At 35.6% G+C, this 144,179-nt stretch overlaps 4 protein-coding genes, 2 long non-coding RNA genes and 2 pseudogenes across 11 annotated transcripts; 3 read left to right on the top strand and 5 right to left on the bottom strand.

The window, feature by feature from the left end:
* Window positions 1–20,325: 20,325 nt before the first annotated feature.
* LOC147505542 (uncharacterized) lies at window positions 20,326–23,393 on the bottom strand. The gene is made up of 3 exons (XR_015220619.1): window positions 23,281–23,393; window positions 22,129–22,263; window positions 20,326–20,649 (listed from the first exon to the last, which is right to left on the bottom strand). It is a non-coding gene; the product is annotated as an uncharacterized LOC147505542 (long non-coding RNA).
* An 11,793-nt stretch (window positions 23,394–35,186) lies between these two features.
* Window positions 35,187–44,104, bottom strand: LOC147505541 (uncharacterized). The gene is given in 11 exon segments (XM_086605580.1): window positions 35,187–35,680; window positions 35,786–36,943; window positions 37,972–38,220; window positions 38,316–38,414; window positions 38,499–38,618; window positions 38,621–38,680; window positions 38,793–38,891; window positions 39,129–39,195; window positions 43,350–43,370; window positions 43,464–43,530; window positions 43,929–44,104. Coding segments are annotated over 11 exon segments (2,610 nt in total).
* Window positions 44,105–55,201: 11,097 nt separating this feature from the next.
* Window positions 55,202–59,037, top strand: LOC147505540 (shaggy-related protein kinase epsilon-like; annotated as a pseudogene).
* A 14,461-nt stretch (window positions 59,038–73,498) lies between these two features.
* LOC147505539 (10 kDa chaperonin, mitochondrial pseudogene) lies at window positions 73,499–82,015 on the top strand (annotated as a pseudogene).
* Window positions 82,016–89,471: 7,456 nt separating this feature from the next.
* LOC147505538 (GDSL esterase/lipase At5g45960-like) lies at window positions 89,472–92,602 on the bottom strand. The gene is made up of 5 exons (XM_086605579.1): window positions 92,344–92,602; window positions 92,035–92,219; window positions 91,488–91,721; window positions 91,009–91,279; window positions 89,472–89,668 (listed from the first exon to the last, which is right to left on the bottom strand). The coding sequence occupies exons 1-5, from the start codon at window positions 92,600–92,602 to the stop codon at window positions 89,472–89,474; spliced, it is 1,146 nt and encodes a 381-aa protein (XP_086461705.1).
* Window positions 92,603–109,227: 16,625 nt separating this feature from the next.
* Window positions 109,228–109,789, bottom strand: LOC147505537 (uncharacterized). The gene is made up of 2 exons (XR_015193349.1): window positions 109,588–109,789; window positions 109,228–109,480 (listed from the first exon to the last, which is right to left on the bottom strand). It is a non-coding gene; the product is annotated as an uncharacterized LOC147505537 (long non-coding RNA).
* A 2,581-nt stretch (window positions 109,790–112,370) lies between these two features.
* Window positions 112,371–118,716, bottom strand: LOC147505536 (equilibrative nucleotide transporter 2-like). Of its 6 annotated transcripts, none has more exons than XM_086558036.1 (12): window positions 118,588–118,716; window positions 118,304–118,504; window positions 118,153–118,227; window positions 116,980–118,058; window positions 116,192–116,273; window positions 115,191–115,346; window positions 114,958–115,101; window positions 114,587–114,692; window positions 113,714–114,066; window positions 113,221–113,286; window positions 113,016–113,109; window positions 112,371–112,660 (listed from the first exon to the last, which is right to left on the bottom strand). In XM_086558036.1, the coding sequence occupies exons 4-9, from the start codon at window positions 117,006–117,008 to the stop codon at window positions 113,867–113,869; spliced, it is 717 nt and encodes a 238-aa protein (XP_086414162.1). In that variant the 5' UTR covers window positions 117,009–118,058; window positions 118,153–118,227; window positions 118,304–118,504; window positions 118,588–118,716; the 3' UTR covers window positions 112,371–112,660; window positions 113,016–113,109; window positions 113,221–113,286; window positions 113,714–113,866. The 6 variants fall into 6 exon arrangements, with proteins under 6 accessions (XP_086414162.1, XP_086414157.1, XP_086414159.1 ...); XM_086558031.1 differs by having other exon boundaries at window positions 113,891–114,066; XM_086558033.1 differs by having other exon boundaries at window positions 113,891–114,066; window positions 118,313–118,504.
* Window positions 118,717–126,911: 8,195 nt separating this feature from the next.
* LOC147505535 (14-3-3-like protein GF14 iota) lies at window positions 126,912–128,507 on the top strand. The gene is made up of 3 exons (XM_086604156.1): window positions 126,912–126,971; window positions 127,275–127,581; window positions 128,066–128,507. The coding sequence occupies exons 2-3, from the start codon at window positions 127,277–127,279 to the stop codon at window positions 128,187–128,189; spliced, it is 429 nt and encodes a 142-aa protein (XP_086460282.1). The 5' UTR covers window positions 126,912–126,971; window positions 127,275–127,276; the 3' UTR covers window positions 128,190–128,507.
* The last annotated feature ends 15,672 nt before the right edge of the window (window positions 128,508–144,179 follow it).

Below are 144,179 nucleotides of genomic sequence, written 5' to 3'. Positions count from 1 at the left end.
AATGTTAATTGTTTACAATCAACGCCTTTTGTAGATTACTGGTGCACCTGTGCAACTAATTTGCTAAATTATCGATGGATGTTTGAGGAATGATATGGTTCCTCAAGTTCGTTAAGAGAAATTGATGTTAAAGAGTTAGCTAGTACCACGTCTGGTAAATTGTAGTATGAAAAAAATCCTCCGTGACTTGAATAATCCAGAGTCCCTCTAAAATATAGACATGTTTAGCAATTACCATGAGCTAATGTCTAAGGAAGATCTATATTACCCAAAGATCTAGTCCCAGTTAATCCGTACATTAATTAACCACGGGGTCTCAATGTATACCTAGGAATCAATTACATGGGAATAATATGCAGTGAAATACTAAAGTCTCTACGATGTATCACCAAGTAGTTTATGTTGCAACGAACATTTTTATACATAGAAAGACTAGAAACTTAGATGTATGTATCATCATCAAATTAAGTGTTTGTTTCTACACAAAAAGTATGTTCCACATTTTGTGGAAGGAAGTACGGGAAACAAGAAATGAGGCTCACCTCGCTCATTTAGAACACTAATCCACCCTCAAATAGTCAATACTATACCCACTTTTTAAGCCATTTATACATAACCTCTCTCTTTTTGTAAAAATAACTAAATCTTGGTCTTTAATTTTAATATCCTCACCAAACTTGTTTCCTTCAATTTTATATAGGGGGAATACGGAAATAGAGATTTAAGATTGAAGAACTGAGGATTACAAAAAAAAAAAAAAAAAAATTGAAGAACACCGATTGAATAACACTGAAACAGTGATGTTCTTGTTTCACTATTGAAGAAACAAACTTTTACTTTCACATTATCATTGTTTGCATTGGCCATTGAAGAAACAAGATTTGGCATTGAACAATTGTAAAATGGTCATTCTTACATCTGAGAGATTGAAGAAAGAGGTACATATTTTCAGCTCGATCGTCTTCAAATTTGTCTGGGATGTTTTCTCAATTTGATTACGAACTCTATTCAATTAATGCTTCTTGTTTCTTTCGTATTTTATAGTTTTATGCAATTATACATTTTGATATTGTTTTCACTTTGCTTTAATTTGGTTTTATGTGTTTCTATTAGATTTTGAATTTGTTATGAAAAGTAAAATTTTCATAGTGATTCATCAGGTTTGGTGTTATTACTATGAAAAGTTAGATTTGTGTAGTGTTCATCAGTTTTGGCATTGTTTTTGTAAATGTAGTGAAATTGAGGGATTGTGCTTTTCTGTCATTTGTTGCAAAATCCTGACTAGTGTTCGTCTTGGCGCTAATTATATTATTATGGATTTGAAGGGGGAATGGTCGGATTTTAATCCATTGGACATTTCATTTTATTCATGATTTGAAGCATATATATATTGTGATAGAGACAGACTCAGAGCTTCAATCCTTGGCGTGCTTATGTTGGATGAAAAGTGAGTACCGTTTTGATTTCGATATATGCAAAAAAACAAAATTGGTTTGAGCTTGGTTTCTCTGTGAGATGTTGGGTCTAGTTCTTGAGATTTGGTTTGTTTCAGAGATGTTAGATCTTAGTTCAAGAGGTGTGGCTTCATTGATGGAATTTGGTGCTACTTCTTCAATGTCTATTGGTGTGTATAATGAAAAAGCGTCTGGACCCTCGCTATGGGCACCAGCACATGAAAGCTTCCACACCGAAAACTTGCTCTACACCGATAGCTTGATTTAGCTAAATTAGTGATTTAATTGTACATTATTTTGATGTTGCTCATCCTAAAACGAGATTTCAATGTACTTTATTGTTGTGCTTAATTGATTGTGAAACAAGTAATTGGGTTGAGAGCCCAATTTTATAAAAAAATTCGCCCCAGGTCCACCTTGAATTTAAATTTTGAATTTAAAGAAAAAGCACGGTCTGGCGTTAGCAATGTATGTAAATTTAAATTTATATATGTAAAATATTATGTAAATTTAAATTTAAATATGTAAAAATACTATGTAAATTTAAATTTTCTATGAAAAAATTTACATTTTCATATGAAAATTTAAATTTAAATAGGTTAAGAAAAATGTGTAATTTTATATCTTTACTATATAGAAAAATATGGGGGTCTAATGAACAGTATTTTTCACATACGTCACAGGGGTAATTTAGTCTTTTCACTTTATATTGCCGGGTTATGATGGTCTTTTCACGATCTAAAAGAAATTAAAAGAAAATTTCTCTGCTCGGTCTCTCCTTCCTCTCCCCTCTTTTCTGCTGAAGCTTCGATCTCTCCTCCTTATCTCTCTCTCCCTTTTGCCTCTGCTAAATTTTCACAAGCTATTGTACTTTCATAGTAACAAAGCTTATGCACATGGTTTACATACTCTAAATAGAAGCACAATCTGATATTCAAAACACAGGACCCTTGCTAGCTTATTGAAAATGTTAAAAGGTTAATCACAGGTAAAGTGATGCTTCTATTTTTATTCATCATTTTTGTTTTTTTATTTCTTTTGGGGGCGTTGTTTTGTTTAATTCATAATTGGAGCAGCCTTCATGTACATGAATTTTGGGGAATTTTGATGGTCGATCTAATTCGTCTATATTCTTTGGGATGATTTGCTTTATATGTGGTTTGAAGTGTGTTTAGAATCCAAGTGCAACAACTACGTATCAGTTTTGAGGCAATTGGTGGTTGGGATTGAATTTAATTGTATTACTTTTCTAATTTCAATCTTCAATTTATTTGATACAGAAACTGTAAAGTTTGAGATTGCACATCACAAATTTTAGTGAATGGCAAAAATATGCTAGCTTAGTGGCATGGTGTCTGCGGAGTATGGAGAAGGAAACTGATTCCAGACTGAAACTTAACATGTTAGTATGGTATTCATATTACTTTTATGTAGTAATTACTTGAGGTACTTACTGGTTTCTTTGGTTTATTCATTATAGTAGTAAAAGTCTTACTTTCGTAGGTTGTATGTCAAGGGGAAAAAATAAAAAATGGCGCTTACAACTTAAAATATAAGGGTTGTTAACGAGCATGTGGCGCATATATTCATCTCTATTTAGAATATGTTATCCTATTTAGTTCATGTTACGATCTATTCAATGTCCTTACTTTAATGTCATAAATCCCCATCTCTATTACAATACCTCAAAGTAGCTTATCAATCTGCAAATCTCATAAAGGGTTTAGAGTTTCAAACGAGTTGTGGGTTTAATATTCTTATATATATAGTTCATATGCTATTCTGGGTTAATTTGGTTTGGAGAGGAGGAGTTCATTTGTTGCCCAATTAGAAAAAGTTATGTGATGCGCCTTAACTTCAGCTTGATAACTCTGTGATCAACATACTTTCTTTGGCTCTCTTGATACCATTTTTCGGTATATTTCTCTTTTATCCATTTTTCCCTTTGTTTGAGTACTTTGCTCCTAGGTCAACTATGAACTACCTCACCAAATGTGCAAAATAAATTGGGCACTAAAATTCAAAAATTATGGAATGCAAATAGTTTTTTTTATGCACATTTCCTTTTGAAGTGTACATGAATGCTCTAAACTTTAGGGATTCAATTGTAATTGCTGGAGCTTAAAGGGGGGTTTAGGATTTAGGTGGTGTTATGGAACCACTGTAGGTAGCACTTTACGACCCTAGAATTGAGCTTTTAGAATTCATATTTATATTCAATTCTTCAGTTGTTATTATTCAATATATAGTTTTTGCATTATAACCCAAGTTAGTTTCCATGGTTCATGGGTTCCTCCTATTATTGTTTTAGATATTGTAAGGGTTCTTTGTTGTCTATGTTTCTAATTTAGAGCAACAAGTTGGTAGATTCAGAACTTAGGAGAGTGTATGACATTTGATCATGTTGAAATTTTTAGAATGGTAAATCACCCAAATTGAGTCATAATACTAGGATTTGAGCTGATAAGAGATCGGGTTTCGAGATGATTCACGAAAAATATTTGCCTTGGAGAAATGTTTAGAACATATAAGGAATGATGCAAGTTTAAGGTGGAATTTAGCTAACAAAAATTAAGGATTTACTTCTATGCTTTTCAGGAGTTCAAGGGTATCATTAACATTGGTCTTACGCACACTCAAGATGCAACACCCTTAACTCTTGGGCAAGAGTTTAGTGGCTACTCTATGCGAGTACATAAGCTTAATTTTTTGTTTGCAGTGTGGACATTTTGTATTTATTAGTATTCTTGGAGATTATATATGATAAGATCTTGGTGTCTACTCAAGCCAGAACTTAATTTTGGTAAGAAACTGATTAGCAATTTGTTTCTAGGTAAAGTATGGAATTGACATTATAACACCCCGGCTTTTTCTTTTGTTTTCCTAGTATAAAAAAATATATAATAATAATAAAAAAATAACAATAATAATGAAAATAGATAAAATGGATAGATGATAACTATCGGTTAAGGATAAAAGTCTCGTAAGTAATAGATAAGGGTTGTCCTTGTTTTTCGGGAAGTTTTCTCACGTAGAATTTTTGGGAAAAAACACAGCGAGAGTTTTATACAGAAAAACGGGATTTTTCTGAAAGAAGAAAATGAAGGTTTTTTCTTGTAGCTGGTTGATAATCGGAGAGCGCTACAGGTGAGTAGATATATTATGTGATAAAGTTCTCGTTGTTTAATGTAGATTGCATGAGGATAGAATCAATATGATTTTTACTGTTCATATACTGTTCTATGAGTCTGATTATATCAGATCTTCGTGTAGTGTTAACTACATATACAACTTTGAATAATCGTCTGTTCGAGGAAAACTTAAAAGCGAGGGTATTAAATCGATGATGGGCTTTGTAAAAGCGATTGGTCGGCTTATTTTTTTGGCTTTGGCGTTTTAAGCCAAAAGCCAAAAGAACCAACTTCGACTATTTTGTTTTGTGTGAATGTGATTGTTTATGTTTGCTGTAAATGTTCTCGTGGAACTAGATAAGTATCTATGCGTCTAAATGATTGTATTGACGACGGTTGATGGTAGTTGGTGTCGTGAGATGGAGCTTTTGCAGAGTAGTAATGGCGTCCAGAGTTTGGTGTTGTTTGGATTAGTGTTTTGTTTGAATTTTGGTTGTGAGGTTGTTGTTGGGTTGAGATGAATTTGTTGGTGGTTGTTTGGGTGCTGGAGAGGGTGTGGTTGAAGCTTTGAACAAGCTTTAATGGAGGTCGAAATTCCCAGATCTAGTTTTGGTTGAAGGATTTCGAATTTAAGAATTGAGGTTCTTGCTTTGGTTAATGTTATAGGGGTTTTGAAGGCCGGGGAGTATTTTCGATTAGGTGGGGAGGGCTAGCGAGTGGCTGATCCGGTGGTGGCCGATCGGTGGAGAGAGTTGATGGTCTTTGGTGAGGGAGGCGACCCTTGGTTGGGTTTGAGGTTGGGCGAACCACTCATAGTGTGGTTTGGGTCAAACCATGAGTCTTGTTAGATGGCGGTGGTGGCTGGGAGGTGGGAGGAGAGTGGTTGGAGGAAGAAGAAGATGAACAGTAAATTCGAATTTGGGCTTGGGCCAAATCGTGGGTTGGGCTTATGTTTTAAATTTTTGATTTTATTTTTAGATTTAAGTTTAGACTTTGGGCTTTTGGGTTAGAGGAGTTTGGGGCTGGTTGACTGCTGTTGACCATTGGCAGGTCGACTTTGACTTTGACCAAAGTTGACTTTTGACCAGGGTTGACTTTGACCAGTTGACCCAATTTTGACATTTTAACTCGGATTATGATTTGGGTTATTAGGATAGGTCTAGGGCTATTAGCATGCTTGGCTTTAGGGTAAGACCTTTCTATATATACGTGTGTATGTGTATTAACTGCTATGTGATATTTCAGTTTTTGTGATATGCAACGCTATGACACTTAGACATCAATCTAATTAATAACGCGTAAACCAAAAATACATGAATCAAGATACTCTTTCGTTCTCTGAAATAATATATGCAATAAAGTTCAATAATGCGTAAACAAATTATTGCACTCTTTTAGAACTCTCCGCCTCAAGTTTTGGAATTTAGTTTTATGATTTGTTGATATCATATGTTAGGTGGGCATTTATTGAATGTGCCATAAATGACCGTTAAGCGTTATATATGGGTATCCATTGAATGTGCCATGAATGACCGATTCTTTGGGCCTTACTAGAGAGGAACTAAAGGTATTAAGCCTTGGGTTAGTTGTATTATTTGATTATCGCGAGTATTTGGGTTTACTTTTGAATACCTAATATAATATCTACGTAGGTTATATAGAAGTTCTAACTTTCTTTTTGCGGGGAGGGTAGGACTTAATAACATTTTATCTGGAGGGGCCTTGGTCCTACCCCTTATCCAAAAGTGGATATCGGTAAGTTTTAATTGATTTACCTAGTTATAATAACGAGTTATGATAATGAGTTAATATAATGGAAGTCTTGCTTGGGAAGACACTATGCGGTTGAAATGACGGAACTACACCGCCTTCCAATTTGAAAAAAGATTAAGTTATGGGAAATATAAAGTGATTGTTTGGATAATTAAAAAGTATGATAATGGTTTTATGTGGTTAGTCTACTCATACCGGCAAATTCCATTTTCTTGACCCATGTTTGCTTTGTTTTGGCTTAGCGTGGGTGTGTTCTTGGGAACATAGGTGGAAGGCGATGGAACCGCGGCGTGTGATTTGGATTCTTTGCCAGGCGGTCAGGGAGGTTATTTTATTAGGTCCGATCTTTTGGAAGTATGTAATAACGTAGTTTTCTTTTTCATATGACATGAAAATACGATATTGAAGACTGTTATATTCTTAGAGTGGTTTGATGTTTTATTGGGACGGAAGATAGACTTTTTATAAAGTAATAAAGAGAATTTTTGGAGATTATTTTTGTTGTTAAGATTCTTTTATGATGTGGGTTTTCGGTTTTGGCATGTGTAGTATATATGGCCATAGCCGAGGTTTTTAGACAATTGAATATAGTGATGTTTGAGATATTTATATTTCAAATATTCATTTTTTTTAATTGTTTAGAAATTCGGGCTGTGACAGACATTGTCATGCCATCATGTGTACTCTACCTCACAGTGGCAGGGAATGCATGGCATCTTTGAGCAAAGGTATGCACAATATCAACACTTCATTGTTAATGCAATATTAAGGTATAGTTGCTCTTCTAAAGGTGATTTAATTTGCCGAGATAAAAGGAATCTCTCTCTCTATATGATATTGTTTCTGCCAGTAATCTATTTCGACAAAACGGTGAGATTGTATTTTTTTTTTTTTTTATCGTTTGTTTAATTACTTACTTAGATTTTATTGTTTGTTTGGTTGTAGTTTAGTGTTGTTTATAATTACTGTTCGGATTGGATGCAATCTCTTGCCCACCATATAATTCAAGAGTTTGTTTTTAATCATTTATTTATAATTGTTTAATCGATATATTTAGTTATTGGTTAAGCGTTTAATCATGTTTTATTCATTTTAGCTTTTGAGGACACTACTTCACAAGAAGATTTATCCCCAAAAGTCTTCTACAATCTCAGTAAAGAAGTACTTGGGGGATAGACATAGCTCAAAAAATAACAAAGAAGATCAATAGGAAGAGAAACGAGATATTGGTTGCAAATGGGTCAATACAGATTCTGAATGTAAGTTTTTCTAGCTACTTCACCTCCTTATCGCATACATGATGATTTTAGTAGAGATGTTGTTAACATGACGTGAGAAGATATACACATTCAAATTCAAATAGCATTGTTTTCGTTTTGTATCTGCAGATATTGTTCTAGAACTATAAATAAACTTGCCGCCATTGTTAAATTACTATATATAGTTTGGAAGAATGTGAGGTAATATTAACTATTCAACTAGCAGTCTAAGATTGCTATGCTCATTTGCTTTTGTTTCTTATTTATGTGAGAAAGATTTACTAACTCCATGCATATATGATCCAATAAGCTTTTGATGTTGTCAAAAATAAAGAACAAAGGTTCCTACAGATGACAAGGTACATTTGAAGGGAATTTACATTATTTCTAGGTGTTGTCTATGCAAAGAGGATGAATAAATAATGCCTCATATGCTCTGAGAATGTAATGCGACAAAGGAACTATATATGGGACTGGCTGTCAGAAATCTTCATGGTACACCCACTTTTAAATTTGCAAGGAGTGATTACTGCTACCACCAATCTCAGTCCAATAAGGAAAGAACTATGGAACTCGACTGCTGCACAGCTCATGAATCAAATTTGGAAAACAAGAAACCACATTTTCTTTGATGATAAGAGACTGCATATCCCTTTCTTCAAGAATGAGATCATTAAGGCGGTCAAAGCTGCTGGGTTAGTTGCGTCGAACACAGTTGAAGATTTATCTATTCTATATTCTTTCAATATTAGCGGAAAACAAAAACCTTTCGGCGGTTTATTGGAAATCAATTGGCCGACTATCTCCGAACTTTGGTGTCATCAAAGCAAACACTGACGGATCATCCATCGGAAATCCTGGTATGGGAGGAGTGGGTATTATCTTCATAGATTATCTATGCAAGTTCTTAGGGGTGCAAGTTCATGTACTTGGAATTACGACTAATTTTGATGCTGAATGTGAAGGCATTGTTATGGCATCAGAAATAGCGGTATCCAAAAGATGGTTGCACTTGTGGATTGAAAGCAATTTGATGGCTATTGTAAAGGCGTTTACTAATGGCAAAGTGTCGTGGACTCTCAAAGCTAGATGGATGTGGGCAAAGCAAACATTAGTTCACTGGACAATCATGTACATTCACAGAGAAAGAAACTTTGGTGCTGAAGCAGCATAAAAAAAAAAGCTGAATCAAATTGGAGTTCTACAAAGCCAGATTATATCAAAAACTTAAGATGGTCCTAACCTACTATAAGTTTTCTTAGGAATGATCTTGTGCTTGATTGTATACGTTGTGAAAACTCTGTGTCTGTTTTATATTATATTAATAATATATCCCTACTTGATTGAGTGCAAAAAAAAGATTGGCAGATATCAAATATGCTTGCATGATTTAGGTATAACCATTTTGTTTGTTAGTATCTCTCTGTTTAATACAACGTGCGCGAGCACGTGCATGAGGCTAGTTGTCATATGTAAATACAAATTTACATATGATGACATCAGCCCGATTTGTCTTTAAGCCGAAATTATTAATAAAAATTTGTCATTGAGCCGAGATTATAAGTAAAGATTGATGTCGCTTGATGTCGTCAGCCTGATTTTCTTTAAATTCGAAATAAAAATTTAGGGTGGATTTGGGGCAAAATTATTATTAGGCTTTGTCCTTGGGTCGTAATCATTGATTATGTCATGTCTTTTACTCGGTTTATAAATGACATTGGTGTTGGTGTGAGAGATCTTTCAAACAACAGCGCAAAGAGATTTCATCTTTGAAATGGAAAAAACATGACTTTTGACATTATCTTTACCTACGAAAATTTACATTTACATAGTAGCGTTTAACCTATGGAAAGAGATTTTTATATGTGAAATATTATTTTAACATGGTAGATTTCTGGAATAGGATAAGAATGAAATCTGACAAAGGAAAGCTCTTGTAACTAGCTCCTATGGTCTTGTATTAGTTTGTGAAACTGAACAACTCTGTAAATTAACCTAACCTATGTAAATTTATATTTACATAGTAGTTTAAATATGACAATTTATATTCACATATGCAAATCGATTTACATAGAAGAATTTTGAACTAGAACATGTTTGTAAATTGACATAACCTATGAAAATTTAAATTTACATAGTAGTTTAACTATAACAATTTATATTTACATAGTAGTTTAAATATGAAAATTTAGTTTTACACTTTTACATATGAAAATAAATTTATACATAGAAGAATTTTGAAATATAGAACTAGTCTGTGAATTGACGTAACCTATGAAAATTTATATTAACATAGTACGTAGTTTGTGAAACTGAACAAAGTCTGTAGACTAAGTTAATCTCTAAAAATTTATCTGTACATAGTAGTTTAACTATGAAAATATAGTTTTATATAGAAAAATAGTGAAATAGAATAAGTTAAACTATGCAAATTTATATTTACATAATAATTTAACCTAATAAAATGTATATTTATACTGTAGAAATCTGAAATTAAACAAACCAACTAATTGACAATCTATGAAAATTTAGTTTTACATAGGTACCAACAGATTACAGCATCACCGACTCACCAAGACACCAACAAATTACACCAGATAACTATAAAACAAAGATTTAAATGAAATACATCTGCACAATACACTAAAAGTAATCATTTTACGTCCTGAAATCAACTAATTCAGTCATTACATCATTCCCACATAAAAAAGCCTTGATTGCAACCAAGTGACCAACCAACACACAACAATTTTAGTGAAGATTTTACAAATGAATTAAAACACCTCTTCAACTTCTCTTTTATAGTTGGACTACAAAATTCGTTTTTTTTCCCTTTTGTTGATCATTTTCAATTTGTTTGGGATCCTTGAAATCATCGTCAAAAACTTTATCTACAACCTTTTTTAGTTTCTTCGTCTTGTAAAGACGATTAGCGTGTCGAATTTAATTTTTTCATAGCGTTTTTAAGAAGAAAGTAAGACTTCTGATCTAATCTGATGAGTTTTGATGGGTGTTTTATTTTATTTTTACAAAGTATGTAAAAGAGAGAATGTATGTAAGCTGAGTTCACGGGGTATTTTGGTTTGTTTCGGCTTTGAGTTTATGTTTTAAATAACACAGGGTTTATGTATTTGTTCGCTCCAAGAGTTTTTTGTGCAACCATCTAAAAACAAGGAGATTAAACCCATTTGCCTGGTACAGGAAATGGGAATTGAGATGTAATAAAGTGAGTGTATTACTTGGGGTTGCATGCAGCACTCGTGCAGTCACTCGAGAATCGAGTTGCTTATTAAAAGTCCACATTCAACAAAGACCAAAGTACAAAATTACCAATACACTTTATAATATGAACAAAGGAAGCACGTGTGTTGTATGTCTTGACACTCAAAAGGGTGTTGAAAAATAATATTCGTTTGGGTTAGTTTAGTTATTTTATTGCTAATAATCTATACAGATTTCCATGCATGAATTTGAAATTATCCGCGGATTTGATGTCATGATTATTGGTTAACTCATAAAACGGGCAAGTTATGTGTGAAATAACTGTCTTTTTAAACACTAGTTTATGGCATGATTTGATGAAGTCAGGTGCTATTAAATGCTACAAGTTAGTGTCCGTTTCATGAAGTTATTGCAGCAATTTGTAATAATTTGAATTAACATCTGCCAAATTTTATTTAATTAATTTTCTTCATTTGCATTGTTTGTCACAAAGATAGTAACAATATCAATTCAGCCAAATTTAATAGTTCAACTCGTATACATTGACACGGTTTTAACCAATATAAGCAATTGCACAACTCTTGTTAAACACATACTTTAATTCATGTGCTTTTACTAATATAAGAAATTTAGTAGGAAAAGAAAAGCATTTGTGACATTCATCTCACCAAAATTCATTTGGATACGTGAATGGAACATTATGCTGGTTGTTTGAAGAGAAACTCGATGCATTTCTTTGGTTTAGTCTATAATTATTTATGAAACCACCAAATGAACAATACATATTACTTTATGAGTTTATGATTTATGGGGTGTAATGCTCAAGCTGGAGGCAGAAAAGATCTCGTTGTCTTCTATATCAGCATGCTTTCATTGCTACCTCTAAGCACCCGTGAACAATATGACTCCATGCCTCACTGAAATCTGGCAGAACCACCATGTTTTATTGACATTATAATATATTAAATCCTCTGAGAGCAAGTCCAATGGGGTGCTCTATGGGCTGCTAAAGGGTCATATAACACCCCAACCACAAAAATGTCATTCCAATAGGGCTGCTAAAAGGGTCTTAAATTTGGAAATAGTAAAAAAGCCAGTCAAAGTTAAGACCTTCGCTAGCAGCTGCCATAATAAGTTTCGGTAGACGGACGACATAGTTTCTGCTGTCCGTTGGTTATTTATGTACAGATGGCAGAAACTATGTTGTATGTCTCCCGTTTTAATTAATTTAACAGATAGACGGCATGTTACCCGAACTTAACAACTGCTAAAAAGTGTGATTGTAATGATTTTTTGATTTTGGGCTTTCAAATATGGCTGGGCATGCTAAAAAGCCTATGTGGCACCTTTTAGCAGCCTAATGTAGCAGCTCTCCATTGGACTTGCTCTCATGAGTCCTCTTAGGAAAAATTCATCTAAGTGGAACAAAATTTCTTACAAATGAGGCATAAAAACAAAGTTATAATTGGAAATCCCAAACAAAATTGCACCACTTAAAAACGTTACAAAGTTACCATCTAGGTGACAATCTAAAATGTTAGGTAATTTTGTACAAATATAATCATACATAAAACAATAAAACAGAAATATAATGAAGGTACCATAAACAAAGCCTACCAAGTAACCAACTATTAAATTTGAAAGAGATCCTTGTTCCACTGCTCTCTCAATACCCCAAAAGGATATCCCAGTACGTATTTAGCCAAGTAACTTATACTCTTTGGCAACCTGCAAGTAAGTGCTCCTATAACCCATCTTTAGTTCTTCATGTATATACCACCCCTACACCAGCTCGGCCTGGGTTACCTAACAATTCCCCATCTGAATTCATTTTAACAAAGCTACCTATTACTAATGCCCAATTCCAGTACAGTATTACTGTTGAAGTGAAATCACACCAAGTTCCTAAAATGGCAAAACCGATTCGATCCAACCCGTGCACACCCCTATCTAGAACATACAATTATTTTTCTCTATTCAAAATTAACATAAACTAAAGTAATAAAAAATAGAACTTTGTAATAAGAAAAAGAGAGGGGATTGATAATGAAGAATGTGAATTTTTTGGGCGTTAGTTTTTCTTTCTCTCTTTTTTTGTTGTGGAAATATAAGTAAATTTTTTATTATTAATTTGTTACTATATTGGGTTTTAGCTATTTAATTGGGCAAGTTATCAGTTATTTATTTGTTTATATTTTTATTCTTTTTTTGGAAAGAGAATATAATTTGGATGCAACCTAAGATACGGAGTACATCCCTAGCGAGTTATTAAGGGAGTCTAAATAGATTTTCTGAATAGGAAAACTAACTTCATTACCACTCCAACAGGTTACAATTTAACTTCCATAAAAGAAAAAAAAAAAAAAAAAAAAAAAAAAAAAAATATATATATATATATATATATATATATATATATATATATATATATATATATATATATATATATATATATATATAGAAAAAGGAAAGTCGTCTTCTTTTTCATCTCTTCTAGCTAATACCTCTCATAGTCTCACTTGGTAGTCTTCGTCTACAACTATCTTCACCATTTGTTATTCCCTATACATCACATAAATTATTAAAGGGGCAACCACTTAGTGGGGTATTTATAGAGAAACCCGAGTTCCCAAACCGTGAGAAGTTGGTTTCCGAATTCGTATGGTTTCCTAAAACCCATTACGTGCTGGATAATGATAGTGATGGTTAAGCTTTCAAATTCAATTTGGAAATTGTTGTGTTATTTTGAATAAAACAAGAGGTGAACTTGGGCTTGGGCTTGGGCTCGTTGATCCCTTATCTTCTTTTTGGTAAAACTGGTTTCCTGATAGGGTTGGAAACAGAATTGGATATGAATTGGGAATCCAATCCTTATTGGGAAACTGAAGCAGTTCCCTATAAAAGTGGATCTACTAGTGCTCCACGTTTCTTGTCTATATACATACTCCTCTATCAGCAGCCTATATAATCAGCGAAAAACTATTTTCTACACTACGTTTTGGGCAATCATAAGATCAGTATTGTAGTTCTTCATTTTCTTCTTTGGTTTATCTGCAGTAAACAAAGGAGAGTATAACTGGTTGTTGTATCCTGGAGGTTGACGCGCCTTGTCTGTATAAAGAGAAACAGACGCGAAACAACCTTAAAGAAAGTGTTTGATCCGCGTCTCAGCCAGCCTTCTTTTTATTCACAGTTTGTTCTTGTTGCAGAAATTGTTACCAACAATTTTAAGGTTGTTTGACAATGAATATGTAGCGTTTATGGGTTAAGCAATTACGAGCGATAATAATATTGTGATCGACGTGCTGATTATGAATATTGGTGTCAAATACAATAGTTGTTTTTACCTTTTGGATTAATACGTCTTGACGTCTTGAATCTTGATTCAAGGTTTCAAAAGTTTTATTGTTGTTCACGATATATATAGAATCATAAGGTGGGTCGTCACCAGGAAAGAAATTTATATACTCTGTCATGAGGTCCAATTTCTTGGAATTGTTGAGCACCCAAATCTAGTAAAACTTATTGGATATTGTGGTGTAGATGGTGAAAGAGGAATACAACGAACGCATATTGGTTTATGAGTATATGCCAAATTAGAAGTCCAGGTTATATATCGTGATTTTAATTCTTCAAACATGCTGTTGGATGAAGACTTCAAACCGAAGCTATCAGATTTTGGGCCTGTTAAGAAGGGTCAACGAAGAAGGAAAAATAGTTCAATATTCGGAATTGGAGATTATCGAAAAAAAGGAAAAATAGTTCGAAATTCGGAATGGTGGGACAGTTCTGACGAAAATGGCTATAACTTTTTGCTCGATAATCGGATTCATAATCTGCTTTTTGCGTTAGAAATCTAACTCAGAGATGTTTCCAGTGGTGTATGGCTTGAAACCTAATTCATCTAGAGATGATTCCGTTTTACAGTTCTTTATGGATCATTTTCTCGTCGAATAGTGAAACGTGGTAATCCGATTTTTCAATCGGATAGGTATCGTATTCCTTACCAAATCTATGCAATTCTTTATTTTATATTGTGAGATGGATTAAAACATAGAATTACATGCTAGGGTTTTTAATTTAAGGAAATTTAAAACCTACGTCTATATGTTTTAGTTATTTATCTAGTCAATATGTTGTAGCACTAGGTGTTGATTAACATGCATTGAAAGGTTTTGCATTGACTAGATATAATTGTTTGAGATTAATTTCTCTTTTGTACATATATGATCACCAAAGTTGGTGTCTCTGTTGGTAAGGGATATGTATGTAAGGAGATATTAAAGTTTGTTGATCCCACATCTAATAGTAATGGAGCTACACTTCTATTGATATAGAACCCCACACCTTAGATGAGGTCCAATTGAAGATTGGGCCAAGTGATGGCTAAGGTTGGGAATAGTATCAGTCTTGGGTGAGACATCTGTGAGGGTACCATGGATGGTTCCTAGGCTTGGCCCTGGTCATGCCTGACTGGTGGGACAAAGCCTATGGTTCGGTTAGACTAGTTCGGTCCAAGGTAGAGATTGTTAGGTGTATGGACCGAATTGGATGTTATTGATCTTAATAGTCTTATACGTCTACTTACATTATTTCTTGTTCTATTAATATTTGGCATGGTAGATTATGTCATATTAATAGGAAATATGTTATGAACATGAGCATACTTGGTTTAATTCCTAATTTGAATGATGATGATTTTGTACACGGTGAATCTTGCACTAAGGCCAAAATCACAAAGGAGCGTCACAAGTTAGTTGAAAGAAGTACAAATATGCTAGACTTGGTATACACTGATATTTGTGAGCTTGAACGTGTTCTGACTAGAGGTGGTAAAAGATATTTTATTACGTTCATTGATGATTGCTCGAAATTTACATATGTTTATTTGCTGAAGATAAAAAGTGATGTTTTTTATGCTTTTAAAGCTTATGTACTTGAGGTTCAAAATCAGCATGATAGGAACATTAAAATAATTCAAAGTGATTGAGGTACTAAATATGGTTATGCTGATTTTAATTTTTTTCTTGCAATCACATGGTATTATTCATGAGATGACAACTCCTTATTCACATGAAATGAATGGAGTAGATGAACGTAAGAACAGAACACTTAAAGGGATTAATTGCTTCTATGTTGCTTAGTTCTAGAGCACTCTCAAATTTGTGGATGAAGCTGTTTTGATTATTAGCTATATATGTGTTGGATAGAATTGTTAATTCTAATACAAAGGTTACACTTTATGAGCTATTGAAGAACATGAATCCTAATTTGAGTTACTTCAGAACATGGGGATGTCTGGCTCTTGTAAGGAAGCATGATCCTAATATCTCAAAGCTTGAGAGTAAGGCTTTTGAGTGTGTCTTTTTAGGCAATGCTATGGAGAGCAATGCCTACGTTTTTCTAGATATAAAGAGTAAATGTTTTTGTTGATCATCTTATGCTGAGTTTCTTGAAAATTGATTTCCATATTTATCTGGAAATAGTGGGGGTGCTAGTGGGGGTAGTATCCTCCAAGGCCTCTAATATTGATGTTTCTGACACTGATATATATAGATTGCATGATAGAATCATGGACACAGAAGATGAACTTAGAAGATATAAAAGAGCTGAGGGTCACTAAGGTTTTGGGACCCGACTTTGTCACTGTACTTTGGAAGGAGATCCCTCCTCCATTGAAGAAGCTCTGATATCTTTTGATTTCAAGTTTTGGAGAGAAGTCATTTAAGAGAGATTGATTCTCTCATGAAAAATAAAACTTGGAAACTTGTTGATTTGCCTTTTGGTTGTAAAACTATAGGAATCAAATGGGTTTTAAAAAGGAAGTTTAAAACCGATGGTTCAGTGGATAAGTTTAAAGTAAGGCTTGTTATCAAGGGCTTTAGGCAGAGAGAGAACTTTGCTTCTTTGACACATATTCACCTGTTACACGGATAATATCCATTAGAGTATTATTTTCTGTTGTTGATGTTCATAATCTTGTTATTCATCAGATGGATGTTAAGACAGGCTTTCTAAACGAGGATTTAAAAAAGAGATTTACATGGATCAGCTAACAGGTTAGGTGGAACCAGGTAATGATAAAAAGGTATGCAGATTACTTAAGTCACTTTATGGGTTGAAACAGGACACCTAAACAAGTGGCATGAGAAGTTTGGTAACTTTATAATTACCAGTGGGTTCAATAAATGAAAATGACAAATGCATTTATCATAGGTATTCTGATGGGATATGTGTTATTATATGCTTATATGTTGATGATCTACTAATCTTTGGTTCCAATTTATATGTTTTGAAAGAAACCAAGAGCCTGTTGTCTTCTAACTTTGATATGAAGGACTTAGGTAATGCTGATGTAATGTTGGGAATCAAAATTACAAGATTGTCTGATGGCATATGGCTGGATCAGTCACACTACATTGAGAAAATGTTGAAGAAGTATGACTACTTCGATTGCGTGACTGTGAGTATTCCTTTTAATCCCTGTGTTAAATTATTTGCGAATAATTGTGAGCTTGTGAATCAAAAGGAATATGCAAGTATCATTGGTAGTTTGAGATATGCTACAGATTGTTTAAGACATGACATTGCCTATGTAGTAGGTGTTATTTGCAGGTATACTAGCAGGCAATAGATTCGGATTGGAACATCCTTTTAGAAGACTCCGAGATCACCAGTGGCTATGTGTTTAGCATTGGTGGAGGTGTTGTATCTTGGAAGTCCAAGAAACATACCATAATAACATAGTATGCTATGGAGTCTGAGATTATTGCTTTGGCTAGTACGAGTGAAGAAGCTAGTTGGGTACTAAGCTTTCTTACTCATATACTAGTCTAAGATAGACGGTATTAGTTACAATGATACTTTGTTGATAGCATTAGAGCTATAACTGGGAGAGTCCATATTATTTTGATTTTGTGAGATCTGAAGATAACCTTGCAGATTCACAAACCAAAGCTATGGCTAGAGATACAGGGTGGACTGCTTTACTAGCATGGGACTGAAGCAAATTGAAAGATGAACATCTATGATGGTAACCCAACCTAGGGACTGGAGATCCCAAGAACTAGGTTCAAAGGGAAGAACAAGTCATAGAATGTTGGTTGTGAGACATGCATTGTTACTTATCTGTCCCGTAGTTGGATAGTAAAATGTATGAAATCCTGCATCGATAAATAAAGGTTGAGATTTTCTAGGAAAAACTCTTAATGAAGTTCTATGGTCCTTATGGGCGGAGTGCATAGCTACAGGAGCACTCTTGATAGACTCACCTAGTGAATGTGAAAGTAGAGTCCGCTTTCTATAAGAATAAAGGTTGATTCTCTAGATCATTCACGAATCCAGGAAGAGAGCACAAGGCCGTTTTAATGTGCAGAACATGAAAGGAGAACACTGGATATGTTATGCATGATTATAACTTATTGTATACTCAAGACCTAAGTTTAAGACTTAGTCACTTATGATTCTTATTCTTTGAGTAATTTTCACTACGTAAAGGTTTAAGTCTCAGACACCTTCATCTATGCATAACATGTTGATACTGATATTGATTGCCTTTAAATATATTTTATGTTTTTGTTTTTATCAAAAATAAGTGGGGGATTATTGTGTTATTTTGAATAAAAGAAGAGGTGAACTTGGGCTTGGGCTCGTTGATCCCTTATCTTCTTTTTAGTAAAACATGTTTCCTGATAGGGTTGGAAACATAATTGGATATGGATTGCGAAACATAAAAGTAGTGGACTTGTAGAATTCAATCCTTATTGGGAAACTGAAGCAGTTCCCTATAAAAGTGGATCTACTAGTGCTCCACGTTTCTTGTCTATATACATACTCCTCTACCAGCAGCCTATGGAATCAGCGAAAAACTATTTTCTACACTACGTTTTGGGCAATCATAAGATCAATACTGTGGTTCTTCCTTTTCTTCTTTGGTTTATTTGCAGTAAACAAAGGAGAGTATAACTGGTTGTTGTATCCTGGAGGTTGACGCGCCTTGTCTGCATAAAGAGAAATGTTTCGACCCCCACCTACGTGGCAAACGTCCATTGGTAGGAGTCTCCACTTTATTCGTTTAATCAACAGGGCTAAAACCCAATTTGCAATACCATGGATCAATGTACATGCCCATTAACTCATGTGTCTAAGGCTAAACCTTAGCCACATGGCTTGCCACTGATGTACGCTAATTTATGTCCAGATTCATTTCTTATCAAAGAGATAATTATCAGTTGAGAATTATATTCAATCACAGTTACTTAAGATACAAGAATAGTTGAGCTACAAGGACACTCTACTCTACCTATATAAATACAAAACTATTTTTCATACAGAACTACGTTCTTGAGACTTGATCCCATTGATAATTTGGGTAAGCAGGCAACCGAAAGGTACAGTCTCATCATTCTCCCCATCACCATCATTTTTCTAATTACTTTTCTACGTTCTTTGTCTCTTTCATCAACACTTAGTGTTTTGATCATATTTAGTTGAAACATAATTGGCGCCGTCTGTGGTTTTTATTCAACACCCTCGATCACGTTCTACAAAAGTTATGACGAATACTAGAAGAGCTCAAGGTCCCGATGCAATTATTGACGATCATCGCGAACATGATATTGTCGACTCATATTATTTGTTAGTAAGACTCTTATATAAGTTGAATGGAGACATTCTTGCATTGAAAAAATTGCATTGGCCTTGTTTCATTCTGTTAGATGTCTTCAGCTTCTTTCCAAGGAAGGAATAGTCGAAGTTTCTACTGATCGAATATCCGCTCTGTAAGTTTTTTCGCAATATTTACGGATTGAGTCGTAGAATGGACAAGTTACCTTAGTGCTTACAACATTGTCTCTACCACTCATACAGTTAAAAAGAGACAAACTTTGGTTTCGCTAGTGGCTGATTTTCTTATTGATGGTATTCCTATGTCGAACGCATTACTTAATGAGGAACATGTCGATCCCTAATTGTCATTACCTCCCGGGGGTGATGACTTGAAATACTTATCGGATATATCAGCTGATTGCTAGATTTATACCGATAGTTCGCATAATAAGTCTGGCTCCAGTATTGGTTTTGTCATCTTGAAGCTAAATAAAGACATAATTGAGAAGGTCTTTACATTTAGGCTTCAAATAATATAGTCGAGTACGACACTGTCATTTGCGATATGTGCACAGTTCTTCAATTGGGGCGACTAAGTTACGATTAATTATTCTAAGCTGGTTGCTAGTCACTTTGAATGATAATATGCGGCTCGCGATGATAGAATGGACGTTTAATTATACTTAGTTCAACAAATTACATGAAATTTTACATCTATCAGTATTGTACAGTATCCGCGTTATGATGTAAGGCATCCTGATTCTATCGCATACTTATCCGTGGAAAATCAAGTCATCGATGTCACGACATACGTATTGCAATTATACGAAGCCATTATCGAAGCCAAAAAGGGGGGGGGGGGAGGATATTTCTCAACTCAATATTACGAAAGCTAGAACAGTAAGAGGGTGGTTTAGTAGTTATTTTTTATGAGGTGCTCAAAAGTATTGGCGACAATATAAAAAACACATAGGTACATTAGTACAATAATACTACGATCTACACCTAAACATGAGCATGTAAGGGAAACTTGGTAAGGAAAAAAAATTACCTATTTTTCTAACTTCAGCATCTCTGTAAAACAAACAGAGATACACAATCTGCTTCTGATCCCATCCTAAATCAATAGTGGACACCATCAATCACGATGCTTCATCTTGCAAGTCGACTCCCAAGATTCTCCAAACTCTTTCAGATCAAGAACATCTATGGATGGAAAGAACACATTGCATTTCAATGGGAAGTTTAAAGAACAACACACCTAGAGAACCTTTTTCCTTTTGTATCACGTTGACTGGTTAACAACAGGGGGAATACTCAAGCAAATTTTAGATAGATGTCAAATCAAATTTAATTGGGTAATAACCCTTTTTCCATTAGTTGAAAGTGCAAAAAAAAAAAAAAAAAAAGTAACATATATATGACACAGGTGCTAGATCAAGTGAGCATAACACTTCACACAACCAAAAAAAGACAATAGGGTACGGTAATGACGTTGAGAAGAAGAATATCTATCTCAAGTCACCTAACAGTGATGTTGAACATAAAATGAATGATGAAAAATCTGTTACAATATTATTCATACCAAGTCTTGAAAGCGTGAGAGAATAATCAAACCAAAGTTTTATTGAATCCATTTGTACAAAGGATTACAAAAGGAGAAAATATACTAATATTTTATAAGCCCACAAGGAGAAAAAGTTAGAGAATGATGTCGAGAGGTCGAAATAGTGATGGAACTATTCAATGTAGGGCGAACACATACTGAACCTTTAGGGATACTTTAATTCAAGATCGAAGAAAGATGATGTTCAGTCATTTTACATTTGTTTCATTGAACTCTTGCACCGATCATTAGGAATTACATGTTAATACACACTTCATGAATAAAGAACTCATTGCTGCAGACAGAAATAGAAGAGTCACACCACGAATAATATAACATTGAAATTATTGACTGTTTGCGTATGTTACAATTTGGCTTTCAATAGAGCGATTGGTACACTAAATCGTAAGAAATTACAACTTTCAATAGTCTTAAGTTAAGTGTTGAACAACAACATACATTATCAAAGTCGTACAAAAACATACGTATTGCAATTATACAAAGCCATTATCGAAGCCAAAAAACTTATGCAAACAGATTATTACAAAAGCAATAAACATATTACAAAAACTATTTGCAATCGATACCAAACTTGTAAACTTTGCTGCTTGAACCAAGGTGACTCCTTGTAATGTTTAAGATGAATTCATTTTTTTTGAAAAAATATAAATAAATAACTATTACAGAATACATTCTCAGTAGTACCTGACATCACCTGGATAGCTTGCAATGACATAGAGAAACTTCTTAAATGACTCACTTTCTTTCAATGATGGACTGATCTCAACCTTAATCACTTCTTTATGATGATCTGAAGTCACCTTAACCATATTCACAATAACAATACTCATGAGCTTGAGCTTCTAAACCACATCATACAAAAGTAATGAATCATCAGGTATGACCGTACCAGCTACATTAAACCAAATTATATAGAGCAAACTTAAATTGGGAAACTAATCGACAATCAAAAATCCACTTTGAGATAGCAAAACCATTTTTTGTAAAATATAAATAAAAAATAAAAAATAATAAACTCAAAGATCAACAAAAAAAAACTCATATGAGAAATTACATACCTCTTTCTAAACTCTCTTTCTCTAATAATCATGAATAACATAGCACGCCTCATACCATAGCACCTCGGTGTCAGAAACGACATGAATAACAAAATGATCGCGTTCTTTGTTAGTAAGCCATTGTTGTAAGTTTTCCTATAAGAAGTACAACATGCAATACTCATAACAAATGTATCTTAACATTAAAAGAGTATTTAACACGCTATATACTACCATTTTTCAATAAGCTTTATACGCCATGTCTATGATTATTCCTAAATGATAAAGAACTATATACAAAATAGTGCAACTCCTCTATAAATCCACCCAAAAAGGTGATAATTCGCAAGTAACATTTAAGAAATCGATCTTGATGCTAATAGTCACTCGCATTCCAAGTAAAAGATAAGAATATCTTCATGTAAAAATCATGTATTCATATCCACATAAAGTAAGCCCATATATCATTGTTCTTTAAAAAAAATCTAAATAAACACCATCTGAGAGGTGACCGGATGCCCAACTACGTAAATATCATGACTATTATCTTATTTAGTCATTTAGATATCAAAGACACGCCTCATAATTAGCCCACATATATATAAAAAAAAAGGGTGAAGCCTTACGACACTAAAAGATATAAATAAAAATTAGCTTTAGACACACAATAGTTTTAATGCATTCTCATTTCTCAAGATGTGTTTAGACTTTTGACATTATTAGCTTAACATGTAGATTCATAGTCAATATTTCTATGTCTTGGCCAGCGGTCCTAGCGGTCACAGAGTCGACTCTAGGGTTTTTCTTTTTGGTATACTGAATAAGTTAAGCCAAAATCAATTGTAGAATTTAAAATGCATACACAGAGTTTCTAGCCCATAGACTTCTGTGTCTATAAATTGAGATAACTATATCTACAGTGTGATAACGCTTACAAGCACAGGTAATCTCTAGTATCAAACAAAGAGGAAAAGGGAACATTTTGAAGTTCCAAAAAGAAGTTAAGAGACTAAACCTTTGAGCACCATATAACTATACATGTAAATCTTCATATCAATGCGCTCATATCAAACACAGGACCTAATACAAGATTTTCTCTTCCAAAAGAGAAATGGCCAACCCAAAGAGACATGCTTATTACATAATGCACATGAGCCAAATTATAAAGATTACCCCAGGTGTGTATGTCTTGGTTTGGGGAGGGTCCCATTCATCTGGAACTTTCATGAACCTGTCAAAGTCATCTAATAAGTTCACGGCAATATATTCCTTGCCAAGTTTGTAGCTGTCACAACCCGAATTTCGACAGAATTCGGAAAAACATTATTTGTCCCCGACTCTTCGATCTCCGAGGTGTGACGCACTCTCCACTTCCAAAAACCCATAAACAGTTTAAAATATGCGGATAATTAAAAACCAATAAAAATTTCTATTATACAAATGTCCTCTTCATTACAAAACTTCACAAATAAGATTAAGTTACAAATCTCTTTCCAATAACTCTTTATTTAAAATTACAAATGAAAATACAAATAACTTTGTCTCAACTAAAAATCTATATCACCTAAAGGGAAAACAAAACAAATCCCGAGATCAACGCTTAACGCAAAACCACAAGCAACCAACCACTCTTCTTCAACACTAAACTGTCAAAACTTATCAACTATGTTCATTGAATGAACACACCCGATAAGCAAACATGCAAATCGGGTCAGCATTATAAAAATCTTTGGTGTGAGTAGCTCTAAAACAACATATACTTATACAAATATATACATAATCCATAATGGCAGTTAGTTCCTCCACGAAGAACTTTAACTTTCAGCGACTAATATGACATACTCAAGTACAATAATTAAGGCGGGTAGTTCCTCCATCGAGGCCTTAACTTCCCACTAACCACACAACAAACTATACGCATCATAAATAAGGCATGTAGTTCCTCCATCGAGGCGCCTTAGGTTCTAACTAAACAAATAACCAACCAAGCATATTACCATAATTAGATTATTTCAGGCTTTCTTTGCGTGTCCCTAAAATTCACGTCGTATCTATGTCTTACCTAGTTTCCCTGGCTACCACAATCGCTACCCAACGCCGAACATGTACATCCACATGCCTCCCCTTACATAATGAACCACTCCGTGCGTAACCACCCTGAGCGGGATGCCGCACACCAGGTAAATCCTCACACGGAAGCAATTATGTAAGTAATGCCACTATTCGGCATAAAATATCGCGCGTCATCGTTCTATTTTGCGAACGGAATAATCAAGCCACTATTTGGCTACGCCAGGAGGGCCATTCAGCTTTACTGAAACGCCAGGAGGGCCAATCACATTACTTACGCCCGAAGGCCATTCAGATTAACTGAAACACCAGAAGGGCCAATCACATGAGTTGTGGTAGTCAGGTTCTAGGATTTTCGTTACGTAATTTATTCCGGTGTCATACATTAATGACTCATAGCAATTCCACTATATCACGTGCAGGTCAAATACCTTATTGCACTAAGCCACAATATTTAGAAATATCTCAATTATATCTCATAACCACTTTCATTCTTTCACGTGCCAATATATTATTGCACTACGCCACAATCCCGTGGGAAATATCCACAAATACTATACTACCTCATAGTAGTATCTCACATATATAATAATGGAGCGTTTATATAAATCTATGTCTCCAAAACTATTGCATTCAACATATGTATCCCACATATTACCTAGTGTCACAATATCCACGTCAAATCTTAATTAGATAAATGACAACCAAATTTATACAAGCTTTCACAGCATTTTAGCATTGGATTTGTCCATACAATTTACAACATAAAATGTAGCACAATTAAAGCGATCCAGATCCACAATCAAAGCCCAATATATATATGCTTTTATACACTACTCACGCCAAATCTTAATTAGATAATGACAAACAATGTTATATAATGTTCGACAATATATTATTACTATATTTATCCATATAATCAAATATGTGAAAAACTGGAAAAGTCAACATTCCACAGTCAAAGTCAACGGTCAAAGGTCAACGGTCAAAGTCAAAGTCAACATGTCATGGTCAAAGTCAACATGTCATGGTCAAAGTCAAACTGTCGTTTCCATGTTCGACAGGTTCAGGGTCGTAGCCATGGTTCATGGCTAAGGTCAATGTGCATGGCTCGTGGGCTCATGACTAAGGTAATGGTTCGGACCCAACTGGCCGAGCCCAAACCTTAGAACCCGAAAGTCTAAAAGTTGAAAGACCCATATAGATCTATTTTAAGTCCTATGGACTGGCCCCAAGCAATATTAGAAACGGGCCCAAAAACTTTTTAGATCAATCGCCCAAAGCACAACCGAAGTTCGCCCGAAAACAAACAAAGAAAAATCGGCCCCAAAACTTAACTTAAACCGGGTCCAAAATACAAAACAAATAGAAAAGGGCCCAAACAAAACACACTAAACTAGCTAAGGCCCAACCACTTAAACTAGAATCCGCCCAAACCAAAACAACCTAAAATCGGACCCCAAAAAACAACCAAGGTGAAGCCCAACCCGTCCAACAAGTCTTCTTCTCCTCCCTCACCGGTGACTCTTCTCCACCGCTTCCGCCACCCACCACCACTCACCGGCACTCCACCCCAAACCGAACCAACTCGGTTTTGTACCCCGAAAAACCCCATCTTTTGCTACCCTCAAACTCGAAGTTCCTCACCTCAACCAACCCGGTACCAAATAGGCGTCCACCACTAAGTTCCAATCGCCATTTCAACCCGGCCGGTTTGGTCCTTGAGGAAACCCCCACCACTTTAATACAACCAAAACTTTACTACCTAACTCCGAAAAATTCAGCTCCCAACATCGGTCCAGGCCGCCATTGTCAAGCCTTCAAGCTCCCCAGCCCTATGCTATGCTAACCACCAACCATCAACCCACCAACATCACAACCTAAAACCCCATGTCTAGTTTCAACCAAAACAAGACAAAGCATAAACCGACGATTTTTCTCTTGCCGCCATTAACACTTTTACAGAGCACCAAAGATAGCTTTTGTACATCCACACTCCTCTCCACCAATACAAACCCACGACAACAAAAAACGATTCAAACAACCAAAAACACAAACCCACAATAACAAAAAGCGAGTTCGAACAACCCAAGCGGGGCCGATTTCCATTATTTTAGTTTTAGTCGCCATTAGCGACCTCGGGAGTTCGAGCACTCCAACGGTTCCAACGAATCCTACTCCTAAAGTTTTAGTAATTCAACACCTAATGTTTAAGAGTTAATCATTTAACTGGATGAGAAATAAAACCGATAACACAAACATATATAACTTCTATTTATTTTTCGATGGAAACAAAATGTAACTACTCACAATAACGAGTAATTTCGTGAAATTCCTCCGAAGTCCGAAGTTCCAAGGCTCCACGCTCTAGCAAACCAGGCCGCCTCCATTTTTATTATTTTTTTATTCTCCAAGAACCCTATTATCTAGAACAATGTGTTTATATACTTGGGTCTGAAATCCAAGCCCAACACAGACTCGGGCCCAGAAATCAGGCCCACATATCCAAATCCAATCCGATCCAAATTTTAAATAAATAATTAAATTAATAAATAAATAAATGCGTATTTTAAATACGGACGTTACAGTAGCCATGTGACTTTTCTTTTCAAGAAAGCTCGACCTCACGAAATCCATATTTAAAAAACGAAAAATTCAGTGGGACAATTATAACAAAGTGATTACTATCAATGCAGTAAGACCATAAAATTATAATTTAAATCAATTCAACACAAGTAAACTACATCAATCTTCAAAACAGATCAATTAGGTGGGAAGACAAAGGCGAACTACTTCAATTGTGCGTTCACAAAAAAGATTTGGGCTGTGGTTAAAGAGATTTTGGGAGTGGAAGCGAGAAGAATCAGCAGAGTGGCGGTTTTACATTGCGTTCGACAAGAGCAAACTTGATATCAAGTGAGATAATAAGGGTGATGATTTGTGCAACGGTGTACGGAATTTGGAATGAGAGGAATAGCAGGAGGTTCAGGGATAGAGCACACTCTGCAGAGTCGATAAGCGACTACATTATGGAGAGGATGAAAACCTACTTGCGAATAATCAAGTTCAGCGATGACTCTTCTCAAATGACAAGGAATCGATTGCGAGACTTGGGATTGAGATCACTATAAGGCAGAGAGTGACCGAGCAAGTTCAGTGGACCAAACCACCTGCTTTGGGTTCGTCAAGGTGAATCGGATGGTTCGGTGATCAAGAAAGCTGGCTATGGTGGTACATCGAGGAACCATGAAGGGACTCCTATTCTCTTATACATGGGCCAAGTGAACTTAAGATCGGTGATAACCCAAGAGCTAAAAGGAATTGAGGCGGTCTTACGGCAGCTCTAGGTGTTAATTGTAAAAAGATTCAGGTAGAATCCGATTCACTAAGGGCAGTCCAAGTTATAAACGTAAAGGAGATAAGCCCTTGGTAATCGCTTGTCTAGATCTGATGGAAGGCATTTGGAGGCTAATGAACCGGTGTGAGAGTCGGTTAGTGTGTCTCATGTGTATAGGGAACGAAACGAAGGCAGATTTGATGGCTAAGTCTAGTACAACTTGGGATGGAACTATAAATCCTGGAGTAAAGGTTGTAAGTATCCCTCCTCTTATGTATGAGCTTAATGTTATAGTTGAGGAAGATGCTATAGGTAAGTTGTACCAAAGAGTTTGATCAATACAGGTTGGGGTCAGCCAAAACCTCATAAATGTTTCAAAAAGAAAAAAAGGCGAATGCTTGGTTGTATATCTAACATCATAACGTGATAGTTTACGACAGGAAAGTCAGCATCACCAAATACCATAATGGTACGTTTGATTATCTTTTAATTAGAAAGATGAACAGAACATAACCATCCTTATCATCAGAATATATATATATATATATTCGATGATAAGGATGGTTATGTTAATTCATAAGATATATATATATATATATATATATATATATATATATATATATATATATATATATATATATATCCTTTGTACAAAATATTACGCTAAAAACATGAATCAATCATATCACTATTAAAACTTCATATAACATCTTCACCACCTTAAATTTCCCATAGAAATATAAACACAGAGTATATTATACAAAATACCAATTCTTTTGGAAAAACAAAATTGAAATTAGTTGCTGATTCACGTTAATTCAAAGACAAACACATATGAATACCAACCTGAGTTGTATTGTACTCAATGAAGCAGTACCGCCGGGTTTTCTCCGTGTAGGAATCAACAGGCATCCATACACCATCTTCTTTAATATCCCTAGTTCAATAGCAAGTGCTCGCCGCTTTGGAATTTTGTGGACTTAAAGAGTGTCACGGCCAATTTCTAAACAATTAAAAAAAATGAAATACTTGAAATATAATTATCTCAACCATCACTTGGTTCAATTGTCTAAAAACCCAGGCTATGACGGGGGGATACAACACATGTCAAAACCTAAAACCCACATCACAACAGGATCAACTTAACAACAAAAATCTCCAAATTCCTCAACTATCACTTTATTAAAAACTTTCTTCCATCCCAATACAAACATAAACAAACTTTAAGAATAACAATTTCCAACATCATTATTCTCATGTCATATATAAAATGTAACCTACATTATTACATTCTCCCAAAAGATCGGACCTAATAAACTAAACTCCCGGTTGCTCCGGTGAGAATCCAAATCTGCGCTTGTGATTCCACGCCTTCCACCTATGTTCCCAAGAACACACCCACGTTGCCAAAACAAAGCAAACATGGGTCAAACAAATTGAATTTGCGGGTATGAGTAGACTAAACACATATAAACATTTCAAACTTTTCTTATCCAACTAACACTTTAAATCTATCATAACCTAATCATTCTCAGCTTGGAAGACAGGTTAGTTCAGTCATCTCATCCGCATAGTTTCTTCCCAAGCAAAACTTCCATTTTATTAACTTCCATTGTATTAACTCATTCTAATAACTCCTTTTAATATCTAAACCATTGAATTACACTTACCGATATCCCCGTTGTATAAGGGTAGGACTGCCCCTCCAAGACAAAATGTTATTAAGTCCTACCCTCCTCAGAAAAGAAAGTTAGAACTTCTATATATCATATGTAGATATTATATTAGGTATTCAAAGAAAACCCAAACACTCACATAATCAAATTAATACCACTAACCCGCAAGGCTTAATACCTTAGTTCCTCTCTAGGGCAATCCAAACAATCCTGGTCATTCATGGCACATTCAATGAATACCCCTATATATATTAACGGGCCATTTATGGCACATTCAATAAATGCCCACCTAACATATGACATCAATGATCATAAAACTCAATTCCAAAACTTGAGTCGTGGAGTTCTAAAAGAGTCGCGGTAAATTTATTTATGCATTATTGAACTTTATTTTATATATCATTTAAGTTAACGAATGAGTATCTTGTTTCTGTATTTTTTGATTTCTGGCGTTATTAATTTGAGGGGATGTCTTAGTGTCATAACGTTGCATATCATAAAATACTGCAAAATCACATAGTAGTTAATACACATACACACGTATATATATAGAGGTCTTAGCCTAAAGTCAAGTATGCTAATAGCCCTAGATCTATCTTAATAACCCAAATCATAATCCGAAAGTTAAAAGGTCAAATTGGTCAACTGGTCAAAGTCAACCACGGGTCAATGATCCAACTCTGGTCAAAGTCAAAGTCAACCATCATGGTCGAAGTCAAACTGTCGTTTCCATGTTCAACAGGTTCGAGGTCATAGCCATGGTTCATGGCTAAGGTCAAAGGTGCATGGCTCATGGGCTCATGGTTAAGGCCATGGTTCGGACCCAACTGGCTAAGCCCAAACCTTAGAACCTGGAAGTCTAAACATTTAAAGACCCAATTAGATCTATTTTAAGTCCTATGGACTGGCCCATGCAATATTAGAAACTGGCCCAAAACTTTAGACTGAACTGGCCCAAGCAAACAAATGAAACGGGCCCAAACTAAACACAATCCGGGCCCAACCAAACATTGAAATTTCGGCCCAGCCACTAAAATTTAGAACTGGCCACATCTAAAAATAGAACCGGCCCAACTTAAAAGTTTTGGATCGGCCCAATCTCACCTAAGGCCCAAGCATTCTAAGTTAGAAACTAAAAAAGAATTGGGTGCACTGGATCGTGACCTCGGTCACCTTCTCCACCAGCGCACCACCAAGTTCCAGCCACCACCATCTCGACCGTCCGCCCATTTTAAACCCGGGTTGGACTCCAAATCGAAAACCAAACAACATTAGTTAAAGCAAAACCCCAACTCATACAATCCAAACCTCACCAAACTAGATTCGAATTTCTTGCGCCATTAATGGTCGGGCCTCAAGCTTCCAACCCCACTCAACAACCCTCACACAAACCTCAAACACACCCCTCACAAGCAAACATCAACCCATTCATCCACAAAAAAAACATAAAACCAACCATAAGCGATTCTTGGCGATTTCTTGGTACGCCATTAATAGCCGGTCAAGCTTTTACCAAGCTTCAATAGCCCATCCCGCGACACCAAAGGTCAAATACCAACTAACAGTACAACCATAATTTATAGCAAAACAATCAGTCAAACAAAACAAATAATAGGACGTCCTGGGGTTCTGAGGATTGACGCCAATAACAACCGGCGTCAAGGCGTCGACAGTTTAACTTCAGAGTTTCAAAACCACAAACCCACAACAAAAAAAAAACGAGTTCAACCAACCAAGAACAGGATGATTCCATTATTTTGGCTCGCGACGCCATTAACGTCCTCCGAAGCTTCAAGCTTCCAAAGCTTTAATAGATTCAATAAAAATTTCGATATTTAACAAAGTTTATTAAATACGACACGTAGGACTTCGAATAAAACAGGATAATAAACAGTATCAATCAGCAGAACTCTTAGGCAGTATACACAGATACCCGAAAAATATAAATCCGGTGAAATAGCAAAAATATCTACTCACCTTAACTAACAGCTCGACGAATTTTTCTAGCCCGAATCGTCGTGCTCCACCTCTCCAGCAAACCAGCTTCTTTCTCTGCCTCCATTTTTATATTTTATTCTCTTCAAAACCCTATTCTCTATAACAATGTGTTTATATACTTGGGTCCAAAACCCAAGCCCAACACCGACTCGGGCCCAAAACCAAGCCCACGTATCCCGAGTCCAATCAATTTAATTTTTAAAATAAACAATTAAATTAATTAATTAAATAGAAAAATACATTATAAAAATACGGCGTTCTGGGGGCCTTCTCCGCTCACGTTGCCATTAACGGCCTCCGAGCCCGGCGGTTCAAAGACAAGTAATGGCAGATATCCAAGATAATGCGGTTTGGCGGATTCTATATCAAACCGAAGTTTTCTCTAGAGTTTTAACAACTCGGCGACACGAGAATAGAATAAAAACAAGACAATGAGCAGTATAAAAACATTAGACAAGATACACCGATATCGTAAACTATAAATCCGTGAAATAGCAAAATAGCTACTCACCTTTAGCGGCTCGATTATCCACCGGCTACCGGGGAAAAACCTTCCTTTCCTTCCTTCATAAAACTCTCATTTTTTTCTAAAACCCTCGTTTTTTTTTTTTTTTCCAAAAACTCTACGTTGAGAAAACATCCCCGAAAAACAAGGACAACACTTATCTATTTATCTACGGGCTTTTATCCGTATCTGATAGTTATCTATATCTATTCATTTTATCTAGTTTAATTATTATTATTATTAGGATAAAAAAAATAAAAGAATAAAACACGGGGTGTTATAGGGGGGGGGGGTGTTAAGCAGGCGAGAAGAGAGGAATAAGATCAATTCGACCGATTGAAATCCGAAGTCAGGAAAGAGGAATTTTTACATTTTCTACATAACCGGAAATGGAGAGATATATGTTGGGTTTCTTTCCCTTCATATTATCTCTGTCTTTATTAGTTTTTTCATTTTTCCAAAATTAAATTAAATTAAATGCATTTATGGTGCGTACTCTCTCTCTCTATTAGAGAAGTCAGAACGTACTCAGTCTTTTCATTTTTTTTGCTAATTAAAGCTAATTAATCATATTTATTATGCGTACAATTCAAAATAAGAGGCGTGTATTTGAAATTTTAATTAACCACCACATGAAAGGACCAATTACTCCTATTCAAAGGTGTTAAAAAATACTTCAATTTAAGGACAAAATGAGTACATTAAATTTGCAAAGGGAGAAAAAGATGAAACAACCCTTCTAAATATTATATGGGTGTTTTTTATTAAGTATTTATTCAGGGGTATTATGCGTAAGAAAAATACCCGGATGAATTTAAGAGGCCACGATCATTATAGGTTATACTACTAGTAGAGATATATTAGAGCTTTTAAAACAAAGGCAAGGATCAATTAGAGAAAGAATCGGTTAGAAAACTACACGATATATTAGGATTTAGGATTTAGGAGTTAGAAAACTTTTCATTAGACCGCAATTAAAAAAGTACTCCTATAGAGTGGCAAACATGTAAGAAAAAGTATTGCCCTTTAAGACTACATCAGAACTTATAAAGATAAAAATTATACAAGTCATCAAAATTTATCAATGAGTTCATTCGTATAGTAGATGATAATATCCCATACACAAAAGTTAGAATTGTACATTCGTCCATTAGCGCATACGCAAACAACTATTTTTTTTTTTAATAATGACTGAAGTTGAATGGTCGAAATTATATCACTATAGCAGTTTAGGTGCCCATGTGACATGTGTTATGATATGGGAGTCCATTACCCAGAAAAAAAATGAAAAAAATAATAAAATAACAAGAACAAGAACAATAACAATAATAATAATTGACTGATGTTAGGAGATCTATTGGGTCATGGGGCCCAAAATTTCAATGTCTGTCCGTCATCACAAAAGTGTGTAACACTTTCTTCTTCATTCTCTTCTCCCTCAAAATCCCCTATCTTTCTCTCAACCAAAACCATCAAAATCACACACATTTCTTTTAATTCTTCTTCTTTACTTTTCTCTCGACCAACTACCAAATTCCCGCAAACTTTCTTTTGATTATTCTTTTTTACTTCTTTTCTTCTTCTTTTTCTCTTCCTTCATAAAGTCTAGACCTAACGTCGGTCTTCACCGTCCTTCGCGATTTTCTAGTAATAATAATAATAATAGAATAAAATTCTAATAATAAGAAGAAAAAATTAGACAACTTAACAAGTGAAACACATTATAATAATAATAAGTAAAAATCAGACAACAAGTGAAACACATAATTTATGCAAAGATGCACATCCTATATATAGAGACAGGAGACAAGTAAGTATACACTTTCTGTTGACACATAAATTAGCAAAAGAACGGATGAAGAAAGCAACTTACAGAGTTCATCATCCTGGTGGGATTGGTTGGAATCTTCACACCGAAATGTTATTAAGAATAAGTCCTTAATAAACTTCATTTAGTAGTATTGCCCTCTAAGACTACATCAGAATTTATAAAGATAAAAAGTATACACATCATCAAAATTTATCAATGAGTTCACTCATATAGCAAATGATAATATCCCATACACAAAAGTTAGAATTGTACATTCATCCATTAGCGCATACGCAAAAAAATATTTTTTTTTTTTGAATAATGACTGAAGTTGAATGGTTGGAATTATCACTATAGCAGTTTAGGTGCCCATGTGACATGTGTTATGATATGGGAGTCCATTACTCGAAAAAAAAATGAAATAAAAAATAAAATAACAACAACAACAACAACAACAACTTCGAGATTGCCTAGGTGGGTTTATCTTTGGTATTGCTGCTCCTATTCCGTATGCTACTTCCATCTTTGCTGAGTTCTATGCTTTAAGGTTGGGTGTTCTTGCTCTTATTGAGTTACAAATGGATAATATTGTTATTGAAGTCGATTCAAAATATTTACATGAATTGCTCACCAAAAGATGTGATTAGGAAGTCCCCCATTCAATTCAAATTATCTATGATGACATTTGTGATGGCTTGAGTAAGATTTGCAATAAAAGAATTGAATGGAATTATCGTGAAGCAAACAAGACTGCTGATTGTTTGGCGAATTATGCTTCCAATTTGGTGACTCATTTGAATTGGAGTGTTGCACAGGATCATTTCATCACTCAACCTACCGAATTTGCCAATGTTTTACCTCCTGGGTCTCTGTATTGGTGGAAGATACCTCCACCTTTCCTGGGTCATGCATTAAATTTGGATGTACAAGGTCATGGTATTGACCGATTAGTACCATCTTATTAGTAATATATATATCTATCTTGACCAAAAAAAAAAAAACAACAACAACAACAACAACAATAACGATAATAATAATTGACTGATGTTAGGATGTCTTTTGGGTCCAAGGGCCCAAAATTTCAATGTCTGTCCGTCTTCACAAAAGTGTGTAACACTTTCTTCTTCATTATCTTCTCCCTCAAAATCCCCTATCTTTCTCTCAACCAAAACCATCAAAATCACACACATTTCTTTTAATTCTTCTTCTTTACTTTTCTCTCGACCAACTACCAAATTCCCGCAAACTTTCTTTTAATTATTCTTTTTTACTTCTTTTCTTCTTCTTTTTCTTCTTCTTTTTCTCTTCCTTCATAAAGTCTAGACCTAACGTCAGTCTTCACCGCCCTTCGCGGTTTTCTAGTAATAATAATAATAGAATAGAATTCTAATAATAAGAAGAAAAAATTAGACAACAAGTGAAGCACATTATAATAATAATAATAAGTAAAAATCATACAACAAGTGAAGCATATAATTTATGCAAAGATGCACATCCTATATATGGAGACAGGAGACAAGTATACACTTTCTGTTGACACAGAAATTAGCAAAAGAACGGATGAAGAAAGCAACTTACAAAGTTCATCATCCTGGTGGGATTGGCTGGAATCTTCACAAGGAAATGTTATTAAGAATAAGTCCTTGGAGAATGAGCCATCAATCAACATGCATACTAGCGCCTTTATTTGTCACTCAACAAGAACTTACGAAGAATCTCCCTATCTTCGTCATTTGTTACATCTGTCACAAGCACATACAATATCATAGACGTAGTTTCAGCATTCACTGAGAAACCTCTGTCAATCATTGCTTTATGAAATTGGAGTGCCTTTTGAATATCTTTTTCCTTGAGAAATTCTCGAACCATGATATTGAAAGTAAGGTCATTTGGAGCTACACTATTCTCTTCCATCTCTATGAACAAACTTTGAGCATCATTGAGCATCCCCTCCTTACAAAAGCCATTGATCAATGTCGTATATGCTATGGTGTCGGGTTGCACCTTTTTCGAAGAAAGGCTGTAAAATAGTTCCTTTGCTTCAAACAAATTTCCTTCCCTGCACATGTGGTGAATAAGAATGTTATATGTGACAATATCTGGACTCTGCCCACGAATTTGCAAGTCTATAAAAATCTTCTTCGCATCCACAACTCTCCCAACCTTACAAAGGCTACCTATAAGGGTGTTATAGATGATAACATCAGGTTTCAAACACTTTCGACTTATATCCTGAAAAAGTTTCATAACCTCAAGAGCTGTCTTAGCTATGCAGTAACCACTAATTAAAGTGTTATAACTAATAATGTCAGGTTCCAGACCTCCATTCAACATTAAATTAAAAACATTCACAGCCTCTTCCATTTGACCTTGCAAACAATACCCATTCATCAAAGAGTTGTATGTGACATTGCAAGGTGCCATATTTCTTTCGATCATCTCCTCTAATAGTTGATGTGCCTCACTAAGCTTCCCTTCTTTGCAATATGAATCGACCAAAATACTATATGTTTGCACATCGGGCCAGACTCCTCGACTAATCATATCATGTAACAATTCAGCTGCCTTGTTCCAATTACTGGAGATGCATAGGCCACGAATCAAAGAACTATATGTGATGACATTAGGCGTTATACCTCTTTGAAGCATCAATTCTAACACTTGAAGTGCTTCACTGGTCCTACCCTCTTTACCAAGGGCATCAACAAGAATGGTGAATGTTACTACATTTGGTGAGATGCTTCTTTTCAACATATCTTCAAACAAGCTGATGGCTCCTTTCAGTTGATGAATGCTGTATAGTCCATGAATTAAAGAGCTGTAACTTACAACATTTGGGACAACTCCTCGACCAATCATTTCCTGAAAGAGATTGACGGCGTCATTCACCCGGTTTTCCTTGCAAAGACAGTCAATGATCATACCGTATATGTGGATGTTCGGCTTCAACTTTTCCTTTTCCATTGAGCTCATCAATTGAAGGGCAATATCTGAATTTAATGATTTGCAGAGCCAATTGATGACAACCCCATAAGTGACTTCATTTCGGGCTATTTTGACGAACAATTCCAAAGCTGGTGCTGATTTTCCCTCCTTAAACAAACCCTTGAGAAGAGTATTGAAAGTAACCGCATCCGGTTCAAACCCACGTTTCAGAACATTCCCCAAAACTGTGAACCCAAAATCCACCCGACCCATAGAACAGTAGAAATTGATCATGATAGTAAGTGTCACGATACTCGGTTGGACTCCAGCACAAGCCATTGCATTGTACATGGACAAAACAGTAGAATAGTGTTTGGTCTTGACAAGGGCTCCGAGTAGTTGATTGAAAGGGTGAATGGAAGGCAACGGTCGATACCGAATCAACTCATTAAAGAAACCCAATGCCTCGTCAAGCTCAAGGGTTCCAGATTTACAACAATCTCTAACCAATTTGTCTAATAAATCAAAATGAAGGTGGTCTTTATCGGCAGAAGTGGTAGATGATTGACGTGGGTGATACGTAGTAGTAGGAGTAGTAGTAGTTTTGAAAGGAAAGAAGGAAAGAGAATGCAAGATAGGAGAGAGAGTCCCAGAAGAAGAAACCCTCCTTATTAACATCGCCATTTTGAGCTAAGGGCTGCAACAGTTGAGTGTCAGTTGCATTTTCACTCTCTTTTTCTCATTAAAAGTGGAAGCCCAAAACCCCAACACAACCAAAAAAGCCCAAAACCCAAACCAAATATTCCAGTACAGTTATAGACTTATAGTAATATTCTTTTTTTTTTTTCTTTTTTCGATAATCATTATAGTAATATTCCAGTACAGTTAAGTGAATCACATCCGTTTTGTTTTGACGGAACATTCAACAGATCAAACTTGAGTTATAAACTTTATTATCTACTTGCGATTGCCTGACAAAACCGGATAGTTGCATATTTTCAGTATTGATGGTGGCATGGTGCTATGAATTGGAGAGATTATTTGACAAACTTAATACAATGTTAATATTATCTAGATACTTTACACTAGGTTCACAAGAGAAAGTGTAACAATAAAAAAAATTAGAAATAGAATCGTACCTGAAAAAACATGACTAAAGCAATTAGAAATTTTACAATGTATTGAAGAAAATTAATAATGAATTCTATCACGGGCATCGAAGTTTTGTGGCCGGATACATAAAATACTGTATAAAACAATAAATCCCTGTTAAGGTAAATTTAATTTGTATTTGAATATCCAAGAATACGCACACTCCAAAGAATGCCGACAATTACTTCACATTTTTGGTCTTTTTTTCTTCAAGTAACTAATACTCTGAGCCTGGAATACGATGAACACACTCTGGATGTGGTTTCAACATTCACTACCCGTCAGGCATTGCTTTATAAAATTGGAGTATCCTTGAGAAATCCTTGAACCATGATATTAAAAGTATGGTCATTTGGAGCCGCACCCTTCTTTTCCATCTCAAGAAACAAACTTTGAGCATCATATAACATCCCCTCCTTACAATAGCTATTGATCAATGTCATATATGTTATGGTGTTGGGTTGCACCCCTTTCGAAGAAAGGCTGTAAAAGAGTTCCTTTGCTTCCAACAAATTTCCTTCTTTGCACATGTGGTGAATTATACTGCTATAAATCATAACATCAGCTTTTAACCCATTGTTTTCCATCAAACGAATCAATTCCATTGCTTTAGAAAGACCACCGTTAGCACACAACCCATCTATTAATATAGCATAAGTGCAATATCTGGACTTTGTCCATGAGTTTGCATGTCTTCAAAAATCTTCTTCACATCCACAACTCTCCCAACCTTACAAAGGCCACCAATAAATGTGTTATATGTAACAACGTCAGGATTCACTTCCTTGTAGGTCATATCGTTAAAGAGTAGTATAGCCTCATCTAATCTCTTAGCTTTGCAATAACCAATAATCACTGTGTTATAGCTAACAATATTGGGTTCCAAACCAGCATCCATCATTGAATATAATCAAAAACATTTTGCAGCTGCTTCCATTCGACCTTGCAAACAATACTCATCCATCAAAGAGTTGTATGTGATAGTATCAGGCGCCACATTTCTTTGAAACATCTCCTCTAATAGTTCATGTGCTAGCTAACATTCCCTTCTTTGCAATAAGTATCAACCAAAATATTATATGTTTGCACATTTGGCCAGACTCCTCAACTAATCATATCATGTTACAATTCAGCTGCCTAGCTTGTTCCAATTACTGGAGATGCATAGGCCATGAATCAAATAATTTTATGTGACAACATTAGGTGTTATACCTCTTTGAAGCATCATTTGAAACACCTGAAGTGCTTCACTGGTCCTACCCTCATTGCCAAGGGCATCAACAAGAATGTTGAAGGTTACTACTACACACCCTTGCCAATAATGTTACAATGTTGATCATCACCAAGAAACACCTTGCCTAGGTCACCTTTGGCGTAGTTCTTAAAAAACTTCCGATTTGAGGTAGCATGGAATGATGCGCCGAAATCTATCACCCAAGACTCCCAATTGTTCTTCTCCATAGAACATATCAATGAGTCATCATCCGGCCACTTCAACAACATTAACATTTTGATTCTTGTTCTTGTTGTTATTTCTTAGAGCTTTACATTCATAATTGTAATGCCCTGGCATGCCACAATTGTAACACAAATCATCACTTGTATCTCTAGGTTCCTGTTCAATATCATAAAGGCTATAAGATTTTTATTTCCCCCTTCTATGTTTTGACCGATGTCAGCCTTTGTATGAACTTCTTCCTCTACTCTTTGTGATCAATCACGGACTCAAGTAGAAGCACTATCGATTGTCTTGAATTTCCTCGGTTAGTATCATACTAACAACTTCATCATATTTCAACTTAGATTTACCATAATAACCACTAATTGTAGAAATTATGGCTTTCCAACTCGGTGACATTTGTCCAAGAATTGCGCAAGTCATCACCTCATCACTAAAAATGGCCTTAACTGACTCAAGTTGGTCTTTGGTCTCATTGAACAAATTAAGATATTCTCTAAAAGAATTTTCCTCAGACATTCTCAATGTAAAGAGCTTCGTTATAAGATACCTTATTCGTCGCAGAGGTTGTTCATAGTTTATACATACTTGAGAGAGTTTTCATGAGAGACATTTGTTGTATTATCGTTCTTGATATTGAAGGCTACAGACTTTGTCAAACTCAATCAGATTATCGTTAATGCTTTTTTGTCAAGCAAATCCCATGTTCCTTGTTCCATCGCTGCAAGTTTCTTTCCCACCAACGGTTCATAAAGATCTTTATAATAAAGATAATCCTCTATTTGCATCTTCCAAAAGCCGAAGTTTGTACCATCAAACCTCTCAACCATGGTTTTTGTTTTCTCGGTTGTCATTGCTCCCACTTGAACCAAACTATGGTGGAGTGATCTTCACTCAAGAAATTTCTTCAAACACCTTGTCTCAAATAACGACGGAGTTCACCACTCAAGAATTTCTTCAAACACCTTTAATAATTCAATTCCTAAACCACGCTCTGATACCAGTTGTTAGGAATTAGAGATAACACTAATCCCGACTAATGACAATTATCTTCAAGATCTTGGAATCAATGACAAAACAAGAACACCAATACAACCACTAAAACACTAATAAAAGAGCAAAGAATAAACTAACACAAGGAACTTACGTGGTTTGGCAATTGTCTACGTCCACAAAAGCACCAAAATCTACTATAATCAAAGAGTTGTTTACAGTGTCACGAGCCTCACACAAACACCAATCTCTCTCTCTCACACATACACAATTTTGGCACTCACAAATTTTTACTATTGCATTATTACAATGCACTCACAAATTTGGCTAGTACCTTACACTAATTATTACTCCAATAATGTACTCGCTACGCGCCCCGTACACTATGAGCTATTTTAGCTGTGTCTTATTAAAACTCAACATGTAGTGGGGTATTTATAGAGAAACTCAAGTTCCAAAACCGTGAGAAGTTGGTTTCCGAATTCGTATGGTTTCCTAAAACCCATTAAGTGCAGGACAAGGATATTAGCGGTTAAGCTTTCCAATTCAATTTGGAAACTCACCCCATGTGGGATCAAGCTCCATACTTAACAGTAGCAATTCGTGCTATGGGTTTGTGTTCTATATTATTTTGGTGAAATATAGAAGTTTAGAGAATATTGAGAGGGAGACTCGAAGTTGTTTGTCAATGGAGTTAATGGAATTTCGTCAAAACAATTTTTGTTTCTTTCTTCCTTTTCAATTGGGTAGGAGAAAAGCCGGATCATGAACAATTTTTGTTTCTTTCATCCTTTTCAATTGGGTAGGAGAAATGCCGGATCATGAACTCGATTAATCTCCATAGAAAAAGCAATGAAGGTAATTAGGATTGGTTCTTTTTTTAGATCATATTTTTTTCGATGATTTGAGGATTGGTTCTCTATTTCTCTCATTGGTAGACATGGGGAAAGATTTGTGGAGTGAAGAAGACAAATGTATGCTGGGGAGAGAGACAGAGAAGTCAGAGAACCTTTGTGTTGGAAGAAAATGCCTGATTTTTAATGACTGTTCAAGTAGTGTCACTACAAGAAGAACGACTTTATCCGACAGACAATAACTGTCGCAAAAGGTATTACCCGACAGACAAACTGTCACACGATTGTCAGAAAATGCTCGGTCGGCATAGGCTTCCGATAGTAAAAAACAGTCAAAATAGGCCGTCGATGTCTGGTATCTATACCGATAGACATTGCAGCTGTCATAGACCGTCGGGTATTGCTGCAGACACTAACCATCGGATATTACTACTGTCAAAGACCGTCGGATATGGCTACTGTTAATGACTGTCGGGTATACCTACGACAATTTATGTCCGTCGGAAATTAATTCTTTTTTTTAAAAAAAAATTATATATTGGGATTTTAATAAAAGATCCCCACATCACATTCTTTTTCAAGCCAACATCATAATTATTACAAAAGAGCTATACTTAGTATCTAGCACAAGTAGAAAGGACGTGTAACACCAATGATTCGATAAAATTATAACACCATCTCTCCATACTTCTGTAATTCCCAAGTCTACAAGGATGTCAAGCTCTTTCTGAGAAAACAAAATGGTGTCTTCTAACACTTTCTAACTTCCAGGCCAAAACCGACAAAACCAAGTACATTTTCACTTTCTACCATTGTTTTGATCCAAGGCGCGGTTTCCTTTGACTTCACTTTCCTACCAACCAAAAAAAAAATGTCGACGGAAATTATGTACTTAGATTAAAATTACATTCAATCACTTGAACCCCACATGAAAAAGATCATTAAAGAAAAAGACGTAAACTACCACTAATCATAGTCGGTGGATAGCTCAAACATTTTTATTAGACTTCTGTAATCTTAGTCTCAAAAGGATCCCAGGTACTCTGGGCATGAACATGCCAATTCTTATTTTTAGCACCTATCCGATCCAAATCTAATATAGTTTTCTAGTCTAACCAGAACCTAAGAACGTTGGGCACAAAAATAATATGGTACAGTAAATAAACTTATATTCAAGTTAACAACGTAAATGTTGTTACCTGTGGTAAGTAGAGAGGTAAATATAATTCTTTGTTGCTAATGGATTATGATTTTTTGCACCCTTGCTTCAGTCATAACCAACCTGTGCATGACAACAAAGATCCACTAGAGTTAGTGTAAGAGCTAGAACAATTATTTTGATATCACTAGACAACAGTAAACATGTCACAAGAACAAGACTAATATACTCCCTTGTTACAAATGTTTCCCTAGTACAAACTCAATACGGTAATTATATAAGCATTCCAAACCATATTTATGTAGAAATTAAGGGACCCACGTCATTCCTATGAACAGAGTTTTCACTGTACACATTTATGTAGAAAAAGGGATAACCGCAGAATATGAAAATGGTATAAAACAAACATCTGATGATTCAGAAACTTGTAATTAAGAGACTAAGAGTGCTCTATAACTACCCAGAGGTTCACCAAAACTTTAGCTAATAGCCATTTAACTACCCAGAGATGATAATTGGACTTTTTTTCAAAACAATGAGATCAATGTAGAATTCTGAAACTTTTTTAATCAAAATAACTAAAAAGAAAATGAAATAGTGGAAGTTAAAAAAAAAAATGAGATAAGTATTACCTCAGCAAAGACGACAACGATTTTAGGAAGATATTGATTATTAGGGCCTAAAAGAACCGCATCTGACCTGTAGATAAACGCCAAATATGCAATTGAATTGAACACGCTCAAAAAGAATCAAGAGCAAAATGAAGCATGGCACAATGTATAACAAGAATAGTTAGGACATCGTGACTCTGCCTTACCTTTCAACCATTGAACATAGCTAGTCATGCACAAGTTTTGCTTCGATTAAATCACCTTTTATTGGCAAACAACTTAACCACGCAGGAACAACCTGCCAAGAACATAAGAGAGTAACGATTCATTACGGTTCATGTACTATACCCCTAGCGTAAAGAGGGAGAGATGAGATATGACAAAGACCGGACTTGCTCGAAAAACATGTAATGGAAGTTTAAAATTTGCCTAGGCAGCATCAATACTCTCACGATGAAATTGACATATCTTCCCAAGTCTGAAACAACATTATCATATGCCATTACATTATCGAAATGCATTGCATTAGGATGCCCTATAACAACATTTAGTCTGGAAAGAGCCTCTGTAAAGAACAAATAGGTTCAGTTTTTGATACCGAGTATAGTGAACAATTCAATGAATTAACATAAAAATATGCACCCAACCTCCAACAAGAGGCCTAAAAGCATATCCACCAAATTATGCACATACATCGATCTCATAAACAATAGCCTGAAAGTAAAATGCAATTCAATAACATTTTTGAGAACTGTTGACACAAATCTCGTGGAGATGGAAAGGACAAAGCCTGAATGAAGAGCAAACATGTCTAACATATGAGTTCTCATCATTGCAAACTTCCAACAGGAAAGGAAGATAAGTGTCATAGTATCTGTCAACCAAGTTAGATAATACACGCATGAAAAACATACACAAAACCTCACACTAAACAAATGTAGTTTCAAACACTGCTTACTTAATAGCTTATTCTCGCCATTGCTTCGCAACATCATAAAAAATACAGATAGCAATCCTCCTTTCTTCAGCTGTTTTATCTTTTCTCCATAAATTCAGAACTGTAAGACAACATGTGAAAAATCTTAAGGCTCTTTCAAACGTACTCCAATCATCTCGAATATTAAGATTTCTAGTCAGACAAAATACAAAGGAGACAAACACACACACACATTCCTGAGATTCCAAATTATAATAAACAATTAAAAAAAAAGTTAGTATTAACAAATCGATAACTTTACAATTAACAGAGAAATAGGAATGAACAAGACTGACCTGAGAGATATGATGAGAGAACCGCAGGATACAACGACAGTTAAAGCACCCCTCTCTTTCATGAAGCTTTCCGACAAATCAGCAGTGTATTTGGCTAGAGAAACCGAGAGAGCATCTTCGTTATCAAAGATCTGGATATCTGGTTTCGCTTTCTCAATAATAGATACAGCGGCCATGATGGTTGAGGCTTTGGATTTCAAGTTGTTGGATCTGATGGAGGTTTTGAAGGTTAGAGATAGTTGTGAGATGGATGAGGTTTTCACTGGAATTAAGACGAGGTTTGGAGATGGTCGTAGTAGTGCTGAGGGAAGAAGGTTGAGCGTTGGAAAAGAGGAGAGAACTAATTGAGCGTGACTGTGTAAGAGATTTGAGATTTGAGATTTGATATTTGAGATTTGTGAGGGAGTGAAGCGGGCAGCAAGTGGCTGAGATAGGACTAACAGTTAGCTTTAGGGTTTTTTTTTGGTTTTTTTTTCTTATTTTTCCAAAACTAATAGGTGGGAAGTGAAATTAGTTTGCTGCTTGGTATTTGGAAGAGAGATGCCTATGGTTAACAACTCTCGTAGAACCGTTGGGTACTGATAAGAGCCCAAAACTGTAGTTTTAACCCCTTAATAATCATACTTTTAGACCAATTATGTGAGTAATAAATAAGAGTTAACACTGATTACGTGTTTTTTATGTATTTCAGGCAGTAAAGTCAATTATGTGCAGAAATGTGCATCTTTGGCGAGATAAAAGAGCAAGGATTGGTTGCTAAGATGTTCTGTGATAAAGGCCAAGATTCAAGGAGACAAAGCCTTTCTAAAGCCCGGTAAAAGCTAAGAAGTCAAAGTCAACGCGGGCAGAAATAGCACACAAAGTCAGCAGAACTTCCGAAGGCCGTATCTTTGGACTCAGACCTCATAATTGGGTCTACCTTATGTCAAAACGACCGGCTCGGGAAGAGCTTTCTAATGATCCAAGTCTTGACCCAATCAGAAAAGCAGAAGTGGACGAAAAGTCTATTGAAGCCAAATCCAGCTGAAGAGCCTTTTTCGGACTAAAAGAATTTGGTTTTGGGCTCGAATTTTCCAGCCCAAAACATGGCTCCAAGCCCATGCACGATTTTTGATCTGAAGCATATAAAAAGAAAAGCTTAGCTCTTTGTTGATGGTAGCTAATTAGACCTAAAACTATAGATAATTCTAGATCTAGTTTTAATTATTTTTAATTAAGTTTAGTTTCAATTCAATTCTTGCTTTAGATTAAACTCTTAAATCATTGTTCTTCATCGATTAGATAAATAAAATAGTAGATTCTTGTTCATTTCGATTTTGTCATTTACAATTGTTTAGATCTAAATTCCTTTATTACTTGTTATTCATTTCCCAGTTATTACCTAAGATTTCAATTATTGTTTAGACAAATTGCATAAAGATAAAATTTTTATATGATGTCTAGTTTTAATTCAATGGGAAATGATAGTTGTATGAATCAAGGCTAAACCTCCATTAGAGGGGTTGAAGAAGCGTTGATGAAGCTTGATCTTTGTTAAACTTAGAAATCGTCGTGATAGTTATTCCACTCTAGAAACGATTAATTCACCATGAGAATGGGTTTAATCGCTCACATGATAGTTATGAATTGGTAGAAATGTCATGTATAATTAGGAATTAGAATTACTATTTTGATATGCGAAGCATTCAATTTGGATCACGACGAGTCTTTGTTAGTAGGATTAAGTCGAGTTAAGGTGGATTCAATTCCCTTTAATTCTTAATCTAGATTCAAACCCTTAGCATTCTATCATTTCGTTATTCGTAACTTGTTAATTTAATTCACCTCGTAGTATAGAATTCCCCTCGTAAATCTCTCACTAGATTTATGATTGATTAGTTGACACGAAACCATCGCATGCTAAAGAACTAGGAGTGGAACGAACTTCCTACTCCACTATATCTTAATTTGATTGAGAGTAGAAAACTTTGATAAATTAGATACATGAAAAATAGTTCTAGTTTTACTAGCGTTTAGAGTTCTCGCGAGCTTTAGTCATTGGTAAAACTATTCTTTTACGCTTATCAAAATGCCCGCCATCTTAGTTCCCTTTAGCTTTGGTTTCATAGTATAATTAGTCATTTTAAGTCCCATTAAACCCACCCAACCCTTGTTTGATTCATACTGTGGTTGTCCGTTTCAGCATTGAAAAGTTCCTTGAAAAATTACACGGAGCGCACCTGCTTCAAACGCTGGAACCACGAGCGACTGCGCCCAAACCGAGCGCGACAGCGCTTTTGAACAAGAACTTGAAGTTACCGCGGGCGCACTGCGCCCAAACAGAGCGCACTTGCGCCCTCTGCTGAAATTGTCCGATTTCCTCAGGTTTGTTTCAAACTTTCCATTTCTTCAAGTTTTCAGTGTTCTAACTTGTTATACACAATCGATCACGCGTAAACAAGACGCTATTCGTAGTTTAAGCAAGGAGGCATTCGTGTACTCTTTTCTTCCACACCTCGTGATCTCGGTTAGAGGTTTATACTAGTATATCAAGATTGTTTGGAGTGTTGTCGTGTTTAGACTTAGAATTGCATGAGATTAAGGTCTGGCCGAAGAAAAACACCGAACGTAATTAACCGTCAACATCAACAAACACGTCTATCTAGTATACCAATCACACACCTCTAGCTACTATTTCACACACCACACCTGACATAATGGCTGAAGAAAGAGAGACTCCTCTATCCGACTTTTACAAAGTCTTGAGCGATAGCCGTAAATCTTGCATCGTTCTAGCCGACCCAGTGGGGGATTTTCGAATCCCCCCAAACATATTTAATTTGTTATCCGTTTTTCATGGTTTAGACCATGAAAAACCTTATCAACACATGCGTAGGATTGAACAAGTCCTTACAACATTCCACCATCCTACGGTTGGTGCGGAACAAATTAAACTGAGGGTATTTCCCTTCACCTTAGCCGATAAGGCGTCTTGGTTAGCGCCCAAAAGCGCCTAATTAATGTAGACTTCGTGGGCTAAACTTGTTCAGCTATTATTTATGGACCATTTTACCCACCCCTAAAGACGGATAAGATGCTTTCCAAGATTCATTTCTTTTCGACAAAATCCCTCATGAATCATTTTCAGAGGCTTGGAATCGTTTCACCGATCTCCTTATAGAGTGTCCACATCATAACCTAGCTTAAAGACACGTTAGTTCGTGTTTTTTTCAAAGGACTTCTACACCACCATAAAGAAGTCCTTGACATAATGAATGGGGTAGCTTCCTAAGTAAAAGAACCCTGAGGCTTACAAATTTTTAGAAGATCAAACTAAGCTTAATAATAATGGGGGTAGTGATGATATCCCCCGCTCGCTAGTTCTTCTTCAATGATTAAGGCGCCCGGTATGTTTGAGATGAAACCCGATCGAACTTAAAAATTTAATCGAATCTCTAACTAAAAAGGTAGAAGCTATTTCTGTTCAACAAAAGCCTATCCCCGTCATGAATGTCAACTCCAACCCATGTAATTTCTGTTTGAGTCCTAAGCACCTTGACTCCTATTGTCCTCTCGCCTATGAACAACAACAATCAGAGCAAGATAATGTTTGCTCCATTAATAGCTATCCTATTCCTAATGCCCCATGGAGACAAAATCCCAACTTCAGTTGGCGAAACAATCAACAAGTTACACCTCCAGGGTTTAATAACCAAAATGTTAGGCAAATAAACAATTATAACCAAGCTCCACCTAGGCAAGGACAATGACAAAGTCAGGGGAATTATAATAATTATAACAACCAAGCGCAACCACGACAAGGTCAAGGTAATTATAATAGTTATTATACCAATAGAGGTATCGTTCCGGTTAACAATAATAACTATCACAACCCGCCCATAAATAATCAACTTGAGATAGTTCCAGTCGCACCACCTGTGACTACTACACCTACACAACCGGATCGTATCGACGCCTTTATACAGGTTACCCAACAACTTTTCCAATCAATGACTCAATCGAACCAACAGCTCTTATAATCCATAAATCAGGGCATACACAGTTAGCCCAAGAGAAAGCCCAACCAAAAGGCGTGTTTCCAGGCCAAACGATATCAAACCCTAAAACAGCAAACACAGCCTTTGAGGTAAACGGTAATACTAGTACGGAAACTACAACCGTAGGTGAGCTAAATGCCATCACCACTCTCCGTTCTGGTAAAGTGGTTGATAACAAAGTAACTATGCCTATAGTTACCCCACCAGTAGTCCCTACACCGGATATCGAACTAGATACCGAAATAGAAACTGAAGAGCCTACCACTGTAGAGGTACCAGTTAAACCACAACCTAAGAAACAGATACCCAAGGTTAGACATCCAGTTGAGCCATACGCTAAATATAGAGAGAAACCACCGTTTCCCCAGAAATTAGCCATGCTAACCAGGGATACAAACTTTGAGGAGATTAGGAACGTTTTCAAAAATCTAACGATAAACCTTCCTTTTCTCGAAGCTATTAAAAAGCTACCTAACCATGCTAAGTTTCTTAAGGAGTTGTGCACTACTAGGCGTAAGACCAACATACCTAAAGACGCCTTTCTAATTGAACAGTTCCCAACTTTATCAGAAAATAATGGAATTGTTAAGTACAAGGACCCTGGTCGTCCTACTGTAAAATGCACCTTAGGAGAATCCTACACGACGACCGCTTTATTAGACCTGGGGGCGAGTGTTAACTTACTCCCGTTGTATTTGTATAAACAAATAGGTTTATAAGAAATGCAACCTACAAAAATGACGTTGCAGTTAGCGGACAGGTCTATAAAGTATCCTAAGGGTGTAGTGGAAATCGTGCTTGTTAAGGTTCAAGATTTCTACTATTCTGCAGATTTTGTTATCCTCGATACAGAAGTCGCTAACGACTCTGTACCGATCATCTTAGGGCGTCCCTTCTTGGCAACTGCCAACGCGCTTATAAATTGCCGCGATGGTAAGATGTCCTTATCTTTTGGCCATCTTTCTATTGAGGTAAATATTTTTAAAATGATGAAACAGTTACCAGAATCGTCTATAGATGGGGAGGTTAGCATGATCGAGAGCTTAGCTCAAGATTATTTAAACTACACGTTTCGAAAACCATATGTATAAATTCCTTTCTTTTGGAACTTCAGATTTTGTAAATGACTCCTACTTAGAGGAAGTCAACACCATCCTTGAGTCCACACCGATTGTAGACCCTTCGGTTGCTCTTTATACTGAGTATGAAGACTTGCTACCTAAGCAAGTATTCATTACGCAAGATGAGGACCCTGACGAAACATCTATTGACTTTCCTTCCACCCCGGTGCTTAAACCTCTTCCCCCGGAGTTAAAATATATTCAACTTGATCCGGATGGTAGTCATCCGGTAATTATATCTTCTCTGTTATCTAAGGATGAAGAGACATGTTTAATCAGGGTGATTAGGGAACATCGGTCTGCGATTGGTTGGTCCCTAGCCGACATTAAGGGAATTGACCACTACACCATAACAACATTTTTGTGACAGAGGCTTTTTTGGTTTTGTGACGCTAAAGTGGCGTCAGAAAGGATGTGACGGCATGTAGGTGTCAGTTTGTGGTTTTAGCGTCACTATAATTCAAAAACGTATTTTAGTTTATTTAAAAAATGATAGAAAAATAGTGACGACAAATAGGGTCAGAATTATTTTTATAAACCGTCACAACTAAAACACGTGTTAGGTATGTGACATGAGATGAAGGCGTCAAGTTTCACTTCTCAACAGTTTCATCTTTCTTCTCGACCTCATCTCTCTTTCTTCTCAATCTCAAAACCCTAACGCAGAATCAATCTCTTTCTTCTCGACTTCACTCGCTAGCCATTTGTTTGAGGTAAGGTCTGGAACAATCTCTTACCAAAAAACTATAAATAAATAAATTAAAATAAAATAAAACCCTACAATTTCTCCTCACCGCCAACACCCACCACTCCACGTCTCTCTGGTAAAGTCAATTGCTCTCTCTTTTTCTATTACCGTTACTCTCAACAATTCCAGTTCTGCCCTAAATTTACTTGATAAAATCACTGTTTTTCTGTCCTAATTTTGTCAGATGTGTTGATTATTGATATTTTATTTCGGTTTGATTGTTTGTTGGCTTTTTATAATTTTTGGGATTTTTGCTTTTAATGGTTTGAGTTATTTGTAATATAGTTGGGTCCTCTCTTTCTCAGGTATGCCGTAAACCATGTATCAATTCTAAGCTTTTCTATTGTGTGCATTTTGAAAGATGATAGCATTGTAAGCTTCAAGGACTGTTACCACTTGTGTGGGAAGTTAGTGAAGGTTGAAGAGAATGGGTACCAAAGCAATAGTCCATGAAGTGAAGTAGCTCGATATCATATAAGGTCAGTTTAAGTCGTTATTGGTGCTGGTTTGTTTCTTCCCTGATGTATATGTGATCTCTTTAGCAAAAAGAAATTGGTTGACAACTTTGACACTTTCTACTTAACAGTTCAAATAGTGTTGGTTGACTTAACTTTGACACTTTCTACTTAACAGTTCAAATAATGTATGGAGATGGACCAACATAAGAAAGCAAGGGAGCATTTGCAATTTTTGATTATCTTCTAAGTGTTGGATTTTTTTGTTCCCAATCAACCATTCCATTCTGGTGTGCTTATTGTGATGTAATTGTTTTGTATGAGAAAAATATTTGCAATTACTCATCTTTTCTTTTTGTTTGCTATTGGGTTTCGATTGCAAGTTATACTAACTGTTTAGATCGAAAGTACCATGAAAATCTAGGTCTACTTCTTAGTTTTGTATGGAATTTGATATTGCAATTATTGGTTAATGAAATTAAATGAACAAGAAAAACAATTAAAAAATGAAAAAAAAATGGCGTTGTCGTTAGTTTCTTTATTTGCATAAGGTAGTATGGTGTATCAAAGAGAAACTTCACATAGGATTCATTGCTCATATGATGTATTAAGTTTGATTTGGAGTTATACTAAGTAAAGTGTACAATATTCCAACTGTAATTAGTTATCTAAGTTGTCAATCGACAAGCCAAAGGTTAGATTTACTTGCTCTTATTAGATTGGTGTGAAATGTGGATTAGGACCACCATAGATGATAAAGGTAGCTTCTTGACGATTTAGTCTCTTTTATCATCATATATTTTACTTTATCATGTATGTTGGTTCCTTCATCACCTCTCATATATTTTACTTGATCATATATCATCTCACCTCTCTCTATAGCCCATGGAAATAAATACCAAAAAACACCACGTTCCCTTCCCTTAATCACCTTCCTCACACGGTCACACCCCCTTCATTAGAGCTTTAATTTGTTCCTAGCCTTTCAACTTATTCTAATCCTTTTATTGATGAACCAAATAGCAAATTTGTATTTTCATGAAACCAGATTTAGAGCCATTGGTTCCTACGTACCTTTCGACATTTCGTTTCTAATAAGTTTGGTGACCCTAAACAAGGGCTTTAATGGAGACTTATGTGAGTGTTGTCTTTGATTAGTATGAGGTCGGGAATGATCCATATGTGGATCTGTGTGAGTGGGATGCGGGTATCCTTTAATGAACACGTTCTTTCTTTCAATGAACAAGTTCTTTTTGCTTCATAGTTTCAGTAAGATAGGTGTTAAAGCTTAAAATTTTAAATGGTATAGGAAATAATTTTGTACTACTACATGTTCAATTTTTCCATTTTCATTATTGTATGACAGGTAAAGATTAATTTTGATCCAATTTGATTTTCACCGGTGCAATTTGGTCTGATTGCTTTTTCAAAAAATCAACATTTGTTGACGATTGTAATGAATTCCGATCCATATGAGGGTTGGTGTTGGGTTGATGTTTTGAAATAGAGAAATTGGTGATGCCCCAATAACTGAATATGTTCTTTGTTGGAGTGTGTTTAGTTTAACTTTTCTATGTGGGTATATGATTTCTCTGAATATGATTTATAGAAGGAAAACATTGAGGGATTTTAAAGTGGCCCACCCCTTCGTTAAACAATCGACATTCAAACAAGCAACAACCTTCAAATAATGGATTGTTTTATTATTAGATTTCAGTATAGATTATTACTGCCTTAAAGTGAACTCTTATGCACATTATTATGTGAAATATGCTTACGCTGCAAATGATTGCACTATAAGAATGCAAGTTTTGAGGCTCTCATAAGTTCCTTAAGTGCTAGTAGTAGGTTGTGAGGGATTCCTCTCAATGGTATTACTGAATAGTTATTAGGTCGTCTCTCAATCAATTACTAGATCTCCTAAAAGTACTTTCTTTCCTTAATATTAATTGAAATTGGTTTGAAGTTTTTTATTTTGTATTTGCATTTTAGTGTTATCACTGTCTCTGATGGCTGCATTTGATACTGATTAATTTCCTTTCAAAGATCTGTATTGATAAATTGGAATAAATCAGCTAGGGCTCCCAAACTTTCTTTTTGCCTTAATCGTAGTCTTCTCGACCCCAAGCAATATCTGACAAGTTTTTTATTTTATTTTTGCTATTAATTTCATTCTTGACAAATTTCTTCTCGATTATGCTAATTTTTATTGTTAGTAACAATTTTCCCTCATTTGCTTTAATTGACAAAAGGATTACTGGAGAAGGTTATTGAAGTCTCTCTCTTAGACAGATAACTTTCGGCTTTTGGAGGGTATGTTCTTAATGTTTTTTTTTTAACAAAAATTTTATGTTTGACAACATCTCTATATCAAGTTAGGCAATGTTTTTGCGTAAATGATGTTTGACATAGTTTGATTGTGAATGTGCTTTTGAATGGCTTTGAACTTTGAAGTCATTGTCTCCCTAATTTCTGTTGGTAGAATGGTAGCTCAAAAAATTGTCAAGTCTCTCTATTGAAAATATTTCAAGACTGACAAGTAATTGAGCTTAGTAGTAATAGTGTTAAGACATCTATGATTTTTTCAAATTAACTAACTAACTCGAGAGTTATCTTTCTTTTTTCTTTCTTATCTTTGTATCTACATAATGGTAGAATGTCATGGTCGATTCAGAAAGAGTGGATTCATGAACCAAACTGAGTGAGCACTGTCTATAGGGAAGGGGTAGCTAGTTTTATTGATTTGGCACAAAAAAAGTATGAAGGGTTCACAACATGTCCTTGTCCTTGTGTAACATGTCGGAATGGGAAAAAATTGGTGTTTGACGAAGTCTGAAGGCATATAATTCAAAATGGTTTTGATCTAACGTATACTATATGGTCCTTACATGGTGAAAAACAATCGAAGTATCTTGTGGTAGACATAGTTGAAGATGAAAACATTGAAAATAGAGGGCTTGGGTTAGAGAATCTTGTTGATGCTTGTTATGGTGTACATGAAGGTGTAAGGGGTGATGTGTATGGAGGGGATACCGATCAAACTTCTGATTTTGAACAACCTTTTGTTCCCGAACCAGATTTGGGTAAAAAGTATGCTGAATACAAAAGTAAAGCCGAAGAAAAATTATACCCTTCATGTGAGGGTCCTGTGACAACTCTATCTGCAGTTGTAGAGCTTCATGACTTAAAGAAATAGTATGGTTGGTCCGGAAATAGTGTGAGCGCACTCTTGTCTATGCTAAGAACTTGGTTGCCAAAAGAAAATACTTTACCTGAAAAATGGCCAGTAATGAAGAAAATGTTGACAGACCTAGGGATGAAAGCAAAGCGCATCGATGCTTGTGAGAATAATTGCATCTTGCATTATGGGACAAAGAAAAATTTGATGATAATGGGTATGTTAAGACTGACAACCAAAAATGTCATTTTAGAGATATCATGGGAGATGAAAAGGTTGTCTATATTACCAATGTCTTGGTTGGTGATGCTCCTGTGTATGATGGTCCCCAGGATGATATTTTGTATCTACGAGATATAGTTGATGGAGGCTTCTTGATTTGGGTTGGAGGCAGGCTGCAATATGAAGATTAATTTCGTTTGTTTTTGTTCTATTTTAAGTTTTTGTTCTGTTTTAATTTGGAACTCAAGTACGAGGGACAGACAGTTTATCTATTGTTAGTTTGCGTCTTGTATGGACCTTTTGTTCATGGATATGTTTAGCAGTGAATGGACTCTTTTTGTTTATATATGTGTCCATGCTCCTTACCATTGATTGTTCATATGTGTATTGTGGTTACTTTTGCAGGTTTAGAGTTGAGTTTACTAACCCTTTTTTAACTCCGCCAATGCAACTCATAAAGAATTTGCATTGCCGGTCTCAAGCCCGGATAAAGGAGGAGAGAGAAAGGTGACTACTGTGTATTACTACCATGGATTGATTGATTTATTATATCATTTTAGGTTCTTGGACAAGGTAGAGGTGGAGAAGTTTGAGGGTTTTGCAGCAAGGTAATTAAGGTGAAAGGTAGGCATCAGTTTCTGGTGGTTATATTGAATAGATGAAGAATGCTATGATGGTTGTGTTTTGCGTAAAACCGAGGAGGGAAGAGTAAGAGTGGGAGTTGTTAGATGCATGCATCAACCCAAAGGATCCGAAAGCAATGCAAAGAGGCTTAACCTAGCTAGTGATAACTATTGCCGTATTTGATCAGTTTTATAGAAGCTCATCATTACGTTTTATGTGCAATGTGTTCTAATTAGTTTTTGTTTATGTCCACAGGAAGATAGTGAGAAGACCGGTAAGGTTACATCTGCGGGAAATGTACTTCTTGCATTTTTCAAGTATACCGTATGGATTCAACTGTTAATGCGGTATGTAAGTTCTATCTGCATCTTTCTTTGTGAAACCATCATTCTTATAGACTTTACTTGAAATGGAAAAAGAAAACTTAGCTTCTATGGATATAGCTACCATGTTAGAAAACTTTACCTGTACTTTACGTTTGTGTAACAGGCTCGTGAGAAGTTTTTGTCATTGCGGAAAGGCACAAAGATGGATATAGCTACCATGTTAGAAGAGGTAATTTCTTCTATGTGATGGTGACCGTGGGTCTTCACCCCTTTCCGAATCTTCACAACTAAAATCATGCATCAGCAGATCTTTCCAAGTTGTTGATGTGCGTAACAGACCCTAATTATGATTTTTATTTTTTAGTGCTTGTAGAGTTTCCTTGGTCTCTTCATTAAATTATCAGTTTGGCGATACAGTACCTATTGCTGATTTACTATTTAGTGCTTGTCACTGAAATTTTACACTTCTGGAATAGGTATGAGAATGCAAAGGCCACAAAGACGCGTTTTTTCTCTTGGTGCAGATCTTTCTTGAAAAGCGGGACATGGTCACAAATTCACAATGTGGCTTGTCAGCCTAGCAGACCAAACATCCAATACTGAGCTCATTAGGGTAACCTTGTACTTGGATTGCATTAGTGCTTGCGTTTTATGGTTTGGGGGCACCCTTTTCCATCTTTTCTGAACTCCCAATTCTTCTTCTTTTCAATTTTTTTGATCAAACTCTAACTAGGCAGTTAGGTAGTGTACATAAATGGGAGTTGTATAGTTATTTATTTTTATTCTTTTCTCCGATATAATGGGTATATAATATGAGAAATACAAAGAGCCCTCTGTTTATTCTCCGAGAGACAGTTTTATTGTCTCGTTGTTCGGGATTTTAATCTCGAGAAAAGTCTTTGATGGAAAAAGTTATTCTCCTTTATCTTCTTCTCTTCCACCTAGAAGGTCTTCCGTGTACTTTTATTGTTCCAAGTTTCAGTCTTTTTGCTTCTTTTTGTTGTTTTATCAAGTGGGGTTTGTTCATTTTGTTTTAATTTGTTGGGTTCTCTTTATTTGTCTTTCTTTGGGCGTTGATTTGAATATTTAATGAGTTTTTGCAATGGAGTATGTTCATTTTGTTTAAATATTGAAGTAAGTGGTCTGTTGATGGAGTTGGGCGTTAGGGTTTTGTGGGTTTTAGGTTGCAGATGGGGTTCTTTGTTTCGTTTGAATAATTAATAACTCTGTCCAAATTATTGCTTTTTTTTTTTTTTTGGTTTTGTTTTGAATTTATGATGAGTGTTTTTAGATTTGTTCAAAATATTGAAAAAAAAACGAAACAAAATGGGCTACTGATGGAGTTAGGCGTTGGTGTTTTCTGGACTTACAGGTTACAAAATGCAACTCCTGTTAGCTACACATAAGTGTGTGAAAAGAGAACCAATAAGGAGGATGATTTATTAGGACCTTTAGTTGGAGAAGGTTTGCGGCCTGAGATTTATACTGAAGAACATGAGAAGCTACTTGGTACTTGTGGGTCGACTTGGGATCTGTTTGTTGATGGTTATACAAAGGATGGAGTAAGCATTTATGATCCGATAAATGGAAAGACATGTCACCAATGCAGGTTTGAGTTATGTGGCCTCGTTCTTGTGTGTTAATGCTTCTTACTGTTTTCATTGCTAGTTTTCTTTGCTTTCTAAAATTTGATTAATACTTTGGCTAGGAATATTCTCTTAGGTGATGGGAATAATTTTTTAGAATGGTACTATTCTTCTAGTCTACAGGGTGTTATAAAGTGAAAGCGCTGCGGCTTTGAAGTAAAAAAGATATCACGCTACAATAACTGCAACTTTTTCAATAATCAAGCAAGCACATGCACTTGGTTGCTTTCCTAGAGTCAAGGTTGTTCATACATCTACAAAGTTCCTTGGGCAAATATACATACCTGAAATAAATTGGATCCTTATGCTTCTCTGCATCGCTGTCACTGCTGGATTCAGAAATTTTTGGAGTCTGTTAGTGGGACAATGGATGCTTATCTTCGATACTTCAAACAGGTAGGTGATTTAGTGTTGTTGCATTCTACTGTAAGCAAGCTTTACACGTTTAGGCTATTGAACCTTCGACTTTGGTTGTGTACTCAGGGTTACGAGTTATTACATCAAATGGAGCCATATATTAACCAGGTTTGTTATGCTTCCTTACTAGCTACTATACTTGGTTCAGTTTGGTTGCAATTATAAATTGGATTCACACCATGATCACTTTTGTTCATTGTTGTTATCATCACTATCATTGTTATTTGGTTCTATGGGGTCAGCCCTGGTTTCTCAAGAGTCACTTCTGTTCTGCTATGGTCAGTTACCCTGCGGGGTTGGTGATGTTAGTCCTCCAGCCAGGTTGACTATGATGTGGATGCTTATGTGGTTATGTGGAACAAAGTTTATCTTTATAGAGGTGGTAGCTCGTGTGATGTGACGGGACAACACACATGGTAATGGCATGTCATGTTTCTTGTTTAATACATGTTCCTTGGGTTGTAACTTGTAAGCAACAATGTCTACTGTTTTTTCTTTTTATTTTATTTTATTTTTTGATAAGAATTGGTTGCAAATATTGTACTTCCATTTCTCATATCTGCCTAAGAAGTTTTTGGATACACTTTTGTATGGTTCAAAGATACACCTTTATATATATGATAACTGCGGAGAAGAATAATATGGTGGCTTCTACCTCGCGAGGAAGTTGTTGATCTTGTAAGTCGGGGACATCTTCTAAAACTGGGGTTGATCGCCTTCCCAAAGAATTGAATGAGATGAGAATTAAAGATGACATGACCATGATGATAATAAGGTTTGGATTTTTATTATTATTATTTGTTGGTGTTATATATTCGGGCTCTAGAAATTGTTTTTAATACTTGCTTTGGACAATGTAGGATTTGGAAACCACTTTTGTGAATGGTAATGGAACGAGATCGGTCGATAATTGCAACCACAATGGGTGGTCGAAATGGGCAACCCAAAACAGGTATTCGTTATTTTCCGAAAGTAAAAAGTTTAATAGATAGTTTTATAAACATTACGATTTATTTGGAGACCCGAGACATCCATTTATGTCTTTTAACAATTTGACTCTTAATTTTGTAACGGACTATCTCGCATATGGCGTAACGTGTTGTCGCGACCGGGTTCATTTGGTGTTGTATTTCGTGTAGATTGAACTTAGTTTTATGCGACTTAGTGTTAAGAGTGCAATTTAATTGTTTGGTTGTATCCCCGCATATATCTTTCCACCGCGTTTAACAATCTTCCATGTTATTTGATGCAGGCCAAGTGTTTGGAAACTAGTGAAGCGGTTGCTATAAAGAAGGTTCTACGGGACAAGAGATACAAGAACAGAGAACTCCAAATTATCGTTTACTTGAGCATCCTAATATTGTTCAACTAAAGCATTTTTCTTTTCAACTACCGACAAGGATGAGGTGTACTTGAACCTTGTATTAGAATATGTCTCAGATCGTTTACCGGGTCGAGAAGCATTATAGCAGGATGAGTCAATATATGCCTATTCTCTTTGTGCAGTTATACACATATCAGGTAAAGTCTTGTCTATCTGTAACTTTTGGCTGTTTTTAATTCTTTTCAGTCCTTTTGTATTAGTATTATATAAGACATACTTTTTAAGTATTCCTGTTATTCCTTGCCTTACACTCGTGTTTAGGATATATGTAGGTGGATATTTCTTTTTCAGTCTTTCCATTTTACCGAAATTTTTGTTTATCATATTATTTATTTGTTCAACATTTTTATGCTTTGTAGATCTGTCGAGCACTTGCTTATGTACATGGTGTTAGTGGAGCTTGTCATCGTGACTTTAAACCACAAAATTTATTGGTGAGATTCTGCTCCTCAATGTTTACCCTTTACTTTAAAGGATGTGTATTGACTGCAATTTATGTTAGTTTTAGCTGGGTATAATTGTTTCCAACCGACCTTTGAAGTACTGTTTGTTGTAGGTTAATCCTCACACCCATCAGCTTAAGATATGTGATTTCGGAAGTGCAGGGAAGTTGGTAAGTTGTCAAACAATAGTTTTATAGCCCTACTGGGTTATGATATGATAAGGCTTGACATTGATATTTTTGTTATATAGGTACCTGGCGAACCCAATATATCATACATATGCTCAAGATATTATAGGGCTCCATAACTAATATTTGGAGCTACAAAATACACGACATCCATTGATATGTGGTCTGTTGGTTGTGTCTTAGCTGAGCTTCTCCTTGGACAGGTTTGTGTACTTATTGACTTGATTAGAAAAAAGGGCAAAAAAGTTATTTCTTTCCTCTTATGTATTGCTTGCAATTTAGTACGCAACATCCACTTTAATGGAAATTTGATGGATTAAACATGATATTTGTCCAAATTTCAACACTAGGGTGGGCTGAAAACATTGGCATATTCTTGATTTTGGGTAAAAATATTGTGTCTACTCTTGGAGAAATGATGTTTTTGGTGGTATTTATTGGCCGAGTGTTTATTCTAAACCACATACTGTTTTATTAATTGTTTGATATATTCGGAAAGGAAACAAAACTAGAGCCTTTTCTTGTGGTATTATTGTATGATTCACATTTTTAGCTGTGATTAGTCTATCTGTGATTAGTCTATCTGAGCCATTCTGAGGCACTTCCTTTATAAATTTTTATCCCATTATGGATTGTGTACATATATTTGCACAGAAATCTATATGGCCATGACAAAGCTGTAGTGGGTGCCTTTGCTCATTGACAGACTAACCATCCTATTGACTTGTTTTGTTGCTTCCGTGGATCCTTAGCGTGTATATTGACTAGTCAATAGCTTGTTTTAGTGGTTCCTTAACTTGTATTGACTAAGGTATAGTTGAAATGAATCTTTTTCTTTTTATAAAGGGAAAATGCACATCACCGAAGATCTGTAGCTGCCAGCTTGGTCCAGGGTGTGTATGTTTTAGAGCGAGACCGCCAGGAGAATCGTCAAGGACCCCATGCTCTTGCTTCTTAGGATGTGATCTTGAGTTGTTGTATAGGGATTATATTGAAATAGTATGTTGGTAGATTCTGCTATATCCATACATCTATATCTTTTAAATGTTTTTCATTTAGTGATATATATACTTAGTCAAATTTTGGTGATGGTTATGACTAAGATTTTCCTTGTGTATAATTGTTTGTCAAGTCTTAATTATATTATGTGTTTGGGGTATATGTGGTTGTATTTATGCAGGTGATTTCAGGGGAAAAAAAATATAAATATTATGATGGAAACCAAAAACAAATATTATTTTTTTTTTAAATAAATATTATTTTGTGACCGAAAGGCCGCCGAAGAACATTTCTTAAAAAAAGACAAATTTATAATTACTGACGGTATATAGGCGTCAGTAAATATATCTAAAAACAAGACAAATTTATAATTACTGATGGTACAGAGGCGTTAGTTTATTTTGGCGCCAAGTTATAGCGCCAGTTTTTGGGGGGATTTGAAAGTTCAATAGTGACGACAATACACCAATTTAGTGACGGTGTGAAGGCGTCAGTAATACAATTTTAGTGATGGCGTAGAGGTGTTAGTAATGCACATTTAGTGACGGTAGAGGGCCAAGAATATTTCAATTAATGACGCATATTACGCCATAAATATTTCGACACCAACACGGGCGCTTTAAATTCCAACGCCTCTTAGCGCCACAAAATAATTCGACGCCGCCTCCTAGCGTCACAAAAGTCTTTCGCTCATTTGTAGTGGACCCTAATGTTTGCACTCATCATATCCATTTGGAGGATAACGCGAAGACTTCTCGTGAACCTCAGCGTCGCTTGAACCCTGCCATAAAAGAGGTGGTTAGGGAAGAAGTCTTACGATTATTCGATGCGGGTATCATATACCCAATCTCTGATAGCGAATGGGTAAGTCTCATTCATGTAGTTCCTAAGAAATCGGGGGTTACCATGGTACGTAACGCTAAGGGTGACTATGTTTTCACACAAGGTCCTATGAAATGGAGAATCTATATTGATTACAGACATTTAAATGCTATGACATGAAAGGATCACTTTCCTTTACCTTTTATAGATCAGATGCTCGAACGTCTAGCTGGTCATGTTTTTTATTGTTTTCTGGATGGCTACTCTGGCTATTTTCAGATTATTATTGATATTGATGACCAATAAAAGACTACATTCATGTGTCCCTTTAGAACGTATGCCTATAAACGAATGCCTTTTGGCCTTTGTAATGCTCCTGGTACCTTCCAGCGGTGTATGCTTCATATATTTAGTGACATGGTAAAGCGCTTTATGAAATAAAGTTTTCATGGATGATTTTTCTATCTATGGAGACTCCTTCACAGATTGCTTATCTAACCTGTCTAAGGTTTTGACATGGTGTGAAGAAAAGAGCCTCGTTTTAAATTGGGAAAAGTGTCATTTCATGGTGAAAAAGGGCATAGTACTAGGTCACATTATATCTAGCGATGGCATCGAAGTAGATAAGGCCAAACTAGATAAGATAGCGACTCTACCTATACCACAGACTGTCTGTGATATTAGAGCCTTTCTAGGCCATGTAGGTTTTTATAGGCTTTTATTAAAGATTTCTCAAAATAATAGGGCCTTTAACTAATCTGCTTTTAAAGAATGCCATCTTTGATTTTAATTTTAATTGTAAGCGTGCTTTTGAAACTTTAAAAGCTGCCCTAACCTCTGCACCAATTATCTGACCTCCCCGATTGGTCTAAACCTTTCGAACTCATGTGTGATGCTAGTGATTATGCAGGTTGGTGCCGTCTTGGGACGTAAACTAGATAATAAGTCCACTGTTATTTATTATGCTAGTAAAACCTTAAACGATGCTCAACGGAATTATACAACTACTGAAAAAAGAATTCTTAGCTGTCATTTATGTTTTAGATAAGTTTAGATCCTTATTTGGTTGGTTCTAAAACTTTAGTTTACACGGACCATGCAATTTCTAAGGTACCTTCTTGCAAAGAAGGATGCTAAGCAGAGATTAATCCGATGGATTCTTCTCCCGCAAGAGTTCACATTAGAAATAAAAGACAAAAAGAGGGTCGAAAACATAGTTCTTGCCACCACTTATCTAGACTTACAAATGACGATGATAGTGATTCTGAGTCCATACCAGACTCTTTTCCTGATGAGCATCTGTATGCTATTTTTTCAGCACCTTGGTATGCTGACATTGTAAATTATTTAGCGGTTGATGTTATTCCTTAAAATTGGTTAAGAAATGAACGTAAGAAGTTATTGGCCAGAGTTAAGTTATACTACTGGGATGAGCCCTACCTTTTTAAGTATTGTGCCGATCAGATTATTCGTCGTTGTATTCCCCAGTGGGAATATAATGAAGTTCTATCGTTCTGCCCTGACAAAGAGGGTGGTGGCCATTTTAGTGGAATGAAAACAGCCGCTAAAGTTCTTCAATGTGGATTTTATTGGCCTACCCTTTTTAAGGATGCCCAAGTGCATTGCAAGACGTGTATTCGTTGCCAACAACTTGGGCGAATCACAAAGCGTAATATGATGCCATTAAACCCAATCATGATAGTAGAAATTTTTGACGTTTAGGGCATTAATTTCATGGGTCCTTTCCTTGTTCCCCACGGTTTCATTTATATTCTAGTTGCCGTGGACTACGGGTCTAAATGGATAGAGGCCATGGCTTGCCATAGCAATGACCATAAGACAGTTGTATTTTTTATTAAGGAGTATATTTTCTATCATTTTGGTATTCCTAAAGCCATCATTAGTGATGGTGGAACACATTTTTGCAACAGAGTTGTTGCATCTCTAGTGAAAAAGTATGGAGTTACACACAAGGTAGCAACTCCTTATCATCCACAAACTAGCGGACAAGTAGAAGTTTCTAATAGGAAAATCAAAAAGATTTTAGAAACAACTGTAAATCCTGATAGGAAAGACTAGTCGGGCGTCTATCGGATGCCTTATGGGCATTATAGGACGGACTTTCAAAACTCCTATAGGTATGTCTCCCTTTAGACTTGTATTTGGGAAACCTTGTCATTTGCCCGTTGAATTAGAGCACCGTGCTCTGTGGGCTATAAAAAGCCTTAACTTCAATATTGATGAGGCGGGTGTCAAACGCAAGTTGCAATTGAATGAACTTGAGGAAATCCGTAGCGATTCTTACGATCTCGCGAAGTATTATAAAGCTAACATGAAACGTGTTCATGATAAGCAAATCTTGCGCGAAAGAGTTTGTGGTCGGTCAAAAGGTCTTGCTTTTACAACTCCCCGCCTACATATTTTTCCTGTGGAAACTAAAACCCGTTGGTCCGGTCCTTTTCAGTTATCAAGTCACCCCTACGGGGCAATCACCTTGGTAAATCCCAAGGACAATAGTACCTTTCAAGTTAATGGTCAACGGTTAAAACATTTTCACTTAACTGGCCCCTCGATGTAGAGGAAGTCCTTTTCTGGGACCCCCGCCTATGAGGATCGACCTTTGTCATTTGGTGTACTTCCTTTCACTTCCATATAGTGGTAAGTGCACCATTCAGTTAACCGAGCCCTCCCTATAGAGTGTGTGGCTATAAGTACCGGATCCTAAGTCCACGTTTGACATAATTCACGTTTTCCACTTTTGCATGTTTTCTCGATTTTTGAGTCATGTTCCTCTATGGGGTGAATTATGTATTTATTATTTTTCATTTTTCTTATAATAAACTAATAAAAAAAATTAAATAAAAAAAATAAAAATTCTAAAATCATAGAAATAGCAATCCAACAAGTCTTGGGAATCTGACTTTAAACGACCCACGTTTAAAACAAATTTTGTGTTTAAAAAATTGTTTGGGGGTGGGCAGTCTTTCTATCCGGATTGCTCGAACTTTCCATTTGTGTTGCTTAGGCCCATTAGTCGTAGTTCATTCGGCTTAACGTTATCTATAACTTAGATTTCCTTCGTTCGCATAACTTACGTCACACACCCACTTCGAGGCATTTTTCCACCTTCTTATACGTCACCCATGGTTGGAATTAAGTGTTTTATGGATCATTAGATTGGAAATTCTCTACTGATCATTTCCATAACTCATTCGCCAAAATCGGACCAGTAACGAAGCGGCAAATTGAATTTGAAATTGCGCGAAATATCGAAAAAGTTCGGAATTCGAATTGGGCTTGGGCCCAAACCGCATGCACGTGCGTGGCACATGCGTCTCCTTCCTTCCCAAAACGCAAACAGTCGGTTTCCTTTTCCATCCCGCCAGTTAACAAGGTTTAAAGGAAAACCTAACAACCAAAAAAAAAAAAAAAAAAAAAAAAAAAGAAAAACAAACACCTATTTACACCACGCCCATTGTTAACCACCAGCCCGAGTTCTCTCAAACAAAATTCCCACACCACCGAAAACAGCTGCCAATTTAAGCTTCCAACTTGCCACCATACCCACCATCTCCACCACCATTGTTTTTAGTTGTTTTTCATCACACTCGCCTACTCCACCATCTACAAAACCATTGTTTGTTTCAAAAACTTCAATGGCACTACGACGAAGAATATTGCCGGAGCACGCGTTTGCTGCCGACCGCTTCGTGCCATTTTTCGACGTGGAGATGATTAGGAGAAATTGGAATAGACTGTGGTACTCAACATAGGATTTTTACCACTATGATTTGGTAGAACAATTCTATATGAAGAAAGAGGTGGAGGGGGATCGAATTTTTGTTAAGGTTGCGGGGAGAAGGAGGGAAGTAACGAGACAGTTGTTGGCTGAGCTTTTAGGCGTTACGCCTGAAAGCAACCTAGAAAACTACCATTCAGGAATCCCAGTATACTGGATTTCCTGCTTTGATGAAAGATACTGTCGTGGAAGGTGAATACAGTCCGAGTTCTCATTGCATCCAGCCAGTCAAGTCGGAGAACCAACCAACCGATCAGAGCTCGATTGGATTGGTAGGAACGTCCTCGGGAAAGAAAAAGTCGGCGACATCGGTCCGCAATGTCCGCGACGCGTTCTCGGATTTTGCAAACGAATAAGTATAATTTCTGCATCTTCGATTTAATTTTTAATGTGATTAGAGGAGTGGGAAAGAGCATTGTGCCTCTTCCCGTATTGATCACTAAGATCATGCTCTCATTTAGAGCTGTCACAAAATCTGCTCCTATTAAGATCAAATTGCATTCTAATGCAAGTATTTATACGGATTGCATCCAAGAGACTTGGCCGTTGTCTGAAGGAAATGTAGTGGGGAGTTGGAGGATGAAATGGAAGATATGACATGTCTGGATGAAGATGCATTAGATAGTTGTAGTTCTAATTTAGAACGCATGCAAGTGTTGCAAACTGGCTTGCGTTGCGTTTATGGTATTTGTGAAGATATCCGAGATAGACAGATTGTAGTTCGAAATAAACAAACGAACCTTCAGACGAGAGTTGAAATGCTCGAAAGGGGTTAGGAAGATATCTTGTCTAACATGGAGACTATCCACCAGCGCCACCCAAGCCCAAGATGCGATCAGATCGGAGATGGAAGCACAGCGCTTCTTCCGAATAGAGATCCTACGACGCATGCCACCCTTGGAGGGTTCTGTTTCAGATGAGTCTGAGAGGCATGAGCGTCGTCGCCGAAGAACAGATGGCGCAGGCAATTCATCCCAGGACCAATCTCCATCTCATGGTCCATCTTCATCACATGGCTAGGTGTTCACCATTAGTTTGTGTTCGCTGTTATTTCATTGTTTTTATTGTTTTATTAGTTGGATTTTAATTCAGTAGTTAAATTTAAATATTAATTTGTTTGTTTTATGTTGTTTGGATTTAAATTTTTTTAATATAATTGGTTATTTTCGAATTGTGCGTGTTTTTATCATTAATACCACCTTCCCGAATTGTTTGGGGGTGGTAATATTTATCTAGAGCATAATTCGTTATATAATCATCTTCGTAGAAGTTGTCTTGGAGTAAAGGTTGAGAATTTGGCCGATATCGGCATATCTATGATTATGTGTGGTGGTAGCATGAAATCTAGGAGAGTTTAGAAGTTACTATTCTAAATCCAGTATAAAAGATACCAAGGTTGTTATAAAATTAAGAATATGGTTTGTTTCCGTTTTCGGGTTTGAAAATTTTCTATTTTCGGAAATTGCCTTAAACAATTTGGCAACTTGCCGATTCGTTTTGGAAGCTCAGAACCTATTTAAACTTCCTTCATTCTACACTCACAACCCACACTACACCCCACCATCATCTCTCACCTTTCACTCCAAGCTTTTCCTTCTTTTTCCTTGTAAACTTCTACTTCAAGACTTTACTTACTTTTTAGTAGAGCGCACACCGCTACCAAGTTGAGCGTGACTCGCGCCCAAAACAGTGTAAATCCAAAACACCCGAAAGCGCAAATCAAGGCGCACCTGACGACCTCCGTAAACACGAAAATTTCCAATTTTCTGAGGGTTGTTCCAGGATTTTTGGAGCTATTCCAAAGAGTAGTTGAGATGACATCTCCTATAGTCATACCTGAACAGTTTTTCGAAGACGTGTTGGGAACCGAGACCTATGGACATTGGTTCCGAAATAGGATCCCGCTTGATTAGGATGGCGCCATCCATCGGTAAGTGATGACGATTTATATTCAAAGACGACTCCATTTGCTTATTTCTACGACCACGTTAGTTTCTATTGTAATCGGGATGGAGAACAAGAATTCTCCATCGTAGTCGGCGACACGACACTAGAATTCAATAAATATGTGGTAGCTTTAGTTTCGGGATTACCAATACCGATCCCCGTTCACACATGGGGATATATGACCGATAATGCATACCTTTATGATTATACATATTTCCATGAGTATTATGGGGAGGGTATTTTGAGTAATGGACCGTGGGCTTATATAGCATTGCCTTGGTAGCCTCGTCCCTAAACGTAGGCACTACCATGTTATTCATCCCGATGAATATTTTGGGGAATGGCGGTTCACTACGCAAACAAGATGCTGCTGGTGATATTTTCCTCGCTTTTAGCCGAGAGACGTCGCCGATATGACATTCCCCGAAGTTTTAGTCGCTAGTCTTAAGAGAGCCCAAAGCATGAGGCGAAGTATCTTCTTATGCCTATTTTTGGTAAGCCGCATCACGCGTAGTTGTTTACCTCAGATTACGCAGGCCCAATTCACGATTGGAAAAGGGTTGAAGTCATGAGACCCACCAATTGGGTGGTTCCTCATCGCGAATTATGACTTGGCGGGATGGATGTGCAGCCTCATTTGGTCGCCCCGCACATCCCATCAAACATAATAACACTTAACAAGGTTAACATTAGTAGATGATAAATGGCATGCAAGCTTGGCAAGTTATAATGGCCCGGCAGATCTTGAAGGAACCTCATCTCTTTGATGAGGAGGAGGATGCTTAAGCGGGAGATAAGGTAAGTTTTTAGCTTTGTTATTGTCTGCTTATGTCCCAAGCAATTTAATTATGTTAACCCCATAACGGGTAGAACTCTTATAGAGTTGCGTCAGTTTTTCTTCCTATATTAGTATGTTCTACCCTTGTTTTGCAGATGTTCCAGAATTTCACGTGTTTCCATGGTATTTTCCTACCCTCGTTATTTAAAATACTTTGAGGACAAAGCATACATTTTTGTTTGGGGGGGCATAGAAACACGTATAATTAAGGCATCTGTTAGGATATAGATATGTATAATATGCACTTGTTTTCTAGTTAAAATTTTAAAAATTCAAAAATATAAATAAATAAGTTTATGCTATACACTTAGGAATATTGGTATTGTTTTCTTTCTCTATGCTCTTAATAATCTAGAAGTCTCACGTAGCTTTTGCATTAGAATAATTTTTAGAAACTTAGGTTAATATGTATGTAATAATCTTTGCATCTATCTATAAATATATTACATGAGTATCTATGATTGTTAGTAGTAAGTTTCTGAAATCTAGGCTAGAGTACTTATTCTACAAATCCTGTTAGAATATAGCCTAAAGCCTTATATGAGTGAAACATTTGAGAAATGACACAAGGGAGAAGTAAAATCCGGATAGAGAAATCACACGTCCACTTGCTTGATCACTATACCATATCCTAAGCGAGAATTTAGGCCCTCTTTGGATCGATATAGCCAGAAATTCAACCCTTATGAAATTATTTTTCCGCTAGTCACCCCTCTGAGCCTTTCCTTAACCTTCCATAAACCGCAAATCCTTTACCCCGCATACAAAACAAAACAAAATAAAAAATTTAACTTACCCAATCTAGAATAAGTCTGAGAATAGAATGAGTGAAGAAAGAATAAGAGAAAAACCTGTGTAATAAAAAATTAGTTAGTTGCTTCAGGAAAAGAAAAGAAGTTTCCATCCAAGGAAAAGAAAAAGAAAAATAGAAATAAATAAAAACTCCAAAAATAGAATAAAAGGGAGTCAAAAGCCAAAGAAAATAAAAAAAAAATGGCTAAGGATGGAAACAAAGTGTAGAAGCAAAAGTAAATAACAAGGTTTTCTCTAGTTACATAATATGAAGACTCTATTATCTCAGACTTGTTCTTTTTGAATATCCATTTTCTTCCTTCTTAAACCATCTCCTAATCCCCGCAACACCTAATAAAGACCTCTAGCTCAATTAGGAATAGGTTAGTGTGATAGTAAGTGGCAAATGTGTTTGATCGACTCCGGCTTCCTTGTTTGTCATTGAGATTAAGGTAAAGTGTGCCCATCGCATTAATCGAGTAGCTGAAAAACTTGAGCGGAAAAAATCGAGTGGGTTTTGTCTTGACATTTATGTGAGGACCTACTTAAGGGCGTTATTCGAAGTTTTCGTAAAACAGACCTCGCTATTGCATTTCATAGTATTACTCATTGTATATATGTTTATTGTAGATGATTGATTATTATGCATATATTAGCTTAGGTTTCGACTTGATTATTCTATATTCATTGCTAGTGAAATGTATAGTTAATTTAGAGCATGAATAAGGAAACAATAGTTTTATTTCTTAGTCGTTGTAGTATAGATGAAGTTTGTGAGTACCTTCACTGGAAAACTCTCACGAGGCTATAACTCGTTCACTAGGGAATTCCTAGTGGTTTAAGGCCTTGTTGCATATGGTCAATGCAATCGCACTCAGCGAAACGAGATTAGTTAGAACTCCATTTTTGGTCACTTATTCTAATTTCTCATATTTGCTTGAGGACAAGCAAAATGCTGTTTGGGGGTGGTTTGATAAGAGCCCAAAACTGTAGTTTTAACTCCTTAATAATCATACTTTTAGACCAATTATGTGAGTAATAAATAAGAGTTAACACTGATTACGTGTTTTTTATGTATTTCAGGCAGTAAAGTCAATTATGTGCAGAAATGTGCATCTTTGGTGAGATAAAAGAGCAAGGATTGGTTGCTAAGAAGTTCTGTGATAAAGGCCAAGATTCAAGGAGACAAAGCCTTTCTAAAGCCCGGTAAAAGCTAAGAAGTCAAAGTCAACGCGGGCAGAAACAGCACACAAAGTCAGCAGAACTTCCGAAGGCCGTATCTTTGGACTCAGACCTCAAAATTGGGTCTACCTTATGTCAAAACGACCGGCTCGGAAAGAGCTTTCTAATGGTCCAAGTCTTGACCCAATCAAAGGAGCAGAAGTGGATGAAACGTCTGTTGAAGCCAAATCCAGCTGAAGAGCCCTTTTCGGACTAAAAGAATTAGGTTTTGGGCCCGATTTTCCGGCCCAAAACATGGCTCCAAGCCCATGCACGATTTTTGGATCTGAAGCATATAAAAAGAAAAGCTTAGCTCTTTGTTGATGGTAGCTAATTAGACCTAAAACTATAGATAATTCTAGATCTATTTTTAATTGTTTTTAATTAAGTTTAGTTTCAATTCAATTCTTGTTTTAGATTAAACTCTTAAATCATTGTTCTTCATCGATTAGATAAATAAAATAGTAGATTCTTGTTCATTTCGATTTTGTCATTTACAATTGTTTAGATCTAAATTCCTTTATTACTTGTTATTCATTTCCCAGTTATTACCTAAGATTTCAATTATTGTTTAGACAAATTGCATAAAGATAGAATTTTTATATGATGTCTAGTTTTAATTCAATGGAAATGATAGTTGTATGAATCAAGGCTAAACCTCCATTAGAGGGGTTGAAGAAGCCTTGATGAGGCTAAACCTCCAAATTTGGAGGCCCAACAGTGTTTATAAGCCCAATAGTTTGTGGGCTAGCCAGTGTTTATAAGCCCAATTATCTTTGTTGACTTTTGAGTAATTTTTGGATGGATTCCATGGGTACTGATTTGTTTTAACTAAATTGCACAAACCCAAAAATCACTTGGATTTGCAGTGTCACAACTTGTGAAACACTACATGAGCCATTGGATGGGGCCTCTAACCTCTTGTGGTTTTACAGTTTTACTAGATCACAATTGGATAAACATCCGAACGGGCAAGATTAATAATTCAAGTACGTCTTTTTTGTGAAATTGTCTTTAGCGGTTTCGAGACCCCAATTCATCATTTTTAAGTAAACCGAAAAATATAGCATACTTGGGCAGGACCAGGCCCTCATAACATGGAGAAAAGAATGATGATTTTGTAGCTCTCCTGCTCATCTTGAAGGATTGGAAGCATAATTTTCATTATATAGTTAGTAATTTCAAGTTTTCGACTCCAAATGACAAGCGATTTCAACAAAAAAAATCCAAGTTTGTGGGTCAGTACTCAGTAGAAGCCCCAACTAGAAAATTTAGCCTCTGAAGAGCTCAAACCCACAATTAGACAATGTAATACCCAAGCTAGAGACGCTTTGGCAATTACATAGCCTAAGATGGAGTCAAAACGAAGCTTACCTGAACGAAAAACTGGTCATTTAAGTTTCTTCATTTCTTGGCACCATGTAATTTTCATTAATCAAGTAATACTTGGATATCAAGCAAATATTGTGAGCACTAATCACTTCCAAGTTTTACAAGGAAATGAGGACAGGGACGCAGAAGCAATTGAGCAACAAGAAGTACAAAATAGCATACCACAAGATACAAATGTGGAGAATGTGCTGGTGATTATCCCACCAACAGTTGAGGAACGAGAAATGGAGCAGTTGATGATGCTGTCATTGAAGCAATGGAGACTGAAGTTCACATGTCAGGCTCTGCCATAGCTGACAAGGAGAGTCCTAACTTAGCATCCCCTCCTGATCTAGATAAAGGCAAGGCAGTTGAGAGCTTGAATAGGCGAGTAGACTCCTATTCTTCTTCATCCACAAGATATGCAAAGCAACCCTTTTCCACTACTGGAGATGGAAACATGCTCAAACTATTGAATGAGGTAAATTCACTGCTAAGATTGGTTAATTGGGCTGACTTTGCAGACGATGATGATAATGCCGAAGAGGGTGAAGAACCTTGGCAGACGGTAGCAAAGAAAAAATATAAGCCTGCATGGATGCTGCAGGAGCATGCTGATGACGAAGATAACTCAGAGGATGGTAATGAACCAAGGCAGATTCAAAAGAAGAAAGGAAGCAAGACAACGAGAAAAAATGAGGATCTGACTCCTCTTCCACCCAGGGCTAGAAACATTCCAGCAAGATATAAATGAATTACTTTTAATTTACTGGAAACACGCATGGTTTAGAAATTAGAGTGAAGGCTTTATCACCTTCATGGAATATCTTTTTTGGATTCAAAGTGGGAACTTAATCCAGCTCGGGAGATGCTTAATCCCTATATTGTAACCTTATTATTATATATAATATTCACATTTTGCCTACAAAAAAAATCAAGATTCGGTTCCTCATAATAGTATCCTATGTGTACCTTGGTATTCCTAACCGTCCACTCATTTTTGTTCGATCCCCGGTATGGTAATCCATACAATAGTAAAAAAACCCATACAGTTGATCTTTTGTACCCGCTTCAAACTATGATGACCAATCAACCAATCTTGGGGTAAAGAGCGTTTCTACTGTTTATGTTTACATTCTCGCTTAACTCTTGTACCTAGGGAATGAGACTCATTCTTTTTACTGCCAATTTCTAAGCTGTTTTGTTTCACTCATATAACTATTTGGTTTAGTTCATCAGCCGAATAATGAAAAAAAATAGGTAAAAAAAAAGTTCAAGTCCTAACGAATCGCACGTAGAGATATTGATAACACACATGGAGTTAATAGTATTTCATAACTAATCGATTGAGCAAATGCTCGTAGACCACCCAAAAAGGAATATTTATTATTCGATCCATATCGACATAAGAAGTCCAATAGGAGCAATTTGGAAATGACAATCCATAAAAATAAATAAATAAAAATAAACCTATCGAGATCGGCTAAAACAAGGTGATAACCAAAAGGAATTCTTGAATAACTTAGTAAAATAGATATGACCGCTATAGAGTCAATCTTGAATAAACTAATATCTCCTATAGAAGGTCCTCCTTGAAAAGTAGTTTAGTACAATCTGCTATAGCTTGAAGAATTCCCAAAGGGCTTTATGTGATTCAGGCCCAACAACTTCAAGCAGATATTTGTCTTTCTAACCACACAATTACCAGTATCCCTATTATGATTCCCGATACAGGAGTTAAAATAGGAACAAGTAACCATATGAGCCCATAAACCCCTTTTAAGGATTCTGATCTGGAAAAAGAATTGATAACTTGTACTTTTGTTGTATCAATTATCATTTCAACGATCAACTTCTCCCATAATAATATCTATACTACCTAGTATTGTCATAATATCAGCCAATTTCATTCTTTTAACTAGCTGAGGGAAAATTTGCAAATTGATAAAACTTGGTGGATGAATTTTCCATCTCCGGGAAAACGCCTCGATCTCCTATCGGAAAAATCCCCAATTCTCCCTTTTGTGCCTCCACTCTCACATAAAGTTCTCGTTTAGACAATTCAAAAGTAGGCGAAGGCTTTTTACTAATAAACCAATAATAAAAATCATTCCATTCGAATTCTTTGTTCTATCAAAGCGTCATTACCTCTAAATTTTCATAGGGTCCCCTTGGAATTCCTTCCGAGCTTGTTGAATAATTTTTATGGATTAGATCATTTCACTCGATTAGGACTAAATAACGAGCTAATGAATATCCTTCTTTTTGCCATTGTACTTCCCAATCAAACTCGTCATAACATTCATAATGATCAACTTTACGAAGATCCCATTGAATTCCGAAAGCTCGTAGCATTGGTCCTGATAAACCCCAATTTATTGCTTCTTCTCTGCCAATAACTACAAGAAACAGGGTTTTTAGTGACGAAATATTTAGCGACGCTGCAAAAACGCCACTAATTATCAGCTTTAGCGATGTTTCTCAATGTCGCCAATTGCAGTTTGGTTTACTTTTAAAAGAGAGCTTTGGCAACGATTTTTACGTTGCCAAATGGCTTAATAAAATTAAATAAGTTTTTTCTTGACGAAAAGAGCGTTGGCAAAAATGGTTGAGCTATAACGACGATTTTAGTGTGGTTGACAATGACTTATCTCCGAAGTTATTGGTAATCGTCCCTAGTAATTATTTTTGTCAACATTTTTTTTTTCGTCGGTAATAATTTTGTTTAAAATGGTAAAACCAAAAAATGATTGGGGACGCTAATCACGCTATCATCGTCGCCAAATAATTCTGGGCTTAGAATTCGTCCTTACCTAAGTTACCAAAATGATTTGGTTCCAAAAATATTTCCATATCCCGCCCAAAATTAGCGCCCATGTTTTTGCGAAATTTAGAAACAGAAATATTAAAAATAAGATGGAACAAAAAAATAAAACCTAGTTATTAGTTTGGAATAAGTAAGCCGTCTCTCCCCTCTCACGAAAGTTTGCCCACTTTTCTCAATCTCTCGCCATCTTTTTCATATCTTGTTAGAAGAAGAGAAGTTGTTGTTAAGCATGGCAAAGCGTTTGATCCCTTCTTTGAACCGTGTTTTGGTTGAGAAAATCATTCCTCCATCAAAGACTAGTTCTGGAATCTTACTTCCTGAAAAAGACCGTAAAAATTTGAACTCGAAAAGTTGTTTTCGTTGGTCGGGAGCCCTACGAGGGGATGGAAATATCATTCTGTTAAGCGTGAAGGAAGGAGACACTGTCCTTTTACCCGATTATAGAGGAATGGAAGTAAAGCTTGGTGATGAGTATATCTCTTCCGAGATGACGACATATTGGGAACACCGCATGATTGATATGCGCCCTTGTATGCGGTTTATTTGAGAAGGATATTTTGTTATTCAGGCAATGTTAGTATGGGATAGGGCTGGTTTAAGTGGTGTTAAACTCTGAATGCAATTCATGAAGAAACGCTTGTCGAATTAGATCTTCTATATGTTCATTTCGATTCAATGTGATGAAATATTTTCTTTAAGTAAGCGTCTCTCCCCTCTCACCTAAATCAAATCGACAAGGGCACGCCCTTTCTATCCTTCTCTCTACAATTTCTCTCTTTCTTTCGTGAATGAAGGTTAGATTTATTAGTTGTAAATCTGGTGCGGGGTAGGGAATTCAATCACACCCAATTAATTAATTCAACCACCTATATAACCCCATTCGTTCAACCTCTAGATATTATCTTAATTTCATATTTATGCTATAGTGAAAAATTGAGCGACTTCGAGTAATTGTAAATAATGGGGACGAAATCGACGCGATTAAGAGTGTAACGTGTACCAACAGTGATATCTTCTTCTTAGCTAACCAATTTGAAATTAGAAGTTACTCTTGATTTGGAAGAAAACTTCTTGTATTGTTAGTTTTAATTCTACCTGGTTTCCTATTTGACAAAACTTACAAGGTTTAGGACTGAAAAGCTTCTTATATATATGGGTATATAAACATAAATCTTTTGTTTAAAATTATTACTATTCGATATGCATAGTAAAACTTACCAATACAGCCGCTCATTCCTCGTCGTCAACCATCGTCTTTGGTTCAAGTTGGATCCATCGACATGGTACAATTAAATGATTAATTTTAGATATTAGAAATATTTTTTTATGTCTTATTCTAGTACTAAGTTTGGGATTTTGTCTGTCTTTTGAAATGACATTTACCGATGAACAAGAGGCTGGGATAATCGCACTATATCGTAAGAATCATTTAAGTGAAAAAGGCTGGGTTTCTTCTCAAGCAGAAAATAATTATGTAATTGACTCGTACTTACCTTTTAAGTTAGCTAACTCGTAGTTTTGTGAGATATTTATATCTATTTGTTTTTTTTAGGAGAGAATGATGGAACTCCAAAATCAACCTACATTGGAAGGTTCTAATTGTTTGACTGAAGAAGAGATCTTTGATAAAAGTTTTGGGTGTAAGACTTGGTTATAAATGAGGTCTTTTCGACATGGCGAGGCACCCCCCCTGAAGAAGCGTGTGGCTGGATATGGGCATCCGGATGTGGATTAGTTGAGGGCAAAGGCAGCATTTGAGGCAGAGTCTCGGCTTGAAGAGTTTGCGAGCATGGAAGGCAACGGCTGAAGAAACACAAGCAGCACACAAGTCACAATTTGAACAATAGCAACGCTAGTTGGACTATCTCATGGAGAAGCTTGGTGGTACTCCTTGGTATGATTTATTAACTTAAATGTTTTCTGATCTGTGTTGGTGTTGTTTTATTGGGTTTTATGATCATTGTTGCGTTATGTGTCATGCAAGAGAATACACAGACCTTATTGGTATAGCTATGACAAAGCCAATTTTTTGTTATATTAGCCTATGAGGATTAGATATTGATTGTTATAGTTTGTACTTTCGTGTAGTGACTACTGAACAAAGGTTGGGTTATGCGTGGAAAATATTGAGCCATAAATCAGACTTAACAATAGACTTTGCAATCACAATTTCCACAACAAAAGTTTACTTGGCCAGACCTACTAACCATTCCCCCCATGTAAGTGGTCTCCCTGAAGGTGTTAAACTTGCATCAAAAGGACCACTTGAGAAAATAATTCTAATTCTCATGACAAAATGCCTTGAAGATCAGATGAATAATGTTCTGCAACACCCCCAAACCAGATTTCAGCTAGTAGTTTTTTAACAAACCAACTGACCGACACATGAAAAGAATAAAAAGAAACAATGGAAATATATGCTCTGTTCGTTTTCTCCTTCGAGACGGTTTTGTTTTTGGTCCTTCATTATGATCTGATTCAGGTTAGTCTCAGGACAAGACATGCATGAGCAATAACACATTCCTTTGAACTTCTAAGTAGGAAGTTGTTTTGGTATATCGGGCATTATGTCAAATGTACTAACATTAAGCGATATGAGGCAATAATTGTGCCTAATGTTTCTATCTAAAAGTTAACCATTATTAGTTTTGATAGTTAAAAACTTCATGACAGTTAAATTATTGTACTAGACCCATTTGTTCTCGACCTTAGTTGTTCCTCGATCATCTGATTTTTGTTGTTGTCCAAGTTGTTCTCAAGATCCAAATTGTTATATATACCAAAACAACTTCCTATATATTTTTTATTTTTTTGCTAAGGTCTTTACTCTCTAAATAGCACTTGGTACTTTTAAAATAGTTATTTGACTCTATGTGTGCACTGGTGTGTAGTGAGGATTAGATAATATTGATTGTTTTAGTGTGTAATGCCCTTCATAGAAGGAGATGGTTCCATGCTGTCTGATATTCTCTCTAGCCTTTCCACAGTTGTACCTATACAAGCTGCATTTAGATTTCTTACCTTAGAATTTTGTGGAGGGACTTCGAACTATGGTTGCATTGGTCGATGTGGGAGTAGTTGTGACCCAGATCCTCACCATATAGGTGGTCGTTTTATTGGGTACAGTGATTGTTGGTTATATATATTTGGAGCAGATTTCTTGTAGTGTAGCTTGCAGGTACACATACAAGAAGGTTGGGCCACGTCAAGCTTTTTATTAGATACATATAACTTTGTTGGACATACACCTACTTGGTGTTTGCATAAGGTGGCTCATAGTTTTGATCATGATAAAATTTTAAGGTGCTAGCTTTATTAAAGGATCATTGTGGGTGGCATCCTGCATGTTATATTATCTGACATTGTTGGGAATTGTTGGATTTGTTGGTGATACATATATATATCATCGTCTTATATCCGAATAACGATGACTAAAAAGTTCTTGAAATAGTGATTGGCCCGTGTTTCAAGCACCACTTCTTTGGATACATCTTAAACTTAACGTAATTATTAATAGTTCACGGATTTTAATTTTGATGTGATGAAACTATTATATTTTTTGGTTTATCATTTTTTTTGTGGTCTAATAGATAACATTTTTGTGTGTAGATAATCATACGTCAAAAGAGGAGTGCTTTGGTATTATTTTTTTGTGAAGAAATGGCGGTTTGGAATTGCAGAAGAGGCTTCAAATGAATCTATATGCTATTTTGTCACTTTTTTGTTTTTTAATGAAGATATTTCATTTGCAAGCTATACTTGAGGGATGTTTTGAATTGTTTATGTTATTTTTATAAGATGAGTTTAGAATTAGTTTCTAAATGAGTGAATTGGCTCATTTTTATTTATTGAAAATTTGTTGTTTATTATATATGATAAAATAATTGATATGATTGTTTTCTTTAATTTAGGCTTATTTTTTAAATAGGAAAGAGGGGGGATAGGTGAAAATAATTTGTACAAGTGATGCACAATTAGCAACGATATTAGTGATAAAAATAGTCTTCTGAAGCGCATGTAACGTCGGAAACGAACACAACAATCAGATTTTTTTTTTGCTTCCAGCGACGATCAGATGGTTGCTTATAACACCAAAATTTCAATTTTTTTTTTTTTTTTTATCTTTATCGACGATAGAATTCAAATTATTTTTATCTTTTAACGACAATAAAAGCGTTGCTAATAACACAAATTTTTAAAAAAATTGTACATATTAGCATATAACGCCGCTAATGATGTTAAAATTTTCAAATAGTTTAGAGCTTTTGCGGCCTACGGTAGAAATGTCGTTAGTAAGGGATTAATGGCGGCGATTTTGAAGACATCGCATAAAAGGTATATATTTTGTGACGTTATTCTATCTAAAACATGAAAATGAATTAGCAAACTAAAATGAAGTTTTGGTGACAATAAAAATCGTCGGTGAAGATCTCATATTTGGCAACGATAAAAAATCGTCGCTATATATCTTTGCCGACTATATCATTAGCGACGATGACACGACACTCCAAAAAGCGTCACTAAATCCAATTAGCGACGTTTCTGCAATTTTTAGCGACATTTATTTTTGTCGCCAAAGACCATGTTTCTTGTAGTGATAATTCCCACTCCCTCAAGTCGTTCCAAAAAAATTGGATTGCGCGTAATAAGCTTTTGATATTCAGTAACCCCCATTAAAAAATAATCACATAAATCCAAACATTTATCTATCCAGCCATGAGGTAGATCAGCAGCTACTCCTCCGATACGGAAATAATTATGCATCATTCACATACCTGTGGCAGCTTCGAATAGATCATATATCAATTCTCTTTCTCGGAAAATATAGAAGAAAGGAGTCTGCGCACCGATATTTGCCATAAAAGGGCCAAGCCATAACAAATGAGAAGCTATACGACTCAGTTAGTTCTAGCATAATTACTTGAATATAGCTCACTCTTTTAGGTACTTGAATATTTCCCAATTGTTCTGGTCCATTTACCGTTATTGCCTCTGTAAACATAGTAGCTAAATAATCCCACCGTGTTACATAAGGAAGATATTGTATAATTGTTCTATTTTCTACAATTTTTTCCATTCCTCTGTGTAAATAACCCAATATGGGCTCATAGTCAATAACATCTTCCCCATCTAGAGTAACGATGAGTCGAAGAACACCATGCATTGATGGGTGGTGAGGACCCATATTGACTATCATGAGGCCTTTTCTTGTAGTTGGTACAATCATATTTTTTTTTCCCGATTAATTATTCTATGAATTGCTGAAAACGAAATGAAGTTCATCAAAATTCAAAATCTAATAACTAATCTAATATAGTATAATATAAATCTTCAAATTAACTTAACGGGTTTTTGGCTCCCGAATATCCAATTGACTAATTAATTCTTTATAACGTACTCTGTTTTTCTTTGACAAATAAGCCAATAGCCGTTAAGCGTTTTTCCCAAAAATTTAAGTGAGACCTCATTTGAGATAAATAGTTTTTTTCGTGCAATTCCAAATGGGAAGTAAGTCTACGTATCTTATTGGTGAAACTGAATACTTGAAATTCAACCGACCCCTTATTTTCTTCTTGCGAAATAACTTAAATGAATAAATTTTTTACCATAAAAAATCTTCCCCTTTTTATTTTTTTATTTTTTATTTTTTATTTTACAGATTTTACATATATGGATTTTACTAATCAGTAATAATAATACTAGTCATTTTAATTTGGTATACACAATAATATGGATTTATTCATATATGTCTTTTTTTTTTATCAAATCTAATTATCAATTTTATTCGGATTATGAATACAATGGATATAAAAGGGTAGTACATTTCTCCACCCACAAAAGAGAATACTTTGGACTAGGGGTGGGAATTTGGCCCTAACGACCCTAACCCGGCCCTGACCGACCCGACCTTAAGCCCTATAAAGCCCTCACAGAGTTTAGGGCAGGGCTGACCCGGCGCTAATGCCTTCTAAGGCAGGGTCAGGGCTAAGGTTCTGAAATATAGGCCTAACCCTAACCAAGCCCTAGTTATAATTTCACTATAAAATACACAACTAAAACTATCCAACTCCTTGTTACATATTTTCAATTAAAATAACATTGTCCTTTGTAATTTATCACTTACCGTATGGGTACTTATAATAATTTGTCTTATATCATAAAAACTTGTAAACCTAATTGTTTCTATCTCACAACTCACGTACATCTCACAACTCCCCGTCTAACCTAGTCACCAAGAACAATAATGAGCACTGGGCACTAGCCTAATGAAAAATAGGTTGACGTCAGTAAAAACTCATTCCATACTCTTATTTGTCTTTGTGTTCTTCAATGTTAAATGTAATTTTGGTGAGATTTGAGTACAAGAAATAACGGATTTATGTTAGTGAAAGCTCCTTCCAAAATGTGTCTTGTGCATTTTAACTGTAATTTTGAAATATAAATATGAGTCTTTATGTACTTCAGTTTATTAGATTGTGGATATGCATTTTAAATTGTTGGACTTATCAAGAATTATTACTAAATTGGTTGTTATTCAAATTTCAAAGTGGTGGGACTTTGAGTTTGCAAATCTTTGAAATTTTTTTGTAATGTAAATGAGTTTTAAAACTGATGTAGTAAAAAAGAAAATATATAGGCCCGGCCCGACCCGGCCCTAAACTGTTAAAGAGGGCTTAGGATAGGGTCAGGGCTTGAAATTTAGACTTATGACCCGGCCCGACCCGGCCCTATGGGGACTTTAGGGCCGGGCTAGCCCGACCCGGCCTATTGCCCACCCCTACTTTGGACCTAAGATTAAGAAGATTATGAAGATTCATTCCTCGATATAATTGCTAAGCTTAAGCTAAGATAAAGTCATCGAATCAGTATCATGTACCAGAATGTAATATAACACAAGGTGTGCGTATAATTGTTTGCCTTCATATACCATACCAGATATGCCACTTGATCCATAGGTAATTTATTATCAACTAATTCTTAATCGTGGATACATATGTATCCTTGACATACTGAAACGGCTACCGTTATTGCTATCAAACTAATAGCGATTCATACAAGCTAAATCTTCTAATCGATAATTGGGCCAAAAAAATAATTTTAATTTAAAAAATTTATTTGTATCTACATCAAGATGCTTATCCTCATACAAAAATTTACCACAGTTCTTTGCATTATTCCCATTGCAAAAAAGTTTGATTTTTCCCTAACATTGAAATTTCTCAAATTTAAACAAATTTGAATTCTAAGCTCTCTACGAGGTCTGGGAGATAAAATATTCTCAGGAACAATAAAATCATTATGATTTTCGTCTCTATTCCCAAACAACTTTTCATGTCGTGCAATGGATTCACTAATACCATTATTATTAATATATATTTTTTGCTTGATATCTTCGATTAGTTTGGTGCTTACTCTTATGCACCCGTGAAATAGCTATGGTTTGGTACATGAGAAATTGTCCATCCCATTTTATGGATAGCCGAACTGGTTCAATAATAAATATATATTCCCTTTTTTTTTTTTATCAATTTTGTAAGAGTTGTAGTCTTCGGAATCAGCATTACATCGATACTCATTTCGTCTCTTTGACTATAGGATATAGCAACTTCCTTTGGATTTATCAATCTAAGCAGTAGAGAATATACCTTGATATTTTGGATTATTTTTTGCTTAAAAGAATGTTCCCATCTCAGTTGAAAAATAAAATATCCTTTCAGGAATAAATCTAGCTCCGCTGCTATGATGTTCTTAGATTGCTTTTTGTTTCTACATTTTTGAATGTCCAATACCCCAAAATCTTCTTTCATTTTTTTTTTTCTTGATGAATATGGATCCAATACAAGATTATTTTGGTTTTGCACAATTGATCCAAGATTCCCTCGGACGGACTGTTGTTTTTCTTCTTGATTTCTATTCTCTAATCCAAATTCAAGCAATTTTTTTATATTAGATGATACACGAACATTTTTTTTATTTCCGTTGATATTTTTACTAAAATTTTGATTTATATTTAATTTTAAAAGAAGTAAATTTATTGGTATGATCCGTGGTTGAATCTTATATGCATGATAAAGTAACACAAATTTTGGCAAAAACCAAAGTTCCAAATTCAATATGGGCCAATTTAGTATTTCTTCATTCAATTCCATCCAATCAAAAAATAATCAAAACATTTTTTTTTTATTGGATGAGTTGATTTGTTTATAAATATCTAGATTAAAAATATCCTTATTATCCATTTTTTTGTATAAATTTTTTCAATTGTTTGATAATAATTAGTCCGAGTCTTAGTATTTTTATTAATGTTGGCGTCGGCTATGATATCTATATTTGTCCATTCCTCAATATTGGTATTTTTTATAAGACAAAAATTAAGAATTCTCGAATCAAAATATTTTCTATCCGTATTTTTATCCCTATCAATAATATAATCTTTTCATAGATAATTACTAAGATCTATATCTCCTGGCAAATAAAAAAATTCAAAATTATATGTGTTGTAATTATAGGGAATCCCCCCGTACTTATTTACTTGTAATGGCACCCCAAAAATATATGAACCCTTTTTATCTTCATAATGAATATATTTATTTGATAAAAGATCATATTTGTAGGTTTTTAATTTATCTTTTTGACTCAGTAATGAATTCATTGCATGATTGTTTTTTTTTTTTATTGTAATGAATTAATTGGTCTTTTCACATGAATAAAAAAAAAATGAGTTTGTATTTTGAACCCAAAAACCTTTTTTTTTTTTTTTTTTTTTTTGCGGTACTAATCTAGACCGTCTAGTCTGAGATAAATCGTATTGATAGTGATCATTACCCATTAACCAATTTTTCCATTCATTCATTCCAAATTTGCAAAGTTTCTTATGCCTTGATTTGGAATGAAATATTCCTTGTGTTTCACAAAAATCTTTTATTAAATTCTTAATAAAATGGGTTGTTATGTGATATTGAAATATTGATTTCAAGTGATACTTGTTGATAACTTGGTTTTGTGTTAATTTGTAAAATATATATGCCTGTGACAAGGAAGAGAGGTCACAAAAAATCTGCGAATTCTTATTACTAATATTATAAATGGATTTTTGTAGAGTCAAAATAAAATAAATTGTATTTTGATTTGTTTCATCATAGTAACTGTATTTATCAGTCATTTTTTTTTTCTTTAAGTAAAATTTGTACATTGATTCTAGGAATATTAATGATATATAAAAACATATCTATGTATATCCTTTCAATAAAAAATTTAAAAAAATAGTGACATTTACGCATTAGTCTGGCATTTTTTCTTTTTAATATTAATATCTGCCAAATTTCTTTCGAAGATTCTAATATGTTATTATCACAACTTGTTTCATTAGGACTAATTTTTATATATGAAGTTAAAAATATGTTTTTATTATATTTTGTTATTTTTTCTAGTTGATTTCCGATTATACTTGTCATATCCGTCAAATCCTTCATCTTTTTTTTTTTTTTTTTTTTTTTTTTTTGTCAGTGAATAGTTTGTCCAATCGATGGATCTAATTCGAATGGATGATTCATGAATCATATGATTACTTATTATTAAATTATTATTTTTTATATTCGATTCATTTTTTCTTTTTAATATTAATATATTCCAAATTTCTATCGAAGATTCTAAATTGTTATTATCACAACTTGTTTCATTAGGACTAATTTTTATATCTGGAGTTAAAAATATGTTTTTATTATATTTTGTTATTTTTTCTAGTTGATTTCTGATTGTACTTGTCCTATCCGTCAAATCCTTCATCTTTTTTTTTTTTTTTTTTTTTCTGTCAGTGAATAGTTTGTCCAATCAATGGATCTAATTTGAATGGATGATTCATGAATCGTATGATTACTTATTATTAAATTATTATTTTTTATATTCGATTCATATACCCGGCCCCTCTCAATCCAAATAATGGAATTGGACTTACTTTTGCAAAATCTTTCATTATATATATTTTATAAATAGAACTAATTTTATAACCCATCTTGTGTTTTTTTTTATACCCGTTAAAAACCATTTTGCTTTTTCTTTTACTTTTAATATTTCTAGATCTAGAAAAGATTTATTTTTTACTTTTATCAATTGTTTTTCAAGTTCTCTATAAATAGGTTTAAAAAATGAAGGTTTTTTTCGGGGGAACCTGTCACACCCCGAATTTCGACAGAATTTGGAAAAACAATATTTGTTCCCAACTCTTCGATCTTCGAGGTGTGACGCACTCTCAACTTCCAAAAAAACCTATAAACAGTTTAAATATGCGGATAATTAAAAACCAATAAATTTTTTAACTTAAACAAAAGTCTTCTTCATTACAAAAATTCACAAATAAGATTAGGTTACAAATCTCTTTTCAATAACTTTTTATTTAAAATCACAAATAAAAATGCAAATAATATTGTCTCAACTGAAAATCTATATCATCTCAAGGGAAAACAAAACCTATCTTGAAATGCGACGCTAACGCAAACCACAAGCAGCAACCAACCTTCTTCAACACTAAACCTGTCAAGACTTATCAACTATATTCATTTAATGAACACACCCGATAAGCAAACATGCAAATCGGGTGAGCATTATAAAAATGTTGGTGTGAGTAGCTCTAAAATACAATATATACTTATACAAATATATACACAATCCATAAGGCAGTTAGTTCCTCCACCGAGGCGCCTTAACTTTCAATAACTAATACAACATCCTTAAGTACAATAATTAAGGCGGGTAGTTCCTCCACTGAGGCACCTTAACTTTTCACTAACCACACAACAAACTATACGCATAATAAATAAGGCATGTAGTTCCTCCATCGAGGCACCTTAAGGTTCTAACTAAACAAATAACCAACCAAGCATATTATATACGTACCACATTTCATGCTTAATTACAGAGTGGGTCGTCTCTGCACAAGTAATTAGGTTGACCCACCTTTCTGTCAAACCATATACAATCATATATTTAAAGATATATCATTTACCAACATATTACCATAATTATATTATTTAAGGCTTTCTTTGCGTGTCTCTAAAATTACGTCGTATTTATGTCTTACCTAGTTTCCCTTGTTATGGTTACCACAATCACTTCCCAACGCCGAACATGTACATCCACATGCCTCCTCTCACATAATGAACCACTCCGTGCGTAACTACCCTGAGCGAGATGCTGCATACCAGGTAACCCTCACACGAAAGCCATTATGTGAGTACTGCCACCATTATAAAATATCGTGCGTCTCGTTCTAAATTTTGCGAACGGAATAATCAAGCCACTATTCGGCTACGCCAGAAGGGCCATTCAGCTTCACTGAAACGCCTGAAAGGCCAATCACATTACTTACGCTAGAAGGGCCATTCAGATTCACTGAAATGCCAGAAGGGCCAATCATATCACGTACGCCCACCACAAGGGCGAAATCACATGAGTTGTGGTAGCTAGGTTCTAGGATTTTCGTTACGTAATTTATTTAAGTGTCAGACATTCATGTCTCATAATAATTTCACTATATCATGTGCATGTCAAATACCTTATTGCATTAAGCCACAATATTTAGAAATATCTCAATATATCTCATAACCACTTTCATTCTTTCACGTGCCAATATATTATTGCACTGCTAAGCCACAATCTCGTGGGAAATATCCACAAATACTTTACTATCTCCTAGTAGCATCTCACAAATAAAATATTGGAGCGTTTATACATTTATTTCTCCAAAACTATTGCATTTAATATATATATCCCAACATATTTTATAATGTTACAATTGATTCAAACGTATCGCATAACATTTTTATAGCGTTCTAGGAATATTATATCTCTTAAAGTTTCTATCTCGTCACGTGTCAAAAATATACACAATATCAACGTCAAATCTTCTTTAGATAATGACGAACCAATTATGCAGGCTTCCGTACCATTTTAGCATTTGATTTGTTCATACAATAAATATAACAATATAACCCAATAAACAGTCAACAGTCAAAGGTCAAAGAGCCAAACCCAACAGTCACCAGTTCGGCATTCATCCAAACAGGTCCTAACGCAAACTCGTAGGTAAAATATTTCAACCCATGGTCCTAATCCAACTAACCAAAATAAAGCCCAAAACCGGGGCCGAAACCAAGCCCCAAAAGTTTAAATATTTAAGGGAGGGTCCTATTACTGCCGAACCCCAATTTGTGTTGGGCAGACTCCCAAAAAAAAACAATTATTACAAGTGTGCTATTGGTTTCAAAAAATCTAAAAAAAACAATTATTACAAGTATGTCATTGGTCCCCAAAAAATTGAATTCGAAACACCAAACTTAAACGACCCGGCTAGGTCGTTTGGACTAAGTCCCAAACGACTTGGCCACACCGTTTGGGACTTAGTCCAAACGACCCGGCCACACCGGTCAAGAGCCCAAAAAACAGAACTTTATATTTTTTCAAAGTTCAAATCCCAAACGACATGGCCACATCGTTTTGGACTAAGTCCAAACGGTGTGGCCATATCGTTGGAGACTTAGTCCAAACGGTGTGGCCATATCGTTGGGGATTTTTCTAAGTCCAAACGGTGTGGCCATTTTTTTCTAAGTCCAAATCCTAAACGATATAGCCACATCGTTTTGGACTCAGTCCAGACAGTGTGGCCATGTCGTTTGGGATTTGAACTTTGAAAAAAATTTAAAGTTCTGTTTTTTGGGCTCTTGACCGGTGTGGCCGGGTCGTTTGGACTAAGTCCCAAACGGTGTGGCCAAGTCGTTGGGACTTAGTCCAAAACGACCTCCAGCCCAGTCATTTAAGTTTGGGGTTTCGAATTCAATTTTTTGGAGACCAATGGCATACTTGTAATTATTTTTTTTTTTAAGATTTTTTTAAACCAATGGCACACTTGTAATAATTTTTTTTTTTGTGTGGGAGTCTGCCCAACACAAATTGGGGTCCGTAAGTAACAAATACCATATTTAAAGCCCACATTGGATCTATTTTTTTCTTTTAAAGTTATATAGACCGGCCCAAAAACCAAATTAGAAATTGGCTCAAAACAAAAATGGGTTCGGCCCAGAGAATTAAACTGAACTCGGCCCAAAACTTAAACTAAAACTGGTCCAAAATAAAAGATTAATCCGGCCCAACCACTAATTAGTGTTTAGGCCCAAAAACGGAAATCAGAACCGGCCTAACCAAAACATAATTAAAACTGGCCCCAATAAGAAATAAAACCGACCCAACATAAAAATAGAGTTTTGGCCCAGCCAAACAAAAGGTTTAGGCCCAAGCCCCAAGACCATGAACCAAACAGGTTGTCTTCTCACTACTTCTTCCTCAACAGCAGCCTCCACTGCGAATTCCGGCCACCACTAGCCACCACTCGTCAGCCACCCTCATCCCAGCGGTTGGACTCCTCCCGAAAAACCCAACCTGCCGATACCACCCAATTGAAATTCCATCACTCCTCCAACATCGCGTTTCGACGCCATTAATGGACCTCCAAGCTTCAACTGCACCTTACCACCTATCGAAACAGTTGGGTTTTGATCCCCCAGCAAAACCTAACACTATACATACAAAAAAAAAACTTGATTCCTTACCTCATTCACCACTTACAGAAAACTCGACCTCCATTGACGAGTCTTCGAGCTTTTTGTCAAAGCTTCAACAGCTCCATCCGACCAACATTCAATCACCCATCACTAATCACAGTTTAACAGTTCAACCGCATCTACCAACCCAACAACATAATAGTTCATAATAAACATACAGAATCGATTTCTAATAGGGCTGGCGCCTCCATTAACGAGTTCTCTGAGATTGAACAGCTCCCTAATAATGTACCAACACAACCCAACGTCCATCCCTAAACCCCGACATCAGCCAAACATCAAAACTGTATACCAATTCAACCCATTTATTGAACGATATTTTCTTTGGGCTGGGCTTTAGTCGCCATTTACGCTCTTTCGAGCTTCAACAGTTCAAATCCAATTTCCGAGTTTCAACAGAGTTTAATCAGTTTTAATAACGACAGTTTTAACAAGTTTTAACAATGACAGGACGAATATTAATAACAGAATAATTAACCGAAAACATGAGCAGAAACCTTTAACAGTAAAGTTAGACGTGAAATAAAAAACTAATCTACTCACCTTTATTAACAGCTCGACGAATCCCTCCTAGTCCGAATCGTCGCGCTCCAACGCTCTAGCCAACGAGCTTTTATCTCCGCCTCCATTTTTTTTATTTTTTTTTTTATCTCTAAACCCTATTCTCTAGAAAAATATGAATATATACTTGGGTTTGAAACCTAAGCCCAACACAGACTCGGGCCCATAAATCAGGCCCACATATCCCAAATCCAGTCCAAAGAATTTTAAACTAATTAATTAATTAATTAATAAATACGTATTTTAAATATGGGCATTACATAACCAAAGGGCAGTTCTGCTTCCATTCCCCAAATTGTTAAAAACGAAAAATGACCCTTTTTACCTTTCGTTTTCATCGGATCTCCGTGATAGGATTGTAGCTTAGATCTGTGCCACGGTTTCAGACAGAAAGGAAATAAGATCTTTATCTGAATACCCTCAGTTAACCAATTTTGTGGAAATTCTATTTCGATAATCGAACACCATTATAGGTGCATTTAACATGGATTTCTCTACTCCACTCTTCCCAATCCATCGTACCACTCGGGTAATTGAAATAATAGTATACGTACAATATTTTTGGCTATTATCAACGAGGGTAATATTATATTTTTTCTAAAAAACGATTGAATTACTAACAAAGAACCCTTACCCCTTATTGCTTGACCAAGTAGAATAGTATCCCAAGTTTATGCTATTGTTATACGTTCATTTTCTTTTTTTTTCTCCTCATTTTTATTATTATTTGCTTTTGCCTCTTCTGAATTCAAAATTTTGAATTCCACACCTTTCCCCACCCAATTCCTAAAAATAAACATTCTGGAAATATCATAAGAAAAAAAAAATTGTATATTCTGTCCAAAAAAAGTGGAGAATGCGCACTTGTTTGAAACAGTTCCCAAATAAATGTTTTACGCAGTGTTATCAGACCCGGCCCGACAATTTGACTCGGTGTCCAGGTCACCAAATCGGGTTGGGTCACATAGTAGATCGTTTAAGCAGTTGACTCAGGCCAAACCCAGTTAACTCGTCCGTTTTTTGTAAACCATTTTAACCTAGACGGTTTAGAAATTATAAAATTTTAATTTGTTGGTAGTAAGACGTTTTTTTGTAAACCATTTTAACCTAGACGGTTTAGAAATTATAAAATTTTAATTTGTTGGTAGTAAAACTCGAACCTTGGGTGACTATTAAACAAGTTAGGATCTCTACCATTACACCACAACAACTTTTTTTTTTTTTTTTCCTAGTTATTAACTATATAAGAAATATAAATAACATCTAATAGTAAACTAGTAAAAAACATTTTAATTTTGAAATACATAATCTGTATAGACTTTGGTTTATTGGAAAATGAAATGGCTCTAACACCACTTGGACCACTAATAAAGTTGTGAAAATGTATGTACTAATTGAATTATATAATATTTTCAACTTAAGTATTGACCCACTGGTCGAACCGGTGACTCAGTTCCTTTGCCAGGTCAGTGTCTGGGCTGGGTCTGATAACTATGGTTTTACGTCTTTGAGCACGCATCGATCCTTGATTAGATCTCGACGAAAATCCGATTGTTGTGAATAGCGTATCAAAGCCAATATAGATCCACAACACCCAGTAGGTAACTAGGTATATGTTGCTTTGATTTGGGAGGTCATTAAATTTCAAGGAAAGAGGTTCCATTCAATTCTCAATATTTTGGTGGTGCACTAGTACAGGGGTAATTTAGCCAATATCGCCAATATCGCCACTCGGCCACTGAGCTATTTATTTTTATTTATTTTTAATACTTGATTGTGAATTGAACATCATAGTTGAACTGCTCTTACGTTCAGGCGTTTAGAACACACTTGTACACTCTTAGAAAGAGGGCGTACGTGTATCACCCCTCAGATGAAACACACTTGTACACTCTTAGAAAGAGGGCGTACGTGTATCACCCCTCAGATGAAACACACTATTAACAGCTTAAAACAGCAACTGGCTAGCCTTTTATCATGACATCAATGACATTGCGTATTTCATTGAAGAGTGTGGTGGTGTGTGCCCTTGAAGTTGGATGTACTGAGTCCCAGAAAACGTACTCGGACACATCAGGGCAAACTTTGGTCACAGGAGTACACAGTGGTCCTGCCTCAATTAGCCCTGTCCTGCAACAACCAATAGTTGATTCCTTAAATCCTGCAATGGAAATAAATGACAAAGTTGGGAATCTCTCTAATGTTCAACACAACTTTACTTGTCTGAGGTCAATGATCATATGATATGGGCACAACTGAACGCTCATTTTTTTTTATTGGAACTCTCAATTTTGTTGATCATGTTGAATATGATTTCACGTTGAACTAACAAAACCTTGTCTCGACATGATTTCACGTTGAGCAAATCGCACCTCGACATGATATCACGTTGGATAAATCTGTGCCTCAATATTAATAACTACCTTGAGGAGCTCAACAAGATCTTGTTTTTAATAGATCGGTTTTCTTGAAGGTGGTATAAAGCATAATATCTTGTTCTGCCTCTAGCTAAGAGTCTAAGATTACAGATGCACTAGACATCGTTCAAGAACTTCAGTTTTCTTCTTCTTATAAAGAAAACTTGCTACACAAAATAAAAGATGAAAATGTGATTGGAAAATTTTGGTTGTCTTGGTCGCGCGGTGTTCTTAGCTACTAGCTAGGGGTGCAAACGGATAGGTTCGGATGCGGATATGGCTGTATTCGAATCCGAAAATTTATACCGATATCGAATCCGAATCCGACGGATATTAAAAAAATTATTCAAATCCGATTTCGGATATCCGAAACGGATATCGGATAATATCCGATCCAAAAATTAAAATTAATTAAAATTTTATTTGTTTTGAATAATTCATTTTACCACTATAAAAACTAGTATAAATATTATATTTGTCATTTATTATTATTATTTTGTTATTATAGTTTTATATTATTAGTTTATGATTTTATATAATATTTTGTACAATAAAAAATGAATAAATTAATTATATATAATAACTATTAATTTTTTAAATCGGATCGGATATTATCGGATGCGGATATGTCAGTATCCGAATCTGTATCCGAAACCAGTTCTGACATAAAAAATATATCCGAATCCGAATCCGAATCCAAAATTTTCGGATAATATCCAATTTTTCGAATACAAATTCGAATCCGATTCAAATATTTGGATATCCACTTGCACCCCTACTACTACCTACCTAAGTCTTTAATGTACAGAGATCGAATATGCGGGTCGCTGTCCTAGCAGAAAAATTCAACTTATTTTATCAATGCTTAATATATACTAGTGTATGTAGCGCCTTTTTTTTTCTTAAACTTCATTGCTCATCAATTCAATATATAGAGAATATGTATATAAGACATGGACCTAGGCTCAGGGTGACAGAGAGATTCACCCAAGAGGTTGTAAGGATCAAAATAGTAAAGTAGAAGCAATATAATGTACCTACACCTTTGAAATAATGAAACTAGCTAGTTGAGGTTGTAACTCACCAAATTTGTTGGGGCTTTGGATCAATTCAAGCAATGTTTCATATATATGTGCATAGACAATTTGACCTTTGTAAGCCGTGAATTTCTTCTGCATGGACTTGAGTTCGTCCTGCAGCTTCATATTAAAGCCTAGTGATGCTACTGAATATCTCTCTATGCAGCCTCGTTGTAGATTTGAATGATTTGAGTGAACAGTAATGACTATGGGAAGGCAACCAACTGGTGGAGTTCCGGTTACTGCAATCCTTCGAGCTCCCAAGTTCCACAATCCCTGTGATCAGAGTACAGCACAAATACTTTGCCTAAGTCCGCGTGGTTCAAGAAAGGATCCCAACCATATATGCTCAGCTCAATGCGTCCGAGCCAGCTGGAAGAGTTGTGTGTGTGTGTGCGCGTGCAGTGCTTGCGTAACACACTAACACATAAGGTGTAACAGGTTGCCTAGTGATAAGTCGTGTATGAAAATTGTAGAAAAGAACCTGTAGGAACTCCACAGCCTTCTGCACCATGAACTGCTGATATGCTTCGATAGTAAACTCTTTCTTACGAATTGGGTTAGTATTAAAGTAGGCGAAAATGTCATTTGCACCGCAGTTTATAATGAAGATAGATTTTTCGATGTGATCATCTAGTTTCTCCCTTCCGATGGACAATTCAATCTTTGACTTGTACTCTTTGAAGTACTCAAGTTGTTCTTCCATCGAAAGGATATTCTGAATCAACATTTGATCATATTAATCCATTTAATCCTTCAATGAAAAACTTGTATCTGTGCGTGCTTGATTAAAAGCAAAAATACTACGTACAATGCAATAGGCGTTATTTTCCTTGTAAATTGTAATTGCTATTATATTATTTTTTTTTTTACCTTTATTTTCTCGTTTGCCATTTTCACATTTTCACATTTCACATTTCAGGGAGAATTTTATGGTTGTGTTAGCCACATTTCATGTTTCTAAATTGTGAGCAATGCTAGAAGTATTTTATGCACGTAATAATGTTCAAATAAATTAACAATCTACGTACGTACAGATAGACAAATGGAAATAGAAAGAAAGAAAGAAAGAAAGAAAGACAAATATTTTGTTGGTAATTAAGTGGATCATATCCTGCACCACCGGAAGCGAAACAGACACCAGTCATTAGCTCCTTTAAGCTAAGCGTCTTGTCCAGATAGGCAGGCACGATTTTCTTGATGCCCAAGTATGAAGCTGCTTATGTGAACAAACAGTTAATGACATATGAAACTTAGAAAGTACCTTAAACATCATAATTACCTAGGGAGAGGAGAAACAAAATAAGAAAAAGTTAAATTAATTGCCGGTACGTGCCTACGTAAGAAATCGATATAAGTCTCACCATCAGCAAACCTTCCAGTGGGTACTTGATTGGGGTAGTTTAATCCATAAGGTGGAAAATTTCCTTTAAACAGGGTTTTTAGATAGTTATTATTCCCCGAATCAACATATGAATCTCCAAAAGCAAAAATAGCTGAAACCGAGTTGTTTAATTTGTTTTGGTTTAGAACAGAATCTGCCCGAAATACAGAAGTAGAAAAGATGATGAAAAGAAGATAAAAAAAGAGAATGTGCATGCATGAAGGGTCCAACAAAGTATACCTAGCAGTACTGCAGTACTGGACTTAATTTGATGCAGGAAAAGAAGAGCTCGAGATAGGGGAGCCGTTCAGTGGAAGGTCTTTATGCTTATCGCCCTGTCCATTTTCCCGGCCAATTCCTTCCCCCTATATATAGAAGGCTAATTTATTTATTCAGATTGTTGAAATGATCAGAGGACAGAAAATAAGCTCTTATTCCTTCATTTATTAGTGTGAGAATAAGTTGGGTTTGATAATGTGTATGCCATAATAGATCGAATAAACTCATTATCAACTTTAGTTGTGACTAGGACAATTCCGAACATTTGATTTACAACTACACAACTACCAGTATCTTGGCTTTAACTTGTCTATTTCATGTGGCATTGTCACCATATATATTTGAGTGTAGTGATTGAGACAATAAAATTTGACACTTCCCCAACCCCCAACACACACCAAAGTGAAGTAGATATCCTGACGGTATTAAACTTCAGACTGAAGAGTCTGGTAGCACGAGACATTTTTAGTCATATAATTAAATCTCAAGCAAGCACAATCTCAAACAATCTTGCTTTCCCGTGTAGCTTGGGCCGATATGCTAGAGGGCTCAATTGATGAACATGATGAACAGTCCATACGCTAGTATAAGGTCTTCTTATTTCCTAAAAATGCAGTCAAGCAATTTGGTCGGGCCTAACAGATTCCTGTATCGGACTGGAGCCCTGGCCCAGATATTATTTCTTAATGAATTTGGGCCTGACAGAATCCTCCATCTTGCTTGCACTGGTTTACCGGTTTACGTGGAGGTTAGAACTTAAATGTGATGTAAAGTAGGGTTATATTTGTCAAATAATCATCTATAAGATGTCATGTATTTGTTTTTTCTATTTTTACAAATATTTGTAAGAAGAACTTAAAATGAAAAACAAACCACTTTATAAGACCATCTTATAAGACCCTCTTATAACTTAACCAAAAAAAAACAAATAGCCCCTTAGAAGTCAGAACTCAAAAGTAATAATCTCTTTTTTGGTAACTAGTTCGAAGTTACCAATTATTCTTCAATTAGTGTTTGAAAATTTTCAAGAGTTTTAACTTTCCATGTTTCTTAGGCTAAGTCCAATGATGCGGGAAAACACATCTTGGAAATTGTGATCCAATGGTGCGTCAAAATGCTAACCCGCCAACGCTATCGATATAAGTTTACCTATTTATACCGCCAGTTTTAACGTTATAGCGTATGGGGTCTGCACGCCAGTAGAAATGGCGGCTAGAAAATTTGTTTGACCAAATTTATTTTCAAAATCTTTAGTTTTGGTGAATTACTTTTGTATCCTTATTATTTTGTATTTATACACTAAAGAAAAAGGGCAAAATGGGAAGGAAGGAAAAAATTATTTCTCATATGCTTTTGGGAGTGGCGACTAGTAAGGGTGGGAATTTGGCTCTGACCGACCCGACCTAAGCCCTATAAAGCCCTTACAACTAAAGCCCTCACAGAGTTTAGGGCAGGGGCGGCCCTACCCTAATGCTTTCCAGGGCAAGGCTAGGGCTAAGGTTATTAAACATAGGCCAGACCCTAATTTAGCCCTCATTAGCTTGACCTTAACCAAGCCCTAGTTATAATTTCACACTTTCACTATAAATACACATATTATAATTGTTCAACTCTTTGTTAAATATTTTCAATTAAAATAACATTGTCATTTGTAATTTATCACTTACACCCAAAGGTACTTCCAATAACTTGTCAACCTAATAACCATGAAGAACAATGAGCACTAACCTAAACTGATGTAGTAAAAAAAAGAAAATATATAGGCACGACCCTAAAACCTTTAAATAGGGCTTAGGGTAGGGTCAGGGCTTGAGATTTAGACTTGTGACCCTAGTCCGACCTAGGGGTGGGCAATGGGTCGAAGCTAGCTAGCCCCCTAAACATTTAAAGTCTTTTCGGTTATTTATTAGGGCATTTCTGCCTAAAGTCCCTATCGGGCGGGTCATAAGTCTAAATTTCAAGCCCGACCCTATCCTAAGCCCTCTTTTCAGTTTTTAGGGCGGGTCGGGCCGGGCCTATATATTTTCTTCTTTTACTTACATCGGTTTTAAAACTCATTTATATTACAAAAAAATTTCAAAGATTTGCAAACTCAAAGTCCCACCACTTTGAAATTTGAATAACAACCAATCTAGTAATAATTCTTGATAAGTCCAACAATTTAAAATGCATATCCACAATCTAACAAACTGAAGTACATAGAGACTCATATTTATATTTCAAAATTACAGTTAAAATGCATAAGACACATTTTGGAATGAGCTTTCATTGACATAAATCCGTTATTTCTTGTACTCAAATCTCACCAAAATTACATTTAACATTGAAGAACACAAAGACAAATAAGAGTATGGAATGAGTTTTTACTGACGTCAACCTATTTTTCACACTACAAGAAACAGGGTCTTTGGCGACAAAAAAAATTGTCGCTCAAAATCGCATAAACGTCACTAATACAAATTGGCGACGCTTTTTGGAGTGTCGAGTCAACGTCGCTAATACTATAGTCGGCAATGATATGCAACCACGCTATTTTAACATTGCCAAATAGCCGATATTTATCGACGTTTATTACTGTCGCTATTTCTCTAATTTCGTCGCTAACTCATTTTGGTATTCTCATTGCAGTAACGTCGCAAAAGATGAAATTTTGGCGACATTTTTAAAATCGTCGGTAATAAAGCATTACAAGCAACGTTTTTAACGTCAATAAAAGTCTGAAAATTTTGAAAATTTTAGCATTATTAGCGACGTTTTAATCATCGCTATAAGTCCAAAAAAATTAAAAAAAAAAACAAATATCTTATTAGCGACGTTTTTATTGTCACTAAAAATATTAGTAATTTCAAACTTTGGTTATATAAGCGACGTTGTTATCATCGTTAAAGATCTAAAATATTTGAATTTTGTGTATTTTTAGTGACGTTTCTATCGTCGAAAAAGGTAAAACAAATTAAAAAAAAAATCATATTCAGAACTATTGGTTAATTGTAATCACTACACTACATAACGTCACAAAAGACTATTTTGATCACTAATATCGTTTCGATTGCCCCCCTCTATTCAACAAATAAACACAAACGAACATCAATTATCTTAAGCAACAAATTTTCAATAAATAAAAGTGAGTTAATTCACTCCATTAGAAACAAAAGAGAGTTGCATCATCCCTTTCATAATTTTTATTTCGAACTCATCTTAAGAAAAGTATTAACTTAAACAAAAACATTTCTAAACATCCCTCAAGTAGCTTGAGAATGAACCATCTTCACAAAATAAAAAATGATAATAAATAACATTTAGATTCCTCTAGTGCCTCTTGCAATTCCAAAACTCCATTTCTTCACAAAAACTAATACCAAACCGATCCATTTTGGCATAAGATTATCTGCATACAAAGATATTATCTATTAGACCACAAAAAAAAATTGAAACAAAAAATATAATAGTTTCATCACGTCAAAATTAAAATCCAGTGAACTATTAACAATTATGTTAAGTTTAAATTGTATCCAAATAATTTATCCATTAGACCTCTACTAGCTAGTATTCATTGAGATAAATCTAAGAACTGAATTATATACAAAACAAGAATTTCATTAATATGAAGAGGCACAAAGGTACAAGGCTAGAGGAGTCTGCAGTACGAAGTTATATACCTCCTTAGCAAGGCACTAAGGAAAGCATAGACTCTAAAGACCACGAATATATAAGCCAAAATCCCATTTCCACTTCAAATAAGAATGTCTAATAATTCACAGCTCACATTCTAATGTCTAGCCACGGTGGTCGTGATGGCGGCGGTGCGAAGAAGTGATGGCGGTGGCGGCAGCGATGGCGGTGGTGGCGATAGAGGGGTGGAAGAATTCAGTGAGGCGAGAGACAACATTGGCAGTACCAAAAGGCCACTACCAAACACACAAACAACAACCTTGTGTATCCTATTCATGTGTTTATGTGGCTGCTGGGCTTCATCTACATCCATATAATTCTTCTCGCATTGATTCTCCAACTTTTGTAACTGAATTTGAAACAGCAGAAGGAATTGAATTTTGGCAAGGTATAGGTGAAAGGTCTCCCCTATTGTACAACTTTTGTAACTGAATTTGAACCAGCAGAAGGAACAATGCAAGATGTCTAAGCCATTTCATGTATCTCACCCTCATATGACAAGCATTCGTCTGCTGAAAATTCCTTTAAAATCGACTCTTTATTGCATTTAGCAATTGAGGTGTTTCCCTGAAGAACCTCCGCCGAAGAAGCAACTCCTGTTGCATCAAGATACTTCAAACTCAAGGAACTTGATTCCGTATTACCCAAGTCAAGATCCTATTGATCTCCTCCAGTGGCCATTGCATCAACCTTAACAGGACCATCAGCTCTATCCAATGGGCTCGATTCAACATCACTCACAACATCCACAATAGTAGCTATTGGATATTCACTTGTAAATCTAGAGTTAGCTTCAATGGGATCATCAAGGTTCATATACACTGGCTCATCTTCATTCGAGCTAGACTCAACAGATAGGGATTTAACCTCAGTAGGCATAGTACTAAAGGAATCGGTTGACCCTTCCAAAGTAATAGATTCACTAGAAGACTCTGAATATGGCTGAGCTTCTTCGATAAAAAAACCCCCTTCGATCAATAGATTCACCAGAAGACTCTGTTTATGTGTACTCCACATAAACACATGAATAGGGTGACAAGTTCTATTGAAGATGACAAGTTATCTCCCCAAGTAGCATTGAGATGAATCCATGGGTTTGGAACCTACCCAAGATCAGTCTAACTAAAGGTTCTGACTCGGACAATATGAAAAAATAAAAGCTCTACCCTCCCTCATAACAAAAGGATTACCCACCTATCATGCTAATCAACCACCAACAGGAAACCCCACCCCAACACAGCCTAACGTGGAAACAAATCACCTCAAAATTACATAACATAGTCAAGTAAGGTAGACCTATATATCTTTGCAAGATACATACTTATAGAATAGAGTTAAATAGAACTAATCAAATCAATACTAGGGAAAGTAAATCTAAAGAAATTAATTTAAACATAAATAAATAAAGCCACAAACAATAGGGGTGGAAGAATTTAGTGAGGAGCTATGAACTAATAGGTCATCTACTTAAAGTTTATGTCTACCCAAATCTCAAACAATTACATACCTAAGATAAGATATGTGACTTTTATAGTAAAATTTCGAAGAGAGTCTCCTCTGTATTTTCAACATTTCATAAATACAATAACCTGTCATAACCTGAAAATCACAATAATATATTTCACAAGACGGTGAAAAACCCATATTCCATTTACCAAAACTGAATGGACTATATACAACCTAAAACATGATATGGAGGCTTATTCATTCCGATCAAACAACTATATCCCAATCAAGCAACACCAACACATATAAGAAAACAGTTAAATTCATAAATCATACCACATTGAAGGAGGACCACCAAGCTTCTCCATGAGATAGTCCAACTGGCGTTGTTGTTGTTGAATTTGCGCCTGGTGTGTTTCTTGTGTCTCTTGAGCCGCTTCCTTCCATCCTCATGAACTCTTCTAGTTGAGACTACGCCCTCTTCGCCCTTGCTCTCAACTGATCCACATCTGGGTGCTCATATCCAGCCACACGTTTACGGGATGGGGGTGCCTCGCCATGTCCAAGACCACGTTTATAACCAGGTCTTACGCCCAAGACTTCATCAAAAATCTCTTCTTCAGTCAAAGGGTTAGAACCTTCTAGTGTAGGTTGATTTTGTAATTCCACCATTCTCTCCTGAAAAGAAAACAAATAGATATAACTATCTCACAAAAGTACGATTTAGCTAACTTAAAGGGTAAGTACGAGTTAATTACATAATTATTTTTCGCCCGGGAGAAACCCGACCCTTTTCTCACTGAAATGAGTCTTACGATATAGTGCGATCATCCCAGCCTCTTGTTGAGTCTCGGGATCAACCGGCTGTGTCATTTTAAAAGACAGACAAAATTCCAAAGTTAGTACTAAAAAGAAAACTATTTATAATATCTAAAATTAATCAATTAAGTGTACCATGTGTCACGACGGATCCCAGACAAAAGATTTTGAACCAAAGACAATGGTTGACGATAAGGCATGGCGGTGTATTGGTTATGCGTACTAACATCCGGGTTAAAACAAATAAACAATGCATCATAAAAAAGAACTATTATAATGTGTATAAGTACAACAACCAACCCCTTTAGCACTACCACTTCCCACATTGAATTGGGCGCCATAACCTCTTCTTTAAAAAGAGGAGTAAACTCACTTACCTTGAACTTATCTGTTTCCCCACGGATCGCACCATCTCTCCCAAGACTCTTGTGATACACCATCAAATGGGTGTTGGCGTTTGTTCACATTATTTGGAATGCTCACGTAGTACTTGTGAAGGGCACACCTATGATCTCTGAAAGCGATCCCTAATATAATTATTAACGATGAGTTTCGACATGTGGTAGATGGATGTCCATGTCAAACTTTTCCTACAAAAACAAATAAAATAAAATACAGACAAAGATATCATAAAGACGTAATTTTCAGCACGATGCTTTAAAGAGTTTAGTAAAAGAAACAATTAATAAACAAACATCAATTACCAAAACAAGCTTGTGAAGACTTTTCCTTTGATCATCAGTCACGTCTTTCCAGTAATGGGCAAAAGGCGGTATTCTAAACCTAGCAATGACGCCAAGCTCAGTGATCCACTGTTGGCTCCAATTGCATACAGGCCTATCTTTCCCAATAGCAATCTCTATCCTCGGTTTTCCACCCCCTCGTGCTAAGTGGTTCTTAAGAATTAGGTTTTGGGTCTTTTTCTAGGCTCCCATTTTTTTGGCTTTCATAATTATTTAGAAGACAAGATATTTGTTAGTAAGTATTGTACCAACACTAGCGTAACCGTAAAAGATTAGTATGAAGAAGAATAGTACAAAATTAAGAAAGAATTATACCAACACTAGAACCATCTTTGCTGGCCGAGTGGCACGAGGCGTGATGTAACACGAGTATGCGATGGACGACCGGTGCCATAGCTACACCAAAGTAAATTAAATAGTAATACTTTTAAACAAAAGGCAATAAAAGAAGAATAAGAAGAGTACAATATCAAAAGGCAATAGAAGAAAAGGTTTCGAAAGTTTGAACTGTTTAATATTTACTTCAAGCAAAGAGTAAATCACACCTATAATCGGATCATATTCATGATTCAAAGTTAATATCAAATATTAATGAATCTCTATAGAAAGGATAATCAACATGAACCCTCGAGGGTTTACGAAGTAACTAGCAACCTACAATGTCTTTGTGAGTAATGAAAACTTCAAGTCACATCTTAACCTTTACATGTGTAAGTAATACCACACATGTTAGCACGATACAACCTCCAAATACTTACATTAGGACAGACAAGGTCCTATCCAAATCAAGACGTGTCTTTGATTGAAAACCATGGGAGGGCATGAAATTCGACTCTATTCATCGGGGGTCAAGACACTAAAAGACGACCTGTTCCACAGCAAGTACTATATAAAGGAAAAAGGAGAATAATAATAAGAAGAGCTATTTGGGGAGACTCTCGTATATAAGAAGATTCATACCAAAAATATCTGAGAAAGTGTCGAAGTACAAGGAAGAACAAGCAGACTCAAATGTGTAAAACACGTCGATGAAACGACCCACATACCCTTTTCACGCCCACCAACTGGAAGAGCAAGTCGATAGCGAGATCCATGGCTAAGAAAAGGACTTTCATTCCCCTATCTTGGTGGTTGAAGCGGTTTACCCCGAAAAGACGGATACAAGGGTGATGATCGGTTGATCTCTACTCCCCTATGGCCAATCGCCAACCAAAAGCGAAGAGGCACCGCCCCAAAGCTTCCCATAATCTTTCACAAGGTGCGTGAAAAGATCGATGGATGGACTAAGCCAGGAAGAACTATCGATAAGAAGGCGCAATTAGTGAAGAGATGATGCGGCTACTAGGATAAGAGCGGGCCGACCTTTTTTGCGTTCTGGGGCCTGTACCGTAACTATCGATAAGACTTTATGTCCTGAATTAGGTTCAAAACGCTTTATAGCTCATGACGAATTGCGAATCGGCGAACAACCAAACCTGACGCAAGGGACTCAACTAAGCTCATGATAGCGAGTGGTTCAATTCAGGTATTCAAGAAAGCAAAGGAGTAGGTTCTGGAGCTCTAAGCAAATTAAAGCAAGAAATCACCAGGTCTGAAGCCGAGTCAGATCCGAGAAGCCTGTCCTTCATCGCATCGATCAAACAAAATCGATAAAGACATAACCTAACCTACTGTGGTAACGATAAAGAAAGAACAAAAGGGAAGGCAAAGGCCCCCCATCGACGATCCGAAGCGGGCTTGTAGTCACTCTCTCGCCCATGTCAACAGATAATTGTTGGGAATTCCAGCCAAGGACTTGAAGATGTCACAAAGACATCTTTGAAGTAAGACAAAAAGCGGGTTTCCTAAGCTTATGTATAAACTTCATGACAAAAAAAGCATAAACAAAAGACATCTTTGAAGTAAGAAAAAAACAGGTTTCCTAAGCTTATGTATTCTCTCTTGTCCTATGACCAAGGTATAGATAGAGATATATGCTTGAAAAAGGTAAAAAAGAGAGAGAGAGAGAGAGAGGCTTTGCTTTGCTGTGTATGCGCAAGAGATGGTTCAGGAGCATATTTTATAGGAAAGAAGGAAAATGCCAAGATAAAAAGAAAAGAGAAAAAGCTGAAATGGGAATACAATATGCAGCTGAAATGGTTCGATGGACATCTTAAAAGAAGGCGATTACGTAACAGGTGACTAAAGCTTTGAAGGGGAATTGAAGGAACAACAGAACACCGGGATGGATTTCAGTTTTGGATTCTGTCGAGTGAACCTTGTTGAGTTCTTTGTCCGCATTTCATTTATAAAGATATTCCAAAGAGTTGTACTAAACTGTCGTAGAAACGATCCTGAAGATCATTCGCACAAGATGTTAGCTTACTCCCAAGTCCCAAACACACCCAAATTTCCTTGAAGGGGATGGGGTTGAGGAGAAGAGGCAGCAGACTTAATGATGAGATATAGGTAAGTCGATCGTAAACTAATGGCAGTACCTATTTAACAGAACAAATAAAAGGACAGAACAAAACACAAACAAGATATGTATCACCTCCCAAACGATAGCTTCAAAATTCAATGCAAAAGCCGTTGTCTCTTGTTCATATGATAAAACACAGCATTCAAAAAAACACAAGGAGGAAACTGCTTTCAAAGAAAGAAACTACTCACATGAAAATGTGAAAAGCACCAAAGACTCAAAAGATTGCACTGGGAATTGGACGCAAAAAAAACATTCCCCAAACCAGATCACATCTATCCCTTGAGCAATAACTACGACACCTGTTAAAGTCACTACTTGAAACAAAATATAGAGATGCCACTCTTGATATGCATTATCGACAAATCCCCATTGAGAATGAGTTATATTGTTAACATTTTAAAGATATCATCCCTGTATCTTGTACGCACATTATTTTTAGGAGTAAATAATTTGCTAAAAACAGAACGTGAGACTTTCATCTCAAGTTTATTATCTAAAATTCTAGGAAAAAAATGTAAACACGGACTGCACTAAAAAATCTTAGAACAATGGCAAAAAGGGAACTTACCAAGATACAACAATTCAGATGTGAAGTGGTGGACCATATTCCACAATTCATTTATTAGAGTTATACAAATCTGAGCTTTTATCAGGATCAGATATGACCAAATAAAACATGAATGCCACATGTGCACACTATGAGGATCAGATATGACCAAATAAAACACAGCTCACGAGCTTATATATAGTAAGAAAAACACAATATATCATGTATTGCCACATGTGCACACTATGAGGTGTTGCTACTAGTAAAAACATCAACGAAGTAAGACAACACATAATGTTAGAACCATTATAGCTTTAACGGACTAGTCGATTGAAGGACAAAAAAATGACAACTAACACCTAAACACAAAAATGTAGAGATACCATAACAAAGAGAGAAGGCAGGTTATGAACCATCAAATGTGGCCATTAACACATAGTTAAGAACCGACAACTAACACGAAACACAAAGTGGACACTAGAGAGTACAATACTTTTAAACAAAAGGCAATAAAAGAAGAGTAAGAAGAGTACAATATCAAAAGGCAATAAAACGAAGCCTACAAGTATGAATGTGTGATATACATTTATAAGTATTTGAGAAATATATATTTTTTTATAGAAGAAAAATAACAAGCTTTTACATTGATTATGATTAATCAATATCAGTATCATTATCACTCGAAAGAATCTCCTCTTCAGTACAATATTCTATCAATGTATCATCTTCTTCAATGTCATAGTCATTGGTCATAATTGTATCGTCAGTCTAGTTAGCGTCCACAATATTGTTAAAGACCTCATTTGTATCAACCTCTTCAGCCTCATCTAGGTTCACATCATCTCTATTCATTTGCACAAGCATAACTTCATCACTTAGAATGTCATCAACTATGAGTTGCTCCTCTTGTTGATAAGTCTCAAAGATTCGATGTACTCGATTTCTTCCTCTTTCTCTAGAACATCAAGCGTGTTCCTATGAACTATCTTACGTGCAACTTGCCAATCACCACGCAATTTGGTGTCTGCCACATAGAATGCTTGACTTGTTTGTGTGGCCAACACAAACGGATCATCTTTATACCACTTCCTAGACACATTAACACTAATGAAATATCTATCTACATGGATTCCTGTTTTTTTTGTTACTAACATCCCACCAATCACACTTGAAAAGCCAAACTCGTTTCCCAAATATATATTCTAACTCTATAACATCCGCCAGGATACCATAAAAGTTGATATCATTTGATTGGTCATCCCCTTTAACAACCACACCACTATTTTGAGTCCGTAGAGTTTTCTCACGATCCTTGGTATGAAACCTAATTCCATTGATAATGCAACCACTATATCGAGTCACACGATGATCGGGACCGCATGATAGTGAATATAAATCATCGGTTGCCTTGGGAGATTTCTCATAGTACAGTTGTTCCATCTATCAAATGGGAAAAAAAATTAATAATAATTTAAGATCTTTTGTAATCGAGTGAACCTAACTACATGTCAACTTAATTTAACACTTACGCGAGCCGGAACCATTCAAGCAAAATGTTATTCTGCCTTTTTCCAAATCACGAGAGCTGTGCTTTTGTAGCTCAACCATATGCTCACTGCAAAATGAGTATTATTATCTTTTCGTGATTGATTTAACACAATCTACATACATACGACATATCTAATCGGAAAAGACACTTACTCTAAATATGATGATATTTCTTTGAATTGTTTAACACATAATATCGAGCCTTGTTAAAATCCTTTGAACTCATTGTTATATAATTCGATCTCCCAATGGTCTAACATTATGTGAGAAAACATGCAACCCCTTGGTTTGTTTCACTTGACCACCGTCGTAGTTACGATCTTCACGGTTGAACCGTGTTTCAATTCCTTGGAGATACATTGAACAAAAAGTGAGACATTCAGAGTCAATGTACGCTTCTGCAATGGAACCTTCTGGGTGTGCCCTATTACGAACATATTGTTTGAGAGTTTTGAGAAATCTGCGATAAAGTGTTATATAAGTAAAGTTAGATGATGAGGTATCAAAGTATGATAGTATTTTAGCACCAAAATGAGTAGAATATAGTTTATGAACATCACCTCTCAATAGGATACATCCACCGGTATTGTACAGGTCCACCAACTATTGCCTCACGAGGCAAGTGGACTGCCAAGTGGACCATGACATCAAAGAATCTTTGGTGGAAAAATCAATTCGAGCTTACAAAGTATCATCTTTGCAATGTCCTTTTCCAATTTCTCGAGTAATTCTACTTTTAACGTTTTTAAAGCAAAGCTCTCTAAAGAAGAATCCTAGTTCAATTAGAGCGGAAGATCGTCACTAACCAAAAACCACGAAGTGCAACTGGAGAACTTCGTTGTAAAAGTACATGACAATCATGACTCTTCAGTCCATGTACTTTGTAGTCCTGTAACATTTACACATCGAGAAATGTTTGATGCATAACCATCCGGAAACTTCACCGTTTTCAACCACTCAAAAAAAAATCCTTCTTTTCAAGAAGAGACAATGTATAACATGCGGGGGTACAACAAATTTATTACCCCTTGGAATTAGATGCAACTCTTGTCTAATACCCAATTCGCCAAATCCAACCGAAGCTTTTGCTGAATCTTTTGTCTTCCCATTTAGGTTCAACAATGTCCCTAAAACACTTTCACAAATATTCTTCTCTCAGGTGCATAACATCAATGTTGTGGGGTAATTTAAGGGTACGCCAATAGGGTAATCGAAAAAATATGCTATGCTTTGTCCAGTTCAACTCAGTCTCAGGACGCTTCCTCTTCTTGTATTCTGGATGCTTTCCATACCCTTGTTCCTTAACATGTTCTAACTGCTTTAACACATCTTCCCTATCCAACTTGTTAGGAGGCAACCCGCTCCAATTGTTTCCATCTGAATAACTGCCCTAGCACGCTTTGTCAAAGGATGTCGTGGCTGCAAAACCTACAATGGTTCATATAACATAACTTCTTGCCATTTTTCAAGTACATAGAACATGTATCCTTGTTGCAAGTTGGACATGCTAGTTTGCCTTTTGTAGACCAACCAGATAAATTAGCAAATGCAGGAAAGTCATTTATAGTCCATAGTAATGCAGCGTGCAACCAAAATGTTTGTTTCGTTACGACATCGTATGTATCCACACCATGTACCCACAGCTCTTTTAGTTCCTCTATTAATGGCTGTAAATACACATCAATGTCATTTCCAGGAGCTTTAGGCCCAGGGATAAGGAGAGACATGAAAATGAACGGCTCCTTCATACATTTCCAAGGGGGCATATTATATGGCATAAGCGATCGGCCACATGCTATAGATCGCTCATGTCAGAAAAAGGGTTGAACCCGTCACTTGCTAGGCCAAGACGGACATTGCGGGGATCACTAGAAAACCACTCATGTTCCTTGTCAAACTCTTTCCAAGCTTCAGAATCAGCAGGATGCCGAAGTATATTCTCCTCCCCAACTCGCTTCTCCTTGTGCCATCTCATGTCCTCAGCGGTCATCCTCGACATAAATAACCGTTGAAGTCTTGGCTTAAGTGGAAAATACCGTAATACTTTCACTGGTACTTTTTAGTCTTACCTTCATTAATTTTATACCTCGATGCATTGCAAACAGGGCAATTTTCAAGATCCTTGTTCTCTGTCCCCCAGAAGAGCACACAATCATATTGGCATGCATGTATTGAGATATAACCTAGGCCCAGATCCCGCAGTAATTGCTTAGCCTCATAGTGAGATTTTGGGAGCCTCTCACTTGGTAGTAGTGCTGACTTAACCAACGCAAGGACCATGTCAAAAGATTTGTTGCTCCAACGATTAATTATCTTCAAATGGAACATCTTCATGAGAAAATCCAATGTGCTATATTTCTCACACCCCGGATAGAGAGGTTTGGCCGTTTAAGAGTCTATCAAATGACATTGTATTTCCATCACTCGTATTATGATGGCGATAAATGCACCCCGTCGGTTGCATCGGGTATGTAACTACTGCTAGCTTCCCCATGTTGGATGCCCGGCCTTTGATTGTCTCTATGTGTTGATTGTCTCACATCTTCAAGCATGTCATCCAAACCATCATAGCGTACACCTTCACCACCTAAATCAGTATCATCATCGTCGTCATCACTTGCCACGTCTAAAGGTTCTCCGTGGTATATCCAAGAAGTATAATCTTTATCAAAACCATTGTCATACAAATGATCTTTTACTTCTTGGAAGTGTCGGTACATCCTATTATTGCATTTCTTGCATGGACAACGGGCCCTACCTGCACCGTCTAAATGATTGCTAGCAAGAGCAATAAAATCCCTAATACCTTGGGCATATTGAATAGGCCTATGTGGCATATTCAACCAACTCTTATCCATATTTCTTCCTATTAAAAATTCATAAGACAATTATCATTTAACTAAAAAATAATAAATAAACAGCAAACACCATGCATTTCACAACATTTTCCACATTAACCATATTTGTCTCCTTATGACTCGAGGATTTAAATGTGTGAGCCTATTTAACATATCACATTCTAAATTAAACGTAAGGTCGTGTTTGTTGGTATTTCTCACCTATTGATTTTCTAGTATGTTACAAGGTTCTAAAAGCAGGGTGTGGGACTAAAAACAAGCTATTTCCCTCTCACTACATGCCAAATATATAGGAAGCAAAAACGAGGCTGCTACGACATGTACTTCAAGGCACTGGATTCAAACTCCATTACTGAACTCATTTAAGAATAACAAATACTAGGATGCTACCAGACCTTAGATAAGCAATAACTTGTCACTAATCAGACTATTACGAAACTAATTCATAGGTGCCTACAGAAGAAAATGGGTCAATATAATCTTGTTAAGTTATGTAATGTCTTGACAATTCAGATTAACTAAAGAGACTCACAAATCCATTAAGCATATATATCTAACGAATTAACTTATCATACCCAGTAATTAAAAATGAATCCTAGTATATAATCATACATGCAAAAAATCAAAACTACAAGAAATAATTTATCTTTCAACATATAAATTATGTCACAAACATACAAACATGCTTACCCCTTTCAATAGTAATCATTGAGCAAGACAAACTAAACAAAACTTTGTAAAAATATTTAAGAACAATTAAGAAAGCAATAAAAGGTGAAAGCAAAAATAAGACTTGCAAAAATTTAAGAAAAAAAAAAATCAACTCTATAAAATGTAGGCTTTGACCAGTAACTAGAATGTTCTTTCCAAAATTGAAAACATAAAATTATGAGGGGTATGAAAACATAAAAATCAATTAAATCAAGTAGGAGATGCAACCATCAGACTATGTATCAGCCAAGCTAATGAAATCTACTTGATCCAAACCTATTATGTTCTTCTATCCCTAACCAAATCACGTATTTTCACTCTTGTACAGTATGAAGTGGCTATCATATAATATTAAATTCTATTTTATAGTGATAATAAAAAGGAAATATAATAGGTGAAGAAAGTGGGTGCTATTACATGAAAATGAACTTAATTGACAATTAAAGTAGTTGATATACAACCCTTACAAGCAACTACTAGGAGCACACTAATACGACACGATTACCGGATCACGACCACGACACGGATACGCGGACACGACATTTTTCAAAAATATAGGACACGGATATGCCATGGACACGGGTGAATAATATATATATTTCACCGTCACAAAAGGGGCTGAAACCTAACTAAGCCGTCCTCTTTTCTCTCTCAAATATTTCTTGTATGTGTGAAATTACTATCCTTGCGTGTCCCCGTGTGTCGGAAATTAAAAAAAATAATTATAAAATTGGATACTCCAAATGCCAGATCCGACCGCATGATCGGACGGCGTGTCGGGACATGTCCGTGTCAGACACCGATACTTCACCCTTAGAGACGTGTCGGTGCTTCATACTTGATATATGTGTGAAAAGAAGAAAAAAAATATTAAGTAAACAAATCTCACCCAAAACAAAATAAAACAAAAACTAGCCAAGGGGTTGTCAAAATTTATAGTAGTGTACTAACGGTTTTAGTTTATCGAATTAATCGATAGTAATCCAATAAAGATGAGAAGATTTACATCACTATCCTCCTCTGACTCAGGTATACTAATGCATTTAGATTTTGCCCACTCACGCGCACTTTCAACTGCTTGGGCCTAGGGCCTCATGATAGCCTTTTTTTTTTTCAACCAAACACCTCATGTGATTACTAGTATGGTTAAATCCATGATATTAATGTAACAACAAAAAGGCTGTGAGCGTATGATGCACACACCACCAAAAATTCGATATAATTCGATGGCTAAAAGTTGTCACTAAAAGGCTTTCGTGATAATTATGGCTGTCAGAAAAGTCGTTGGCGAAGGTGGTGTCACAAATGCATCATTGACGGGTTAAAATTGTCACTACAACCGTTGGCAATGCTTCCACATCCGCGACACCTATGCGACTGTTTGCAACCATGACCTAGAACGACAACTAAGGCTTGTCAAGAATTCCAACAATTAGCATGATGACCCAAAATTGTCGGCTTAAACAAGATATTTCAATGGTTTAAAATCATCAGAGTTGCCAACAGCTAATTTCTTTCGCAAATACTGACAACTATCTCGACGACTCAAAATGGTCAATATAGCCAATTTTTTCCCAACGGCTTTAAATTCTCAGAATGGGCTACACTTATAAATTGTTGTAGAATGTGTCATTAATTCTCAACAATGACGAGCTTTTGCTGTTGAAAACGGCATAAACCAATACTAAAGCATAGTCGCTAAAGATTATAATATAAAAACAATTCGTACACCACAAAACCACCTCAAACAAAATTCCATAACCAATACCCTTTTTTATTAAAAATCAATATACATGACATAGAAGTACAAAACATTTACAATTTTTTATACTACATTACAGAATGTTTAGCTCCCGAAATCAATGGATTATCAGCAACTCATCTCGCTTAGTGAGTCCAAAAGAATTGTCGAAAGTAATGGCCTACATTGCAACAAATAGCCACCGTATCCAGCTCAAGAAGAAATTTCCTGGTTACTGGAGACAGTTCCGAAAAAATCTAATTGCCTGTGAAGCCAAAGGAATTTCCAAAAAAATATAAGAAAAATGTTTCACTTCTATGAAGGGATTGATAATTGGAGCATAAGATGCCTTGGAAATACTTTGATGCATACCTGCAAGGCAAACATGATGTCTGATTCATCAACTTTTAGTGTTACTCTACACATATTTGAAAATTCGTGAAGAAGGGGGGAATTTGTGCTGATTTGCTCAAGTCAATGTAACTTAATGACCAAAAAACGTTCGCATTCCCTAAATAGTCTCCATCATACAATATGCCATCAACTTTCCCTATCACGTTCATAATTTCCGATTCTGAAGGACAATATGATAATTGAGACATGTCAATATTGAGGAAACAAGGTTAAGCAAAAGGACAAAATTGTATTAGCAAAGTATAAGATCATAGTGCGTAGTTAATCCAGAATCTTAAGGTGATTGACCTTATGCATACCTCTGGATTGAGTATTGAGATGCATTACATAGCATGCATTTACAAATATAATAATTAATGGCTAAATTCATCCGTTGCTTATTGATATCAATGTCTAATATGTCCGGAATATTGTTAGTAGGAAAGACACACTCTGGGTTAAGTGGGTGTGGAAGAACCTAATAAAGGATAAGTTCTTTTGGGACATGAGCATTCCTAATGACGCTCACGGAGTTGGAGGAGTATTTTGCGGGGAGAGATGATGCAAAAGAACTAGTGTACTATCAAGTTGGGACCGGCAGTGATATTAACTTATGGATGGACCCCGGCACCCGGTTGGTATCCACGAAGCCTTATTTTTCCTCTGGGCTCACCTATGTATCAAATGTGAGTCTAAATGCAAAAGTTAAGAGTCCGATACATAATGGGGGTGCGGCAAGTGCGCGAATGCTATCGAGACATATGCCCGAGGTTATGAAGCAAAGCGTAAGATGAAGTCGAGGTGATTGGGGGCTCGGACAAAGTAGTTTGGACTGCTACATTGCATGGTGAATTCGACTCAAGGAAACCTATCACTCGATCAGGAGGAAGAGACAGCCGGTAGCTTGGAGAAATCTGGTATGGTTTCAAAACAAAATACCTCGTCATTCTTTGCTTCATCGGGTTTGGGTCTATTCTCATATCCGTTTATGTATTCGGGTATGTCGGGTTCAAGTCGGATACGATATAATTTTGGGATTTTTTAATTTTAGTGTTATCCGATCGGGTTAGTCTGGTTTGGTTGGGTTCGGGTCGGATTCGGATATTAAATTTCACATATAATCGGGTTCGTGTTCGGATACTGTGAAATTATTCGGATTCGGATTCGGATATAGCCATATCCGACCCATTCCCCGCCTACTACATGCGCGGCTTCACAAGCCATCAGTCATTTCACATCGAGATGTATGTTGCTTCAGATCTCAACGGTAAGATCACATCTTATGACGAGGCTTAAACACGAAATTGACTTTTATGATAAAATTTCATTAACTATTAATCCACGTTCCTCTTCATTTTTAACAATTTTTCATTCTTAATAAACTTCAATTAATTGTCATAAACTCATTGGTAGTTTACCCAAACTTAGGGGTGTCTCTTTTTTTCGAAAATCCAATTTTTCGAATTCCGATTCGATATTTTTCTGAATTTGGCCATAATATTTGTGTTCGATATCCGAAATTCTGATATCCGATTTTTCCAAAAATAATTAGATCGAATTGGATGTGTTTTCAAAACCGATCCAATCTGATTTCGATTAATTTCGCATTTTTAACATATAGCGGTTTATTTTATATAGTTATTACTAAATTAAAACTGCATATAGTTTACAGACCAAATAAAATCCTTGAGAAGTAGAACATTGTCTCTCTCACACTTCCAAAAAATCAATATTGTCATTTTAGTACATATCTCAATTTCTCCTATCTTCCTATTTCTTGAATTGAAAAATTATTGATATAGATGCTTGAACTATAGTAGATTTTACATTATGGGCCTTTGATTATTATTTTTTTTGCAAAATAGGTACCGTAGAGATTTCAAATATTGCTAATATGGGTACCGATATATTTATCTTGTGAAGTATGTATCGTATTTGATGATTTGGCAAACATAATGCATACAAATGGCAAGTCAATGTCCACGTAAGTTCAAAAACACTAAAAGTTTGGCCTAGTTAGTGAATGACCACTGCCCACTAAGTCACTAGCCAACACTTTTATGTTTTTGCTTAAAATATTAAATGTTCTCCCCAGCCCAACTAACTGGGCCCGAAACAAAACAAAATCCGCTCGTCTTCTTCAATTCTTTTCCGAATATATTTTTGGTATTTCAAAAACAAAACAAAACGCCATCCAAAACTTCAGAGTCGGCCCCTGATTGAATCAAAACCGATGGATTTAGAGTAGACCAATTTTACGACAAACCTTTTGGTGGCGTCAACACTACACCATAACAGGCTATTTGTAACGGCAAAAAGCGTTCTTAATAATTTTCGCGAACGCTTTTAAAGCGTTGCAAATATGGCGTCGATAAAGTGTTGGAAATATTTTGTAACGCTTAAAAGCGTTAAAAGTAACTTTCCAACGCTTATTATAACTATTTCGCATTACACATATTTAAAAACTTTGCAACGCTTTTATTTCATAAACGCTTTTTAAGCGTTGGTAATTTGTTAAAATTTTTACCAACGGTTTGTAACCGTTACCAAAGTTGTTAGTTAATTTTAAAAATAAAATTAAAATTCTTTTTGTAACGGTTATAAAGCTGTTGCTGATGGGTTGCTAATAAAAAATAATAATTTCTCATATTTTGTAGCGAGACCAGCTAAACCAATTATATCCCCATATCAACGAGAATCAACCAGTTTTATCGCCAAATCCACATTAACCTTCCGTGAAATGCAACTAAAGGTAAAAGAGATTATTCGATAAGCTGTCAATTATATAAAACTGAAAGAACGAAGCAGAGAAAAAACTATGTACCTGAAGTATGATTACAGAATTGCAGATTACATTACACAGTTACATTGTGATGGGGCCTAATTCACAAGAGAAGCTGTAACTACTCTTTATAGAATCCAAAAAAGAAAACAAGGAAGATCATCTTGAGATGACTTTCATGAATCGGTTTACTGAAGAAAATATCCCTGCTGCTCTATCCAACAATGAAGGGCCATTGTCTGATTTCTCTTGTACATCCCCAAATATTATCTGCGTAAGTATGAGAAAGAAACACACAGATTAGTGACATGATCCAGCCACGTGACTACAAAACCAGTGAGACAACCACACACCTGATCCAGATAAAAGACAAGTAAAGCAATCATGGAATGATCAGACTTAATATGCTACCTAGCTTTACTATCAAACCTGTTAGATAATTAAGCAGTATGTAACAGCTCACTCCCATTGCAGGGGAGCCATAGTGCATCATATCGTAGCTCGTCTCTATGACTTTTTTGTTTTGTTTGCTAGATATATTAACACTGCATTTGAGTTTGTTCATTGAACAATATGTAAATGTTAATTTTCAAAATTAGTCAAGAAATTATATTGATCAACTAACCTCCAGGTCTTCAGCATCTGGACGGCTAATCTGTTCTTTCGCCAGCAAATATCTATTTGGTCTCTCCTTGTCATCATAGAACACCTTCCACAATCTAGAAAAAAATGGCAAAACAAGAGAATAAGAGGAACTGAACCTGTATAACTCAATAATTGATCACAATAGTATATCGTCCAGAACATAACAAGTGTTTATCGGTTCTCACCCTGGATAGCATCTAAAAACAGCACCAGCAGGGAATGGTCTCATCGAGTATACCGTTGTAAAAGTACTGCAGAGTATTATCCAAAAACGTTTAATTTCAGCAATGGTCAAATTGTACGTACTAAGAACAAAGATGCCACTTTGAGGTATATAGATGAAACATGTTTATCGTTTGTCATAATTTTGCATGGCTTATCTTCACTACCTGGGAGTCCCACAAGCCAATTATCATATTCGTTTTGAGCATCTCCATTTGATAAGTTACATCTTCTATTAAGGCATGCTTGTTCAAATCTTTTTCATATCACTATAGTCAGTATTACACCCACTCTCTTAAAGACTTCAACCTAATTTGCTCCATTTTACGAGAGCTGTTTTACAAGGCATGTCCCTGTTTCCTTACTTACATCCATCGCAGAAAAAAGATAGCCTAATCAATTTACTTTTCAATATCCAGTGAATAAGACTGGATTGAAGACAGAAGAATGGTGTACCTCAAAAAATATCTACGCAGTTTTAAACACACCCTTGATGTAAAATGTGAAAAAAATATCTACGCAGCGTGCTCATATCTCATGAAACTTTAAACTCAAAACTGGGGTTTCCATAGGTGTCTTTTCCCCATGTGAAATAAAGACACCATTAATTTAAGACACAGAGTAGGTTAATACTCCTTCATTAGGTAGTGCTTGGATACCACCAGCGGCAAGGTCAGCTGTAACTGTTTGAGATCCTTCCGATGCTGCTTTAGAACGATAGTGCTTCACAATTGGTAATTTCGGAAAGACAAATGCATATAGAAGCACACATGAGAACTCGAAGACCGTGGAGATTGCAAAAAACAACCCTGCAGTAAGCAATTGGAGAGGGTCAAAACAAATGAAAAATCTATAAAAAATTTCATGGAATGTGGGGTACATATTTTGGGACTGTAGTTAAGAAAAACATCTTGTATATATATATATATATATATATAAAATCGACAACGACAACAACAAAAAAGTTCAGTATTTAAGCTTCAACGAATCTACCTTGAACAAGGTTTTCCAGCAAAAAACTGACATCGATCTCATGATTTTTGTTTTCTCAAGGCACAATATTATCTATAATTAATGTAAATGATGTTGAACTTAAAGTCTTCTGCATCTTTTTCAATTTGTATTGTCATTTGCTACATATTGTGGTAAACAGTTAAGCTACTCCTTCAACAAGAATAATATATCAACCAGAACTTCTAAGTTCCAAATACTCAGAAAGCAGAGAAGATGCTTACTATGACACTTGGCATAAACTGTGTTTTTAAGCATCACAAAACAACATTAACAAGTGAGACAAGAATTCTAGATAACAATAGTAATAACACATACTAGCTCCCATGCGAAGTCCATCTGTAGAATTTTCAAAGGCCGCTTTTGTAATTAATCTCAAGGCAGAAGTTATAGCTCCGGATGCAGCCAAACCAGCCAGGAAGGACTGCATATGTACAACAACAATAAGAATCAGAAAATGTAACAATAGAAACCTGCATAAAAAGAAGAGTAACAAACTGATATCTCCCAGATGCATTATTCCATTAAAAGATTTGTCCTTTCTCCTAATACAATTTTAGAAATGCCCTCATGTAATTATCTTTGTATATTTGGTTACATATAGCCCTCACATCAACTAAAATCATCAAAAACGCCCTACTGGAAGTAAACGTTCCATAACAAATAAGTGTTGAGTAAAAACAACTAACCTGAATAAACTCGGGGCACATCAAGGAGAGATCCCCAATCATTCCTCCTTGAACATGAGCATCTGCAACACCAAAAGCGCCACTCATTGCACATATAGCAATGAATGTCCTAAGGCCTCCTTTTCCAGAAGTAGCTAAGTCCACCTATTTCAGAAAGATCGTCAAATCAGGTTGACAAAATCATTGTAATGACAGTTGAAACTTTCTTAAAGTACAAGGTTTGGAACACTTACAACTAGAACTACCAAGGAACTTAAGAAAAAAAGTGAATAACCAAGTAAGTTTCGCTTTCTTGTGTTTATCTTTGCTTCATTGTATGCAAGAATTGCAAGTGTTCCAAGTGCAAAAGGTTGATACACAAGAGTAAGTACCCTTGAAGGGTGGTACCACTGCACAATAGATAAAGACATGACAATATATGGTTAGATGAAATATCCTTTAAACTTAGGAAACTTACAAACTTACAAGTGGGGTGTACACAAACAAAATATGGACAGCTCCTATACACCAGTTGGACAATGGAGAGATGCGGAAGTATAAAAAAGTTCAGAAACAATCAAACACGAGACTTACACACAAGACCAACAAAGGAGGAACTGGTAAAGGTCCAAAAACTCCAAACGACTTATTACAAGTCAGTCAAAGAAAATGACAAGTATCTCTAATAATAGCTTAATAACATTATTTCTTAACCGATAAAATAAAACAAAAAAAACAAATAACCTTACTTCCTGAATAAATCTACTCAACTCTAGAATCCCCATGAGAAGATGACATCAGTATACATGTCCATAACGTTATATGTACATTAGTATACCTATTTCGTCAACTGCTAATGGTGACTCATTCCAGTAAAGGAACAAACTTCCCTTGGTCCCTTCATTTTAAACATGATAAAGGCTGTCAAATGAGACCTTGGAGACAAAATTAAGGGCCACTGAATATCTGACTTCTCATCCACTGTTCCTCTGGATAGTTTTTTCCAGTACATCAAAATGTCAATTGTTTGTGTATGCTAAAGTTTGGAGTTGTTGGTCACAACAAAAAGATAGAAATACTGCAGTAAATGGAGTCAAGGGGTACCAAAGAAAAATTGACGGAATAACACAAAATGTAATGAAACTCAGATAAACCACTAATTGTGACATTGCACAATGATTTTAAACATGTGTGGGATAGCAGACCAAAGATCACAGTTTAGAACAGAACATCAAAAAAATTGAAGGTACTATACCTGCTGCGTGTTAATGTCGACACCTGAAAGCCAACATCCAAATCCAGGATGTGAATGATACCAGCCAACCACCATCTCTGGCCTGCAATGCATGGAAAATATAAGTACATAGAATCACATAACCAAATATTAGTCACTAAAGGCACAGGGGTTTGACAGGATAAGTAACGAAAACCAAAAATCAAAGAAAATCAAGTGGTCGCCTGAGGTAGGTAGATATACTAGTTTAGTTTCTTCATCCGTAGCTTCTTTTTTCTCAGTCTAGAATTCTATAGATAGACCCTTTACTCTTAGACCAAACAACATACAAGTTTCAAAACACCAATTCCAGTCCCCTTTTCTCACATCTACGACTAGTCGAATATATCCTCACTAAAAAATCATAAAATAGGCTAATTCACATAACTTTGTTTTCTTGCCAACCAACTCAATGCTCTATTGCTATGTTGTCAAAATCAATCCTAAGGCGGCGGAAGGCGTTAGTAGCGAAACCCAAAGCCTTGCACCTCGCCCCTGACTACAGAGCTCCATTTCTACTGCACCTCAAACCTAAATCACAACTTTTCCTACTCCACAAACAAGACACTGAACAGTTCATTAAACAAGTGAGCACCATGAACTTAATAAACTTAACATGAATACTAAAAATTAGTTTCCATGTACAGTCCACAATTTTTATAAAAAACCCCTTTACGAATTCGAGTTAAAAACCCATAAAGAACACTTTTTTACACAACCTAACTAAAGATTATAGAAAATTGAAATACCAAATAAAAGTAAGTGTATACCTTCCAGTCTGTTTAAGCATATCAAGCATATTAGTCTAGAAAACATGATCAACAACTTCAACACTAACACTAGTACCACTTTGAGGCATAGCAAAAACATCCACAACACGAACAGTATACTCATCAACAAAATCACCCAACATCAAACCCATCACTTCCATTGTTGAAAGACCTTTTGTTCATCTCAGCCACTTCTTTCTCAAAGCGCTCAATGACACGCTTGTCAATTCCACCGAGCTTGTAGATCAGGGCCCAGTGGTTGTGGACTTCCCAGAGTCGACATGACCAATAACAACAATGCTTATATGAATCTTTTCCTTACCCATGGCTGTAGTTGATAAAAGTGAAGGAAAAGAGACAATTGGGATATAGATCAGATACGTGCTCATTGCCAAAGGAAAACAAAATGCTGCAGACAATATGAATCTAAAAGCTGGCACAGATGGGCCTCACAAAGTTAACTAGAAGGGCAATATGATGTAAGATATATATTTGTTTGGGACTACTCAATTACATCATTACTGAAAGCTTGTGAGGAAGAATAGAACCAAGCTTTTGCAGCAAAAGAAATGAATGTACAAGGGAACCTTAGACAAACCTTGTGAATCATATCCACAAGTAGTCATTGCCAAACAACAGCATAACGTATGTACAAATGGAGAAGTCTAAGCGAATGTAGTCAAATAACATACTTACACAGCCACGTCCAAACAAAACTAGTAAAATAAACAACTTTTTTTTTTGGATGCTGTAACCAGTCCTACGCCTGGAGGCTTGGCACCCACGCCCGGACAAAATAAACATTAAGCGTCGTCCTTTGGAACTTGCAGAAAAGCTGTTGGCCAAGTGACATATCCATGCACACCTACTTCTCCAAGTGTACTAGCAAAATCATTTGGAAAGAACACTCTGGCCTCACTGTCAACCACCTCAGTTAAGAGAATTTTGAAAACCCCCTCTCCCATGGGCCTACCATGGACAATAGATTGTGGGTTTACTGCAACAATCTCTCCACTAGCAACCTTTAAACCCCCGACAAAATACAAATCTCTCATCTTGTTCATAAATGAATAATGCATCTGCATTAATTTTGAACTAATATAAATACCTTTTTAAAGTAATACACCATAAAAAAAATGCACCAATATATAAAACTATCCCAAAAAAATATACCTGACTAGGCTGCCTTAATGGAACTTCTACAGTAGGTGTTTCTGAAACAGGATTTCTTTGAGTTTGGGATGCAGGCTAAATGTAGACAAACCACATGTTAGCAACTAAGGAAAACCAGAAACAACACCACTATAAAGTTCAACAATCCTACCACATGTACGTGTGATGCCACTATCATGTCCTTCACCATTTGAAGCTCTGTTTCTAACCTGTCCAACTTTGAATTTGTAGTAGTGTTTTCACATCTCAACTCTTCATTTTTCTTCAGAACCAGAGCAGTTTTTTTCACCATGGTACTACTAACACCAGCACCCATACCTCTCATACGTCCACTTTTGTCTTTGCCAAGTGTCTGTAGACTAATCCGATTTACACATAAAAAACAGATGGAATAAATATATAAAGATATATACCAATGCATTAAGTATTACTTGCCTGTGCAAGTGCATCATCAACACTCAAAATGTTGGACGAAGGATCAGAATTCACAATTCCTTGAATTTTTTCCTAAAACATTTTTAATTAGTTAGCAATATAAACTAATAAGCTTTGTAAAACTATGAGTGGTGAAGAATAAAATGTAGTCAATTTTTCAGCACTTCTGGCCGATCTCGAGGATTAATGAATGGTTTTGTCTTTCTTAGTATGGGCTCGAATGTATACCTCGCCCTCCCAACCTCCAAGTCGGACTTGAACTTGTTTTCCACAGCTTTAAAATAAAATATAGGTGTATGTGAGTATAAAAAACAACTATGTTAATTTAATCTTCTAATTCCTTTATTGCATCTTTTAAAAAAAATAAAACATGCCTAATTATCACACTCCACAAAAGAATTGAACCATACTCACAATGACATGCCGTGTGGCAGCCATGCTCCTCCTGCCAAGTGTATTTGGTGCTCTGAGTTTTGAACGGTTAGCCTTGTTTCTTTTGCTTCCAGCCTAAGTTAATCCAACAAAAAAAAATCATTAACTCATTACTAATTAAAGTCGTCAAATACTTAATCAAAGAGGAGTCAAAGAAAAAAACAGGATTATGTAATCGGACACGAAACTTCTCACTCTTTGTGTATTCCGTAAAACCAATACCAGCGCGCTCTCTGTTCAAAAAAGGAGGGGTGGAGCTGCTCTCATTGATGCCCAACTTTTACCTTTGATATGACACTTATACAAGTTATGCCCGGTGATTTCTCCAAGCTTGATCCATACTCTCTCGAGAGGTACTCTAGTGAAACATCATCAAAATCAAAATTGTCCTAATATGCATGTAAAAGTAACATTGATTAGTACACATTGTAGTATGTCTTAAAGCAATAAACTCATACTTAAATTTAATAAACATAGTTAAAAGATAATATACCTCCGAACACTCAAAACTCTTTTTTTTATAGTCAATTGGCACTACACTAAAGTTCGGTATGTTATTGGAACATATTTTCTAGTGTTCACTCCTAACCCGGTAATAAATGCCCCGTATCCGGATCTAACCCATCACCGCCCTAGCTCATTAGTACTAACTTTCCTTTTCTTCCCATCAGGTAATGCTTTAGGGCCTTTTGAGGGTCCTCTCTTGGTAGAAGAAGTCACCGCAGGTGTCCCTCCTACATGTGTGAGAATAATAAATATGGTAACACCATAAAATAAAATGTTATAAAACAAGAATGTTTAGGGTATAAAGATATTACCACCTATCTCATTGTCACCCAAATTAGCACCTTGCAAATTGCTACGGTCATGTCCATCACCTTTACTTGAATTGCTATCGCTTTTCTTGTCAAAGACCTTGCTTAATTGCTACCATCTTGTTCGGTCCAAAGGATCCATAAGTCTATAGGATGAAAAATCCAAGACACCGGTTAGAGTGTGACAAACACCAAAGTCCCAAACTAAAACTAACAATTAAAGAAGTAACAAGTAAAGATTCTAATAAAGCGGAAGAACTATTTCACAGAGTAAAAGTTTCCATACCAAACTCTTTGGAAGAAAGCACGGATTTGTGAAAAACGACATAAATTTGAACCACATATATATAAGCACCTGCATTGGAGAAGATGGAGAAAACAACTTGCACGACCATGGAGTGTTGGTTTCGCGGCAATCTTTCTAGAGGGAGTTAGTTATTTCGCGGGTGTTTTAGAAGAAATTGATGGTTTGGTAACCCGATATCTTGCAATTCCCAATTCCCATTCTCATTTGTTATCTTTTGGGTCCGATTCTGGTCACTTATTTTAACCAAGTCCATGGGGCAAAACCATGTTAACCCATTTTCAAAGGCCCACTTGTTTTCTTTTCTTTTTACTATAGTCGAATCGAAGTCGGGTTTGACCCGAATCCGAATAGTTCGGGTTTGGGTCGATTTTCATATCCGTTTATTTATTTCCCGGTTTGAATTCGGGTTCGGATATATTTTTGGTATTTTTTGCATTTTTAGTGTTATCCGATCGGGTTGGTCGGGTTCGGATACAAGATTTCAATTTTATTTGGATTCGGATATAGCCATATCCAACCCGAACCCAACTTCGTTTCTTGCCCTAGTAGGGGCCGTGGGTGGGGTGTAAACATGTCTAGCAAACAAAGGGTGGTGTGGGGGGGGGTTCAAATTATACTCCAATTTCACACTAATGTATAAATTATAACTATCTACACCCTATAGTTCCCCGCCAATGGATTGAGAGAGGCGCTAAAAAACAAGATTTTAAACTTCGGCGTCACTTGGGCGACAACCTTAATTAATTACAAATCGACACTTGAACTAAAGAGGGATGTGATGCTCATGCCTTTTAACAACTTGTAGGTTAATATATATTTTGGCAAGATATATATATAGTTTAAACTTTATATATATAGTTGATGTTTGAACTCTTCACATTGCTTTCGTCCTATTGATTAATTAGATTATAATATTAAACTTAATTTTTAAACTGTACCTAACTGCATATAATTAATTAAAAATAATAATAATAATATCATCACTTCTTGATTTTAATTATCTCAAGTTTGTAACTAGCTAGATGATTATCACTAATTTTAAAGTTTAATTCGATAAGTATATAAGTGAATCATGAATGTTTCTTGAATGGAACAAATTAATATTGGTGTTCTATTGGAATTTGAACAAAAACTTGGTGAATATATTTAAAAGAGTCTAAAGTTGTATTTGTATGTAGTCTCAATATATATCATCTTAAACCTCATTCCATATTCAAAATTATTACAATTATGCTTCTTCTATTCGAAAAACAATAAAAAATAATAATATTAATGTAAAAGGTTTTAATTTCAGTTAAAAGAAATTAAGAGAAATCAACAATGATAATAGAAGATTTTGTGATAGTTTCTGCAACAATTTGGAACAATTACTATTTCCAACGGCTAAATTACATCGAGCAAATTTAAAAAAACTATCGAGGATAACAATGCGACGGTTTTTCTTACCGACATCTATGATGTGACACATTTCCCAACAAAAAATGAGTGTCAAAGAGTTGCAATTATAAAATATGACGAACTCGAAAAATTTGTGACGGTCATTTACTAGTACTTGCAGTCTTAAGCCGTTGCTAGGTAACGACAATTGATGAGTATCGAGGAAGCTCTTGCTCGACTGTTGGGAAAAATCAAATTTTTGGTAGTGACAGATCAAGTGATACACATTTTGAGCAACAGTAAACAAGCGCCTGCATCGCGCATAAAGCTACAAACTAAACATTACAAAGTTCATGCGAAGAGCTTCCATGTGTTTTGACAAAAAGGATGTTTCTGACGAGTCCCACTAATACAGTATGGTCAACTATGGCACATTAAAACTTGATGTTAGTTGGGTAGTTGGATCAAAAGATAATGAGGGGGTCTAGCCATCCCTTTTCCGGTCCGAATATGCTCTCAATACGATTGGCGACCACGGTGAAATGTCATCCCTGAATCTCGGGCACAAAACCAATTCAGAACTTCCACCCAAAGCATACAACACGAAAACACGAATTATTTCCAAAGCTTGACGAATGCTGTCGTGACTAGCTGGCGACCAAACTGTCACATTTGACACTGCCAAAGCAGCGACCATCCCATCATGTGCAGGTAGAGTCATGGTCTTGTTCTCGGCCATATTCCAAAGTTCAAGGGACTGGTAGCAGCCAATGACCAGCAAAGAAGAATACAAGGGATGGAAGGCACAAGAGTGGAATTTGTTGCCATTACAGTTCAACTCGTGAACACATTCTCCTTCGCTGCCAGAACCAAATGTCCAAACTCTAACAGAGTCCTCGCTGGCAGTATATCGGTAGAAGCCAAAATTTTGACTAATCACCATTTAAGTCAGCACTAATACATTAAACTACTACGAGTTAAACATCAATCTTTCCTGTTTGTACAAGCAACCCATGTCATAGTCTAACAGATTATTAGACCTACACCTAGGAGATACTAACCTTTTGTTTCATAAATCTTTACCATGCCAATTCAATACTCTAGGATCAAAGACTAACATATAATCCCCTCAGGTGAAAAAAGACTTCAAGTTCTTAAAAAAATGTGTTGGGCATCCCTCTCTCCACTCTTTCATAATCTAATTATCTAAGGTGTACGTATATCCCCTTTCTATAATTGAGATTGATGGGTCATTGTAAGCACACCACCTCTTGGTTACTTTAAGCAGGTGGTGTCAAGCATACATATAAACTTGGTATTCGTAGCGACCTAATGCAAGCCCACCTCCTCCTCACTCTATGCATGTGACACCCAGCACTTCATATTATATATACACAAAAAGTAAAACAATGAAACACCTCATGGTATACATGCATACAAATTAAATGCAACAGATAAATATAAAGCAAGGTGGTCAGTTGGCCATGCTAAGTTCTATCTTCAATTACCAACAAGAAAATCCAATGCCACATATATATATCCTACAAAAAATCGATCTTGAATTGAGTTATCATGTGAACGAACCTTGATTTAAAGTTTCAACTTACATAGCAAGCAAAAGAAAAATCATAAAGACAGTTAAGACGCCAAAATAAATATACCAGATGATGAAACAGCAAAACTTGAGGTAGTTGATGTCGTTGGAATGATTACCCACCTATGAGAGGATATAATAAATACAAAAAATTATGTTAGAGATGTGTTATACTCTTGATTGAATTTGTAAGATTAAAGAGAGGCGTTGTCGTCGTCTATTATCTCTTTATGAATCTCGTAGCTATGAATTTAGACCCATATATATAATAAGTTTTATCAGTCCTAAACCTTGTAAGTTTAGTCTTCACAATTAAGCACAAATAGGAAACCATGTAGAATTGAACTAAGAATAAAAGAAGTTTTCTGCAAAAATTATTAGTAACATCTAATTTCAAATTATTAGTAAATTCTAATCCCATTATCTACAATAACTCAAAATCACACAATTATATTCACTGTACATCAAGTAAATCTGAAGAGAATAAGAGAAAGAGATATAGAATTGTATAGAGAAAGAAGATAGAAAGGACGTACCTTGTCAATTTGATTTAGGTGAGAGGGACAACTTACTTCTTTCGAGAGCTAATAACTCCGTATTCTCTTTCTATTTCTAAATTGAGTCCGCACTACTTCATTCTAATAAAGGTTTTTAGGTGAGAGGTTTATGGAAAAAAATAGATGTGAGAGACGGCTCTAACAAAATAATAAGTAATAAGTAGGTTTTTCTTCTTTTTTTTTTGTTCTCTTTGCGTTTTTGTTTCTAAATTTGGCCAAAATGTGGGCGCCAGTTACTAAAAAAATGGCCCGATCTAGAATTTTTGGGCGGGATGCAAAATATTCTAGGAGCGAAATTTTTTTAGTAATTATTGGCGACGATGTTAACTTTCCCAATTATCTTTTTGTTTTGCCATTTTAGCCAAAAATATTACCGACCCAAACAAAAACGTTGGCAAAAATAATTTATAGTGACGATTACTAATAACGTCGGAGATAAATCATTATCAATGACGCTAAAATTGTCGTTGTAGCTCAACAGTTTTTGCCGACATTTACTTCGTAGGGAAAAAGATCATCTAATAAATAAATATTTTATTAAGCCATTTGGTAACATAAAAAATCGTCACCAAATCTCTATTGTAAAAGTAAACCAAAATGCGCTCAACGATGTTGATAAACGTCGCCAAAGTTGATAATTACTGACGTTTTGACAGTGTCGTTAAATATTTCGTCGCAAAAAACCCTGTTTCTTGTAGTGTCATTAGGCTAGTGCCCAGTGCTCATTATTGTTCTTGGCGACTAGGTTAGACGGAGAGTTGTGAGGTGTACGTGAGTTGTGAGATAGAAACAATTAGGTTTACAAGTTTTTATGATATAAGACAAGTTATTAGAAGTACCCATACGGTAAGTGATAAATTACAAATGGACAGTGTTATTTTAATTGAAAATAATATTAGTTATGGATTTTATAGTGAAATTATAACTAGGGCTTGGTTAGGGCTTAGTTAGGGTCGGGCCTATGTTTCAGAACCTTAGCCTTGACCCTTCCTTAGAAGGCATTAGGGCCGGGTCGGCCCTGCCCTAAACTCTGTGAGGGCTTTAGTTGTAAGGGCTTTATAGGGCTTAGGGTCGGGTCGGTCAGGGCCGGGTTAGGGTTGTTAGGGCCAAATTCCCATCCCTAGTCCGACCCAACCCTATACTGACTTTAGGGCCAGGTCGACCTGGCCTTAATATCATAAGGGCTTTAAATGTTTGCTCGACGCGGCCCATTGCCCACCTCTAGCGGCTAGGGAGTTTTTTTTTTTTTGCCGTCAAATAGGTTTTTTTTTTTTTTTAAAAAATGTCTTTAAGCATCATCCCACTAACCTTATAAACTATTCTATTGTGGTTTGGTGCGACGGCGCCCCAAACCATTGGACTTAGCCTTGCGAACTATAAAATGTTGGGAGTTGAGAGATTGCACATTCCATGAGGGGATCTTTTTCATTTCGAGAGTGTTTGAGTTTTCTCATTAATGGATTTTTTTAATAAGTTTTACACAGGGCTGAAAATATCGGTTGAAAAATCGATTTTTCGCCGATATTTATCGATTTTTCAACTTATATTTTCAGCCCTGCATAAAACTTGTTAAAAAAATCCATTAATGAGAAAACTCAAACACTCTCGAAATCGTTTTTTCAGCCTACCGACTTCGAAACATTTGAAATATCGGCTCCGAAAATTAAATTAATTTTAAACCGATATATATCGATAAAACTAATATAAAGATATATATCGGCGATATATTCCAACATATTCGATATATATCGTTTGACTTGGTTGAACAGTTTGACTTTTGACCGATTTTGTTGACTGTTGACCGATATATCCCGATATATATCTGCGATATTTCTGATATATCCTGATTTTTTTTAATATTATCACCAAAATGGACAAAAACGATATATCGATCCGATTTTTCGATTTTCCCAATATATATCGGTTTTGAGAGGGTCCGAAATATCTTCAAATCCCGAAACTTTCGGCCTTGGTTTTACGAGCTAGGATTACACATTATAATTGCTAACTTATCTTAAACGCATTTCCTAATTAATAAAACAAGTAGGTAAGCCTTTACATGTTATGGTCTATCGGCTAAAATAGTGTTGTAAAATAGCAAAGTGTTAGCTCTCAAACAATCCAAAGAATTGTTCTCTAACCAAGAAACAATGATAAAATTGATTTTTAATCAATAATTGATTATAAAGAATCAATTTGTAGTTAAAAATTGATAAAAAAATATTAATAAACCAAACACTGTCTTTTACAAACCCTAATTCGGTTTTATATAGGCGACCTAACTCGACTCAAACAAATACTCAATTGCCCTTTTGTGTAGATCACAAAGTCCACAACTTATTGTACTAAAATAACCTATATATAGGTGTTCCTATACTTAATGAAGAAACCATAGTCCGTCATCATTCCCCCACTGTTGGAGAAAAATTATCCCCAAATGTTGTTGTTGTATCCATATATACATATGCTATAACTTGCATTATTCTCCCACTGTTGGAGAAAATTTGTCCTCAAGTTTTGTTGTCGTAATTACTGACAAACAGCAGATAAACAAACGGAAGTCATCCTCGAATTTTTTCGTTGTATCTACTAACATCTATAGCTGAAGTAATGATTATCCACAACTTGCACGAAAAAAATCCTCTCTAAAAGAAACTGATGACTCTATGTTATAAAAGTGGTTGCAAAGGCTTCTAAGAATGGGTCTTTAAAGCCTTGAAATAATATTGTTCTACCACTGAAAAATGATTGCGCAACATTTTCACAAGTAGATATATCTTCAACATAAGACAAACTCAAATCCACAACACTCAAAGCAAGAAATTCTTCATCATCAGTATACACGTATACACGTCGTACACCACTAGTAAATCCCAATTGACAAAGACTAGCTTCCTTCTCTCCTCACTACAAGAAAAATGACTTTTGGCCACAGGTACAAGTTAGCTTTAGCCATGGTCTATGGCTGTGGCAGAGTATCTATGGTCCTTAGCCGTGGCTAAAGATTTTAGCAGCTGTGGCCAATTACGTGGGTGGTTTGAGTTTAGGTAAATTTTTGGCCACGGTCATGTTTCTTTTTCTTTGAACCGTTGATGTAAATCTGTCTTTTTGTATCTGTTGATCTCTTGAAAATTAAAGGAACGCGAAATGAAATGATTCACTGCGAAATATTCGACCAAATAGAAATAGGTAAACCTCTCTCAATTTTCTTCCCCCCTCTCTCTCTCTCTCTCTCTCTCTCTCTCTCTCTCTCTCTCATGCCATCACAGATATGGGCGGCAAGAAGAAGAAGTGGGTATAAGGTCGTCTCTCTTCTCACTCCCCCATTTATTCTTCCTCATGACTCCCTTTGCCCTCTCACAATTTTACTTTTTACGGTTAGGGTTTACCAATTTGGCCTTGAAATCACTCTTGCCGTAAAACTTTGATTCGTTTGCAATTCTATTTCACTTATAGGTTTTGTTTTGATTTCGTATGTTGCAATGTTTTTTTTAACGAAAAGGGATTTGAGATGGGTTTTGTGTTTTTTATTTTTATTTTTATGGACGTTTGGGATTATTAAACGTTAATATATGTTCTAACACTCTCATGTGGAAAATGTACAGAAATGGTGGAATGTACGAAGAAAATTGCAAAGCTTGATCTAGAGTTGACTGTGGAGGAGAGGAACCTCTTATCTGTGGGTTACAAAAATGTTATTGGTGCTTGTCGTGCTTCATGGTGCATTATGTCTTCAATTGAACAGAAGGAAGAATCGAAGGGAAATGAACAGAATGTGAAGTTGATTAAGAATTACCGAAGTAAGGTGGAGGAAGAGCTGTCCATGATTTGCATTGACATCTTGACCATCATAGATGAACACTTGATCCCTTCTGCCACCTCGGGAGAATCAACTATTTTCTACTACAAGATGTGAGTCTTTTGGGTTTCACATATTTTCTATTGAATCAGTTCCTTTGGTGGTCTAATTAGGTATGGATAAGCTATTATGCATTAGCTTATATATTATTTTCACCTGTTAATCACTCAGTCCCTTTTTTACTAGGAATATATAGTCCTCTATGTGATGCGACACATCTTAAACATAGACAAAATTCCCTAGTTTGTCCTTGTTAATAGCTAGAAGGAACACTTGAGAAGCCCTTCAAATGATGTTAAGACTTTGAGTTAATGTTTATGGTTGATTGGGAGAAAAGATTTATTAGACTAAGAAGGTGAGCAAGTTGTTTCCTAATATTTGAATGGGGATTATCCTTGAACATTAATCTTGGCCTGCACAATACTAGATCTCTTTGGTCAAAGTAGGACATACGGTTGTTGACAAGCAATCAGTCTATTCTGATTTGGTTAGAGGAAAATATGGTAACATGCAGCTTTTGTGTTAACTTCAATGCAGGAAGGGTGATTACTTCCGCTATCTTGCTGAGTTTAAGACTGAGCAAGATAGGAAGGATGTTGTTGACCAGTCATTGAAGGGCTACCAGGTATTTCCTTTTGATGACATTTTAATGAAGCATTAATTTCTTAAGCTGATGTTTAATGCACCTTTAATGTATTGTCATTTCCTCTGTGGTTGTACCTTGTCAAGGCTGCTTCCAACACTGCAAGTACAGATCTTTCCCCAACCCACCCAATTCGTCTTGGTTTGGCCCTTAATTTCTCTATTTTCTACTATGAAATATTGAATTCCCCTGAGAAGTAAATCTGTTTCCCGATCTTCACATGACTAGCAGTTAACATAATGATTTTTTCCCCCTTACAATTGTCCGGATGTGTTTGTTATTTTATATCATTATCTCGATTCCAAAAGACATGGTAAGTCTTGTACCACTCTCTCTCTCTCTTCATTATCTTATTTTGCCGAAAAACTAAGATAAAAGGAAAAAAAAAAAGGTTGGTGGTGATTGACAGTAGTTAGAAATGTGGCGAAGTGTATCTCGGCAAATTACATCATCCTTAACAAAGAAACATTTTGTTTCTAGATTCTTCTCTTCTGGATCGGTAAGTCTATGAAATATATATATCATTTTCTGATTTTATTGATTTGATTTGATTGAAATTTGTTATTTTTAATGTTTGTTTGTAGAATGGAGGAGGATATACAATAGTAGATCATACGTACGACGCGATTCAACTCAGTGAAAAAGTGAAGCCTCTCATTTAACTTTTTTTTTTTTTTGCTAGGTAAGCATCTCATTCAAATTGTTTTTCATTGCTAATATTTAATAACATCTAACATCCATCACGACAGATGTCATGTTTCTTCCTTTATATTTTATGTTTGCTTCGCATGATTGGTATCTCATACAGTTGCATTGCGCAATGAAACCATGACCGCATGATAGTTCTAGACAATGTGAGTTTCAATATTGTTTGTCTTGAATAGTGGGGTAGGCTAGTCAGGTGGTTTCCACACTTAGGGGTTGGTTAGGGTGGTCTTTGGGTTTTTCCTTATACCAAAGTGGTGCTGGCAGTGAAAAGATCAACATAAAATCATATAATGGACTGGTACTTGTAGTGAGGACTGGAAGTGGTGCTAGAAGTGAAGCTTTGTTGTACTCTTGTTTGACACGAATTCATGCAATAATTCAAGATAGTTGGGTTTAGCCATATATCAAAGTCAAATACCAATGTAGCTGTTTTCTTAGGAGTGAAGCTTGCTTCAGGTAAGTATTTAGAACATTTATAAACCTTGAACGTTGTTTTAATTAGAATTGAATGTGTAAGCTAGTTAGCTTTTACTTAGATAATGTATGAGTTCATGATTACCATACGTTCGTACCTCATGTATACGATTAAATAATTTGCCTCATGTATCCGATTAAATAATCTGTCTTCTTTTGATGGAACTTCAACATTAATGTGTTTTGTTAGTGGGATGATTTTCTAGTGACTATTTTAGTACTTTCTCTACTTATACTTTTCTTAGAATGAGCAATTTCTTAGAAGCAAAGAAGTTGGAGTCAATGACTAATTACGATGCAGCGTTTGGCAGGGATTAATTTGTACAACGTTTTACAACACGTAATGGTTAGTGCTTTCTCTTTCAATTAATATTTGCTATATCACACAATTTTCTGTGCGAATGGTGTGTCGTTTTAGTTCTAATGGTTGGCTTTTATATGGTTGTAGCTAAGTCTTCAAAGCCTACTCTCTAAGGTAGGATACATGATGATGAGGTACAACCAAGTGAACGTAAGTATGCAGACTTTGATCCGACACAGTTGAGGTGTTGTTTAGATAGTTAGGAATGCAGTCTACCGAGTTTAGGCACTATAAATGGTGATGTTTTTATTTTTTTGGGGATTCTTAATAGTTTTCAAATTTCTTAAAGAGTAGTTAGTATTATCTTCTTTTATGTAAGTTTGGATTCTTAATTGGACCTGCTTTGATGTAAAAATATTTATGTTTAAATCATGGTATGAAAATTTAAATTGTGGAGAATTATGATTCTCAGGGGTTTTTATTGAAATGGTAGATCTTATGATATGAACTGCAACCTGCAAGTGTGATATAAAGGTGCTAGAACAATTTTTTTTTAAACAATTGAAAGCATTTTCCATGGCCTTCAGCCGTGGCCAAACAAGACATCCAACATACTCAAAGTAAACCAGCACGACTCATTTAAGCATTAGCCACGAGTGTTAGCTGTGGCAAAAGAGTCATTTACCACGGCCCTTGGAACGGCTTAGAACTGTGGGCAAAAAATAAGTTTTGGCCACGGCTAATATCCGTGGCAACAGATTAGCCACAGGCGCATTGGCCACGGTCGTGCAATAGCTAATGATCGTGGCAAAAGCTTTTTAGCCACGGTTAATGGCCGTGGCTAATACTCAGTATTCTTGTAGTGGCTATTCCATTAATAAAAATCAAATATTTTCTATCCGATGTTTCTTCAACTTCAAAATTAAAGATAGAACTTTGCTTAACCCGATCAACAAAGTTTAATTGAAGCTTTAGAACATGTTACATTCAACTCGTCTTCCACTGGTGGTGGTTGATGTTGACGTTGATGATGTTGGTCAAGCTCCCGATTAAGGACTACGACCTTCCTAGAAAATTCGGCTATTTGTTCATGTACGTGCATACACAACCTCCAGACTCGCTTCTTGTTGTCTTCTACTTTGTATGTTTCATGCTAGACGAGGCATATCCAGTTCGTTCTTGATTTTGATACCAACTAATGTAAAATAGCTAAATGTTAGCTCTCAAACAATCCAAGGAATCATTCTCTAACTGAGAAACGATGATAAAATCGATCTTTAACCAATAATCGATTATAAAGAATCAATCTTTAACCAATAATTGATCAAGAATATTAATAAACTAAAAACTGCCTTTTACAAACCCTAATTCGGCTTCATATAGGCGACCTAACTCAACTCAGACAAAGACTCAATTGCCCTTTTATGTAGATCACAAGGTCCACGACTTATTGTACTAAAATAACACAGAACTAAAATAACCTATAGGCATGTGCCTATCAAGTCCTGCATCAAATAGCAAACTTCCAATCCAAGACCAATATATATGTGTGCACAAATGCACAATTCCTTCTTCCCAGACCCCCACAATCACTTAATTTGATGTTATATAGTACTACTGCCCTTTCTACTAGCTTTAAGATTGAGGCCCTCTAAACTAATTATTGTTATGAGTCATGAGCTAGGTTAGTTATCATTGTAAACAGGGTCGGAGCTAGGAATCTGACCTGGAGGAGGGGCAAGTGTATACGCATAATCAAAATACAAGTTATATAGGGACACCGGATGGAGCCAGAAATATGACCTAGGGGGAGTGCTTATACTATTTTAGAAAATGAAATAACATGAAGCGTGTTTACCATGTAATTAACAAAGGATAACAAAACATATTAGTAAATGAAGTAAAAGATTCAAATTATGAATATACCCCATGGATCTCGAAAAGGAACAATCAAGGCAGGCTAGGAGAAAGGTAAGCAAAGGCTTGGCCACTTTAAGCTCCCCACAATCACTTATATAAACTATTTTAAGAGGTATGTTTCATATATTTCGTGCACTCTGAGCTATATTCTCACTTTGTAAGGATTTTCTGCTCGACTTAATTGTGTGTTACTTGACTTACTTCTATTCTCTGGTCCGTCCCTTTATATTCTCTAAGAGTAGATTAATAATAAAACACTTGGGTTTGATATGACGCTCCTACACCTATTATAAGAAGACTATGATGTGGTTTCACGTTTAAAAAAGTTTGAGGGACGGTAGTATATTATTAGATATTACAACTTTGAAGATTGTTTGTCTCTCTCTCTTCTTTTCCTTTCCCTTCTTTTCTTCCTTTTCTCCCCCTTTCTCTCTCCTTTATATATTTTCTAACTGCTCCATTTTCTCTAACCGCTCTCCTATCTCATGATCTCCTTTCTTGTCCCACGATCGCTACTTGTCCATCTGTCTCTTTAGGTATCGTGGTCTGGCTACCATGCTCACGCTCCTTCTTTCACTATTCTGCCTCGTTTTGGGTCACCGACACTCTACTAACTCCTATGCCCTTCTGGATTCCGCAGCCTTTCTGTGTTTCGCAGACTGGATCCTGTGCTCCTTCTCCTTCTTACATTATGTTGTCTTGGTCTAGAAGACATGTCATCTTGATGGTCATGAACTAGGCTGATACAGGTAGTAAAATATTTGAACTTATTTTGAGGGGGGTGAACCTCTATGTATGCAGAAATTTTCATACTGATAATACATATAATATAATGGTTCTTCAAAACCGAGTGACTTCAATGTATTGAAGTTCATGTTCATGTTCTATATTATTATTTTCATCAAAATATCTGCATGAAATTGATAACGTAATTAAGAGATCTTTCTTCCATTTAGTGCATTAGCTAAAGAAAATGGCTAGGGTAGTTTGTGTTTGTGTGTACCCGTGTACGTGTTTTTTTTTTCAATCAAACAGTCACAAATGCATTTATGCTTACTGTAATTTGGACGAAACTCATTTCCTTCAATAATCGACACTACTAAAAAAAAGACATGTAATGACAGCTAAAAGCCATCATGAAACAGGTTTAGTGGACGTTTTTTCATTAAAAAAAACAACCGTCATTATAGAGCCTGTCATAAAAGTTAACAAAAAACGTCATTATTTTAATGACGGTTCTGGAAAAGTTGACATAAACGCTCGAACTTAATATGACAAAAGTTCATTTATAAACGTCATAACTGGATCTTTTTTAGTGACATGTTTTACTTAACCGTCATAGTTTTACTAGAAAAAGCGTCAAGAAATAAACAACCTTTATGACTGTTTTTATTTAAGCGTCACTATGAGAAACAAAAGCGTCAAGAAATTAACACTAAAAGCTATCAAGAATTAGTATGTAACACGACAGTTCTTTAGAAGTCGTCATAACTTTTCTTTTTTTTTTTTTTTTTTCCCTGTAAATTTGAAATTCCAGTAAACCAATGCATTCATACACCCTGACAACTCAAGTCCATTACGGAAACAAGAATCATACTTTTATTACCAACATAAATCATTCCAAAAACTTGTTCATATTACATGATTTATTCACAAAGAAAAAAAAATAACTCAAACACTTATTCAAAATCAAGTCATAATCCAACAATAATACAATTTGCATAACCCATCCAACAAATTGCTAATATACCGATCCATCTCAGACAAACTTAATCCAGCTACCATGCTATCTCACTTATAACCTAAAAAGCAATATGAAGAAGAATGTGTTAGTTTGTTTAATAAGTAAACTCAAAATATAATCATATAACTACTAAACGAAAGAGATACGATCAACGCTACTATGATAGAGAATCATGTTGGTTAAGCCCCAAATGTACACCACTATAGGATATCCGATCAGATACACATAAATAACCCTTTACCTAATAGGCAAAGGAAAGAACGTAAGAAATTAGACCTATGGAGAGATGCATTGATGGTGTTGAATCTGTATGTGTTCTACATAATTTGAAATTCCAAAAGGTCATGCATGTATTAATATATGTATGTTTAGTGTCTAACAAGTTCATTACTTGGTACAGCTTTGAAATGTTTAAGATTGGTTACTATATTTTGTGTTACAGCCACTTGACACTTAGTGTATGAGGGCATGAGGCACTGCATAGTGGCTACTAAAATTTAATGGCATTAAAGAAAAGCACAGCAAGAAGGGATAAAGTACTATGGAAAATGCCTAATGTGGTTTGTGACATGTAAACTCCTATAGCATTTTAATAACTTTTACCTTCTGTGGTCTATGTCTTGCACAGTTGCACCCATTAATTTAAAAAGTATAAAAAGCAAATGGTTGAACTGATGGTGTTAGGACTTGGGGGGGTTAAAACACCTAGCAGCAATAGGTAGTAACACTCATTGGCCAATAAAAGAGCACCAAAAAGGAGAAAAGAAAAGTGCTACTAAAATGTTTGCACTATAGAATTAAGTAATAGGACTGTTACTAAAATGCATACAGGAAATACATTAGGCATTTGTAAGTTTGTCATGAACCTCAAAGTAGAGTCGATCAAGTAACCAACAAAGTTTTCGTAATGTTCACATTTCGAGTTATAGATAGCTTCTAAAGAGTTCAAAGAAGCACAAGTAATCTGTTCATCTGTCCGAAGTTGCTTGTCCACCAGTGAAGTCTGCAATTTCTTGAATAAGTGTACTCTCTCCTCTGTGGATTGGTCTCCCTAACGAAAAAGGATTGCCTTGGCAGCTACAATAAACAACAATAAGCTCTAGCAAAACTCATATGACAACACACTGTTACAAACAAGGTATGCAAATATTTTATTATGGTGGATGTACAGATAAAACTACACTTACAGATTATACATCCCAAGTCCCCAGCTTCTTGTGAAGCACAAAATCCTTGGCCTTTTGGCAAGAATCGCATCCAGATTCAATCTCGAAAAACACCCATAAAAAATCTAGATTCACTTAATATTCAAAAGAATGAAAATGAAATTTCGGAAGTCTTTTAACCAAGAACGAACCATATATACTTGGGGAAAAAGAGAATGAATCCAAGCTTATAACATGTTTCTGAACTGAGTAAAACAATAAATAACTTCCAATTCAACAAAAAGGGTTGTTCTGTTTACGTGGGATACACCTAGATAGGAGGAAGGGAGATATTAAAATCAAATGCATATGAACCAAAAGAAATAAATCCACACAACAAGAACATCATAATTCATAATCACCATACAAGCCCTTAGTCTTGAAGAGAAGTATGGAAAATCAACGTAAATAAACAAGCTAAATAGTCTCTCGACAGGTCTAAATGTCATTTGAACGCCAAAGGTACAACTGTACAAGTATATAACTTGCAGGTATTTAATGGCAGTATACCCATTTTTATTCATTGCACAAAATTCTAGTCAATAAAAAAAGTAAGCTTTGTTTTCCTTGCTTAAAACATAAAGCAAAAGTTACACAATCTAGTTGCTTGCTGATAACATAAAGCAATCTAGTTGACCAAAGAAAAACTTACAGTTACACTTCATCAAAAACATACACCTGCTGATAACAAAAGTTATATGATTGTCTGACGAATTGTTTTCTTAAGTTATTAAGTTATTATCCCATTTGTTATCTATTCAACAGCTCTGTTTTCCTTTTGTTCCCATGGTTAAAGTTAACCCATACCAAGAGGTCTGCAACAACTCCTTTAATGTAACTAACAGTTATAACTTTTATTGTTTTGGTGAATATGCACATTTCTCAAGCCAAAGGTGCCAGTATTTTATCAATTGAATTGAATTGGTCAATAATCCTTTTCTATTTCTAGTAGTGAGGGCAATACAATAATTTTCTAGACATCAAACTAGGACTGAATGAAGCAAAACACTTACTGAAAACCCCCATCCGGCGTTTTTTTTATCAAACATTCAATGGCGCAAAAGATATTCATTCATTCGACATAAATGTTAAAAAGACAAAGTCGAACAAGTTAACCGACACCATCCAAATTTTACACACATTTTTAAGAGTTCTTGTCAATCCTAGCAATCAAAAAGTCTTATTTCAAACATCAAATTTGCACCATTCTTTTCTCAGATCAAATGTCCAACTTAGTGAAAAGTAAGCCCATTCCAAATTAGAAGAATCTGCCCATTTCCTCAACAGTTGAGTGCTTTCAAGTAAACTTAAAAGAAAAGGGGTAACCAGAAAATATGATTAACCTGATCAAACCAACCACTAACAAACAAAGTACTTATCTCAACCCCAAAACTATAGCGCAATCTATACCAGAAGACCCATAATAAATAGCGAAATTGATTGAATAATTAGAAAAACATAGAAATCACATAATGAGAATAGATAAAAATCATAGTAGTATATTGGTTCACAAAATCCGGCTTTGAATATACTTGATTCAGATCTAGAACTCATAAATTTCGATTTTGAACTTAACAAATGAGCTTAGAAGTGCTTCAGAATGAAAGGATTAGAAAAGTATGTTCATTGTAACTATTTTTATAGGGCTTGTCACTAAAGGAGCAAACTTTGTTCAGCAACTAGAAAACTTACCTTCTAAAACCATTTTTCAGGCGGAAGTTCACCTTGTTAAGAATGAGAAAGACAATGAAGAAGACGACCAACCGAGGAGATCAAATAACACCAAGACATTTGCGTTAGAAGAGTTGACACCTAGGTTTTGAATGAAGGAGATAAAATGAAGTGTATTTGAGATGTTATGAGTTTTTTTTTTCATTCACTCGATCTCTTTCTTTGCTAAAGTTTCTCTCTCTGAATTATAAAAGTTTCCACGATTTTACTTATTGACGGTTCAAGTGAACATTTAAAGTATGAAACGTAAAAATAGGTTGTGACGCTTTTAGGTTGGCCAAGCCCAAGTGCATTACATTTGCGTGCTCTTGACGGTTATTTGGTTGCCTGTTGACGGTTCATTAAAAGAAGTGATAAGTCATGACGGTTCAATTCTAAATGAAGAGTATTGATTTTGGCATTCCTTGTTTCGGTTAAGTTGTTGACGGTTTAATTGAATGCCAAAATAACCCAGCGAGTGCCCAAAAAATTGTGAGAATGTTGACGATTTATTCTATTGCTAATTTGACTGTTTTAGGAAACACCATCATATTTTCTTGACACTTGTGTCATACACGACATAATGTTGCAACAACCATCATAAAATTATTATATTTTTTTGACGCTTGTGTCTTACACGACATAATATTGCAACAACCGTCATAAATTTAATATATTTTCTTGACGCTTGTCTCATACACGACATAATATTGCAATAGCCGGGCCATAAATTTATTATAATTTCGCGGACGCGTTTGTGTCATACACGACATAATATTGTAATAGCCGCCATAAAAATATTATTAAAATATCTATCTTGACGGTTTTAACAAAATCGTCAAGATAGATAAAAACAAGTGAATCATAATATGTCATTTTTTAGTAGTGTAATGAACTTTAGTATGTAGTTATTATTTACATTATCTTTGTGGGGGTATGCATTTGTAGGGACAGAACTTTACTATAAAAAAAAAAGTGTAAGGACGGACAAACTTCAATGTCTAGGGGTGCAAGATCTAGGGCGGTAGTACCTTTTGCAAAACAATTCGATTTTGTTTTTAAACTAACTAATAATTTTCTATCTAACAAAATAGAACGTACGGTGTGGGGTTTGAATCTTCTATCTAACAAAATAGGAGGGTGTGGGGTTTGAATGGCCCTATCTGGCGGCTACAAATTTTCTTAGTTTGGGCTACCGCACTTAATAATATAACACCATCCTTAGTTTGGGCTTTTAACTATTTAGGACCTTGAGCCAAACAATGGACCAAAGTTGCTCGCATTTGGTCCATTGTTTGTTATGAATTAGTAATGAAGTTTTCCAAATGTCTAGGGGCTTTTAAACCTCAGAAATGCAAATTCATAAATGTTTATTATACGTTAGAGACCACAGATTCATTCGACAAAATACGTTACTAGTTTATTATAGGCGGCCATTAGAAAGCTCTGCAGACAGTTCTGGGATATAGTACTTCACTGTACCATTAGAAACTATAGATGACGATCCATGTTATCTCAAGAAAACATCTATATATCCAAAATAAAAAATCAATAAGACATATGTACAAAAACAGGGAGTGACTCTCAAGGACAAATCGGACGAAATAGTCGCTCTTAACGCTATATCTTTTTTTAATCACTCACAAAGATCAGGTAGATGAAAGGTCGAGTATACCCTTGATGCGAAATAAAAAAACAACTCAGGTAGATGAAAGGTCAAATATACCCTTGACACGAAATAATAAATGGCCCGGCCCAACTAAAACGACATGGTGTATATAGTATGAACAATCATTGTACACCTCAACATAATGTATGATTAGTAAGAGCACCTATTGGAGTATGTTGTTCATACCTATTTGAGGTATTAACAATGATTGTTCATACATCAACACTATTCAATATCACAATCATTATTTATATTTCAACATAATGTATGATCAGTAAGAATACTTATTGGGGTATGAACAATCATTGTTCAATACCACAATCATTGTTCATACCTCAATCATTGTTCAATACCATAATCATTGTTCATACTTCAAACATGAGCTATATATAAATAATACTTATTTGCCTCAACATGAGCTATGAACAATCATTGTTCGTAAAATAGTTTAACATGAGTTATACACAATCACTGTTCATACATCAACATAATGTATTATTAATTAATAATAACACATATTGGAGTATGAACAATCATTGTTCATACATCAACATATTGTATGAGGTATGTTCACCTATTTTGGTACAAACAATCATTAAATTTCTCTGCTTTATAAACGTAACACAGAAGGGTATGAAACTGATATTTAAAAAAAGTAAAAAGGCTGGGCCAATTTATTTTGTCCTTAGGGTTACTAAAATTGAAATCGTTAGTTACTTAATGCTGAAATTTATCCGTGTGAATTTCTAAAAAAAAAAATGGTGTCCCCTAGAATTGTTTTTCTCCGAAATTGGTCCCTCGGAATTGGTCTTGGACACACGACTATTTTAAATAAAGTGATCTTGGACACATTTATAAAAACACTCTCATTGACAAAACAACTTTAAAATAAATAAATAAAATTGTTTTGAAAAGAACAAAAACATGTTTTTCACATTTATATTTTTTTTTTTTTTTTATCGACTAATGCCGGTGACAAAACAATTCTTTTATTAGAATATATTAAGAACTCAATACTAAGTTTTTCATTCGTAACTGAAAAAGAACAAAAACATGTTTTTCTTCTTCTATAAAAAATAATGATATTGAATTTTTCTCCAATAACATCTTATTTCTCTCACTAATAAACATACAAGCACTCACTTTTAATTTGAATCAACCATACCAAAGTAATGGGGATGAATACCAACCTAATGAAGATGAAAAAAAAATCAAAATCAAATTTTGACAAATAGGGAAAGAAAAAGATTGTCGAAAAAAAATGCATGCGTTGTTTGTTTTTGTTTTTGGGGGTTTTTTTTTTTTACCCCTATTGAAAATACCCAAATTAATTTGGGAGAGATTATTGAATTGAGGCGGTTGATGGAATATGACAAAAACTTTAATTAGTTATGGGGTATAGGAATGTTTTTATGGGTGTGTCCAATATTACCCCAATTTTATTGGTACAAAAATTGCCATACTATTTTTTTTGGTATTTGTTACTGCCGGAACCCCAATTTGTGTTGGGCGGACTCCAAAAAAAAACGATTATTACAAGTGTGCCATTGGTTTCAAAAAAAAAAAAAAACAATTATTACAAAGATGTTATGAATTTGATTCCCAAAAAATTGAATTGAAACCCAAACTTAAACGACCCAGGCCAGTCGTTTGGACTAAGTCCCTAACAACTCTTGGCTACACCTGGTCAAGAGCCCAAAAAATGTAACTTTGAATTTTTTCAAAGTTCAAATCCCAAATCCATATGGCCATCCAAACCGTTCTGATCGAGTCCAAAACGATATAAAAAATGAATCACACCAATTTGACTTAAAAAAAATGGCCACACCGATTGAACTTTAAAAATCCCCAACGATATGGCACACACGTTTTGAATTTAAGTCTCCAACGATATGGTCACACCGTTTTGGACTTAGTACCAAAACGATGTCTGGCTACGTGTCGTTTAAGGATTCAACTTGAAAAAAAAAATTCAAAGTTCGTTTTTTGAGCTCTTGGACCCAGATAGCCGGTCGTTTGGACTAACTCCCAACGGTGTGGCAAGTCGTTTGGACTTAAAATTCAAACGAATTCAAACGGCCATTTAAGTTTGGAGTTTCAATTCAATTTTGGGGCCAACGACATACTTTTAATAATAATTTTTTTTTTTTATGGAGTCCGCATTTTTAATAATTGTGGGGTCCGGCAGTAATTGGGGTCCCAGTAATTTTTTTTCAGTTAAGGAGTCAACTTCAACTGAATATTCATAAAGTATGAGAAGAATGTAACTGGTTTGTGTTACTCAATCCTTCACATCTAATTTAGTTAATTACCTCTAAATAAGGCGAGAAAAGATAATAGCTGGACGGTTTTAAGAAGTTATATGTGCAATTGTGTTTGGAATCATTGAGAAATAGTTTTCTGTAACTGGACCACAAGCACACAGGTCTCCACAAAATGATGGCTGTTATTAATGCTGCATTATTGTGAAAGATACACCGAGTGCAGTGGTTACATGTTTCTGAGTGAAGGAACCAGACAAGAGTAACCAAACAATTCTCTTTTCCGTATTTTCTTAAGTCATGATAGATGGCTTGAACTTTCTCTATGGCCCTACCTTGCGGCCTAAGAACGGCAGCCCAAAAAAAGCCTCATAGCTAGCCCTACCTTGCCTGCATAATCTAATACCTTCATCTTCTTCTGCTTTTTTATTCTTTAGCTTATTATTTAATTATCATTATAAATTACGGATTTAATCAGTTGGATAAGAAAATTACGGTCATCGATCGTCAAGGAAGCTTTGATATCTCCACTAGTTAGGACCCATTAATGAGACGTGTGTTTTGTAATTTGCTAACTGTGACAAGTGAGCTGTTAACACTAAAGTTGAAATACATGGTACTATAGTAGTGCTCGATCGGAATGGTTTGAGTAAGCTGACCACAAATATCAAATGAGTCAACTTGCCCTTAAAAAATACTATATTGTGGGGAAAAAACGGTTATTATAGGCTTAGAGTATGTCCATTGTCGGATATATGGTGATGATAAAAGTAACAGTTATCCAATTATCCTTGCTCACTTTTCTTGGGCATGATGAACATTGCACCCTCACCGTAGGCGCCTTCTATAAATCCTGCTCTGTAAATCCAAATCATGTTAGAATTGGGAAACACATCAAGTTGGCTAGCCGTTAAGCACTCCCTGCTCGGCTACTCTACAAAAAGTTTATTTAGGCCAAACCTAGAGAAATTCAATTCAAGTTTGTGAGTCTAATGCAGATCCTAATAGTGAAATTCATACAGTTGCAATCAATCAAGTTTCGTGAGCATCAGAAGCAATTAGTACTCATTATTAACGGGCTGTGGCTTCCACACATTAAGAAAAAGTTTTGTGATTACAGACAATGAACAATGAATAATTCAAGATAGAACCACCTCACTCACCAGTAGTCCAGAACCACACCAAATAGTCAATTTGATAAAACAAACTAAAAAAATAAAGCTTATGCGAGACAACTAACTTCAGAAGCACTAAGCCACCAACGACTGAGAGGTGAGAAACAGATCGATCCAAACCTTCAGTAGTTGGGTGCCATTGCCATGCATGGTCCCTTGCGCCCTACTTTAGTTTCTTTCTGGATAAGCAATTTCATCAAATCTGCCATAAGCCCATAACACACCACACAATGGATTCCAGTATTCCACATGCAAAGCCTACTTTATATAATTGGTGTTTATCTTTTATTTGTGGAAACTAAATTCAAGAAACAAACCTTACTGAAAAGAAATATAACTAACTCGATCAGAAGTCAGAACAATTCTAAATTCAAGAAACAAACCTTACTGAAAAGAAATATAACTAACTCGATCAGAAGTCAGAACAATTCTAAATTCAAGAAACAAACCTTACTGAAAAGAAATTTAACTAACTCGATCAGAAGTCAGAACAATTCATCATTATAAGTTTCTTAAATGAGTCTATCATGCAGTTTTATTAGTTTATCAAGATTTTAGTGAAAATTGAAACAATAAATTAACTTTCGTTAAATGGATAGTGTGGTCAATGCAAAACAATTTCAATTCTTGGGCAGGCCAATGATTTGACAATGTCAACTCGCTTAGATATGTTTTCAATATTATGTTTTGGTTATATTTTCAATTCCATCTCTATTCGCGCCACTTCACTCCAGAGAATGGATTTATATATACAGGCCGGATGTGCGCAAGAGGAAACTTGTTTTATCACCAAGGTTTCTGTTAACTTGTGGTAGATGAAAATGTTATACATATACAGGAAAAAAACACAAATTAGTTGAAGAACATGGGTCCTGTCCGCAACATAATTAATTATTGATTTGGCACTGGAACATGGCTGACTAATATAGTAACGAGTTTGTATGAGTTGACGCTGAAGTCCGCACTAAGTCACCATGAGCATTTTTACGAGAGAAACAAAAAAAAAAACACCGAATACCAAACCAAATACCAAACAAAAAAAAACACCAACCAATTTTAAGAGGCCATATTAAATAGTTGACATCAAATGACGTAGTTTTGGATAAACCGCACCGTATAGTCCACGCAGCTTTCGCAAAATCGTGTCACAGAAGCCCAAGCCCACATGGTTTTCTAGAAACCGCGTGATGTGTCGCACATTAATTTTCTTCTTTCTTCTCTTTTCAAATCTCTTGCACAGTTTTCGCAAAACCACGTGATTGAAAGTCACAATCTAGCTCAAGCTCATGCGGTGTTCAAAAAACCGCGCGGTTTTGAAAAAATCGCAAGAAAATTTTGATACAACACCAAAACAAACACTAAATTTTGACCGATTTGATATTTGATTTGGTATTTTTTTTTTTTGTTTTCATCAATATGTGTCTTTCCTGAAAATGAAAAAACACCAAATTATTAAAAATTTAGTATTTGATGCTAAAATAGTGTCTCACATAAAGATGCTCTAACGCAGTGGAATGACTGGATTCTAGCTGAGGTGCTATTGCCTATTTGGTACTAAATAATAAACCATTAAAAAAAAAATTAAAATTACTTTTGCCACAGAAAGAACACGGTTTTGAAAAAACTGCGAGAAATGATGATGGTTCATGCGAATATCGAATAAAATGAAAACTTGAAGTCAGCTAATATCGCAACCTTAATTACTTGATCATTTTGAAACAAATGGGACCATACAAATATATCATGACAAATGGTGAAGTTGAAGTTGATACTTTGATCAAACATTTCTTATTATTCACAAAAAGAAATTACAAATCTAATTTCGATATAAATTAGTTTCTTAACCACTACAAATTTAATTTCATTAGAAGTTGCCCAACAAAATAAAAACCTGATTACATTTGGGAAAATTGTTCTTTTAAACTTAAAATATACCTTTACCTTTTGAAGGATCTTTAAATTTAAAAATTCCTATGTTACTAAAAAAATAAGAATTGGTTTTTTAAAAGAAATTGTACTTTAGTCCTTAATTTTTTATTTTTTCAGAAGGATTACAACTACTAATAAAGCGACATCTTAATGGAAAATAAAAAATAAAAATCGTTGAATTTAAAATTTACTTTTGATGCTATTGGTTTGAAGTTTTGAACCGCCGGTTCTACCAGTTTAATGCTTGAATCGGGCGGATCAAATTGGATAAGAAACTGGCTCATTCAATGTGAACCTGTTTAACTCGACCCTAGAAACACTGATCCCAGTTCAAACTTCAAACTATCTGATTCAAGCTTAAACGGGCGGAGTCTTAAAACCATGCCTCTAATTGATCACCATCGATTGGTAGTGATTAATGAGGTTAACATTGTCCAAATTCGGAGCCAGAATAAGGTGCTAGACTTAAGTGGTCGGTGTAGATTTGCTCACTCATAAGTCGTGAGTCGTGACTGTATGTTTAACTCTGAAATGATTATTGCTGATCAATACGAAATGCCCAATTAAAAGTAGTTATTTGTCATTTCGACCAGAGGTGCCGGCATTATGAGTTACTCCTTTAGTCCTTTAAAAACAGGCTTGCCGCTTGCCAATTCAATAAAAAACAAAATAGAATAAATAAAAAAACAAAAACATTTGTAGTTGAGCGGGTTTGGGTTTTTTTTAGCTTGTCATTGTTTATTTAATAAAATGGTATGGGCTCTTCAACCACACACAATGACACAACAGCAACAACAACTGTATAAAAATTTCAGTTGATTTTGTCAAAGCCCATTGAGATATTCAAAGTTTCAAACAAAGTGACGGGAGCAATCGGAGTAATTGCACATTTGCACCATGTAGCGGAGCTTA

This window comes from Coptis chinensis, chromosome 4 (assembly GCF_015680905.1).
Source record: "Coptis chinensis isolate HL-2020 chromosome 4, ASM1568090v1, whole genome shotgun sequence".
Lineage (NCBI taxonomy): Eukaryota > Viridiplantae > Streptophyta > Magnoliopsida > Ranunculales > Ranunculaceae > Coptis > Coptis chinensis.
Note: the sequence above shows the minus strand (reverse complement) of the source record. Positions and strands in the feature narration are given on the sequence as shown.

What these genes read in the sequence shown, in the direction of transcription:
- LOC147505538 (XM_086605579.1), bottom strand. Translation starts at nt 92,602, where the DNA reads ATGCACATTCTCTTTTTTTATCTTCTTTTCATCATCTTTTCTACTTCT. An exon ending in GACTTATATCGATTTCTTAC is followed by an intron (nt 92,220 to 92,343) that starts GTAGGCACGTAC and finishes TCACATAAGCAG; the next exon opens with CTTCATACTTGGGCATCAAG. An exon ending in CCAAAGCCCCAACAAATTTG is followed by an intron (nt 89,669 to 91,008) that starts GTGAGTTACAAC and finishes TTTCCATTGCAG; the next exon opens with GATTTAAGGAATCAACTATT.
- LOC147505535 (XM_086604156.1), top strand. Translation starts at nt 127,277, where the DNA reads ATGGTGGAATGTACGAAGAAAATTGCAAAGCTTGATCTAGAGTTGACT. An exon ending in ACTATTTTCTACTACAAGAT is followed by an intron (nt 127,582 to 128,065) that starts GTGAGTCTTTTG and finishes ACTTCAATGCAG; the next exon opens with GAAGGGTGATTACTTCCGCT.
- LOC147505536 (XM_086558031.1), bottom strand. Translation starts at nt 117,008, where the DNA reads ATGCTTGATATGCTTAAACAGACTGGAAG. An exon ending in ATGCTTAAACAGACTGGAAG is followed by an intron (nt 116,274 to 116,979) that starts GTATACACTTAC and finishes CATGCATTGCAG; the next exon opens with GCCAGAGATGGTGGTTGGCT. An exon ending in TGTGCCCCGAGTTTATTCAG is followed by an intron (nt 114,693 to 114,957) that starts GTTAGTTGTTTT and finishes GTACATATGCAG; the next exon opens with TCCTTCCTGGCTGGTTTGGC.